Here is a 144,179-nt window from a genome sequence, read left to right on the forward strand (position 1 = left end):
GATTCCGAAATGTTCTTTTCCTTCTGATGGAAAACTGGGAAAGGAAACGGAAATGCCAAAGTTAGCAGAAAGCCTACAGTTCTCATGGTTGGATAGGAAGCAGATGTGACTTTAAAAATATATATCTGAAAGGAGAGGCTTTTCTTATAAGACATCCTTCCAGCATACTTATACTAGATCTTCCATTTATTGTGCTTGTGTTAAGATACACATTCAAACTTTGGATTAGCCTCATTCTGAGGCTAATCCAAAGATTCTGTGAAACTTCTGTTTTATAGCTGCTTCTCTCACAAACACAAAGTAATCTTATATAGATTGAACTAAGAGTTTATTCATAAAAAACACCATTGTCTCCTTCTCCTTTTCCTCCCTTTTTCTTTCTGACCCCACCTGGACACTCTCTACAGGATCCCAACTGAGTCAAACTTCGAAACAGAAACAGAACAACTGCCAAAGATGTTTTAAGTTTGGGGGGACACACTGACGTGTTTACATGTTTACAGCCCAGTTCAGGGGCAACCTAGATATGATGTGGGAAATCTGTGATCAGATATTCCAGTACCTTTTTCTTTGCTTGTATAGAGCTGCCAAGGGTGGAGGGAAGGAATGTATGTGCAATTTGGATTGGCTGATTTCAGATGTGATGACTGAATTGTTTTTGTATTCCACACTTCTGTAAATTTAATGAAAAGGGGACATTGACCAGAATGTTGATTTGGTTTCAAAATAGATCTCTTCTAGTTTCCTTGCTGAATTAACACTCAGAGATGGCATATTCCATACTAAGAAGTGTTCTTAGCATCATTGTTGAAAATGCCTTGTCATATGTGATTGTGGCCAAATTTACACTGCAAGCTTATATCAATCTTTTACCATGTAAACTATCAAGAAATCCTGGGAACTGTAGTTTGGCATGGTGCTGAGGACTCTCTAGATCTCTAGCCTACTCCCCAGAGTTCCTGGAGAAGAAGGAATAATTATTGAATTACTTAAAATTTGTAGCATGGATATGCCCTAAGGAACTTCCTATGCAATCAGGGTCCACCTGCCAATCCTACATAATCAGGGTCCACCCCCACCTCCACCTGCAAAAATGACTTGTATGTTATTTGCATATCCTCTCTCAATGCTGTTTCTGTAGTGAGGATAAAAAAGCATTCACTACTACTATACTTACTATGTGGACTATGGCTTTCCAAGTATCATGTACATGGTTTGTGAGTGGTGGTGAATAACACAATTCTCCAGCCCCCATATCTGCATCATTTTGTTGCAGTTTGATGTTTGACTTTTTTAAAAAAATAAATGTTTGACGATAGTGCACTCTCTTCTGCTGTACAATTCCAGTGTTGGAACCTAGGGATTGTGGGATGAGAACTGGTCTTGTGGTAGCAAGCATGACCTGTCCCCTTAGCTAAGCAGGGTCCATCCTGGTTGCATATGAGTGGGAGACTACATGTGAGCACTGTAAGATATTCCCCTCAGGGGATGGAGCCACTCTGGAAAGAGCATCTAGGTTCAAAGTTCCCTCCCTCTGACATCTCCAAGATAGGGCTGAGAGAGATTCCTGCCTGCAACCTTGGAGAAGCCGCTGCCAGTCTGTGTAGACAATACTGAGCTAGATGGACCAGTGTTCTGACTCAGTATATGGCAGCTTCCTATGTTTTTCCAAACTGGCAACCAGTAGCAAGGCTAATCGCCGTCAGCAATTGTCTCTAGCCCAGGCCTGCACAACATAAGGCCCAGGGACCAGATCTGACCTGCGGGGACTTTTTTGTTGGCCCACAGGTACGAATATCCTGTAGCAACAGCACACAAGAAAAGTAGAGGGCCACTCTTTGGGTCAGTTCCAGCCTCTGTCCTCTCTGAAACTGTCTTACAGCACCATCCTACGCACGTTTACTCAGAAATATTCCCACAGTGCTTCCAGAGAAGCTTACTTCTAAGTAAGCATGCCTAGGATTGCAACCTGAAAACAACAGCCATTTAAGGAGAGGAGAGGGCCTGGCATTGGTTTGGGGCCGGCATGCACTCCAGGTGCCCCACTGACTGAGCAGGGACAGGGACTATTTTCTGGCCACTATCCTTAGTTAACACTGTAGGTCCCTTGATGACGGGAAAAGATCCACAAGTCATGTTGCTTTCATTAATATTAATAATTGCTTTTCATTAATAAATGCTTTCAATAATATTTTTTAACTATTTTAATGTCATGTGCTTAAAATTGGCCTTGCCCTCCAAATACCGCACCATGGTTGGTTTTGGCCCATCGAGGCATTTGAGTCGTGCACTCCTGCTCTAGTCCCAGTAGCAAAATAGTAGGCTAGGTTAAGCCATTCATATGTGGGACCTGTCCCATTCTGCTCATTTCTTCCTGGTGATGGCAGGGCCATGGGCTGCCATCACCATCTGAGCAATTGCTCAGAGCCTCAAATCTCATCAGCCACCTTACATAGGAATATAGGAAGCTGCCATATACCGAGTCAGACCATTGGCCCATCTAGCACAGTATTGTCTACACAGACTGACAGCCTTACTCTTCCATGACCTCTTCAAGAAAGCAGCAGCGGAGGAACCTGCACAGAGTAGGGGAGAGAGCACCTAGTCTCACTTAGCTCTATGTTGCTTCCACCTTCATAGGTGCTATAATATTAGAGGCTTTTAAAACCATAGATAATTATTCTTGCAGGGAGGGTGGGGTATGATTCCCCCCCACCCACTCGAGGAATCAAAGAGAGTCTATAGTTTCCAAGTCTTATCAAATTACATATGATTTGAGGAATCAGACCAAAATCTAACCTTTGAGCCAGCACGGGGAATTTCCCAGATCAGAGAGCTTTCGCAGCACGTGCCAACACTGCACACTGTGTCCCCAGTTGGCAAAAGGTTGGCAGCCATTCAAGAACCCATGTTAACAATGATGCTTTTTAATAGATATATCTATACAATAGATCTTCTGTGTCTCAACACACTTGTTTGAACAGCATTTCAAATCTAAACCACAATCTTCATGAATATATAAGAAGTTCCAGATGTTCCAGTGTCCCAGGACATGCATTTTAACCAAGTTTGTTCTGCATTTGTATTTTGACATGCAGAAAAGGCATATTGATCGGGCTTATCGGCAAGCTTGTTATTTTGTTTCATTTGGCTTTATTGTCACTTCCTTTCCAATTGGATAGCCTTTGTCATTCACAGTATTTGTGCTCTTTATCCTCTGTTTTAGGTACATAATGGGCAATGTCTAAACACGCTGCCATCTTCAGTATATGCCTCCATGTCCTTGTTCCCAGAAGTACATGATGAGGCACACAAAGCATATGTGTCTATTTACACATGGGGGAAAGGGTGTAGAGATTGAAATAGCCTGGTTTCAAATGGAAGTGTACTGCAGGATTCATGACTTAAAACAAAAGAAAATTTTGCAAATTCACTCCATTTGCATAACTCATATGGATTGCAGAATTCAGACTGGAATTCTAAGCATACTCAACAGCAATAGAAGTTACTTTTTTTTTTATGGCTGGTGTAGAACTTTTATTGCCTAGATGTAGAATTTCCTTTCTTTTTTGTGTTGAGGAAACACAGACTGGTCCATTAAGCTTCTATTTTTTTATTTCTTGTTTACACAGTCAGACAGGTGTTATTCACTGGTTTGTTTTATCCAGACATCGAGTCCTTCCCAAGGACCTGGGATGGCTGAATTTTATTGTCCATTATTGTCTATTATTATTATTATTATTATTATTATTATTATTATTATTTTGATTTGAGCCTTCCAAAATGGCTCAGGGCGGTTATATTTCAACCCAATACCGTCAGCCAAGTTAACACATGTCTAGGGCCAAGTTCTTCCATTATTTCAGCAGTTTGGGAGCCACAGAGGAACCACTTCTTGTATCACTAATGTAACATGGGAAGCCCTGGACTAGGTGGGAGAAGTTTGCACTGTTTCCCAGAAATGAACCCTGGCAGAAGGGCAGAAGTGTTACATGGACTTTCCCACACCATCCAGGATTTCTCACATTCCCCCAGCAACACATGAAGGAGTGGTGTTGCTTGTGGCTGTCAAGAATCCAGTCAAAAGCAGGATCATTAGCTAATACATATCACCGAGAAGTCATTGAAGTGGACAAGTACAGAATATGGGACGAAGAAGAGCTGTTTTAATGGCAAACTACTAAATTGTATTGGTAAGGCTAAGGCAGACTCTCAGCAAATACAGAGCCCCTGACTATGAACTGTAGATTATATTGGAGAGTTACAGAACTCATACCATTTCCAGAGGAACAAGTAGTTAGACAATGCAATGTGGGTGCCACATCAAGAGTGATTTCGTTTAAGCCAAAGATAAGATTTTAAGCAAAACTAGCTGACGTATAGAGCAAGGCTTCCAGAGTCAGCTGGAATCCTTTATATGAATCCTTTCTATTCTCTGGAGTTCTAGAGTCAGCTGGAATGCTCTGTTCTCTTGATTACAAGCAGGGGTGTGGCAAGGTTGGAGTTGGCCCAGAGAAAAGGTTTTAAAATGGGCCCCCCCTCACTGAAGAGAAAGACATGCTGTTCTGGTAGCTCCAGGTCTTAACACTCACATCAGTTTTGGAGAATGGATACAACTGAAGGAAGCCCAGGCAGGTGTGTACAGCTGGGGAAGTCAGTCATGTGACTTGCCGCTGGAGGGGGCCAAGGCAGTGGGCCCCCAGACAACTGTCTCCCCTTGCCCTATTATAGTTACGCCCCTGATTACAAGAACCTCCATTCTCATTTATGACATGTTTCTGAGTCCAGTGCTGAACAAAAGCAGCCACCACTTCCTTATCAAGCTCCCAGAGGAAGCTGCATAACCTCACTAGAAACCTTGGCTGGCTGTCATTCTTCCTGACTAAATTCACTAGAGGAAGTCCTATTGAAACGCATTAGTCCTTTAGACTAACTCCTGCACAGTACAGGTTGAGTATGCCTTGGGACCAGAAGTGTTCCAGATTTTGGATTTTTCCAGATTTTGAAATATTTGCTCTCTCTTGCAAGGCAGGGATGGAGAAGCCCCCTTTGCTGCCTCCTGCCAGGGGAAGGCCAGTTTAAGGGTTAACCTGAGGGAGTCCAGGTTCCTAGAGTGGTGACTGGGAAGAAACATTCGGCATGGACACCTACCCTTCCAGCCCCTCCCCTGAGAAAGGAGCCTATGTGTCTTTTCCTGCCTGCGGGATCTGCAGCCCCCCCTTGAAGAAGAGAACTCTGTGGTTGCCAATGTAGGTGGGGTGCGTGAAGACCCCAGAGCCGCGGGGGGAGGCAATGCAAGGGAGGAAAGCAGGGAGTGGGCTTGGGATGACGGAACCAGGGGAGAAATGTCCCGGGTGGGCAATGAGGGGGAGGAGATGTGTGCAGCCTTCTGAAATAAGTAAGTTAATAAGTAAGTTTTGGCTGCATGTTTAAAAGCAGCAAAATTGGGAATCTGTGAGCGAGTGAGCTGAGGCATTTTTGTTTTATTGTTTTTGTTACAGAGTGGTATCCAGATTTTGGAGCATTCTGGATTTCGGATGTCTGGATAAGGGATACCCAGCCTATACTATATTGAGTTATTTAGTCAGGATGTCAGCCCTTGTTGAAAAACTACCATTATATTAATGCATTTGAATTCTTTTTTGGAAACATGCATCAGCTTTGGTCCAAGTACTTTGATTTCACTGGATAGGGTCTGCAATTTGTTTTTTGAGAGGGCTACAGCAGATGCTTACATGCGCAAGGTCCTAAATTTAAACTTGGGTAGCAAAGGCTAGGGAAAAACCCCAACAGAGAGGAATGGCCAAGTTGATAATATGGGCCACTAGCAGGACAGACTATGGCCTCACTCCACAGAAGGCAACTTCATCTTGTTCATATTAGTGCTGTTTACCCCTTCAGCAGCCATTCATTTTTGAATGAACTACCCCTTTCCCCCAGCATGTGTGTGTGCCTGCGAGTGATCTCTGCATATATATAATGCATCAAACATGTTTCTGATAGAATACATTTCCCTTCATAGAAAGACTTTGTCAGACTTCTAAAGTCGGTATATTCCTCTGACTGAATTTTAAACATAATATGCTGCACACACACGCACACACACTCTCTATTGACCCCAGGCTTTAAATTCTACCAAATTATTCGTTTACATTCCTATTTGAGAGTCAAGCCCTCCTGGACTCTGGTGTCGACTTGTCCTGGGATGCTAGAATCACATTTTCCCTTTAAGCTGTCCTGCTTCTCTTGTGCCAAAAGTTCACAATCCATATTAACCTCAGGAATGCTTGCTGATTCAAAATGTCCTCCTCTAGTCAAGAGGCTCTGCTTTATAAAGTCAACATCCTATCAGAAAGACACATGCACAGAACAAACAATTTCCCTTCACATTTGAAACCAGCTGTGGGGCTGGGAAACTCTACCAAATGCATTGCCATAATAATAGAGGATGCAATTATTTGCAGAGAAAAATATTACCAGGAAAATACCTTGCTTGGCTATCCACTAGATTAACTCCCATCTGCCATTAAGGGAATAAAACTATTTTGTAATAGGAAAATTATTTTTATATCTCTGATCTCACCTGCTGCTTTCCCCCTTCTATTCCGCTGATAATTTCAACGGTTTTATGAAGAACAATCCAGACTCTATTATTGTTGCATGCTCAGACATTCTTGCAGGAAATGAAAAGCTGCCCTAACCTTCCATCCTGCTCAAAACGTCCTCCGAGATGTGGATGTGGATAAGACCAGAGAGTCTTCAAACTTCAGGTCCCCTTTTAACCATTAACATAACTGCCCTGGACCCAAGGAGGAAACTATATTTCAAACCCAGATACAAATGTTTCTCTTGAAACATTTTGTCTGGGAATTACAGAGCTGCTGCTGGTCAGCATAGTAAAAGATGTGCAGAATAATGTGGTATTAGCAGGTATGGCAGCAGAGAGGATTGCTGGGGATAAGGGTGCTTTGCTCATTTAAATCAGGTCTAAACTTTGGGGCAGCCTCATCAGAAATGACAACAGTTTGTTTAGGTTTGTGGTTTTCAGATGGTGTTCTGAGTGTCTCTGAGGCCCATGGAAGCTTATCTGAGGTTCCTAGTGGAGTGGCTTTCTGGGAAGACAGCATGTCAACCATTATTAATCTTCCCCTCTAATGTTCGACTGCTAAGCCTTATTCAGACTTCTTTGTGCATGCTGACAGGTGTCGGTGCATGTGTACATGCTTTTTGTGTGTTTGATTGTACATGCATGTATTTCAAAAGTGAACCTGGGTAGAGGCCCTCCTCAAAATGGACAATATTTTGTCTGCCATCCTGACCACCTGCAATAAAGATACCTGTACACTGTGCTGTCTCTCCCAGTATGCCAAGGTGTCTTTCCCTAGTAATTGCATGAGGGGGCAGTTTATCCACATTGCGACTCCACATATGCTATAAGCATCAGTTTAAACTAATAGTTGTAGCACATGTTTAAACTAGTATTTGTAGCATGCCACGTGATCAGCGAAAGGTACTCCGGCACCCGGTGGTGGGTGGTTGTGTGCCCTCTTGGTACACACAGATCCTTACCATATGTGGTCAGACTGTCAGATGAGGTATCGTCTGAACAAGCTCAAATGCAGGACACATAAGAAGTGCACGGTTGTACATGCATTGAACACAGTACATGAATAACTATGTGCGTAGAGATGTGTGCACTGAACACATATAGTTCATGCATTGAACACAACGTCTAGATAGGACTCCAGAGAGAGTTAAACGTGTCCTGGGTGTCAATTTGCTTTACAGGAGAATGACCTTGAAGAGTTTAAATTAGGAAATATGAGCGCCTCTTTAGAATGCAACCGGGTAAAAATGCCTCTGTGAAAAGTGCTGTATAAAGAATATTCTAGCCACTGAGGCTGTCCATACATCAAAAACTGGATAACAAGTACCCAGGTGTGGGAGCTGCACGTGCTCCCAGGTTCAGTTGTTTTTCAGCAGACAACTAGGTAGAGGGAGGGAGAAGCAATTGTGTGGGAGACAAAGGTTGAGTAGGACATTGTTATCCTACCTGCCTCTCAGACAATCACTTCGCCCTCCTCCTACCTAGTCATTTTTGCCACATGACCAAAAATTGAGAGCATGCACAGCTCCCAAAGCAGGTTAGGACACTTCACTTGACCTACCCAGTTTTCGATTGTGTGAACAGCCTCATTATGTTACCTCTTGCTTTTCCATCCCCTCTTAAAAGTAACACAACTCTGCTAACATCAGTGGTGGGTGGATGCCTACTTGTTTGTTGTGTGCAGCAAATGACTGGGTGGTATTGTGCATTCACTGGGAGCACTGGGCATGCTCTTGAGCATCAAATGGGCCCGCTATGCTCGCATTCACCATCCCTTGCCAAATGACAGGCTTCCCCATACTTCATTGGACATGGCAGAGAGCTCCTCTAACACGTGTATGTCACATGCTTCTCTAGCTTCTGCCCTACATCCCTCAGTATTGCAATTTAGGCATTCATAAAGTGCCACAGCCTTTTTAGGCTCAAGTTGATAATCAAAGAGGACCGAAAGTAGAGTTTCCTAATAATTCAATAAGAGTGGAAATGCAGGTTGCAATGAAGGAGAGAAGAGCTGGGCTTGTGGTAAGAAGCATGACTTGTCCCCTTAGCTAAGCAGGGTCTGCCCTGGTTGCATATGAAGGGGAGACTAGAAGTGTGAACACTGTAAGATACTCCTCTCAGGGGATGGAGCCACTCTGAGAAGAGCAGAAGGTTCCAAGTTCCCTCCCTGGCAGCATCTCCAAGACAGAGCTGAGAGAGATTCCTGCCTGCAACCTTGGAGAAGCTGCTGCCATTCTGTGAAGACAATACTGAGCTAGATAGACCAATGGTCTGACTCAGTATATGGCAGCTTTCTATGTTCCTAAGGGAGCAATCCTAAACATGCCTACTAAAGGGGTGGAGGGGGAGACACTGAGCACAATGGGATTTATTTCTGAGTAAACATGCACAAGATTATGTCAACTGCACTGGAATAAGCACCAACTTAAAAATAAAATAAACATAAACAATGCATTATTATTTGGATTACTCCTTCATACCAGGGCTGGCATAAAGCAATCCAAGGCCTTGTCCTGAATCTCAACCTGATGAATGAAAAAGTGTTACAAAGTGCAACAGGACGCCATCCAAAAACATTTGCTGCTTCTGAAAGAGTCATTTTGACTACAGGGTCAACATTTGGGGTACATTTTGACTCAATGGGGCTCTTCCCAATTGCATTGTTTGCATGTAGCTGAATGTTTGCCAAACTACATCCCATGTGAATATGAGAAACAGATTGTGTATGATGCTAACACATTTGTGCCATGTAAGTGCCCTTATCAAAGAGCTGCGAGTAGTTGCAGCTCCCTGCTGAATGTACACTCAGTGGTAAAACACAGTTGTGTAATGTGTGAAACAAACCTAATAGGATGGAACTAACGGTTACAAGAAACACAGGGCTGCTGCCAAAAACAGGAGCCCTGCAGCAAATATTTGATGACCATGTTTTACTACACATTACAAAGACAGAACATTTTACCCAGGTTTGCCATCTGGGGTGGCAACCCCATGTTACTTGAAATATGTTTTCCCACCCTTATCCACCAATGTGTTCTGCCACATTTTCGCCAGTGTATAAGTAGATATTTCTGCAGACAAAGCAGTATTTGGAATCTGTACATTCCAGACTCAGTCCACCTTTTCATTTGTCTGCTGGAGGGGCAGCCATGGGTGAGGTGGGCTCTAGGTCTCCTCTCTATCTTCTCCTACCAGAGCTAAACTCAAGTCCTGTTGCTTACTAGCAGCCCAGCTTTTTCTCCTTGTACGAGACTTCCCACCCCCCAGATGCTGCCCTTTTTATGGCCCTGAATGATCAGAACCCCATACCTGCCAGATGTATGAGTAGCCAAATCAAGTGCTAATCACAGTTTTAAAAGTAATAGTGTATGGCACCTAACTGCATATCCATGAACATTTGTGGGTCATTCTTAAATCCCCCCCCCCGCTAACAAAAGAGGCACCTTTTTAAAGTGTTGATTATCTTTATTGAGCAGGGAGAGAGCAACTGGCTCTATCCAGCCCCAGCACAGCATTCCTCCAGTGACAATTGATGGTGTCTGTCTTATGTTTCTTTTTTATTGTTATTCTAAACCCTTTGGGGACAGGGAGCCATTCTATATATTATTTATTTATTTATTTATTTATTTATTTATTATTAAAACTTTTATACCGCCCTTCCAAAAGGCTCAGGGCGGTTTACATTAAAACACCATTAAAATCAGTTAATAATTAAAACCAAAATTATAAAACACAATTAAAAACATCATAAAACAACAATTAAATAATCAGAACAATTTAAAAACAAGTTTTAAAAAGCTGAGAAAGCCTGGTTGAAGAGCTGTGTTTTCAGGTGTTTTCTGAAAATTGCCAGAGATGGGGAGGATCGTATCTCAGCAGGGAGCGCATCCCACAATCTCGGGGCAGCAGCCGAGAAGGCCCGTCTCTGTGTAGCCACCAAATGAGTTGGTGGCAGCTGGAGACGGACCTCCTCAAGTAACCTCAACGGCCGGTGGGGCTCATAGCGGAGAAGATGCTCTCTTAAATACCCAGGGCCTAAGCCGTTTAGGGCTTTATAAGTTAATAATGCTAATAAGTTAATAGTGCTAGTAATATAACTAGCACTTTGTATTTTGCCCGGAAACCTATTGGTAGCCAGTGTTGCTCAATCAACAAAGGAGTAATGTGGTCTCTCCGAGATGACCCAGAGACCAACCTGGCTGCCGCATTCTGAACCAACTGAAGTTTCTGGACTACGTTCAAAGGCAGCCCCACGTAGAGCACATTACAAAAGTCCAGTCTCGAGGTTACCAACAAATGTACCACTGTTTTGAGGTCATTGATCTCGAGAAACTGGTGCAGCTGGCGTATCAGCCGGAGCTGATAGAAAACACCCCTGGCCACCGCCTCAACCTGAGAAACCAAGGAGAGACATTGATCCAGAAGTACTCCCAGACTGTGAACCTGTTCCTTTTGGGGAAGTGAGACCCCATCTAGAACAGGCAGGTCAAAATTGTCTCTAGAGTTCTGACCCCGCACAATAAGTACCTCCGTCTTATCTGGATTCAGCTTCAGTTTATTCTCCCTCATCTAGCCCATTACTGCTTCCAGGCAGGCATTTAGGGAGGATATGCCAACTCCTGAAGAAGTTGACATGGAGAAGTAGAGCTGGGTGTCATCAGCATACTGGTAACACCCAGCTCCAAATCCCCTGATGATCTCTCCCAGCGGTTTCATGTAGATGTTAAAAAGCATTGGAGAGAGTAAGGAGCCTTGAGGAACACCATACTTAAGAGCAGATTTTGAAGAGCAACAATCTCCAATCGACACCATCTGGAATCTGTCCAAGAGGTAGGAGCGGAACCACTGTAAAACAATGCCTCCCACCCCCAACACCCTCAGACGTTCCAGAAGGATACTATGGTCGATAGTATCAAAAGCCGCCGAGAGATCCAAGAGGACCAACAGAGTCACACTTCCTCTGTCAATTCCCAATTGGAGATCATCCATCAGGCCGACCAAGGCAGTCTCCACCCCATAGCCTGCCCGAAAACCAGTTTGGAATGGGTCTAGATAATCAGTTTCCTCCAAGACCGCCTGGACCTGAGAGGCCACCACCCTCTCAATTACCTTGCCCAGCCATGGGAGGTTGGAAACTGGCCTATAATTGAAGGATCTAATGCAGGCTTCTTTAGAAGAGATCTAATAATTGCCTCCTTAAGACAAAGAGGCATCCTGCCCTCCCTCAGAGAAGCATTTATGATTTCTATCAGGCCACCTACAACAGCCTCCCTGCTAGACAGAACAAGCCATGTTGGACAAGGATCAAGAGAACAAGTGGTAGGCCTCACCGCTCCAAGCAGCTTGTCCACATCATCAGGAGTCACAAACTGAAATTGATCCAGTCGAATCGTATAAGAGGAATTGTCGGACACCTCTAGTTCAGACATCAAATTAATTGTGGAGTCTCCATCTAAGTCAACCCGAATCCGAGAGATTTTGTCTGCAAAAAATTCATTAAACACACCATAGTGGGTAACTGATGCTTCCAAATTCTGGTTCAAGGCAGAGGGAGCAGATACTAGTCCCCTCACAACCCTGAACAACTCCGCTGGACGTGAACTCGCAGAGGCAATACGGGCAGAAAAGAACCGCTTCTTTGCTGGACGTATCGCCTGAGCATAGATCTTTAAATATGCTCCATGTCGTAATCTGTCAGATTCGAGTCGAGTTTTTCTCCACTTGTGCTCCAGTCGCCTACCTTGCCGCTTCAGCCCCTGTAGATCTTCCGTATACCAAGGGGCCAATTTTGAAGCAGGTTGGAGGGGACGCTTAGGAGCAATCATGTCTACTGCCCTGGTGAGCAAGTTGTTCCAGTTCTCAACAACCAGGGCATCAACAGGATCATCAGCAGAGCCAACATTGAATCCCTCCAAGGCTTCTTGGAATCCTACCGGATCCAGTAACCTCTTCGGGTGGACCATTCTAATAGGCCCCTCACCCCTGTGAAAGTAGAAAGCAGTTGTAAGTCCAGCCTTAACCAGATGGTGGTCCATCCATGACAACGGAGAGATCATAGGAGTCCCCACCCACGGAACACCACCCTGATCAGAATAAAAGACCAAATCAAGCGTGTGACCTGCAATATGCGTCGATCCAGAGACTGCTTGGGATAGGCCCATAGTCGTCATGGCCGCTATGAACTCCTGAGCTGCAAATTGGTCCCAAAATGAACATTGAAGTCCCCCAGCACCAAAAGTCTGGGAGACTCCAACGCAAGTTTCACGACCAAGTTCGTGAGCTCAGTAAGGGATTCCGTTGGGCAGCGGGGCGATCGGTACACCAACAGAAGTCCCAATCTATCCCTGGTCCCCAAACTCAAGTACACACATTCGATATGGTCCGATTCCCTAACAGGGACCCTGGTAAGGGGGATGTTATCCTTATAAACCACAGCCACTCCACATCCCCGCCCACGTCCCCTCACCTGCTCCTCTACAGAATATCTTGGCGGGAGAAGCTGGGACCAAACTGGACCACTAGCCTCCCCCAACCAAGTCTCAGTAATACACATCAGGTTGGCCCCTTCATCCATGATCAAATCATGGATGAGTTCTGATTTATTTTGGACCGACCTGGCATTGCAGAGGAGCAAGGTAAGGTTATGTGGGATGTTGGCAATGCTCCCCGAGGTCAAAGAGCTGGCAGGACAGCCGGAAAGGGGGACAGCTATTCGATTTCTTACTACCCTTCCCCTGGAAGAGCCTGCTGACCTGACAGCATTTCTTCTTCTATTCCCCACCACCAATGGATGGTTGGTGTTATAACTATGTAAACTGCTTTGGAAACTTTTGTTGAAAAGTGGTATATAAATATTTGTCGTATTCATACATTAACCAAAGATGATAATATTCCTAGTTGGGGGATATTTTAATGCTGTTCAGATGTCCTCCACCTCATGAATGCTGTACCTTAGGCAGGGGCATAGCCATCGTTGGGCAACCAGGTTCAAAGAACCTGGGCCGCCGCCCCTGGCTCTGTTACTGACCTGAGCACAGTGTTTATAAGAGTGCACTTATGAACCCTTCCCCCACGGGGCTGCACTCTTTAACCCCACATGCACTCACCAGGACGACAGTGTTTTTCTGAAGAAACAAATGCTGTACTATTGGATTCCTCTCAATTACTGCAAACACTAGCATGTTTTTGCAATAACAGGAGGATCTCTCCACAGATGCAGCATTTGTCTCTTCAGACAAATGATGTCTTCTTGGTAAACAGGGTTATAGAGCACATCAGCACAGAGGAGGTATGTTCTTGTAGTCAGCGGAGGAGAGCTGGTCTTGTGGTAGCAAGCATTAATTGTCCTCTTTTGCTAAGCAGGGTCCACCCTGGTTTGCATATTAATGGGAGACTACATGTGAGCACTATAAGATATTCCCCTTAGGGGATGGGGCTGCTCTGGGAAGAGCAACTGCATGCAGAAGGTTCCAAGTTCCCTCTCTGGCTTCTCCAAGATAGGGCTGAGAGAGACTCCTGCCTGCAGCCTTGGAGAAGCTGCTGCCAGTCTGGGTAGACAACACTGAGCTAGTTGGACCAATGGTCTGCCTCGGTATAAAGGCAGCTCCCTATGTTCCACTGTACGGAGAGAGACGAGTAGAAGAATGAGCATGCGTCTCTGCATGATCCATGTTCTTGCCTTTATTCACTTTGCCTTTTCCTGCTCACTCTTGGCAAGAGGCAGGTCATTCTGTCACAACTACTCTGCCATTGCAGATAGTGCATTCATTTAGAGGGGTAGTCATGTTAGTCTAGCAGCCAGCAAACACCACAGTGGGTCTTGGGACACCTTAAAGACTAGCATTCTCTAACATTCATTGTAGCATAAGCATTTGTGGATTACAGACCCGTTCAAAAGATGTATGAAGTGTCATCCTTAGTTGGCACATAGGTACAGTATAGATACATAGGGACAGAGAAAGGGAAGTTTGTTATCACCAATTACTGCAATTCTGGATTCTTACTTATGTAGAACAAGTAAATTTTAGCCCGTTAAATAACGGGCGCTAGGAAGGGAAGGGGCCGATAACCGCCCTCCCAGCTGCCCGACTTACCCTTCCCCGCACCCCCCCCCCAAAGGAATAAGGGCCTCCGCGGCCACCGGAACTGCCCTCCCGCCCTCCCAGCTGCCCAAGCCCTACTCACCCGAGTCAGCCCGCAAGTCTCGAACACTTAGCACAGAGAGGAGCTCTGTTCGCGAGCTCCTCTCTGGACCTTTTGAAAACATGCTTGCACTTCGCCCGGCTCTTGCGGGCTGACTCGGGTGAGTAGGGCTCGGGCAGCTGGGAGGGCGGGAGGGCAGTTCCGGCGGCCGCGGAGGCCCTTATTCCTTTGGGGGGGGTGCAGGGAAGGGTAAGTCGGGCAGCTGGGAGGGCGGGAAGGTGGATATCGGGTGTGGCGGCGCCGCCGCCAGCCTCTATGCCGCGGCCGGTCTCCCCGGCCAGGCAAGGGCCCCAAGCTGCCCGGCTGCGGCGGCAGCGCCAGGCCTCGGCGGCGGCTCGGCCACCACCTCGGCCGGCTTCCCCTGCCGCCTCATCCCCCCGCCCGGCTTCTGCGGCGCGGCCATGGCTCCGCCGCCACCTTGGCCGCGCCGCGTTCTCTGGCCAAGGCGGCAGCTTTGCCGCCGCCTCGGCCAGTGTCCCCCGCCGCCGCTTATCCGGCTTCTTCGGGCGGCCACTTCTGGCCACCCAAGATGGCCGCCGGGTGCTGGCGGTCGTGTCTCCCTTGGACTGTTCTGAGCGTGCGCTCCGCGCACGCTCAGAACAGTCGAAGCACGAAAGCACGCTTGGTGTCCGTCCACGGACGGACACCAAGCATTTTATTAGAGAGGATCATTGCAGACTGTACTTCTTGCATTTCATGATCATTTGACCTCACTGGCTGACATCCCAACTAAATTTACATGAGGAACACCTTAAAGACTAGCACATGTCTAACTTGTCCTTTCAGTTGCTATGGGACTTCCTCAAGTAAATTTAGTCAAGATGTCAACCACTGTTTATTCCCCACGCCCTCTATACACACATACCTGCAAATTGAAGCTGACACTTCATATACAGGTGAAACTCGGAAAATTAGAATATCGTGCAAAAGTCCATTAATTTCAGTAATGCAAATTAAAAGGTAAAACTGATAAATGAGACAGACGCATTACATGCAAAGCGAGATAAGTCAAGCCTTAATTTGTTATAATTGTGATGATCATGGCATACAGCTCATGAAAACCCCAAATCCACAATCCCAGAAAATTAGAATATTACATGGAACCAAGAAGACAAGGATTGTAGAATAGAACAATATCGGACCTCTGAAAAGTATACAGTGTACTGTGCTTGATTGGCCAGCAAACTCGCCTGACCTGACCCCATAGAGAATCTATGGGGCATTGCCAAGAGAAGGATGAGAGACAATGCAGAAGAGCTGAAGGCCACTAATGAAGCATCCTGGTCTTCCATAACACCTCATCAGTGCCACAGGCTGATAGCATCCATGCCACGCCGCATTGAGGCAGTAATTGCTGCAAAAGGGGCCCAAACCAAGTACTGAATACATATGCATGCTTATACTTTTCAGAGGTCCGATATTGTTCTATATGGTCAAAGGTCCATCAAGTCCAGCGACCAGTTCTCAGCAGTGACCAAGCAGATATTTCTGGGATGCCTAGTAGCAGGACATGAAGCCTTTTCAGCAGTGAAATGTGCCTTCCATTTTAATAATTGGGGGAGCGGGGGAGGAGGAAGAGTGTGTCTCAGCTATGAGAAGTCTTGTACTACCAGAACAGTAGCTGGAATTTGCTGTGTTACAGTGCTGCAGTATAACAGGAAACAAATCACTCTTTGATGGGGCATGGCACTAAATGAATTTATGGACTGATCTGACTCCCACTGAAATAATTTAAGTTTTCCTACTGATAACAACAGCAGCAGGATCAGATGCTGTAACAGCTTGGATTATTTTAACAGCTAACAGTGTGCTTCTGTAATAGGCATATTTAAAGGTTTATTATTTTAACAACATCCTTTCTCTTTCATTTATGTTTCAAATAAACAGACACAGTTGGGTTGACACTTAAAGAAAAAGGAAACTGATGTCAGTGTGACAGTTATTAGAGTATAGCCCAAAGTGGGATTCACTCTGGCACCATATTTGCTAGGGGTAAAATTGGCTTCAGCCATATATATATATATTTTACTACTTTCATCATTAAAAAAGACCACACAAGATTTGGTCTTTTGGAATTCTTAATCAGCTTTTTAAAAAAATGCTTACATGGGTTGCTCTGGTAGCACAGGAAGTAAGGCACTGGAACATGGCTACTGGAAAGCCTGGTTTGAGACTTAGGGTGTCTTTGAATGTACACAGGATATCTAGCAAAAATATGTAGAAACTAGAGGAGGGGGGATATCACAATATCTTGTGATGTCTTTCTGTTCCAGAAAATGTATGATGGGAAGCTATGGAATGCAGTCAGAGGCTGGTATCTGCTACGCAAACAACTCATCATGGGGGGGGGAGTCTGTGCTAGGGATGTGCGAGCAGGTTCAGAACTGAACTGGTTCAAAGTTGTACAATTCAGTTCAAAGGCTTGGGGTCGAACCAAACTGGGAGGGTTAGAGCGGGTACCAGACCGAACAGGTCCAATCTGGGTCCGGTTTGGACTCGAACCAGTCCAGTCCGGACTCGAACTGGACCAGCCGGTTCTGTGCATATCCCTAGTTTGTGCTGCACCACTTCAGATTTAAGAATGTCATTATTTGCACTTACACTGTTCTCCCTCACACAGCACAGCCCACAAATAAAACTCCTCTATACTTTGAAAACAAGATGTCAGAAGACCCTGACATACCCTATGACCCTTCTCTTTGACATGGTAGTTTTCTATACATCAGAGTTTTATGCCATGAGTGGGTGAGTCCCCACTGCAATCTGAAGAGGTACAGTCCAAGAAACATTTTATCATGCAATGTACTATTTCTGTAGACTGATCCTTAGGTTGGAACACTTAACTGCTGGCAAAGCCCTCTGAAATTAGTGGAACTTACCTACTACGAATATTTATGTACCACTCTTCAACAAAATTCTCAAAGCGGTTTACATAGAAAAATAAATACATAGGGCTCACAATCTAAAAAGGAACATAAGGTAAACACCAGCAACAGCCACTGGAGGGATGCTGTGCAGGGATTGGATAGGGCCAGTTGCTCTGCCCCTGCTAAATATAAGAGCATCACCACTTTAAAAGGTGACTCTTTGCTCAGTTAGCAGGGGTTTTGAGAGCTTACTTACTTTTGAGTGCCTGCGTTTAGGACGAAAACATTAGTGTTCTGTCAAATATATGTTTCCAAGTAGTGCTTGGCCAGCAGAACTCACAAACCACGAAGCAAGGCCATCACTGCAGAGATAGTCTGATAACACTGTAAGTTTCAGAATAATTATTTCTCTGATTTGCATCCTCCATGATGACACATCCCTGAAAGTTAGATGCAACCCTCAAGGTCACTTATCAAGCACTGTTCCAACTCATAAGGGCTTCAAACAAGGTTGCAGACTTGCTCCGCTCCAGTTTAACATCTACATAAATGCCATAGTTGGTCACCTAAATGACCTGGACTTCCACCCTCCCAAGCTTTCAGGGAAACACTTCTCCACTCTGCTTTATGCAGACAACTTGGTAATTCTCCCAAGGACCCTCACAGATCATCTGTAAATGAACGATCACAAAACCAAAACTGTGATCTTTGCTAAGAGACCAAAGACATACTCCTGGTGCATAAATGAGAACACAACTGAACAGGTCTCATGCTTCAAATACCTGGGAGTTGTTTTTCACGCCCTTGGTACCAGGAAGGCTAATGGCAGCCATGTTGCCGAAAACACCTAGAGGAGCACTGCTGTCATCTTAAAATGCTTTCATATAAGAGGTGGTCAGTATATACCCACAGCCCTTAAATGATTTGAAGCTAATTCACTGGTGAAAGTCTTCTATGGCGCTCAGCTGGGCCCCTTTTCCAACTTCGCCCTTCTGAAGCGTGTCCAGTTCAAATGTCTAAGAGCAGTATTTCAAGTACCCCACTGCGTCTCTAATGCTGGTCTACAGCTGGAGGCTGGCCTGGTGAAAGTGGAGGCCAGAGTATGGCCTATGATCTGACTCAGTATATGCCAGCTTCCTATGTTCCTAGGTAGCTGCATTGTTTAGTTATTTAGCTGTTCAAACTTCCTTTATCAAGAATATGAAGGCGGGAGTAGTACTTACCTTCTCTTCCCACTGGGGGCCTTGTGATCAAGGGGACTCATTACAGGCTCCCCTGCACACTTCCCTGTTAAACTCCATGCAAAACTTCAGTGCCGTGTTTGCTGAGCTCTGTTCGCTAAACTTGAGCCTTCACCCTTGTATTAAAGACCAGCAGACAAACTGACTCTCCTCAGGAATGTGATCCCTCCCATAAGTTGAAACACTCACCTGGAATGAATCTCCAACTTAAGCTAGTCTTCTGTCAATGACACAAACATTTCCATCCAGCCAGAAATCAAACCCTAGAAAATCACCAGCCTTAACAAACTTAGTTTCTCCTTCCCCTCTTGTTTTCTTGGTGATTTATTTTTTATTTTATTTTATTTCCTTGCTGTGTTCCCTTACTTGATATCTTCTGTAGGAGAGAAACACAAGCTTTTTGCTTCCTCTTGCTCCAAGACTAGCAGGCAACCCATAACTAGATCTTATGCATCTAGAAACCCCTAACCACAGAAGGGCCTTCACCTTGACTTTCTGTGGTGCCCTCCCTTCAGCTGTGTTAGACAGAAAATACAGGAAGATCCCCTTCTCGGAACATCTGTGACCATGTGACTCCGGGTAAGTTGAAACCACTGAGCATGTCTTTCATTGCCTATATTATAAGACATTATTCTCCCACTACTTATTAAGTTACCAGGCCGCACAGACCAATTCTACGTCTCCCTACTACTTTCCTTTCATAACACATAATATTGCCATTTTCTGCACAGCAGCATGCAAAATTCATCAGGATCTGACCACCAGCAAGAGTTAATCAGGCCCGACATGGGTCATACCTTATACTCATTATAGCTCATACCTCATACCTTATACGTTGCCTTATACCCAGTTACTCGGACTTATAGTTTCAGCTTATATTTTTAATTTTTCAGACAGCATAGCATATCATTAAAAATTGTATTACCTTTATTATAGTTTACAGTTACTGTCCTAATGTTATAGCTTTTTACAGTTTTATAGATTCATAGATCTAGTCTTATAGCAATTTTATAATTTTTATGTCATCCAGCTCTATAGTTACTTTTTCCATAGTTCATTCGTTGGCATACAAGAAATGTCTTGCTTCTAGAAAGCCCTAACCACAGAAGGTTAATTTCATAGTTTCTATGTTATTTCAGCCTCATGCTAGTCAAAGACTGAAAGATATTGATTGATGGAGAATAATTATTTAGAATCAGGGTCCCCAAACCACATCTTGAAATTGTGTACACTGGGAGCGGGGTTCCAGTTAGATTTGAGGGGCTTCATTGTAGTGCCTTAGGTGTGTTTTTTATCAAATGGGGTGTGTATCACATAAGTACACCTGTCATCTATACATTGTCGGTAGCTTTAAAAGCTATGCATGTGAAAAAGTTAAGACTTAAAGTAAATGATGATACACAACTTTGATTCAGGCTTCACATACTGCAGACTTGAAGCTCAGCAGAAAGTCCTAGATGTGTTTCCTTACAGTAGGTATTGCCACCTTTTCCTTTAGCCAGCTTATTTCAAAGAGGGTACCAGCAACATCATATTTGAAATTCTTTCATTTGAAGTGCAATCCTATGCATGTCTGCCAAGTAGGAAGTCTTACTATATCCATTAAGAACCAAACTGCACATAACATTCAAAACATGATTAGTCCCGATGGACCTAATTTTCCTTCAGTTAATAGCAGCTTGTTCAAAGCATTCTATTGCAGGGGGTTCTCAAATCCAGAAGTTGTTGGACTACAACTCCCATCATCACCTGCCACAGTGGCTGGGGACCCAAGATTTATAACCCCTGCCCTATTGATTGGGGCCTTGGGTTTTAACCCTATCCCCACCACCATGCTCCTACTCTATGGGGATTCTGATCCAGCTGCAATTAAAGAAGACTCAGGCCTAATCATGCTTTAAACATTGTGTGCAATGTGTTCCTTCCTCCCAGGTAATTGTGCTTAGGATTGCACTCCGTGGAGGTTAGCATTGTAGCAGGATGGATCAGGGCCTTTTTTGCAATACTCCCAAGGCTTAGCAGTTCTCTGGAGAGAGTCACCAATGTGCTTCATGGCTGAGTTTTAGGAAGAAGGGTAAGGTCAATTGCAGTTTAAATTACAGGGTCCTGCTGTTGCTGCTGATGTTGATGATGATGAATGGTTGGTATATTATTTGTGTTTATCATCAATTGGTTGGTTTTTATTTGTTTTAAACTGTTATATCATTTTTAGCTATTTATGTTTTAAAGTTGTTTTGCAAAATACCTCATGCACCAAGAGCGATATTTTAAATAAATAATTCAGCAGGAAACATGCAATATCTTACCAAAAAAAACCCAAAGAAACCCTGTTCTTTCTCCAGACACACCAGAAAGCTAAAATCAGAGAAAATAAGTTAAAAAAAAAAACAACAACCCTGACCACTTGGAAGGAACAGAAAAACTCCCTGGGGCTTTTTTTTTTTTTTTTTTTTTTTTAAGTCTTAAACAAACATTTAGAAGCAAGCAGCCAGCAAAACCTTGGGATATCCTTTTCACTTTATGGAAAGCCCTTCATGGTCAGGAAATATAAACCTCTCATCACATTGGCCACAACTAGGATTACGGCTTCATGCAGCAGTATATTTTTCCAATTGCACTATTTGCAGACCTTGAGCAAACTCACACTCCAGCCTGCCGCTGACCTAAGTGCAGGTTGCCAGGCTGACAGCTTGATCCTTTGCATGCTTGATCAGAAGCAAGTCCCAGTGCTGCCTTTTAACAGGATTGACTCTCAAGGAAGTATGTGACTGCAATCCAATTCTGTTGGTAAGGCTGAGCTGGAACCAAAGACACAAATGCTGGGTCAGCTCTCTTTTCCAAATACACTCAGCTTGTCCGTATGTATAGACTCTAAGGCTGGGATGCAAAGCTGCACATCCTCTACTGTGCACGTATGGGAGCTTTTGACACACACCCCTCTTCTGGTAAGAAGCTGTTTATGTCCCTTGAAAAAGTCACTTATGAAGGTTGGAGACCTTTCAAAGTGAGATGCCATGAAACATAAAGGGCTGCTGCTTGGATTGCCAACTAACCAGGAAAAAACAGCTTGTCCTGCTCTTGTGCCTTCAACAGCATCTTGATGTGCAGCTATCAGCAGTGGGAGACTTTTAGAGCAAGGAGGTAAACATGATTACCTGCTAGCGTCTACACAAAGGATTACAGGTTGAAAAGCTAGCAACCATAGCTACTTCCAGGAAGAAAAATGGGCAAACCACACACATACACAAACTGTATATGTGGAAGTACTTTGAACATGCACAGAGAGTTTTGTGGATCAACACCTGGAACTGCAATCCTAAGTATCACCACTTTGATGTAAGGATTAGGATCAAGCTGCAAAGATCTGATTTTCTACCAACATTTCTAAAAGCTCCTCCTCATAGAATGCTGGAGGCATTGATGACTCATAAATCTGCAGCAGCCAGATTGCTCTCTGGGGTAACCTGGAGAGACCATATTATGCCAGTTTTGAAACAGCTGCACTGGCTGCCGATATGTTTCCGGGCAAAATACAAAGTGCTGGTTATTACCTTTAAAGCCCTGAAGAGCTTAGGTCTGAGTTATCTTAGAGAGTGCCTTCTTCTGCACAATCCCCACCACACATTAAGGTCATCTGAGGAGGTCTGTCTTCAGTTTCCACCAACACATCTAGTGGCGACTCAGAGGCAGGCCTTCTCTGTAGCTGCTCATGGGCTGTGGAATGCACTCCCGGCAGAAATCCACAATCTGAGCTCATGAGTGGCCTTCTGGAGAGCCCTTAAGACCTATTTGTTTGGCCCAGCCTTCCAGGATTTTGTAACTGTTTTTAAACCATAAAGGTTTGGCCTGGTTTTCCAGGGTTTTAAAAACTGTTTAATTGTTTTAATAATGGTTTTATGTTGTTTTTATAGTTTTTGATGTCAACAGTTAATTTATTTTAGTTTTGTTTTAATGTAAACTGCCCTGAGCCATTTCTGGAAGAATGGTATAGAGATCAAATAAATAAATATCTTAAATAAATAAATATTGTTTCTAAATGTGATGCCCACATTAGGAGGTTTTCCTACACTTTTGAGAATCTTGCTCATATTTTGCTTCATATGATCCCTGGTCAGATGACTGCCAGGAAAAAAATTAGGAACATAGGAAGCTGCCATATACTGAATCATACCTTGGGTCTATCTAGCTCAGTACTATCTTCACAGACTGGCAGTGACTTCTCCAAGGTTGCAGGCAGGAATCTCTCTCAGCCCCATCTTGGAGAAGCCAAGGAGGGAATTTGAAACCTTCTGCTCTTCCCAGAGCAGCTCCATCCCCTGAGGGGAATATCTTACAGTGCTCACCCTTCTAGCCTACTATTCATATGCAACCAGGGCAGACCCTGCTTAGCTAAGGGGGCAAGTCATGCTTACTACCACAAGACCAGCTCTCCTGATGGTCTTAAAATTCATTTAAGACCATCAGGGTTTGGTTTTGCTTTGCTTTAAATATCTCTGTCCTACTGCAAGAGTACCACTGAGGGAGGGCTGGTTTTAGATCACATGGGATTACCTGCTTCTAGGAGGACCTTTAATGGTGGTCAACCCATTGATTCTATATACTGACTATTTCAGGCTAGGAAACAGGGTAGGGACCAGTAAACAGTCTGGTCACACCTGATGTGGACTTTGCTTGGGTGGGAGACCGCCCCCAGGAGGCCTCTGCTAACTTGGCAAAGAGGCACCTTTTAATGTGGTGATTCTCTTTATTTAGCAGGAAGAGAGTAACTGGCCCTATCCACCCCCAGCACAGTACCTCCAGTGACTGTTGCTGGTGTCTACCTTATGTATCTATTTAGATTGTGAGCCCTTTGAGGACAGGGAGCCATCCTATTTATTTATTATTTCTCTGTGTAAACTGCTCTGAGCCATTTTTGGAAGGGCGGTATAGAAATCAATCAATCAATCAATTAATTACAAGGAAGTTACAGAGGCACACATCCTTTTGCTTCAAATGGGGAGTGACTTGTGTGGAGAATGTTGCTATAGTTATTATAACAACAACAAACTCCTAAAATGCATAAGGGAGGGAATTACTTAACTCAAATACATCCAAGAAAGGGTCTTAAATCATACCGCCAGACTTCTTCCTCCTCCCCAATGGAATCTGAATTTATGCCCCTTCCCCATCGCAGGTCCACAGGCATGACAGCTCTAAACAGTGATTTAAAAGATCCTCCCCTACCATTCAGCTATAAAGCAGCAACACACTGATGAAGGCATAACAATTCAGCACTTTGGGACCATGTGGGCTTCAAATACTTTTGTCATGGAAAATGTCATATTTTCAGCAATTTTTTGAAGCTACAAGTTTGCAGTTGTTGCAACTCTAAGAGATGGTAAATGTCTGCTGCTGGCTGAAGATTTGTTAATTGTATTTTAAAACAAGTGATATTGTAAAATCATGTGAAGATGGCTTTGTGAGGCTCTGGGAGATGCAACACATTGACACCCCCACAGAAAAAAATTGCCTGGAGGCAAACTGCCACACACACACACAAAAGGGGTAGAGATATAGCTGAGGTATGCAATAGTAGTAAACCCCCACCCCAGATTTCACACCAAGTACTGTGGGCCAGGGACCCAGTCCTAATAGACACTAATAACAGCTCTGGTCAAAACATGCCAGTACAAAAATGTACTGATGATTTATAGCTTCAAAAATGGGAAGAAAGTGTTGGATTCCTTTAGAGAGCATAAAAAGGGATAATCATCAAAATGGAAGGAGGCTGTGGGCCTACTGTCTGGATCCTTTAGCTACCTAGCAATGCTCCTAGTTCCCCCCCCCCTCAACATTTAAGAATGTAGGAAACTGTCATATGCCAAGTCAGACCATTGGTCCATCTAGCTCAGTAGTGTCTACACAGACTAGCAGCTGCATCTCCAAGGTCGCAGGCAGGAGTCTCTCCCAGCCCTATCTTGGAGAAGCCAGGAGGGAACTTGGAATCTTCTGCATGCATGCAAGCCTGCAGGTGCTCTTCCCAGAGCGGCCCCATCTCCTGAGGAGAATATCTTACAGTGCTCACACATGTAGTCTCCCATTCAAATGCAACCAGGGTGGACCCTGCTTAGCCAAGGGAACAATTCGTGCTTGCTACCCACAGGAGGCAACCAGCACATCTATGCAGTCTGCATTGTGAAGGGCCCTTCAAAAGTATCTTGGCTTGTTGTCAGCCCCATTGCTTCACTAGGGGTGGGAAATGTGGTGGATTTTAGCGGGCTGCTGGTGAAGTCACACACTCTGATCTGCTTAATGATAGCAAGCATAACCTAGTCTTCAGCATCAGTACACTGGCACTCATGTTTAGATTATGTTACATCAGCCCATGTGCTGCACATATGATAGAAACAGTCAGCTTCAAACACTGTCTCAACGACACTTCAGTATCCCTCTTCACAACCATTATTCTACCACAAACCCATTGAGAGGCATCCACAAGTCAACCACATTGCCAATACTGCCCTCGCGTTCAATCACCATCATCCCCTCTTGCCACCACTAACATATACGTTACTCAGACAACTTCACATTCAGTTATCTACACTCTCCACAGCACTCACATCTGGTTATGCTCATGGTGCTACACCCACCTTTAATTACAATTGCGCACTCACGGTCACACTCCTGTTGAGGCTACACACTAGCAACCCAACACCCACACTCAATTACAATCACTCCCTCATATTCACATTCAATTTAAAACAGTATCACTACACCTACAGAGCTGCCCATTCCTCATGCACACATCCTCTCACAGTCAGCACATATCGGAATGCCTGTCACATTCTGGACATGCGAAAAGCAACATCTTGACTGTGGGTGTTTTGTTTTTGCAAGCATAAACGGGAAATCATACAGCGTTTTCTTCATTTAAAAAGATGCTAAAAAGAAATAGCGATCATCATCAAAACAGACTCTGTGTGCTTATTCTTTCTTTCTAGGTAAATTACCAAAAGGGTAGTTGGTTCCAATTCAGTTTCGATTTATTAGATTCAGGGAGAGGAGTGCTTGCTGGTGGTCCAGTTTGTTATGCAAGAATCTTTTCCCCTTCTGATGTTATCACCAGTCCACAATGGTACACATTCTGGACTTGCAGTGTGTGTCAGGGGCAGAGCTATAATTGGCTTGGGTTCAAAGGACCTAAGCCACCCAACTTGTCCTTTCCCCGAACTCTGGAGGCCTCATTTCCCAGCCAGCTTTGCTCTCCTCTGGGTATTTCCTTCATTCCCTCCCTGAGAACAAAGACCCACACCCAGCCAGCAATAAAGCCGGCAGAGAAATGAGTGTTGTACTGGCCCTTCCGGGTGCTGGCCACACACCCTGCATGTGACACCATATGCAGGGATCATGGGAAGATATCAGTAGTTCTAGCATTAAATTCTGGGACTGGAGGAGGAATTGATCCAATAATATCCTAGCTACATTGGACCCAAGTGTCTTTGGGTCAAATTCTTGGATGGCCAAATTTGCAAATTATCAGTTTCAAATTACTAGAGAGGAGGAAGAGGAGAAGTTATATTTGCTTGAAGGATTCCTGGAAAGTTATAGTTTATTAATGTGTTGTGTATTTCGATATCCATCCTATATAGAATCTCAGGGTGATTTACAATTTAAACAAACAGCCACTAAAATCTAAAAATTATATAACAGATTAAAATTACCACCCCTGTACATCAGGTGCTATCTATCTATCTATCTATCTATCTATCTATCTATCTATCTAATCAGGGGCGTAGCAAGGTTGGAGTGGGCCCAGAGACAAGATTTTAAAATGCCCCCCCACACACACACACACTGAAGCTCAGCTCATGAAATAAAGAAATCTTAAATGAGGCTGAATAGTTTAAAGGTTTTGTAAATTGTGGACGATGCCAGTCATTAATTGGGACTAGAGAAAGACATGCTGTTCTGGTAGCTCCAGGTCTTAACACTCACATCAATTTTGGAGGATGAATACAACTGAAGGAAGCCCGGGCAGGTGCATGGCTGGTGGAGTCAGTCATGTGACTTGCCTCTGGGGGGGGGGCCAAGGCAGTGGGCCCCCAGACAACTGTCTCCCCTTGCCCTATTATAGTTACGCCCCTGTATCTAATTCTCTTAGACGTACCCATCGCTAATCCCATGTGTGGAAGATCTCTCAAGAGTTCGCAAGAGAGGGGAGGGGGAGAGGAAAGCGATGGCAGCAGGGAACATAAGGCCAATGGACGGGCCAGCAAATGGGGCAGGTGGGTGCGAGGGGAAAGAAAGCGGCGGCAGTGGGGGTGGTGGAGGGGAGAGAGAAAGCAGCAGTGGGGGGGGAGAGAAAGCAGCGGTGGTAGGGGGAAGAGAGAAAGTGGCAGGTGGGCAGAAAAAATGGCCGGCTAGAGAGAGAAAACATTGGAGAGAGAAAGAGGGAAGAGGAGGGGGGGAAGCCTGAGGACTAAGGCTGAGCATGAGGGAGTGGGGCTTGAACAAGGGAGAACTAGAGGTGCAGATGCCAGCTAGTTGAAATTACTCATGTCTTACAACTCATGTCTAGGAGCCAGTGTGGTGTAGTGGTTAGAGTGCTGGACTAGGACTGGGGAGACGCGAGTTCAAATCCCCATTCAGCCATGATACTTGCTGGGTGACTCTGGGCCAGTCACTTCTCTCTCAGCCTAACCTACTTCACAGGGTTGTTGTGAAAGAGAAACTCAAGTATGTAGTACACCGCTCTGGGCTCCTTGGAGGAAGAGCAGGGTATAAATGTAATAACAATAACAATAATAATAATAATAATTGTGAGCTGTATAGGGCTTTACATTTCCCACTTTTAACAAATTTCCCAGGTCATTCAGATTTCTTTTGTTTAACCTTTTTGTTATCAGACCAGAGAGAATAAACATCTATAAACGCTGCCAGGTTCTGCTTGATTGTCAGTAAAATCTGGCATGTATTCTGGTTAGGATACAGCATTGTTTGTGTGTTACTGTATTATGCATAATTGTTCCCCCTTTCTCTGATCTCTACTGATATTTGCTAGTCTGTGACTGTACCAACAGAAATGCTCTTACCCCTGGATTTGGGGGCTGAAGTCCAGGGCCTCCACTGCCCCTGGAGGCCCCCAAATCCTTGTTAGTCTGTCCTGGGTGATGTGGTTGCCAGGAAGAGCATGATGATGCTTAATTTGCAGGGGAGGGTGGGGACTCCAAAGACCTTTAGGTCCAGGCTCCAAAATTACCTAGGTGCACCTCTGCGTACCAATAAAGATTGATTGATTTATGGTAATTTTGATCAAATATTAAAACTTTAAAACTTTTTCAAAGGTTGTTAGTTAATAAGTGTTAATTAAAAGCAGTAATTAATCAGACTCTTATCTCCATTTTCCATTCTTTTTCTTGCACATGCTCTTCCAAACAACTTACCACACTCCAGTTATCACACTGATGATTCCCTTGCATTCTTTTTTTATGTTTAAATTTTTATTGATTTTAACAATATCTTAACAGTCACATCACATTAAACAAATACTGACTTCCCGCTCACACCTCCTCATGAATCACCAACTATAAAATTAACCCTTGCTATAATAATAATTCAAAACATATATCTTAAACCTTACAAACTCGATTTTAATCTACCCAACCTGCTATATTACTAAATTTCAAACCCCGTTGTAAAATCAATATTAGGAAAATAGTTCTTTAAGTATAATAAGAATGGTTTCCAATCTTCTTTAAAGCATTCCAAATTTTGGTCTCTTATCAGTACTGTAAGTTTTGCCATCTCCGCATATTCCAACATTTTTATCAGCCAAGCTTCTTTTGAGGGCAGTTCATTACTCTTCCATTTCTGCGCATACTGTATATTATTCTGGCCACCGGATTCCATTGCATTCTTTAAGTCTATTGTCACTGCCCTTTTTAATGAAAGCTTCATCTTACCTACACTTTTACTGCCATCCAACTTTCCCAACCTGCCCCCTCCCCACTGTTCTGTAGTCAATTTTTGACACATGCACACATCCTTCAGCTCTCATTCTGATGCATTACAGTGCTTAACAAAATGACCAGTCAACTGAGAGGTCCCTACTTCCTATCTTGCTTTGATTCTTAGGTAAACCTTCAGTTAAATTGTTATCTCTCAGCCTCTACCACCGATCCTTTGGAGTCAGGTGATATCTATCTATCTATTTCTCTAAGGGATATCTATCTATATAATTCTCTAAGGCATACCCATGGCTAATCCCATGTGTGGCAGCTCTCCCGAGAGTTCACAAGCAGAAGCACGTGATTGGGCAGTGGGGATTCCATATGCAAATAGGGAGGAGGAGACTGTGATGGTTAAGGTCAGTTGGAATGAAACTGTTACTGGCTGGAAGATGTTCTTGATTGTAGTGGAGAGGAATCTATCTATCTATAAATAAAAGGATAGTGGGCAGGGGTCTGTGAAGAGAGGGGTAGTGAGGGAGAAGAGCCCCTTCAGGAGAAGACTGCCACTGTGTGAATTAGATGAGGAAACAAGATCTGTTAACTCAGGAAGAAGAGGAAGAAAGACAGAGGGGAAGAGTGAGTGGAGGAGAGAGAGAAATAAGGGAGGGGAAGAGAGAAAGCAGGAAGGCTGAGGGACAGGCCCCAAACAGGTCAGCGGCCTGAGGAGAATGAGTGGCCATGGTGGTGGCGGCAGCAAAGAAGGGCCCTGTCAACCACTGCTGCTGTTTAGGGCTATCAAAGCCATTGGTGGAGGCAGGCAGGCAGGCAAGGGACGAGCCTAGGCCAGTCAGCAGCCAGAGGGGAACAAGTGGCCATTGCTGGCAGCAGCAAGGAAGGGCCCGGTCAACCACTGCTGGTGCTGCTGCTCCTGTGGGGAAGAGTAGGAGCAGGGCTTGGGTGAGGGTGAGGGTGGGGAGGTCTCTGGGGATAGGGGGCTGCAGCTTGGCCAATAGGCACCAGCAATGCTGCAGCCCAAAAGGAGTGAGGGGGGTGGAGTAAAGGGATGGAGGAGTGACCAAGAGAGGTGAGGGGGATGGAAGCAACCGGATGGAGGAGGAGCAGGAGTGTGGCTCAGGTGAGAGTGGAGAGATCCTTGAGGTGAGGAGGGCTGTGGCAGGGGGTGAGAGAAGCAATCAAATACTAGCATGCAGATGCTCTGCGCAGTTTAAGCAAGCATAAATTAAATTAATAATAATAAAAGTCACCTCTTTGTACCATACAGAAACCTTTATTCTGAGTTACCAAGAAGTAAAATACTCCTGAGAGGTAGGATGCTGTAATTGTAACTTCAGGATGATAGTTCCTTATGGTAGCAGCAGGTTGTATCGTAGTTGGATGTGTGATTGCAGTAGTTATACAAGAAAGCTGTAACAGTAGCAGTAATCATCACTGGATTGATTATATGTGTAGTTAGGAGAAGGAGGATAGAACAGTAACTGTTGTAATCGACAGATTCCGTGTAATTGGAATCATGGTAGGAAATAATAGCGAGGGTTATTCAGTTCCATCATGCTGTTGGTGCTCTCAGGATGAACGTCAGCTCGGCTCTGTGTGTCGCTTCCGGTCTGGCTCTGTGGCCGCCACTACCATCGCCCTGCACTTGGGACCACCTGACCGCCTGTGCCCACAGCCAGATCACCATATGCAAAGAAGCCTGGGCCACCTCGCCTTTCATTTCCTAAGTGCTGTTTTGTAAGGCTGTGTCATGCTTCTCAGTTCAAACACGCTTTGGCTCTTTATTATTCATGGGCCTTTTTCTCAGTCGGTGGTGTTGAATAATAAAACAGCCCAGGATCAAATGGGCCAATTCTCCACGCCTGACACCAACTGCTACCGTTCGCTGGGCTCTGCCAAGCGTTGCCTCTGATAATGAGTGGGATTTGGTTAAACAGTAAATTAATGAATAATGAAATATCCAGGTTGATCAGTTAGAGAGCACGCTTGCTTTGCCACGGGCGGAATGCTGGGAGCAAAAATTACTCTCAAACGGCGCTTGCCTGTCTGCTGGGCTGGATAACTATTTTACAGCCTATTGCCTGACAGAATGGACGGGGCGTGGGGGGGGGGAGGTTGGGTAGCTTAAAGAAAACTGGCGGGGGATGGGAAGCCGGCAGGACGATCTAGTTATCACCTTGTGGACTGCTCAGTAATGCGTACAGGGACGAAATACAAACAGATTCTCTGGAACAGCAGACCGTTGCAAAGGTGCAAAAAAAAACCAAAAAAAAAAAACCAATGGAAGCCGGAAAGAGTCGGCGGGGGCGGCGGGGGGGCTAATTGGGAAGCCTACATTAGTTTCAGAAGCGTGGGGAAGAAGGAGAAAAGGAAGTCAGCATTAAGGTCTACAGATAGGATCAGCTAAAAGCCCATGAGCAAACGGGAAGGAAAGGAGAGCCTGGTTTGGAGGTCTAAATCTGCTTCCCCAAAAAGGGCTCAAGGTGCCAAAGTGAAATATCTTGAACGTTGACACCCACTTGATCGCAGTGGGAGAGATGCAAGCACGTGCTGACTTGTCCGTTTAAAACCAGGGGGGACTTCAAGACTTTATTTGGATCGTGCCGCAAGTTCACACCAAAAGGCACACCTCGCTCGGGGGGCAGAAATGAGAAGATGGGAAAAGTCAGCCAGGGGGCTGCGCCGGTTTTGGAGCTCAAAAGGGAGAGTTTTTCTTTTTTATATATACTTCCGGGAAGTCCTGCTTAAGGCTACACGGGCAAAGTCACGTGCAAGCGCGGCTGTTGAATCCAGGGGTGAACCCAAAGACGCCTTGGGGCGTGATCCTGACTGCGCTTAAGACCAAGAGAAAGCACCTGTGATTAGGCTACACACAAGTAGCTGGCGTTTACTTGGAGCTGGGTGTAGTTTTGTGCTCTTGCGCACGCTTCTGCATATATCCACTCGTAAGTCCGGAGAGGCACTTCTGCAGGGACAGAAGGCGAAATGTTATCACACAAACATCCTTCGCCACGTTTACCTGGGAGTCAATGTTTGGGATTTCCTTCCAAGTGAGCATGCGCAAACTGACCGCTGTACAGCCGTTTGATGGATGAATGGCTAGACCGACAGCGGGGAAAAGTGCTCACACCTACAGTCGATCCGCTAGAGAAATATCAGTCCTGACTCTGGGTGTATTTCGTATGAAGGGGTAGAATGCAGCCCTCATTTTGATGAGGGGGGAGGAAGTGTTCGTAGCCGAGCGGAGGGGGCGCTGCCCCCCTCAAGTTTTTACAAACACATGTTTTGTAAAGTGCTGTATTGCAAAGCAAAGAAGAGCAACTTTAAGGTGGCAAAACCTGCCCCCTTACTTTTTGGGGGGGTCAACCCTCCCCTCAAACGCTTAGGCTGGCTACAACAATGGAAAACCGAATGTGGTGGAAGCACAAACATGAGAGACTCCTGTGAGGTTTACTTTGTTGTTTGACAGGCAGCTTCTTCCCAACTGGTGAGTTAAGCACATACAACCGAAAATGATGCGCAAAGGCGCATCAATTTAACAGGCCTGCAAGCAAGTCCCTCTATTTATGCCGGAGGTAGAGATCCCCGCTCCCCGCAATCATCATTAAGTCACAAAGAATGATAAGAATACTTAGCACAGATACATCGCGTTCACAGACATTATCTCAGCAAGCCTTATACCAACATACAGCAGTATTAGCAGCATCCCCAAACTGAACATGGCGGTGGGAGCATACTAGAGCGCCTAAGGCTGCCTAGCGAGATTCGAATCCGAGGCTTTCTAATATAAATATAAATATATATATAAATCGGGGTGAATTGTTTGGATAGAAAGATAGTAGCAATATCGTACTCGGTAACTCCAGTGCTTATTCAGTTGGAGATCTCATCTGTGGATTCCCAAGACCCTTTCCGTTAGAAGTATCAGTTATTATATAGCAATTTCCTGGTTGTTATCTTCATCATTTCTGCTATACATTGTTCACTAGATAGGAATGGGAGATCTCATCTAACGCCATCCCGAACTGCTGAACCTTGTCTTAGTGGGACTTCCACGTCGTGTGTTTGAGTCGCTGTTGTGCTGGGAATATCGCAGGATCTGGATCAAGGCGATAGCAGGACGACCTTACACCCAGGACGGTTTATTCTTGATCGGGGTGAATTGTTTGAATAGAACAATGATTATTTGGATTCTGCCTACATTAACAGTGTGGATCCTGAAGTCCATCGAAAACTAACCATAGACTAACCATAGATACTCAACAGAATATCTTGAGGGTAGGCGCCCATTCCAACCACAATTAGTCGAATAAACCACGCTTCTCCACGTTAATAAACCTTTGGCTTCACTTCGATTTCAGCCAATTAACGTCTCATCCACCTTAGCCGGAAGAAACCAGTCTCACTGAGACTCAACTTCCAGGTCATATCATGTTTAGCCTGGAGATGATCTTAGCTGAATTTACTGCTGGAGCCTAAACATACTGAAGTGTCCACCTGCTTTCCCGTGGAAGCGTGATTCCTACGGAAATTAAATGGGACTGGGGTGAACTGGTTTAAGAATCCAATGATGATGTCTGGTGGGCCGTCTTATTGGCGCGCCATTTCATGTTCTAACTTACCTTTCTTTTCTTTCCCCTCAAGGAGAAGTTGTCCAGCAGCCTATCCACAGTCCCAGTAAGCTCAAGCACTTGGGCTTACAACTAATGGATAGGGATTGCAGAAATCACTTCAGAGAGAGACACAAACTTGTCCATTCATCTGGGAAGGCATTCTGGGCACATTTTAGGGTAAACTTAATGCTCTCCATTACAATTTATTAGAAGCCTTAACAAAGCAATTATTCCTTCGTTCTCTTCGATTGTGTTTACTTTAAACCATCGCGTGTGAGTTCCCAGTGAAGATTTTAAGTGGCACAAGAGCAGCATCTGGCCCCTTCAGAGAATATCCAAAGAAAGTAGTATCTCGCCCACAATCGGGATAAATGAGATATTCGTACCCATGAAAGAGTACCGACTGGCCCTCCAGTCCTGATTGATGAGCGGTGAGTCTACCATTTTCTGTACTAGGGTACCACCTCAGAGAGGTTTAGAGGCAGGGCAGAGGAGACGGTGGTTTATTGTGTAATATCACCAGCTTTAAGCAAGGCTCTGAAGTTACACCTTCCATCTAATAATCTCAACTCCTTTTATCCCAGCCCTTAAATATGCACACTCTAAGTAAATCCCATGCGTTTTAGTAGTCCCTTACTTGCACCCTCAGGCGCTTACGATCGGGATACCAGAGCTATGTGGAAACCGCAACGAACCTTACTGCGTCTTAAAGACTAACAAATGTCTTTTGGTATAAGCTTCGTGGGCCAGAGAGACAACCCTCAAAGGCGGTAATTCGGACACTTAAGGAAGCGATCACTGGCTCATTCGCAGTGATGAGTTTCTAAGGAGATCAATGACAGGTAAGCTGAGGTGAGGTCTCATATTTTGCCTGCAGAGGAAGTAAAGCCTCATTGAATTCAGTGAAACTTGCTACGCTTCGCATCGCCACATGGTCCAAGAGGCCCTTCAGAGTATGGGACTGTCCATTTCTAAATCCAACGAGGAAACCTCTCAGTGGAAATAACCAATTAGATGAGGATACCTTCCGGAACAACACCCCATTGTGGGAGTATCCCCACTACAGGGTGTGATTGAGGATAGGAATGCCATCTCCATTCATGGTCTCTCTCTCTCTCTGGCCCCTAGTCGCGCTAGTACACATGCCTCTGGCTAAACGGAGAATGCACTCAGAATCAATGGAACAGATGCATTTTAAAGGCATCCTTTATGTTCCTTTGTGGAGAGTATTAGTAGCCATGAATCTATACATTTAAAAGTGTGGTATGTAATTGATTTGAAGAAATAATAAACGAACGGTGTTGTTGTTGTTTTTTAAAGTTTTAATCAGTTTAATTTAACTCACATTTTAGCTGATTGATCTGTGAGAGTCAATTTTAATCAGTGACTGCGAATGTTAATGAGTGAGTGAACGTTAAAATAGTTAAGATTATATTTTCTTCTAAAATGAAAGATAGTTGCGAAACCCGGTCCTATTTATGTTAAACTGGAAGCAAGTTCCAATGAGTTCCGTAGGATTTACTCTCAGGATTTGAGCCTTACTTTATTAAACTGCAAATTATCTTGCATTTTATTCAATATATCCAAAAGGAAAGCACACTGAGGTTTCGGTAAGATGTATATATATTTCGGTTGAACCGATCGATCCTAATGACCGGTGAGTAATCAATTACCATTATTTAATCAGATTATTGAATTAGTAAAAATAATAATAGAAATCGAAGGCGCAACCCGCTAGTTAAGTATGTTTCAAATCCTTTTATTTCAGTGGAAGAGTGAGGGACATTCTTCTTTCCTATTGAAACCAATGGGATTTAAAGCGCATAACTTTGATTGGACTGTAATCTTCGAAATACTCAAAAGAATAAGAGCTGAAATTCGCTTGTGTGTGAATGTGTGCCTGTCTGTAATCTATATATTATAGATAATCTCTCATTACTACAGTGAATGAATAGATCTGACTGTACTCCAGAATAAATTGTTTGTTAGGGTATAATGTGGGGTGGTGGGAAGAAGACGACAACAGGCAAGGGAAAGTCAATGGTAAATGAAGTCAAACATAATATACAGTTGTGCTTTTTCCCAACCAAGTCAACGAGTCAGTAAATCTCACTGATTGGATTTCAGTGGAACTGGCTTCCTAGTAAATGAGGATGGGCTGCTCAGGCAGACTGACTACCTAATCAAACTTTTAAAGAGATAGTGAGAGAGTAAACTCCAGATTGCTTCAGACCAGCTTTATCACACGGAAATGTTATTTATGAGACCTCCTATAAACTTGGGCACAAGTTAGAACGAAAGGTCAGAATTTCCCCAAAGGTGGGGGGGGAGCACTAACTGTTTTATATAACAGTATGAATCAAGATGACGTTTGACCACAGAAAAAATGACCAAGTCCTTCAGAACATAGAAAGGAGTAAGAGGACTTTAGTGGTCGGAGAAAAACAGGCTGAAAATTAAGACAGCCTGGAAAACAGCTCTGAACAATTACATTTGTTGGCAGGATTCTGTTAACGTTGGATAAACTAAAATGAACGAAACAGATCACCAGAAAGGAGAGCGAAAAGAGGAAGAGGGCTGGATCTTCTCTTGAGAAGGAAGGGTGGGTCACCCCAAAGCCACACACCCAAATCCTAAATGCAACCAATCCACCTAAAGTTAGTTGGGGCCAAATCCAACTGGAACCAATGAGACCACTTAATCGCCACTAATTCGCTCAGTTCCGTTAGTTTCTATGGGACTTGAGCCACGACTGATGTTAGCTGGATTGGGGCCTTTGGTTTCATTTTAGTGGAAGGTACTATTCCAAGTCAGGATACAGGAACAACTTAAAATATTCACCAAGAAGAGAGTCCCCCGTTGATTTCAGCCTCTCTTAATCCTGACCACTGCCGGTCCCAATTCATCAACATTAGTCTCGGCTATTTAATTTACATTTATTTCTGTTTTCAAATGTATAACCCGCTCTCTCGGTTTCAAAGCCTTCTAGGCATAGAAGACCGAAGAAGTGTGAAATCCATGGAGCTTACTTCTGACTAAAAGTACTCAGGGAGGGTGGTACCAAAAATCAAATTCTATTCTTCCCACCAGTTTCTAGTAAGCAACGGATGTACACCTCCCCGCTTGTCCATGCTCTTGACTTTGGGTTACAGTTTTAAATTGCATCGACTCTTAGCCCAACCCTAAGCTTTTGGACGCGTAAGAAAACTCGCAGAGGAAAGATTCAGCTCTCCGTGGCAACGCTTTTTACCGCAGTGTCGCGATCCGATCTAAGGAACCTGTCTTTTCCAGCTCCGCAGTGGAACGATCATTTTAAGGAGAAACTAACGTGAGGGAAATTACTCGAAGTAGACCCGCTGAAATTAAAAGGACAAGTAAGGCATCACTGGCTTTAGATTAAGCAATACCTTGTACCTAACTTCCCCTTGACTTGTCTACTACTAACTTGTCCATTGCCACCTTCTCCCTTTAATTTACTCTGTATAATTTCCTTCTACTCTGTATAATTTTCCTCATCGGATCAGTCACTGGAGGTGTCTTCTGGAGGTGGTTTGTGCTGGGAACCAGAGGCGGCTTGGGGGTTTCTCCGAGCAGGTCTCCTGTTCCTCGTCTCCCAGCCCCACTTCACAGAACTCTTGCTCTGGGGACTTGGCAACTCGTCCATCCCTTTTCTTTCCGAAGGGGCGGAGAGTTTCCCTTGCCCGTTCGTTAGCTAACGAAGCCACCTCCCCAACGCCGCCGCCCCTCCCAGAGGAACTCCTGGAAGCGGGGTGGGGGGAGAGACTACCGGGCCGGCCCCTTCGAACGTTTCATGGAGGGCGTGTGGAGTGTCCCGTTCTTATATCAACGTTCCACTCAGAAGCATTCCTGCTTGAGAGGCAGCAAGGCAAGAATTCCACCCAGCGGACTTTGGCAGTGAACAAGAAATGCTGCCTCAGGCCCACTTTTCTGGCCAGAAGTGGCCACAGCTGCCATATACTGAGTCAGACCCTTGGTCCATCTCGCTCAGTATTGTCTACACAGACTGGCAGCGGCTTCTCCAAGGTTGCAGGCAGGAATCTCCCTCAGCTCTATCTTGGAGAAGCCAGGGAGGGAACTTGGAACTTGGATCATCTTCTCGCTTGTTTTTACGAAATCAGTCCAGCAGGGGTGGCCAACCTGAGCTTCTCCAGCTGTTGTTGGACTACGATTCCCATCACCCCATCAGTGCCTTGTAGCTGGGGATGATGGAAGTTGTAGTCCAACAACAGCTGGCGAGCTTCAGGGTAGTCACACACCTGTATTAAAAGCAGCAGGTGCTGCTCCCCTTTCCCCTCCCCTTGTCCAGCAACTTTGGCCTGAAGCCTTGGAACCAAATCGGGCTCACAGCCTTGACCTGCCAAAGAAAGCGGATCATCTGTCTCCCTTCTGCTGAACTCAGTGGGAGATCATTTCTAGACATCTGAAAGCTGTGACGGCATCACTCCGAAGTGTCGAGAGGGAAATCAATAGCACTCGTTTCTACTCAAATCAAGGTGCAGGTATCGATTTTTTAAACCAAGTATCTGGGCTCCCCCGGTTGGGAATCAGCGCCTTCGGGAACAACCACGCTCCCCTCCCGGCTGGAGCTATACAGGATTCCTTCCAACATTACACAAGGCCGATTTTCAAAGGACTTGAACTGCAGTTGTATAATGCAAACTTGGCCCGTCCCAGAGGCCGCCGCGTGCGATGGGTGGGTCCAGCCCTGGGAGAAAATTGCGCCTAGGAGCAGAAGGGTGCCCCCACCTCCCGCAATATTCTGAGTACTGAGTAATAAATTCATGACAGGGAATAATGGCTAACGTTAACATGAGGCTTAAAGGGTTTTTGGGGGTTTTTTTAAAGTGGGAATGAAGCTTCCTATCGATACCCTAATAATTCTCCTCAGCTCTCTCCATAACACTTTCATCGGCTGGCTTTCTATAGTTAGGTTCCCCGCAACCCTATAAAGCGAACTGCTTCTTCGATTGCATTGGACTGCAGACTTTTAGCTAGCCCAAGTGGCAAACACTTATAGAGCTCATTGATTTCAGGAGGGAGGCCGTGGTTAAGGGCATCGTTTCTTTTCCCACTGAAACGAATCGGGTCCACCCTTAAGCATCTGAGGGGTTTTCCCCGGATGCTTTTCTATCCTCTGTCCCAAATCACATTTAATTTAATTTGTTTATTTATTTAACATATTTTTATACCGCCCCAAACTTACGTTTTCTTCCCCCCCCCACAAAAAAGTGTTTTCCCCTCTCCCCTCAAAACTTTTAGATGAGAATTTACTCCTCAAGCCTTCCATCTGTTTGCACCCCTAAGTGGGGTGTGAAGAGCGAGGTGGTTTTATTGAGCTCTTACGCAGGGACACGCAGACACAGTTATCCATCGGAATCGTGGACTGATATGGGGCGGGTTAAAAGGCTGGCCTGCTAGCTAGCCAGCTAAATACATAAATAAACAGTGGTTAACATCGGCTTGCCAAGATTCAAGTTCAAGGGGAGGCAAAATGTCAAACTTGAGCACACTGGTGGAAAGTAAATAAGTTCCTTAAACAAACAAAAACAATGCGACTTACTTCTCGGGAAATGTGAGTTCGGATGGCAAGTGGACTAAATAATTTGTCTTTATTGTGCTGCAGATCTGTCTATAAAGTGCGAAACTGCCCAGCGAATGGCACCTGCCTGTCCTTGGTATTCCGTTCCTAGCTGCCTAGATTGCCTTGACTTCAACCGTGGACTTAGTAGGGTCGGACTGCCGTGCCTGTGTGTGTGTATGTGTTTTTTCCCCCTTGCTTGCTTCCCCTCATAATAATAATAATAATCAAATAATAAAGATTATGAGTCCCTTCATAATCTTTTCGGTTTCTCCGATCTCTCTGTTAGCATCAAGACAACATGACTGGAACAAAACAAAGCAGCGAGGAGCCATCTGTGCTTGGGGCAAAAAGGAATTCTGAACACTGCCGTCAATTTGGTAAAGGAGCCTTTACCTGTGACCGGTTAATGCTATTACCCCTTGTTACAAAGGCAACGACAAGCGGAGATCCGGGTTTCCTTTTGTACGGGCTTTTGATTTGCTTCTGCCGCTGGACAGAGAAAGCAGCGCCCTGATGAGGCCGGACTTCGAAGGCAAAATGAAACAAAGTATCTGGTTAGCAGGACGTGAGGTTTATTATAAGGGAGGCGGGGGCAAAACTGTAAACAAGTTCGGAGAGTCAGACAGACAAATCAAATGGCCAACACTTCTGAGAAGCAACGTTTATTTCTTTCCATTGTAGAACCAGGTCCTGAATTTCCCAAAGCCCAGAATGGGAAAGAAATGACTTTTCTTGGCTGCGGAAGTAAATCCGTCTTCAGAACTGAAGCAGCACCAACATGTTTTTGTTTTTTTAAAAAGAAAAAATCTGAAGAGGAAAATACAACAAAACACAACAATCTTTTTTATTCTTCTTATTATTTATGTAAATCAGGTCATCACTGGACAAGAAACCAATTTCTACCCATTACCATAACAGCTTGTCTATAAAGAACAGAAAAAAAAGTCAGATTGGGTACTATCTAGAGTCAAGCGTTTGCAAATATTTTTTTTGTCTTTTTGATCTTTTTTTCCTTGTTTTAAATTCCCCCACCCATTCACAGAGGTATAGTCACAGATAAATAACCCCAAAACTACTTGCTCGCCATATTTACACAATCCCGTTAAATTAAGCATAAATAAATATATACAAACTCATCATTGAATGCCTCTCCGCTCCCCACCCCTTTTCTGGAAGAGACGCTAAAATAGATATTATTCTTATGGAAAGACTATTCAAGAAGAGTAGATGTTGGTTTTGCTTTGTTTTAAATAAGGTCTCGATTTGGGCACAGGGAGGGAGATACTATGGATTTCACACTCCTGTTTCCGCTATCTCTCTTTGCCTTGTTATTTCCTTAGTGCTTGAACCTCACTATGGGAACGTACATCCCATGGAATGCAATGAGAGTTTCTTTCACAGAATGCATTTCGGAGCGTGGCCTTGGGCACACACCATTGGAGGCTGGCTTTCGCCATACATGTTTCTTTCCCCACCACACGCGATTTGTTCTTTTTTTAAAAAAAAAAAAATCTTTTTTACATGAAATCATATTGGCATTCTTCATTGGGATAAACAAATGCCACCCATCCACATAACCAGGAAGATATTTAATAAACAGGGCCGAGAGCATTCATCAGTGCAATTAAAAAGCATGGACTTCTTAATTGCAGATACTGAAATGTTAAGGGGTGTGTGTAAGGGAATTTTAATCAGAGCTGTCCCTCAGAAAAGGGCGTGCAGTGCTGATGGCGTTATTTCAAAAACGGTTATGTACATCTACTGACTCGGTCGTGTGGTTTTAGGGTCCCTCCCCCCACCCAAAGGGGAACAGAAACTATTTTTCTTTACGACTCAGCAGAGAGAAACCTTCATCGTTCTCAGTTATATATACAGGTGCGTTGAAATAGCTGTGTTGTTGCAGAATGCGGGGGGAATATTGGTCGAGTAAAGCGTGTTTACCCAGAATAGATGCTATGTCCAGTGAGGCTCACCCCACGTAAGCTGGCACAGAATTGCGCAGCTACATGTTGGGAGATGCTTCCTAGACTGACGCACCTGAAAGCATGCCTCAGTGAACATAGTGGGACTCACTTCTGAATACATGTTTGTAGGATCAAGATGATGCAAGAAATCGGTCGTCCAGCCTTTTAATTAAATTGGATAACTGGGCAGAAAGGAACGAGAGAGGGGTGGGAGCGGGGACAACCACGGAATAGACCCGTGTCCGTTGTTCAGTCCCTAAAGGGTTAAAATGGATGGCACAGGCAAGGGAGTAACTTCTCCACCCAGCCAGTTGCTTAAGATACCTTTGCTTTCTCCAGTGATTGTTTTTTAAGGCTTCTCCTACGGGGGCGATGATTGTTGTTAGTGGCAGCTGTTGAAGAACGTTACGCGGGTGGCTGGAGGAAGGGGCTGAGCCGACCAGTTGAAGGGGCTCTGGGTCCAAATCCTTGCTCGGCCTAGATCCAGTCACTACTCATCAGATTTGTTTCCCCTCATTGCAACTTCGCCTATATCTTTCTTTGGGAACGGGGAAGCAGGCGAGGGGGGAGCGATTTTGAGCAGAAAAATGGGCCGAGAGGGAAAGGGTTAACTAGCAATGCCTTATCCTCCCCTCCGTTCACGATAGCTGCTGCTTTCCCTTTACAACATTTTTTTTAAAAAGGCGAGGGAAAGATATGCTCAAGTGCGTGCAACAGGTAGTGTTTAGGTGAGATCAGGCTTTGTGCCACTTTACCAACAACACACCAGGACCCTAAATCATATCCTTGAAAAAAAAGTGTCATTGAAATCAGTGGAATTCCCTTCCAAATCTAAGAGCGCATTCATTTCCAACAATGTTTTGCTTCACCAGGTTTGACAACGCCAGAGTTGTTTTTAGATGTTTACAAGGTGGAATTAACCCACCTTGCTCTCACTAAGCACCTTTGCTTCAATTAACTAAGCACCTTTGCTTCTAGTCTGGTAAGTATCCATGCCCGGTTCAAACGCTCAAGAAACAGGATCCTTCAGTCAGCGTTTGGAAGTAGTTTTAGGGACAGAATTTCCCACACAGCAAAGTTTTTCCCAAGCAGTGGGATGAAAAGCATCACCTAGGGAATGGTGCCTAATATGAACCTGTTAAAAGCAGTGAGCCAGTGGTCATAAAAAGGGTAGTTGCCCACACATCATCCCTGGGAATGCCTTATCCTCTGTAGCTTGTGGTATTAACCAGGGACCCTGGTTCCAGCAGGAAGACAAGTTACTGGCTGCCCAGGAGCTGGGTTGTTTAAAAAGAGGTGGATGGTATGGGAATTTTGCCTTCCAAATGATTCAAAGGAAACACACCAATTTGGCTTGAAAATGGACTAGAAAAGGCCTCTCCCTTCAACTTTTTTGGGGGGTTTAAATGATAGCCTCTGCTGCTAATTGCAGGAGGTAACAACCTTTTCAATAATTCAAGGATCTAAAAGCACTAATCTGACAATTCTGGGAGGAACTGGAGGGGGAAGAGTACGGAAATAATGGATAAAATACTTGGAATTCAGCACTCTCCACTTAGGAAGCTGGGGTGGGGTGGGGTGAAAGTCAAGTTTGCCACCAAGCATCAACAGAAAGCTGCAAGCCAGCAACCAATTGTGGCTCTCTGATGAGGGCCCCTGTATTGCCCCAAACCTGTTTGTCACATTCCAACTATATGGCTGTAAGGGTACCTTAAAAGTCTTAGATGTATACCTTAAAATGTAATCTGTGAGTAGACTCCAATTTTGACTTTCTAGTGGGATTACACCACTTCTAAGACGCCTGTGCCATTAGCTCCATGACAAGAATGGCAGGAAGACATGCAATAGGAGAAACCTCTCCCAACAGGTAACTAACTTCAGCAAAGGGAATGAATAACTGAGGTCCCAGTCATGATGAACCGAGAAAAGGAGGAATATGCCTAGAAATACTCTACAAGCCATGCAAGTGTATGTTTCCCTTCAGCCTGTGCACACTGCTGCAGGGTCTGAGGATTCTAACCGCAACCCAAGTGACAACAACACCCGCCAAGTACCTGCAGAAGGTGATTCTACAGGGACAGTGAAAGGAGGGGCGAGGCATCCTTCTGAGGATATCTTTCAGTCTGTTTTTGTCTCATACACAATCACAGTAAAGGGGCAGAAACATCCAGTTCTGTATTATGGGGTTAATGGATTATGGGGTTAATGGCACTAGTTTCTAATCCAATAATAATTCCAGGGACCATGTTCATTAAAATCCTAAATGTTTAAGCTAGTGAAACCATGATGGGCTCCCCCCAAATATCTGGCAGGCAACTGTTTAGAGAATGTCAAGGCTCATATTTGGACAAGTCTTACAGAAGGTTTCATTTGCAGTAGTGAAATGTATAACTGAAGTGTGGATAAGGGTGTAATTTAACAAACTGGAAAGATGGGGTTTGCAGCTTTTCAGTTATTTTGTGCCTCAATGTTTTCCTTCTTTCAGTGATGGTAATAATAATGGCAGGCCTAAACATTTTGATTTTAGTCATTGGAATTGTGCTTCAGAGGACTTTTTTATGTTAAGGTTAGCCCATCTGGGTTCTTTATTAAGCTATGCATCAATGGTTTGAAAAGTAGTAAATTATTCTTGTGATGCATAAGATGATCTTACTACATTGATAAAAATCTCCACAACAAGTGGATTCAGAGATAACAAATATAGGAGGGAGGGAGTAAACAATATTCCATCTTCAAGCCTCAAGAAGTGCTATTTAGAGTAATACAGAAAATAAAAAGGTACAATTTTTCTTTCTGGAGAGTGAACAAGAGACACAAACAGGACACAGACTTCAAAAGGGTCAGAAACATAGGAAGCAGAAAGTATGGAGTGTGATCCAGCCAAATTAAAAATTCATTTGAGTTTCAATGGCATGTGCTTAATTCTCCACAAAAACAAATGAAACTAACTTTGAATACTTTTGAAGTTACTGGCTGCACTAAAATAGTCCTCCATGGTAAAGCAGTGGTACTTAGGGATAGTTACATCTTTGCTGTAGAATGCTGTGTTCAGTCTCCACAATTACTTTCAATGACATTCTAAAATTATTAGCTCCAAGACTGGCACCATAGCTAAGCAGTAAAGTGCACATGTATGCCTTTATGAACAGAACGTAAAGCCTAACCCACAACTGAACTAAAATACTTGGATTTAATGTAAGTCCCATCAAAGCCAATAAGACAGGAATTCCAGTCATTGTAGTTGGAAGTTCCACTGATTTCTATGAAACTTGCTTCAAAGGAAATATTCCCAGGATTGTATACATTCCAGGTTAAACTTGTGAGTCTTTACAAAAAGAACAGCAACAACACATAGGTCGATTCACTTCACAGGCCTACAATGTTCAGTGTGAAAGAACTGGCTTAATTTAATGTCTTAATGAGCCTGTGGACTGGGTGATTTGCAATTAGGAATATTGCAGTAATTTATTGTATGGAGTGGAGCATAGTTGTGATCATCAGGCTATAAAGAGTGTATGACTTCATGCTTGAAGCCCCTGCCTGTGTTCATTGGATGTATGTGTGTGGTGTGTACACAAACACACACACACACACACACACTAAAATTGCTGTTGGCCACAGTTCTCTGGCACGTGATGAGTATTTGTACATATGGTGAAGAAGATCTGTACAGAAGCTTCAACCACAACAGTGTACACTCAGAGGTGGACCTAGGTAATTTTGGAGACTGGACTTAAAGACCTTTGGAGCCCCTCCCCACCCACCCCCGCCCTGCTGCAAGTTAAGCATCATTTTTCAACATGTAGGTTATTGAGGTCACAAACCACACCACCCAGGACAAACTAAAGAGGATTTGGGGGACCCCCAGGGGGTGTGGAGGCCCTGGACTTTGGCCCCAAAGTCTAGAGGTAAGAGCGCCTCTGTTTACACTATATGCACTCTTCTTACTGAAAGCTGCAAAGATCTAAACTGTGTTTGCAAACTGAATTCCAAGGGCAAAGTTGATCCCAGTGAAATGAATGGCCATGGACTCAAGTCATTAAGCATCCTTAAGTGGAATTAAGTTCCACCAACATTAATGGTACCTGCAACCATGTATGTGTATAGGATCAAGATAGCAGACTTAAAGTATCTCTATCCTATTATCTAGAATGAATTCAGTATATTAGGCCAAAATGATGCAGAGACATAAGCTGTTTTGACAAAAGGGAAATGATTTTTTCCAAATGCATGAAACTCTATAGCCACTGTAAAGTCAACAACATTTTTCCAAGCTGATAACATGCAGGGTGAAATTCATCTTCTTGCACTTAAGCATGATTCCAAAGAAGGAGATAAAGACATTTTGAAAACCTCATTTATAAAATATACTGTAATGCACTTATTTTATGTATATGCCTGGAAGTTGATTGATTTCTCACCCCCACCCCGCAAATGACTTGCTCTTTGCCTTCCAAGTCAAAAGCTGCAAAACTCCATTTATAATCTGGAGAAAACAGATTTCCTTAAAATGAGATCCTGACTTAGAAATCACAGTTCTCTTTTCCTTCAGTCCCACCCGTTCCCCTCTAAACACTTAGCAAACCTGCTTTATTCTGTGCATTAAATACTACTGACCCTCCCCAAAGCATTTTTCTATATATTGGAGAAAACAGCATTTGCCTCTCAGTCTTACACCACCCATTCAGTTACCTTTGCCTTGTTTAATCTATTCCCTTTGAGCTTCTTTAAAGAAGTACACCTGCAGAATTCCAAAACAACTGGCTTTGATTTGAAAAGGAAAAAGTGTCACAATTGTGGATTTTCATCTCTGTACCTGATGAAATGTGTAGGGAGTTCTAGTCCTCTTTGAAGAAGCTCATAAGCCAAGCGGGCAAAGCTTTGGGAAACAGAAGAAAATAAAAAGGGTGCATATTCCTGAGAAGGAAATTACATACTCATCAAGACATTCCTGTTACTAACACTTCTTTAAAAGAAAAAAAGAAAACGAAAAAGGAAAGGAAGAATAAGTGCATGGAGTTTGTGTGTGAGTGATCTGAGACGTGTTAAAAGGGAGAGAACAGCATTTGTTGGCAATTTGGATCACATAAATTCTGAGCAAGAATTAGCAGATTGGCATCTCAGTCCTAGAGTCCCATGTGCATTCCCAATGCACACATTAAGCTCCTACAGAACTGGGCTTTTCTAGTCACTTCAGTAGAACACCTCCATCTGCATCTTGGTGATTTGAGTTGTCCCCTCCCAAGAGTTAGCTCCATGAGTACATCAGAAGTTCTGCACCCCCCGGGGATGGTCAGGCTGGGCCAACTGCCTTGAAAATAGGTCGTACTAGTTTCAAATATGGGATCAGTTCTGATGGAACATTTGTCCTCCTCAGGGAAGAAATACACATGAAAAAGTTGCATCTGATAGCAACATGTATGCAGGTATTTATGGTCCCCCCGCCCACATCTTCAGCTCTCAAGCAGGCTAATATGGAGCCTTTTCTTCTTCTCTTTACACCTTCTGCATACTTGCTTAACATTTTTCACATGTATTTCTCCATGGAAGAAATTCCAGTATAATATTCCAGACACTCTACTGGAAGGGTAGATTCTGCTGGTATTGTCAGCATTAGACCTAATGTGAAAACTCTGCACACTCTTACAGCCAGTGATAATTGGAAACTGCAGACTCAGACACTGAGGATCAAATATGCTAAATAACTAGTTTTCAGTAAATATTGAAAATTTAAGCAAATAGTCTATATTGACTTTGGAGCACTCAGTACCAGCCTAGTTAGCTAGCATGGTTTGAAACTCACAACCTCGGCCAGTTATCTGGGCATACAGTGGGTTTGTCCTTCTCCTCAATGGCACCTAGTCTAGACAGACCCAGAGAGTAGATTTGGTTTTTTCCCCATTTCCCTCTGTTAAGCAACCTTCAGAGACTATTGGAAGAGTTTGGGTCTAGCTATTCTGACACAGAGTGGCAATGGCAAGGTGTCATACAAATTAAGGGGCTACAGTTGATTGAAGAGGAAAGCAGGAAACTTCACTCTGAACTCAACCTTTAAATATAAAATAAATCCTTCCCCTTAAAAGGTTTTTGCTTTTTCTACTTTAGATAGCAACATTTAAAAAAAAAAAAAGAAAAAGAAAAGAAACAAAAACAGACTATGTATCTTGGCCAACATATCAACATTATCAACACAGTTCTTCCAATCAGTTATTGATTGCTTTCACCTATTATTATTTGGGTTATTTTTCAACCCCACTCCCCTCAATCATAAAAAAAGACTGTGGGAGGACAGAAGTGGAAACTCCTGGAAGTTGTCTTCAAAAGTTCCTTTGCAAAAGCCATTGAGCCACTGTTCCTGTTCCATTGTGCGCCTCTGACCTTATTTTTCCTTTGTTAAAAAATCTTTGCGGGTGTGACCTATCTAGTATAATTCTTCCAAAGCCCAATCCAATATCTTTAAAGCTAAAATTAAAATGTTTTTTAAAAAGATTTCTCTCTCTCTCTCTCTCTGCTTTTCCTTTAAATTTTTTTCCTAATTTCATTAGCTTCATTTTTTTTTTCATTTTCTGTGCTTCTCTTCCTTGTCTCCAGTTTTACTACCTGGTCCTTCCCCAGAAGTGTGCCTGTTAGCAGAGTTGTTGTTCAAGAACATCTTGTCCATGCCTTTGAGAGCTTCAGTCAGGTAGTTCTGGAGAGCAGTCAGGGCAGCGCATATGGCTGGGGAGCCAAAGCCGTGGGTGATGAGGCTGAAGTGAGTCAAGCAGCTCTGAATCCCTGGTTCCAAAATGGGGCTGGGCCTGCTATTGCCAATGGGCGTCCTGTCCTGGGCCAAGAGATCTGTGAATTCTTTACAAAGTTGCCTGTAGAGGAGGACAACACAAAGCAGATGACAAGAGCCAAGACTGATCAAGATCAAACAGCTTCATTATGAACACTTTGTAAAAATACACTTATCATGGTCTGACCATTACAGTAATACCCTTCCAGCACTGGTGGGAAACTGAATTCCATTATTCACCTATCACTGCTGTATTCTGCTCTTCGGAGCTCAGAGTAAGGAGGTTATCCTATGAGATGGATCAGTTACCATGTATCAATCTGACTTAAGGTCACCAAGTCACTCTGCTTCATGGCAGAGCAAAGGGTGGTGACTCAGGATGTTTCCAGTCTACATACAATACAGTGATCTGGTTCACACAATCATTCAAATCTAGGTTTAAAATTGGTAACTGACATTACCATGATCATGTAAACCCACACCAAGCTTATCAGTGTCCATCTGTGTTGCAAGATTAATCTGAGATTCCCACCTTGGCATGCATTCACACAATGATGCTAATGCTGGTTACTGTGTGAACCACAACACACAAGTCCTCATCAGAGTTGTTCTCTGCTGGCCTTTCACTCTACTGGCCTTTCACTCTAAGGCTACTCTTGGCTGTGTATTGGTTTGTTTTCTGTTTTTCATATTTTTTACATGCTTGTATCATTCTTACACTTAGAACAAATTAAACCTTTTTGTATTCTGTGTGATCACACTGCAGGTTATTATATATATTATGGCAATTTTGTCATCAACTTGAAACAAATACATTTTCCTTTAAGCACTAGAATCAATGCATAAATCCAGTGCATCCACAGAACTCTTGCCTGAGCAAGTTTCCACATTCATTTCAGTGGAGGGAACATACTGATGAATGCTTGTGGAATGGGATGCTCTGAGTGTGCCCTGTATATTGGAGTTTCCACACCAATCAGCTGGGTCATGTTGCTACAGTTTGAAGGTTCCAGGAGGAAAAGGCAGGGAAAACATAGTCAAGGGGTTTCTTCAAAGCAACATCACCCCTCTCCTCTTTGACCACCCTGTTCATTCTGCACCACAGCATATCACAAACAGAAAGGTAGCTCACTGCAGAGAAAGTATCCACAGATAACTCAAGCAAGAAAAGCCAGCAAGAGTCTGAAATGTGCATACTGAGGTGAACTATATCAAAATAATCTCAAACATTGAAGAAACAAACTAAACAATACTCAGGAAAAAAGGAGAAGATGTGTATACACACATTAGATCATTGCCAGCTGCAGGTATGGCACTCAACTGCAGCAGATTTAACATGTTCTCTTGTAACTGCCTCACAAGGAGAAGCAGGGCAATTGATCAAACTGTGACAAACCCTTAGGGAGGTGGGTTGCTCTTGTTCATATTTTACAGATCAGAAACATAGACTTGACCAAAGTTACCCATGATGCTTATGTTTCAGCAGCAATCCACATCTAGCTGTACAAGGAGAATCCTGACAAGAAATTCTCTCAAAATCTGTTTGTTGGGAGTGTCTTTGGGTTTTTTAATCTCTTGGAGATAATGTTTCAGTGCATCCTTCCCGAGCCTCAAAGCAGGAATACTTCTTTTAGGACTGTACCCAGCCTGGAACAACTCAGGCAGGGGGGCACGAGATTCTTTTTCTTTTTTTCTCCCACTCTCGTGAAACTTCCCCCCATCATGCTATACAACACTAAAGGATTCAGGTTTGTGACTGGCTGCCAGGAAGGGGAGCAGGAGATTTTAAATTTCGCAACAAGCATCTGCCCAGTTTTAATCCCCTCTCCCAGATACAACAAACTCTTAGGGGTGGAAGGCAGCAAGCCAATTCCTTTTCTCCCTTTCCCTCCCATCCCACCTTTCCATCTCCTGAAACCTTCCCCTGCTGTGCTATAAAGAGCTCAGGTTCAGGGCTGGCTAGCAGACTCAGACTTAGACATTTGTTGCATATCTATCTCATGGGTGGAAGTTTCTGAAAAGTGGGGGTGGGGGGAGGAATGTGTCATGTTTTCCTTTTCCCCTACTGAAAACTCGGCAAATCATGTGAAAGAGATGTGTGTTTTTTAAAAATGTCATATTATGCATCTGCTCAAGCCTAATCCACCCAACCCTCCCAGGATATTATAAACTACCGAAGAAGATTTGTTCCCATTCTGTCCTTTGCTTCCCTCCCTGCCTGAAAACTAATACCCTCAACACTCCAAAAGTGCTAGACATTCACAGGTCCTTCTTAGTCCACTGGTTGGGGTTTTTAAAAATGTATCCTTTAATTCATGAATTAATACATTCTGGCAAACCTGGACAGTGTCCTATGCCACTGTCCTCTTTTGGGGCATCTCCTTCATTTCTAAACTGACAGGCACTCAACCACTCCTTAGTTATTAAAAGAAAGCATTTTTTAAACATGGGGAAACATTTAAATATATAAATTCCCTCTCCCAAACATTCTGGTTCAGTCCATAATTCTACCAGTTATGTCTGCCATCCAATATTCCATAATACAGAGTCTGCATAATGCCCTCTAGGTCTAGTCATCCCACCAGCTGCAAATCTGTGTCTGTATTGCTCCACTGCAAGTTGCAGATGGAGCTCCTGCATGGCTAAAAGTTCGGCTCTGCAAAAAAATTCCTTGCACAGAGAAGACTAGATGTCAGGGAGAAGTCTAACATAAGCTCCTCTGACATGCTGGAATGTTCTGAATTGGAGAGCATTCTATGACATCCCCCCCCCCACCTGCAGGCCAGCGTTGTACAATCTAGATAAAATATTACTTGCTTATCAGAACTAGGCTTAAATCTCAAGTCTGTCAAAACATGAAGCTTTGATGTGTTGCTCCCTCTCTCTGCTAGTCCCATATGTTGGCAAACAGGTTCCATCCATGGGAAGCTTATAATTATACATAAGCAAGGCTGTACAGGTTTCTTACCACTAAATGTTTTCCTAGAATAGGCTGCGTTACCACAACAAGCATCCAGGGAAGCAAGGAATTGTGATAAACATGCCTCTAGGTGTCCCATTCGGGGCCTATAATGAAGCACATGAGAGCAGCAGCTTGCAGAAAGCCACCACTGGAATGACTAAACCAGGGCATCCATTTTGTTGCATGGGACCTTTATACGTGGCCATCCTTGATAGTTTCTTTATTATTGGTTATTTGCTGTAATGGCAATGAGGAAAGGGGCAAACAGTGGCGGGGGGGGGGAGGACACTTGAAGCTTTCTCATAACCTTTCTGCGCTACAGATAACAGCAAAGAGCTTTTTAAACCCTCAAGGGTATAAATAAATGAAGAAATACTACCTGGCTCATGCATACCTGAGTATTACAACCATAGGCTGGAATTCATCTTACATTAAATCTGGATCTTGAATTAAATTCATATGGATAACACAAATAGTTATGCACTTTATACACATACCAGAAAGATATCAGTTAAGAAAGTCTAGATGTGTTATTGTTTGGTTGTCTTATTGTAGCCATTTTGTACTTTTATAGTTACAACCTGTGGCCAGGACCAACATATAGGGTGGCATTGCCACTCGTGCGCCACCATCACGAAGTTCCTTCTCATCCCTACTCATGTTCTTTGATCCCTCCTCCCTCTACAGCCACTCATGCTGAATTTCACATTGTTCCAAGGATACTTCAACTCTCAGGAATGGCTTTCCCAGGGACTCTGAAGGCTGCAGCAACCAGGAGGAGGACCAGTGCCAAACTTTGAGCACATCTTAAAATGCCTTGACAAATGCAGGAATTACCTATCCCATCCATATCAATGTAGCAAAGTCTGGCCCAACTGCACCAGCACTCCAAGCAGTTGCTTCAGACAGTAGTGATTTACACTTTTGATGGGGATAACGTGGTCTTGCAATGTTGCATGAGATACTAGAGAGACTTTGAGGCTGTTCTCACAACCAGCCTAACCTAGCCTAGGGTAGCCCACTGGGTTAGGTGGTCATGAGAAACAGCAGGATCCCCGCAGATACCAATGCTTCCTGTCCACCTAACCCTCCTAAACAACCTGACTGGTAGCCAGGGTTAGGGGTGCACTCACACCCTTAACATGACTGCCATGCATTTTGTGTCTCCTCAGGCCTAGTTCAGCCCAAGGAAACAGAGATGGGTGCTCATTGGGAGAATCCCTCCTCCCTGATCCATGCTTCATGGAGCAGGGAGGAGGGATTCCCCCATCGAGCTCCATGCTTCATGGAGCAGGGCTGCTAGTGTGGGAGCATGGAATGCACTTCCACCACCAAGCCTTGGATCATCTGCAGGGAAGGTAAGCTCTTTAGAGCCTTCCCCACTACCTCTCTCAGCAATCGCGAGAATTGCCTGTGTTGGGTAGCAGCAGGTAGAAAGTGTGGTGTTTGCATGAAAGCAGCCCAGGTTCAGCCATGAAGCCTTCTGAATGGCCTAGGAAAAAATCATAGTCTCTCAGCCAAATGCTCCCAAATGGAGGAGCCCAAGATGGTGGCAAAATGGCAGCCTGTTTCAAGTCCTCCCTAGACTGATGTCCCTTTTGTGGAACATTGGAGGTTAGTTTTAAGGATTCTATCTGGAACTATTTTTGTATTGTGGAGTTGCAAAGCAGAATTAGCGTTGTGGAATTGTTTTATCTTGCACGGTGGAACGGTAAAAACTGGACGGCTTTGTGGTAACAGAGACAACAGCCTTGGATCGAGGACTCCCTCCAAGCCCTCAGAATTGTAAGTAAAAACATCTTTAAAAGTATAAATGGGGTCAAAAAAGTAATTACACACATCCCCTGAGCAGGGAGCAGCCAAATCAGGAAATCAATTAAAGATAGACCAATTTTTCTTGGGAAAGGAATTGGAGAGCATTACAGTTATATTTCCTACGAGCAAAAGGTGTGCTGTGCTGTGCTGCACTGGAAGCTGAACCCTCAATCCAAACTGTGTGATTATTTGACAGGTTTTCAGATTTTCTTCTAGAGTTTTTAAAGACAGTTCCTGTCTCCCTCTGTGCCAAAACAGGGTTCAGTCCAGTCCACATACCAGAAGGAGTAATCACTGTGATCTTGAAGATCAGGCCAACACAACTGAATCACACTGGCCCACCACCACAGAAAATACTAACTTGAAGGCTTCAGAGAGACTAGGCAGAAAGAGACCTCAGACTCTTGCCTAACAGGACTGAATAAAGATAACTTTGTTCATATACATGATCTAGAAAATCTACATGCGAAATCATAGCAGCCCTTAAGGATATCGAAAGGTCGCTGATAATGGCACAGGGAACAGCAAGGCGGTTGACAAAACACATTGATGATTCATCTGCCAGCAATATGGACACACAAGAGCTCATACAGGGGGATATGCAAACAGATAATTAGCACCAGTCTCACAGAATTTGCAGTCTGGCCTTAATTCCTCCATGATGGCCAAGCTAATAGAGATTTAAGGACTGTACTCAAGAAGCATCATAGGCAGCATCTTGGATGGGAAATATATGGCCACTCCTTGATATACAAGGAGTGAATTCTCTGCAGGGTGGCGGGGGGATATAAGTGGCCCTGAGAAGCATAGACTTTCTTTTAGATCACCAGAGAGGAACCAGACTTTAGGCCCCAGGAAATGGGTTCCTTGCAAGGGAAGCTGTGACCTTAGACTCCCCCTTTGCCCCAGCAGAACCTGCGCAACTTAATACATCCTATTCTATTGAAGACAAGCTGGAGCAAGGCAGCAAGTTTCTCTGGAGCTGGAACTTCCAACAAGAAGCAGTAAAGGTGCCAGTTTAGGGGCTGCCCTCCCCACCACCCGGTGGCTCTGACTCTGTGCAGTAACGATGCACAAGTAGGAAGCAAGTTAACAGCCTTCTCGCCTCAGCTGTTACAGAGAGCCTCATCTTATGCATATACTGAGCTGCAGGACAGAGAGCTGACAAAATCGTTGTTTTTGGAATTGCAGGAAGCCTAGCAATATGAAGCACTACAGAGGATGCATGCTAACATTGATTTGGTAGAAACTGTGGTGTTTAGAGACCCTCCCAGGAAAAAACTCTGCTGGCCAGGAAAGACCCTGAGACCTTTTCCTTATAACTGGATTGACATTCATTATCCCAGTGCCCCTTAACATTCATTTCATGGAATATTGCTGGCTGGATGTCTGGAGTCAAGGATATCTCATTTGTTAAATACCTTTCCAATTGTGTTTTGTTTGTTTTTACAAGAGACTTGGCTGACAGAAGATTTGGATGGTTATATTTCCTTTACACTGAATGCTGTCCCTGGTGCCAGAAGAGGCAGGCTCTGGGGGGGCTTGAGTTTGCTTGTCTCCATAGTGCTTCAGGTTTCAATTACTAAATGGCCCTCATTAGAGCATTATGCAGTGGGTAAATCTCATGAGGGTAAATCTCAACACACTGGCATATTGTTGATCAATGTGTATGTTCCACCGATTTGCACACATATGCAGATTAGGAGTATGTGGTCTAAGCTAGATAGCGATCTAAATGAATTGCCAGTTACCTTTCCGCAAGCATTTATAGTATTAGCCGGAGACTTTAATGCGAGACTGGGATTCAATTATCTGTCATACTCTAAATTTCAATGACACACACCTGATTGTGACATAGTCCCTCCCCCCACATTCTTATTCAACAATTTAAAGATAGGGTAAGTAACTATGCAGGCTTTTGTTTGGCCCAAACTTTAAATAACTTAGAATTATATCTACTATATGTTTTATAGTAGTTATATACTATAGGTAATAATAGTTATGTACATATAGTTATGTACTATATGTTCTGTTAAATTCTTGGTTTGTTTTATTCTTGGTTTGTTTTATGCTGTAAACCGCCTAGAGACTTCAGTAGTGGGTGGTATACAAATTTATTAAATACAAAAATAAATAAATAAATAAATAAATACTAAATGGTTCAGTGAATAATGACTACCCATTATGCTTACTGGGTAGGGCACAAGTCTTCTACAATTGATTACACCACAGTTTATCAGAACCTATTAGATTTAGAGCAGTTTAAAATAGCCAAACTCCCTGATGGTGATCATTTCCCAGGTGTCCTGTAAGTGAATCCTTTTGAAAGTCACCTTCCACTACTTCCCACCCAAAAATAGTAGCTGGAACTTGCCTTTCTCATGTAGGATGGTCTAACCAAATAAAGGATGGGTCATGCACATTCTAAAGTCGGATTCACTCTTTAATTCTAGCCAGCATATCAGATAGCTGTATGCTGGACTAGTTTGGGACTAGTCATGTGCATAGCTTAAATTTGTGGTTCGACCAGGACTGCTTAAATTCAAAGAAGGCTCTTACCAGTTCTTGTTGATCTTACAGAGACCAGTCATTGATGCTCCCACCCACAAGAACTAGTGCAGCAGAAAACACAATATAAACTGCTGCTAAAAAAAACCAAAGAGACAAAAGCAATAAAAGCATCCTAGCAACAACTGATCTCTGTAGAATCCAAGAATTCATCTTTCTTCCGGTGTCTTGGCTAGATTGTCACATCCTTCTGGTTGCATGGGAAGACCACTTTTGCATCTTATATGCAAATGTTGTGGATAAAGATTATGTATTAGAATTAGATCCTGGTGAAAAGCCACCTAGTGGTGGAGTGGGGAAATAACTTGATTAGCAAGCCAGAGGTTGCCAGTTCGAATCCCCACTGGTATGTTTCCCACACTATGGGAAACACCTATACCAGGCAGCAGTGATATAGGAAGATGCTGAAAGGCATCATCTCATACTGCATAGGAGATGGCAATGGTAAACCCCTCCTGTATTCTACTAAAGACAATCATAAGACTCTGTGGTCACCAGGAGTTGATACTGAATCGACAGCACACTTTACCAGAATGGCCAGTAACAATTCCTTCTCTGGCTAAGTGTCTCAAGCCAGCAAAAGCTCCAGGAAATGATTTTATTTTATTTAAAATGATTTTATGAAGTAATCAGAAACAATTTGGAATGGTGGATCCCAGTACTGGCTTCCCTTTTTACGTATACAGATTGCACTGGGAAGCAGCAATTATAATTCCTATCTATAAATAGGGAGAAAGGGATTTGCCCTCCAATTACCACCCTATCAGTCTCCTACGCATGGTCAGCAAAATGTATGCAAAGCATTTGTACGACCATTTAACAGATTGGCTTGACTCCTAAAACTTCCTAGCAGAGGGTCAGGCCAGATTTAGGCCCAGCCATTCCTCTGTGGATCAGGACTTGATATTATAACCTTTGGCCAAAAAATACATATTTAAGCCACGCAGTGCTTCATAGGCTGTGTTTGTTGATTTTTAGATTGGCTTTTGATTTAATTTCCAGAGAGAAGCAGTGGTGCAAGTTTTTACCAGCTACAACAGATCGATGTTTATTACTTCTAATTTAAAATTATATGAGAGATCCTGTCTAAAGATTTGCTGCATTACAGCTGGCTACGTTACTAAAGCGATATCAACCTTTAAGAGGACTAAACAGGGCTGCATATTAGCACTCTTATTTAATTTTAATATAAATTATTTAGTTGTCCATTTAGATAATCTGCATCATCACACCCCAAAGTTGGCTAATAAGCATCTCATGATTTTGTTATATACAGACGATGCCATGATCCTTTCCCAGGCACTGAATGGTTTGAAAAGAGCTTTGTGTTCTTTACTGCCATGGGCACTTGCTGGAGATCCATTATACAAAAACTAAGATAATAACTGTAGTGACCAGCCAGCCCTCCCCTAAAGAGGTAACCGGAAGTGAACCCTGTCCTGGACTAACAGGCTGGTCAACTCCAGGGCTCAGCCAATCAGTACACCAGGTGGATGGGACCTAGAGAGCCATTGGGAGGAAGGAGAGTTTCTATGTGAGGCTGGGGTGAGAGCAAGATGTGTGGCCATGGAGTATGGCTGCAGGAGGAAGGCTGCAGATCTTGCAAGATAGGGCTACAGGGGCTCGAATTCTCAACCAGGGTTTGGGCGAGTTCAAGACAAAGGAAGCCAGGGCTTTAGCTTCCGGAAGTTTAGTCTAGGGAAAGTTTGTTTAGTCAGATTTTGCATTAGACTTTCAGTTTCTTTTGTGTGTGCTTTGTATATCCCTGATACTGGTTTGTTATTGTTTACCGGTAACACAACTAAATTAAGAAACACTAGGTTTTGCCCACCCAGCCAGGGCATTGTAAAAGACTCTGTAAGCTTTTAAAGGTGCTTTTGTATTTTCCTGCATACCTGTTCCTTGCAACTGGGTAACCACGATTTTTAAAGCATGCTGCCACACCATCATTCGGGGTGCTTTTTGAAGTATTCTTGTAAATACCTACTGAGTATTTCTATATGCAATTAAAAGCTGAGAGAGCCTCAGATGGAAGCAGTCTGAGTAAAACTGTTTTTGAATAAAACTGTTTTTGTTCTTTTCTTTTACAAGCCTCTCCAAGTGGGGTTTTTAATTCAGGAGAAAGAAGGGGCTAGAAAGGGGTCTTACTCTGGTGCAATCACATCCTCAGACATTCAGCAACTACCAATTTTCTCACCACATGTAGGCTTGCATGTGGAAGATTTTTGTGCACTTTTCCAATAGAAAAATAAAAAGAGTTTTCCTTGGGATTTCCACCCCAAGCCCAGGGAGGGCCAGGCTTTGTAATAGAGAGGGGTAGTGGAGGCAGCCATTTTTGAACCTATCAGAAATACAGAAGAGTTTTAGAAGGAGCCTTTGCCAGAAAACTCAGCAGGGGTGATTCAGCATTTCTTTCCCTCATGTGAGCTTGCTCTGAAACAAAGGCTATACTACATTAATTTTTTCAAATAACCCCCCCCGCCGCCAAATTATATAATTGGGTGCTCAATTAACACAAGTTAAAACAGGACAAATGCTTTAAATAACTTGGAGTAATATCCAAGCCTCAGCAAGGCACCCATTTGGATTATGTGACTCAAAATGCTCAGAGATTTGGAACAGATACCCAATCTTTTTATTGCTCTAGAGGTGCTCAATCCATCCTGGCCACAATTAAACATAATTGTGTCAGGTAAGAGTGCAACTCCTGTATGGAGCACAACAATGCCCTTATACTAACTTGGTATTGTTTGAAGTTGTGCAAGCTAAATTCTTGAGGTCCATATTTCAGGTAGTGCATGATGTCGTGCTCCGAATACCCAAGTTGGAGTCTAGTCTTTGCACCAATATATTTGAATTTGCTTAAAAACTTTTACCCTTAAGGATTAGCACCCCGGTTATGGGTGACAGCTTTTTCTCAAATTGGAATATCTCATTGGAGGAGAGGTTGCAGTTGTATGGTTTCACTCCAGGACCATTTTCAGACAGCTGGCTTTATCGCGAGTTTACTGCGAGTTTGAATTTGCCCAAAAAACTGATGCAAAAAATGGATTATTTTTACTCTGGACATAAATTGGACTACATTTCAAAGCCTAATGAAAAACCCAAATTACAGGGACTTCGGGGTAAATCTGGCTGATATGTGAACACACACCCTCCAATCTGGAGGAGAAGCAAGCTCAAAGCCCCATCTGGAAATGTTCCTGGTAGACTTATTTCAATGGGCTATACATGAGCTAAATCGGTCCTCAGACAGAGAATACTACAGGTGAAACTTGGAAAATTAGAATATCGTGCAAAAGTCCATTAATTTCAGTAATGCAAATTAAAAGGTGAAACTGATATATGAGACAGACGCATTACATGCAAAGTGAGATAAGTCAAGCCTTAATTTGTTATAATTGTGATGATCATGGCGTACAGCTCATGAAAACCCCAAATCCACAATCTCAGAAAATTAGAATATTACATGGAACCAAGAAGACAAGGACTGAAGAATAGAACAATATCGGACCTCTGAAAAGTATACAGTGTGCTGTGCTTGATTGGCCAGCAAACCCGCCTGACCTGACCCCATAGAGAATCTATGGGGCATTGCCAAGAGAAGGATGAGAGACATGAGACCAAACAATGCAGAATTGCTGAAGGCCGCTAATGAAGCATCCTGGTCTTCCATAATACCTCATCAGTGCCACAGGCTGATAGCATCCATGCCACGCCGCATTGAGGCAGTAATTGCTGCAAAAGGGGCCCAAACCAAGTACTGAATACATATGCATGCTTATACTTTTCAGAGGTCCGATATTGTTCTATTCTTCAATCCTTGTCTTCTTGGTTCCATTTAAAATTCTAATTTTCTCGGATTGTGGATTTGGGGTTTTCATGAGCTGTACGCCATGATCATCACAATTATAACAAATTAAGGCTTGACTTATCTCGCTTTGCATGTAATGCATCTGTCTCATATATCAGTTTCACCTTTTAATTTGCATTACTGAAATTAATGGACTTTTGCACGATATTCTAATTTTCCAAGTTTCACCTGTAGATTTGATCAAACAGATTGGAGTCTTATTCTTAATAAGATGTTTTCTTAGGCCAACTTATTTTCTACAGGCTAGCTAGATCTCTTAGTCATCTTACAATCCCAAAATATCTCAGAGCTCTGACGCTAGCACACTTTAATGTTCTCCATACTTCCGTATTGGAAGGGAGATACAAGAACTTAGCATATGTTGAGTGCCTTTGCCCTTGTAGTTTGGGGGCCATAGAGAATCGTCAGCCCATGTATTAGTACTTTACTCTAATTTTTACAGAGACACCTGCCATGACTATATTTTACCCTTTTTCACCTTCTAGATCATTTTGACTCCTTTTATTTAAGCTATTTACTGTCTGACTAGAATTATAGGATTTCTTCCAGCGTGGCCAGGTTTTGCCTTATTGCAAGTAGGGTTTGCCATGACGTGACCTCTGTTCCTATGTGATGGTGGATTTGAAGTTAATATTAGTGGGGTAGCATCAGACAATAATGATCATTAATCCAACCAGTCAGCACTTAAATCAATGGGTTAGATTAGTGTGTTCAGCTAGACGTGCAGCTAGACAGTAATTGGATGGACATGGGTAATGTTACTTATCTTCAAACTGTAATATATGTAGCACCAAATCGCCAATGATGTTTTAAGTATGTTACCATATTATTTGATATGCATGGAATTGGTTATTAATTTGTTGTGTTATACTTTCTCTGGTCAGTGACTATAATAAATGACGATGATGATCATGATGATGATCATGATGACGACGACAACGATGACAATGTTCCCCACATGGCAGCATACTGCCTTGAGAACCCTGGACTCGCCTTTAAGAAGCCATGGGTTATATAGGAACATAGGAAGCTGCCAAGTCAGACCATCAGTCCATCTAGCTTGGTATTGTCTACACCAGGGATGTCAAACTGTGGCCCTTCTGCAGATGTTGGCCTACAACTCCCATCATCCCTGGCTATTGGCCACTGTGGCTGGGGATTATGGGAGTTGTAGTCCAAAAACAGCTGGAGTGCCACAGTTTGACATCTCTGGTCTACACAGATGGGCGGCAGCTTCTCCAAGGTTACAGGCAGGAGTTTATCTCATCCTGATTTGGAGATGCCAAGGAGGGAACTAGAAACCTTCTGCATGCAAGCATACAAATGCTTTTCCCAGAGCTGTCCCATCCTCTAGGGAAAGAACTTATAGTGCCCAGGGTGGACCCTGCTTAGCAAAGGGGACAATCCATGTGTGCTACCACAAGACCAACTCTGTAATGGAGTAGATAACCTCTCTTGTGACCAGAACTAGGAACTATTGATAGCTTTGCCACTCGTGGATTTTTGCCACTCATGGATTTTGTCACTCGTGGTTACTAAGAGTGTGTGTGTGCACGTGCACGTGCACATGCACATGCACGCACGCACTCCCTCTCTCTCTCTCTCTCTCTCTCTCCACTCCCCCAAAGGGATTTTCCCCTCCTTTCTCTCATAAATTAAAAAATAAAGTGGTATGCCCCATACTGGTGGGTCAAAACAAATAAAATTATTTTATTTTATTTATTAAATAAATAATTTCATTTAACATATTTGTATACTGCCCAAATCTCATGTCTCTGGGTGGTTTACAATTAAAACGTTAGAATAATTTAAAATATAACACAATATTAAAACTGTTAAAAGCCTGGATGAATAAATGTGAGTTTAGAGACTTTCTAAAAGTTTTCAGAGATAGACCAGCTCTTATTTTATCAGGGAGCGCATTCCAAAGCCTAGGGGCAGCTATGTCTGGTAGTCATGAGTAGCTACCAGACAAGCCTATGGCAACTGCCGATGAACCTCTCCTGATTATCTCAATGGATTGCAGAGCTCATGGCAAAGATGACACTCTCTTAAACACTCAGGTTATAAGGTTATAACCAGCACCTTGTTTTTTGACCGGAAACTTATTGGCAGCCAGCATAGCTTTTTCAATACTGAGGTAAAATGGTCTCTCCAAGATTACCCAGAGACCAACCTGGCTGCTGCATTCTGCACCAACTGAAGTTTCTGGACTATGTACAGAAGCAGCCCCACCTAGAGTGCATTGCAGTAGTCAAGTCTGGAAGTTAACAGCATATGTACCACTGTTCTGAGATCATTTATCTCAAGAAATAGATACAGCTGACATATCATCAGTCGAAACCGATAGAAAGCACCTCTAGCCACTGCCTCAATGTGGGATACCAGGGAGAGGTAGATCCAGAAGAGGCATATCAAAATCATCTCACAAGTTCCAGCCCTGCACAATAAGTACCTCCATCTTATTTGGGTTCAGTTTATCTCTCATCCAGTCCTCGCAGGCAATGGCATATAGGGAGGTTATGCCTTCTCCTGATGATGTTAACATGGAAAAAGATTTGGGTGTCATCAGCATACTGATAACATCCTGCACCAAATCTCCTGATGATCACTCTCAGCAGCTTCATATAGATGAAATAATATTGGAGACAAAATGGAGCCCTGAGGAACACCATATGAATGTTCAAATTTTGAGCAAGTCTCCTAGGGACACCACCTGAAATCTGCCCAGGACGTAGGAGTGTAACCACCATACAGCAGTGCCTCCCACCCCAACCCCCTCAGATGCTCCAGAAGGATACTATGGTTGATAGTATCGAAAGCTGCCGAGAGGTCCAAAATGACTAAGAGTCACATTCCCTCTGTCAATTCTCTGTTGGAGATCATCCATCAGGCTGGCCTCAGTTTTGTTAAAAATCAAGATAAAATAAAATAAGATAAAAAAATAAAGTGGGTGACCCACAGCCCCTCTGTACAAAGTGAACAATCCAGTTATGGGGCCAGACCCAAAGGTTGAAGACCATTTCTCATCATCATTCTCATCCAGGGACAAAGCAGAGAAGTAGGATGCTTGGAGGGCAACCAGTGGAAGCAAGAGAGGGAAAGGAAGAGAACTGCTGCTGCTGGCTTAACAGCACAGTGGCTGGCAACAGAAAGCCCAGGCATTTGCCTGCACATCCCATGCTTCCTCCCAGAGGGAACCCCATGAGAAAAGCCCGCAGCAGCAGAGGAAGAGGGCAGTGTCAGTGCCCAGGGGTGGGACAAAGCCAGTGGTGGCAACTTGTTACTGTTTTGTTCTTGCAGAGTAGAGCAACAAGCCAGCACACTGGCACCTCCCATCAAGGTAGCATGATGTTGATGTATACACGTGGAGCCCAGTGCCCACCAAGCTTGGCTCCCTAGTTGCCTGCCTCTAAGACCAGATCCAAGACTGGGTTGCCTGCCCCTAAGACCAGCTCTGAACACAAGTCTCAAGCCACAGGAATCGTGTCTCCAACTCTGAGCTATGAACACAACTGTGGGAAGACAATTAAGAATGCCTGTAATGGAATGGGTCTTTGTTCAGACCAAAAACTCATTCAAGTTTCACATCAGAACTTCCCTCAGTTCTAAAAGCCAATTTTGGCTTGGCTTTGTTGTTCCTTTGAGGATTTCTTGCCTGTTGTGAACCAGGTGATCTCCCTGTGTCTCCTTAGACAAGTACAGCCTCTAAGTATTCTTAAGCACCAGAACATCATACAAATGATTGCTCTTCTTGTTTGAAAACCTGCTGCTATCAGAGAGAGACATTTCACTTTTGAAATAAGTGTCTGAGCCATTGGATCCTAGTACGTTTTGCCCATCCACAAGAAGAAGAATTATTTAATTAGCAGGTGGCTTTAGTTCTTTCCCCCGCTAGACACTAAATTTGCAAACTTTTCCCTATAAAAGAAACAGCCAGCTTTTGTGTGTAGGTGAGTTGGGTGGGCTTGGCCATCAGAAGGACTCTTGAGGTTGCTGCTTCTGGAAGGTTACTTTTGTGTTCATTTAGCTTTCTTAGCTGAGACCATGCCGCATAGCTCCCGGGGCATGCAGATTTCATGATGCAAGCTCTTAATTTCTGAAACGCAACTCAAGACCTAAGATCTACTGAGCCTCCTGTCTAACACCAGACAGGAAGAAAGGCACCTCGTTTGTATATTTTAACCATTTTGCCTTGTTTGCCTGTAAACTGTCCTGCTTTTTATATCTACTTAAATAAACTAGTTTTTGATTGTTTAAACCTGATCTGGGCTGGAAATGAGCTCCATTCTGTCTCCCTCTGGGCGTGTTCGGCCTACATGCTCTTTAAATGGTTTTTATGTTCGTTTTGTCTCTCAGGAGCCTGGTGGCAGCTCTACCGGAGGATTTTTAAATGAACCTGGGAGAGGTCCAGGGCAAGAAAGCCTCTCGCAGTTTGCCACAACAACTGATACTAATCATTAGGAATCAAATAGTAAACTTCTGGCCTCTGGAAAGTGATAGAGAGCGGCCCTATCAAAATATATGGCACAAGTTATTTTTTTTTAAAGTAACTTCAAGGCTCCTGGATCAAATCAATGCACCAGCTTTTGCTGTAGCAATGCATGGTCTGAATGTCAGTCTGTTTTGCAAAGCTAAGAGGCCACATTTCAACAAAGTCCTGACAAAGTATTATTCTAAGTTCTTATACAGGGGTGCACACTGTTTTGCAGAACTTTGGAGCCATAAAGGCGGCCAAGTCTGCTTCCCAATCTCTGAAGCAACTGTTGTTGCCAAGTCCAGTTTTTTAGGCTCCAGTAGGTGCCTGCTTTTACATGCACGACTGTGAAGACATTTGAGGGGACCAAAACTGAACCATAGACCTTTTGGGTAGTTAACATTCAACTGGCAAAGCTCAAAGCTGCAGGGGTGGTGGTGGACCTATTAGAATGCTCTGCCCGAGAAAGCTGTTGGATTAAGTAAGATTCCAAAGGGCCTTGGTGGGTTTGGGAATTGGTTCTGCCAGTGATTCTGTTGATGCCCTGGCGGATACTTGGAATAGAGAATTTACCAGGGCAGTAGACACAATTACTCCTAAGTGTCCTCTCCGACCCGCTTCAAAACTAGCCCTATAGTGTATAGAGGAGCTGTGGGAGCTGAAGTGGCAAAGTAGACAGCTGGAGTACAAATGGAGGAGGACTGATCTTGAATTTGATAAGACATAGCATAGAGCCCATCTGAAGGCATACGCTGTGGCAATACATACAGCAAAGAAGCGATTTTATTCTGCGTTTATTGCATCTGCAAGTTCTCATCCAGCAGAGCTGTTCCAGATTGTTAGGGGTTTAACTCAAGCCCTTTCTCTTTCAAATCTGTTTCCAGAATCAGTGGTCTCACTGTGATACATTCAATGAGTTCTTTGCAGATCAAATCTCTCGCATTGGGGCTGATCTGGACTCCAGTATTTCTGCAGGGTCAGTTAGGGAGGTATCCAGCAATCCCTCCTGGAAGATTAGATTGGATCAATTTCAGTTTGTGACCCCTGAGGATTTGGACAAGCTGCTTGGATCAGTAGGGCCTACCACCTGTTCTTTGGACACTTGCCCAACATGGCTGATTTCATATTATTATTTATTATTTATTTATTTTTTACATTTATATCCCGCTCTTCCTCCAAGGAGCCCAGAACGGTGTACTACATACTTAAGTTTCTCCTCACAACAACCCTGTGAAGTAGGTTAGGCTGAGAGAGATGTGACTGGCCCAGAGTCACCCAGCTAGTATCATGGCTGAATGGGGATTTGAACTTGTGTCTCCCCGGTCCTAGTCCAGCACTCTAACCACTACACCATGCTTTCTCCTTATTGCAGGAAGTTTGTTGGAGCTGGACCAGTTGATGCCATTACTACCTCACTGAGGGAGGGCAGGATGACACCTTGTTTGAAGGAGGCAGTGGTTAGACCCCTTCTTAAGTTGCCCACTCTGGATCCCCTGGTCATGGATAATTAGAGGCCAGTCTCCAACCTCCCAGGTAGAGTGTTGTGATTACCCCATGGGGGTCATGGAGGAGGAGTCCTCAGATGAAGACTCAGAGCAGGGGGAGCAGGTTGAGACTCCAGTTGACTTAGCAGAGCTGCAGCTGACAGGCTTGCAAGCCCCTCTGCCTGCAGTGATGGGTGGGACTTTCAGCACATAGACTATTTAGAGCAGCCTGAGAGCTGGATCTGTGCTGGAAACAATGTCCGTGGTCACCAGCCCTGACCGTGAGTGACCTTGACCTCAGAACCAAGCCTGTTTGGTTGGACTGACTATGATTGTGTTTACCCCTGATCCTGGCATCTGTGGAATTCCCGGTGCTGACCTTTAGCAATGTTTTTGGACTACGCTCTGTCTCTGTTCCTGTCAGACTGTAGAGTGGTTCCCAGTTGCTGGCCAGTAGGGCATTACAGGTATGCATGGAACCATTTTGATGGTTTGATTCAAATTCTAACCGAATTCAAATTGAGCCACCAGTACATGAACCGATTTGATTGAACTGGCCAGCAGAACATTCTGTTCAACCAAACTGGGTCAAACAAGTTCAACCCAGTTTGAGGGGCTATGCCTGTAAAGGAGAATATGGTGAGGATTCTCTTTTACAAGCAAAGGGAAATTCTGCCTTAAAAGGGTTTCTAAGGGCAGCTGGGAGCAGCGGTGAGAGGGCACCTTACCATTGGCAGCAGCAGCTCCTCTAAAACCCAGCACTCCCACCAGCAACGTGTCCTGAGCGGCAGCAGCACAATTCCAGCCTCCTCAGATGTGCAGTGACCATTTGCATGATGTGCATGCACTGAGGTCATGCAAATGGCCTCCATGGAGGCCAGAACTGAGCCACCACCACATAGGCAGTGTTGCTGGGGGCAGCACCAGTGTTTAGAGGAGCCAGTAAGGTCACCTCTCACCACCACAGCTGCCCTTAGAAACCTTTTAAAGGCAGGATTCCTCTTTGCTTGTAGAGGGTAATCCTCACCACATTCAAACCGAACTCAGTCAAACTGGTGTATAATGGACCGAGCCTGGTTCAAATTCAGACCAGCCACCTTTTTTTAGAGGCTGGTTCAGTTCAAGTTTGAATTGGTCGAACCAATTCTGCACACCTCTACTCCCATGGTTGGGGAAGATGATTGAGAGTGTCGTAGCTGACCAGCTCCAAGCAGTCTTGGAGGAAACTGATTATCTAGACCCATTTCAAACTGGCTTTCGGGCGGGCTACAGGCTTGAGATGGCTTTGGTCGGCCTGATAAATGACCATCACCAGGGAAATGACAAAGGCAGTGTGACTCTGCTGGTTCTTTTCAATCTCTCAGCAGATTTCAGTACCATTGACCATGGTATTCTCTGGATCGCCTTAGGGATTTGGGGATAGGAGCACTTTTTTTACAGTGGTTCCACTCCTATGTCTCAGGTAGATTTCAGATGGTGGCACTTGCTGACAGTTCCTCTTTTAAACAGGAGCTACTATATGGAGTCCCTCAAGGTTCCATTCTGTCACCAATGCTTTTTAAACATCTACATGAAACTGCTGGGTGAGGTCATCAGGTGATTTGGTGCCGGGTGTTATCAATATGCTGACAACACACCAGCTCTATTTCTCCTTGTCATCAGTATCAGGAAATGGCATTATCCCCTTAAATGACTGACTGCCTACAGGCAGTAATGGGATGTATGAAGGATAATCCAAGCAAGGATGAGGGATAATCCAGGGATGAGGGATTATCCAAGATGAATCCAAGCAAGATGGTGCTCATTGTTGGGGGTCCTAATCTGCAAGATGGGATAGAACTAACTGTTCTGGATGCAGTTCTACTCCCTCAGAAAGAATAGGGTCATAGCCTGAGAGTGCTCTTGGACCTGGGTCTCAGCCTGATGCCTGAAGTTAAGGCTGTGAGCAGGAGTGCTTTTTACCAGCTGCAATTAATTTGACAATTCCACCTGGTCCTTAAGGAGAATGGCCTGAAAACAATAATATACCAGCTGGTAACCTCCAGGTTGGACTACTGCAATGAGCTCTCTGTAGGGCTGCCTACGCACATAGCTCAGAAATTTCAGTTAATTGAAAATGCAGCCGCCAGATTGGTCTCTGGGGTATCCTGGAGAGACCACATTATGCCAGTCCTTAAGCAGTTGCACTGGCTGCTGATATGTTTCTGGGCAAGATGCATAGTGCTGGTTATTACCTTTAAAGTCCTGAATGGCTTAAATCCACATTACCTGAGAGAGCACCTTTCCCTACAAGATACCTCCTCTGCTCATTAAGATCATTAGGAGAGGTCTGTCTTCAAGCGCCACCGGTTCATCTGGTGGCAACCTGGGATCGGGCCTTCTCAGCTGTTACCCCTAGGTTATGAAACACGCTCCCCATGGATATAAGAGGATTATCTTCCTTGCAGAACCTTAAAGACACATCTTTTTAGCTTCTGATGATATCTAACTTTTATATCATTATACTATGATATCTGGCTTTTAATGATATCTAGTTTTAATTTTAATCTGGTTAAAAGTTTTCTGATTTTAATTGTTTTATTATGTGTTTTTGATTTTAATGTAAACTGCCCTGAGCCACTTTGGAAGGGTGGTATATTAAATGAATGACCAAACAAACAAACAAACAAACAAATAAAATCACCTCCAGACTATTAAGGACTTCTGTTTAATAAGTGTGGCAGTGGCAGCAAAGACAAATGAAGACAAATAGATGTAATTATTCATATTTTGTAAATACAATACATTCTACCAAAATATGTTTGTTGCAGGCAATGGATTTAAAGTAGACAAATGAATGCTATCCACAAACTGTAATGAAATATCATTGACTTGTCCAGAGTTCACAAGAAGGCACTCAGCAGAAATAGTAATGTTATTTAGCCCCCAAATTATGTTTAGCCATAGAAAATAAGGGCAGTGAATGTCTTGAAACTGAAGGCAGGTTAAATGCTTCACATGATGGAGAAAGCTTAAAACTCATGCCTGTGAGTTTATTCATTAGAAAAGTATTGCGGGGGACGGGGGGGGAGAGACTTTAAATTTGAAGGCTAAATAATCATGAGACAAACGTTTTTCATCTCCAAAGAGCAAAGGCGGGGTCTGTGAGCAATTAAAGTTCTGGGACATTAATATCTTTTGACCCTGCGGAAAAGGGCAATCAAATTCCAATCACGTCTAAAAAACATCTGGACAAATTTGAGCAAATGATTTTTCAGCCATCCATATATTTCTTTAAATTACACTGTCAACGGAACAAGCCACATCCTAGGGCACGAAATAAATGAGTTCTGTTTGGGGCTTGCCTTAGAGAGAGAATGTGTGGGAAAACAGGCAGCCTACACTACCAAAGACCTAAGCCTGCCATAAAACACCAAACAATATGGCAGAGGAACCAAAGGGAGGCATAAATCAAACAAATAGAAAAGCTATTGTAAAAGTTTCAATGAGCTAGAGAGAGACATCTAAATATAGCAGCAGATTTAATATTCCCCCCCTGCTGCCCCCCAGCTGCTGCTGTAAAAGCGTCAGATCTATGCATGATTAACTGTAAACATTGGGAGGCATGGGGTGAAATTTATTTTTTTGTCATATTGGATGAATAGCCAAGAATCCTCCTATCAGCTCAGGCTTTCCCAGTGACAGGGAATTAGGGCCAAGGTCACCCTTCAGGAAGACAGATGTGCGGGCGGGGGGGGGAGGGAGTAGAGGTCACAATACACCAGTTCACACAACCAATTTGGCACCGTGTTAATGCATATTACACTGAGCTGCTTAAGAATGAGAATTAGGAGGATGGTTTCAAGAGTTTGGGATGCATTTTGTCCAAGGCATCCTGTCCCTAACCTCATGACACAAGCCCAACAAAGCATCATGTGGGTTCCCTAGAGCAATTGTTCTGGGTATGTCTATTGTCCAGAGAGGGCTTACTCTACAGTTACTCTTCTAGGTAGCTTACACACAGTGTACATGCCTGGCACCCTTCTGAATATGCATTTATTTATTTATTTATTTATTTATTTATTTAACATTTATATCCTGCTCTTCCTCCAAGGAGCCCAGAGCCGTGTACTACATGCTTGAGTTTCTCTTTCACAACAACCCTGTGAAGTAGGTTAGGCTGAGAGAGAAGTGACTGACCCAGAGTCACCCAGCTAGTTTCATGGCTGAACGGGGATTTGAACTCGGGTCTCCCCGGTCCTAGTCCAGCGCTCTAACCACTACACCATGCTGGCTTTCCCTATCTGTATGGCTCTGGTAACATTTGGATGCAGGAATTATGTAAAGTGTGCCGTCGGGTCAGTGTCATCTCCTGGCAACCACAGGTCCCTGTGGTTGTCTTTGGTAGAATACAGAATTGCCATTGCCATCTCCCACGTAGTATGAGATGATGCCTTTCGGCATCTTCCTATATTGCTGCTGCCCGATATAGGTGTCTCCCAGGGGTGTAGCTATAACTGAGCGGAAGGGTCCAAAGGACCGGGGGGGGCAGCTCTACCCCTCCTTATTTTCTTCATTATCTCCCTCACTCTAGGGGGCCATCAGGGAGCGGGACAAACATGGGCCCCCTCTCCCCTAGCTATGTCCCTGATGTTTCCCGTAGTCTGGGGATCATACTAGTAGGGATTCAAACCAGCAATCTCTGGCTTGCTAATCAAGTCATTTCCCCACTGCACCATTAGGTGGCTAAGAATTATGTGGGTCGGGCTAATTGTGCCTCTTCTTCAAACTCAAGTGTCAGTCAGATGGAAGAGCAACATTCAGGTGTACATTGACCCTCTCACAAATATCACTGAAATGACAAGAAAAGCAGCAAACATGCTACGGGAGAAACACTAGTCAGCATGTAGCCAGCCCCACCCAATTCACATGTTCACAATTTCAGTTTGATTGTGTAAACTGGCCCATACATTAAGCAAACAATCAACAAGCTCAAATTGGACTAACCTGAACAGACCAAGAGGAGGAAAACAATATTTTTTTTAAAAAAAAAACACAGAAAGAGGTCATTCACACAATCAAAAACTGTGTTCTACCCAGGTTTGGGATCTGTGTGTGCTCCCAATTTTTGGCTGTGTGGAAGCAAGGTAAGAGGAAAACCTGGGTAGAAGCGATTGTGTAGAAGCAAGGTAGGAGGAAAAGCTACCCAGGTTTTCCTCCTACCATGCTTCCACACAACTGAAAATTAGGAGCACACACAGCACCCAAACCCAGGTAGAACACAGTTTTTGATTGTGAGAATGATCTCAAAGAATGAGCAAAAGAGCTAACTGTACCTGGACACAGATGCCGATACAGTGGCTGACATCCAGACTAAGTTTTTCAGTAGTACTACTTAGGAGTTACTCTAAAGGACCACTTAATTTCAGTAGATTTCTGTCAAATTATTTAGTCAGCATGTCAGCCAGTCAAAGCAATAGAAACTTGTACACACACATGCAAATAATTTCATTAGTTCATGACAGAGTCATACCTAAGCAATTTAGGAAACATTGAAGGTTAATTCTAATTTTGTTGAAGTGATAGGAACGTTTTTTATTGATGTTCATAATTCTGGACTACACCAAAAGAGAAAGTAAAACAAACAGCAACTCACAACCACTAGAACTTTACTTCTATTCAAAAGAATAGAGATTCAAGCACTTTTTAGAGGCAGAGGAAGAAACCAATGCAGAATTCACAAAGAAGTAGGGAAAGAAATAGAGGATGATTATTACAGAAATCCCCAACTGACACACAGGTTTAACACTTGTGGGTGCCAATATGGAGAAATCGTTTGCATCCAGCAGGTGGCTACCCCAACCATTCCACACACTGCTTTACAAAAAAAAGAAAAGAAAGAACTGCAGCAGCATGGAGATAGCCATCCATTGCAATAAGCCTCTTGTCAACTATTTTGAATGTGGCTGGAAAGTTAAGGGTTTAAATCCATGGATTTAGCAAGTTATTTCACATTGATATGGGATTCCTGGTCATATGCAGCTTTTCTCTCTGGCCTTTCACTTCCCTAGTTTGTGTTCTTCTCTCAGGCTCCTCCCCTGGGGTCTACTTCTTTCAGGTTCCCAACTCTTACTTTCTAAGCCCCGCACTTGCTGGGGGCCTTTTCAGGCTTCTGCTCTTAGGCCGATGTTTCTTTGACTCTTGCTTTGGTGGGACCTTCTGCCTACTCGACCCCTTTCTAGGATCTGAGCAACTCAGTCAATAGCAGTTGACTGAGCAGTTGACTCTCCTGCCCACCCATCTCCCAGTCCAGCCTTAGGGGAACCTCAGTCAGTCACTGCTAGAAGTTCCATCCTCACCACCAAATTCCTTAATCTATTCTTCTTCTGATTCTCATTATTCTTATGCTGCTTTTCAACAACATGTCTCAAAGCAATTGGCACGGCAAAAAGAATGAGACCTGCCCCCTAGAGACTCACAATCCAATGGAAAGACTCTGTGCCAAGGCTGAATAAGGACAATTATTCTCTGCTTGCTAAATGTATGATAATCAACAGTTTGGAAGGCGTGCCTTGGCCCAGTTAACATTAAAACAGAGGGTCAGGAAAAAGGAGTTTGACAACAAATCAAGAAACAAAATTCCACAGCACACACATCTGGATTGTTACAGAAAAACTTGATAGACCCATGTACAACCATAACACACACACTCAGCTCACGGGGCTTCTTCTGGGCCTAACTATATAGAGCTCTTTACAAAGTCTAGATTTGCCATTGGAATTAGCCTAAGAAATTGTTCTGTTTAGGGTTCACACTTCACTCTACATTTCACCCGCAGTAGTTTGTGTGCTCTGTTTACCACACAGAGACCCAGAACAGGTAAACAATATCTCCTCACCTCCCAAATACTGTCATTTTCAAATGCTGCAGTCTTCAAACTCCCTTAATTCATTCGAATGCAAACATAGGATAACCACAACCATGTTTCTTTTTTAAAAATCCACAGAATCAGGAATGCATGGTGGGGATTCCCAGAGCATAATCTGAAGCAGGGGTGGGCAAAGGTGGCCCTCCAGCAGTTGTTGAACTACAACTCCCATCAACCCCAATTTATTGTGGCTGGGGAAGATGGGGATTGTAGTTCAACAATAGCTGGAGGGCCAGGTTGAAGGCACATGACACAGTCCTACAACTGAGGCTAGCCTAGGCAAGTTTGGCCTGTAAACTTCCTGGATGGCAGACTGCCTCAGAACCGTATCTAAGCCTGCTTTTTACTCTCTGGTGAGAAATCAGTATATATGTGTAATAAACAGACAGGCTGCGGTTAAATGTCAACTGAACTAGGCATGTGAACACTACCAACACAAATCTGCTCATCCTATACTTCTACCATAAAGAGGACTTCACAGTTATGTTTGGTTTTTTAAAAGTGGTAACGTAAACTACACTTGAATGTAACAAAAAAACTCTACCCTGACTTCAGAAAGAAGCCTGTTAATGTGCCGTAGTGTAACAAAAACAAATGTCAGAGCTGACTCTAGAATAACTCGTACTCACTTTGTGGCAAGCAGCATATTCTTCCTGGAGTGGAGATCAGTGGGATCTGTGTGCTGTCTGTTCAGGTACTCGGAAACCGCTTTGGCTGGGAACTCAGTTTCACAGATGTATCCAAAATCCCGAGCTAAATGTACAGCTTCTCCTGGGGAAAGATGAGCAGCTTTGATCATCATAGGTCAACTAGGTTAATACAATCTCCAATCCATCTGTGCCAAAGTTGGTACTTACTGAAACGGATCCATGATCAGATTTGTCATGCCAACAACTAACTTCTCAGGATGGGAGCCACCTACTGCTGTGCCTGGACAACATCCCATTAACTGATGTTGTCCTGTCAAAATTGATGACATCCTGAACATTCCCCTCCTGCACTGTATTAAGCTATTGGTCAAACTGAAGAGAATGTCTTTTGGAAATTCCAGTTCCAGGACATTAAAAAATCTTTTGACCTTGGGAGAAAGGGCAGCCAATGCAAATATACCAATTCAACAACAAGGTGGCCTGAGCTGTTAACGAGCAGGCTGAATCAGAAAAAGAAGAAAAGCATCCTGAGCATGTCCACTATAGACTTTAACAGTTATTCCATCTTCCCTGGGAATTGTAGTTCAATGAAGGAAGCTAAAGTTCTCTATCAAAATCCTCAGCACCATCAGCAAATTACAATTCCCAGGATTCTTTGAGGGGAGCCATGAGAGTTAAAGCCCTCTAAAACTGTTATTCGCTGTATTGTAATTAAAGCCACAGATAACTAGATACACTTTGCATGGTTATAGTAACAGTCCTAAAGGAAGACCACTTTATTTAAGCTCTTTTAAGCTTCATTTATTTCAGTGGGAGAGATTTAAGTGCATATTTAACTCTTCCATCAAATTCAGCGAGACAACATGCTTAACTTTGGCTGGATTGTGTCCTCCAAGTGCAATTCTTATCCATTAGAGTTTAATTTCATTATTCTCATTCTCTAGAGTATTTCCAAAATGTTCGCATACAGATTCCATGTCTGCCACCTTCTTCCATTCCCCTTCCTTTTGAAAGTCAGTGGCAAAACATTCAAACAAAACAAGATATCATGCATATTGTAATGTCCTCTGTCAACAAACCAGCAATCTAGTTTTGGGTTTTCTAGACCCTGCAGCCATGCAAGTTCTCCAATAAGCTAAGACAGGGGGGAAATTCAACCAAGGAAAGGAAGCTATTCTTTCCTTGTAGTAGAGAGAACCAATATTCGGCAGAAGCTCACTTAAATGTGAACAACTTGGAGGCAATGCAAAACATCCAGAATATCCAGTTCATTAGAAATCCTATCCCAAGCAATGAATGTGCTATTTGCAAACAGACTGGGAATAAAGTGACCAGATACCGACCTTGGAATGATAAGGGCCACAACTTCATAAACTCTTCATGCTAAGCAAAACTATTCTTCATACCTACCCTACACTTATAACGTGGATATGCTCAGTGGAAGAGATGATGGAGGTGAAATCCATCCAACTTCTGGGTGAATTCAACCTAGCGCCACACTAAAGTAAGCACTTTGCTTACTTACTCATACTTTATCTCACATCTCATGGTGTGATGGGGGAAGCCATGCTTGATCCCTCCCTCCAACCAGATCTCTCTGGGTGGATGAATCAGTCAGGAGGTGTAGCTATAACTGAATGGAAGGACAATGTCCCTTGATTCCTGGGACAGCACTGCCTGGTCAACAGTTTACTCTTTGATCTCCCGCTCATGCCTCTCTAAAGAAGGTTGTGGTGGCAGCAGGGGCCCATCTTCACTTTTTGTCATGAGGCGCACTCCAACTTTGCTACACCCCTGGAATCAGGCATGCCCCAAATCCTGGTCCTTTTCTACTACTATGAATATTTATATACTGCTCTCCATCCAAAATCTGTTATTTTATTATTATTTATTTAATGTATTTTTATACTGCCCAAACCTTATGTCTGTGGATGGTTTCACAATGTGTTTTAAATATATAATGCATAAATAAGATGCCTCCCTGCATCCCTAAAGGGCTCACAATCTAAAAAGAAACTTAAAGTAAACAACAGCAATAGCCCCTGAAGGGATGCTGTGCTGGGGTTGGATAGAGGAGGGATGTGCACGAATCATGATTGGAAGCACGATTCACAGCACATCCCCAGCACCTTTAAAATGGAGGAGAGCAGCTGCATACCTGCTCCTCCACCGCTTGACGCCACTTCTTGTATTGGCTGCACTCCCCCCAGCTATCATCGCCTGTTGGTGGTGCTCTTCCCAGCTGCCCTCATGCGACCCTGGCATCCACATGGCCTCCATGCATGTGTGGTGGCCATTTTTATGGTCATTCAGATGGTCATGCGAGCAACAGGTATTCACCTGCTTTCCTCCATTGTAAAGATGCTGGGGACCCGCTGTGAATCCTGCTACAAGTTGTGATTTGTGCACAGATCTAGGATAGGGACAGTTGCTCTCCAGCTAAATATAAGGAAATTGCCACTTTAAAAGGTGTCTCTTTGCTCAGTTAGCAGGGGTTTTCTTTTTCAGACCGGCCTGATACTTCTGGTCGGAGGAAACCATGCCCCTCCACTCTTGACTGATGACTTAAGGCACTCACCAATCTTTCTAACATCATCTCTGTTCCTGTCAGCCGTGGCATAAATGAAACCTATTTAATAGTGCCACTTCTTAACTATGCATCTCCCAAGTGCTCCAGAGAGAGAGAGAGAGAGAGAGAGAGAGAGAGAGAGAGAGAGAGAGAGAGAGAAGACCTAACGCCAAGGTCAGCATGGACTAGGATGGGGCAGGAATGCTACTTGGCCCAAAAGCAACCCGCTAATCCTACACTGTAACCATAGGTCGGTCCCAAAGTGCCTGTAACCTGCAGCTGAAAGGCAAACTGTCTGGGTCAGGGTTTCTTAACCTTTGGCCCACAGATGTTGTTGGACTACAATTCCCATCATCCCCAGACATGGCCTTTGTGGCTAAGGATGACAGAAGTTATAGTCCAACAACATCTGGGGGCCCAAGGTTAAGAAACCCTGGTCTGGGTTAAAAACTGACTAGGACTTTCTTCCCATTGGCTGCCAGCACTGGTGCCAAAACTGTGCAGCTTTCCACTTAGGCCTGTCCCTCTCTCCCTCCGCCCACCCCGCCCACCCACCCCCAAATCCCTCTGGCCAGTGGCAATATTGACATGCAGATAGGGAGAATACAGAGAATTCGGTCATAGCTTCAGGTGACTAGACTTCAGCAGCATATTGGCAAAGCATGGCTTTGACATGAATCTAAATCTAAATCTCAGCACATGTTTTTTAACACCAGATCAGAACCACGTGAAGAACGTTTCTGAGCATGTGCAGCATGCACGTTCCTCTCAGAATGTGAGTGGTTTGGGACATCCTGTTGCTACACAAAAATGGAAATACAAGCTCCCCACAGTCTCTCCAGGTTCTCTGCAGGGTTGCAATGTATTTCCAAAATCTGCAGCTCTCTTGCGTGACAAATGCTCAAACTGTCTGAGCATCAGATGTAAATACATTCCCTAGGTGGTGGAGGAGAAGCACAGACTACATTCCCCTCAGATTGTTGTGCTGTAGATGAAGATGCATTTTCCACTTCTTTACAACCAAAGTCCAAAGTCACCTTGAACTAGCATGACTCTGCCCACCCCACTCATAAGGGGTTAGAGGGCAGGGCTCCCTGATGATTTCCGAAGCTTCCCAAGCAAGGCTGGAGCCCCGGGCCACTCAACCTGGACTACTGACCATAAAATGCAACATAAGAACATCATATATGGACATGTTATGATGTTATAATACGGAAACGTGCTGTATCCATTATGAACAAAGATCTTGCCACTTTTTTCTTAGCAGCTACAAGATGAATATTTTGGAATTACAGAGGAGGTAGCTTTTCCCCAACCCCAGGACAGCAGATGAGCAGTAATTACTTTTCAGTTGCTAAGGTCCAATTTCACAATCCCAAGTGCAGTACTGGAAAATCATGTCCCAGAAATCAATGAAATTCATTGCCAGCAATGTGTATAAGAGGGAGATGCAAGAGTGCAACCTCAAACCAGGAAAACCAACTAAGTGTTGCCACCGACTTCAGTTGCACAAAAAACAGAGAGATTTGGGATGGAAGCCTGCAAAGAGTTAGGTTTCTTTTTGGTTCAAGTAGCCTCTGTATAGCCACCTAATGGGCACAGTGGGGAAATGACTTGAGTAGCAAGCCAGAGGTTGCCTGTTTGAATCCCTGCTGGTATGTTTCCCATCCAGACTATGGGAAACACCTATATTGGGCAGCAATGATATAGGAAGATGCTGAAAGGCATCATCTCATACTGTGCAGAAAATGGCAATGGTAAACCCCTCCTGCATCCTACCAAAGACAACCACAGGGCTCTGTGGGCGCCAGGAGTCGACACCGACTCAATGGCACACTTTACCTTTAGCCTCTGTATGCTGGGTTCTCCTTGCCTCTTTCCCCTTTAGGTTGCTTGCTGCCCTCGCCTCATTCTTCCCTGCCTATGCGCTCGCTCTCTCCACCCCCCACTGCCAAAATGTAGATTGTCATCTGGACTGGAAGGCCTGTCCTTCTGGCCTATGTCACACCAGAAAACAGTATGTTCATCAATGGCACTGCGTAACTAGCTAAAAGTGAATCCCACTAAGCCCTTTGTCCCTGAGAATACCTTCCCCCACCAGATGTCTCCCTCAGAAATGTGTCATGGCTGCAATCCTATGCAGCCTGGCTCAGGACAAACAAGTTATGTGGTACTCGGAGGGGCTTATTTTGGAGTACTCAAGCATAGGGCTGAGGGGGAAGCAACCCTACCTTTACATGACTGCTCCTTTTCAGACTTCTTCCTTTCAGTGTCACTATAGTAGCAGTATCACATTGTTGTTTAAAGGAGGAGGAGGAGAAGGGAGGAGGAGGAGGAGAGGAGGAGGAAGGTCTAGGGATTCCAGTCTCTACCCTCCAGAACAAACCTTATAAGCCATGCTGGAGGGATTTTGGAGTGGGGTAGGTGGGCCTTTTAACCGACAAAAACAAAAAATGGCTAATTATTCTGGCGACATGTTGTTTTGATTTGGGGAGGGAATGTAGGCCAGAATCCAGCCTTTTGGATATTGCACTTCCCTTATGAAACAGACAAGGAGAGACTCCAGCCCCTCAACTCTTTGTGAATCCTACACAGTGATGAATGAAACATTTTTGCCACAGGCAGTTAATGAAGGGGAAAAAATCATGGCTTTTGTATTGTATAGAGCTAGGCTGAGCTGAAGCAGGTGCCGGGTCCGAGAAGATAGGTGGAAATTTAGCTCTTCAGAAGCGAAATGGTCATTTGCACAAATCGTATGTTAATACACACTATCAAAAATATGCTTTAATACTTTCTGTGATTTCGCTAATACAAATATGTTTTCCTTGTGAACTTCGGGTTCAAGTGATTTAGGCTACAGTCCAGAACTGAAGGTGGTGTCAGCACCTCAGTTGGGTTTTCTGGTTTGGGCCGGGGTTGAATTCCTACATCTCCCTCTCACACATATTACTGAAACAAATCCCATTTATTTCAATGACATGATTTTCCAGTACTGCACAGGGGATTGTGAAGCTGGACCTTCGCACAGGATCACAACTGAAAAATAATTACTGATCATTGCAGTCAAAAAGGACTTGAAGTCTGCCTTTTCCTAAACAAACAAAACAAAAACCCCTCCTCTCTTTTGAACCCCAGGCACCAAGGCCAGAGTTCTTAACAGTCAATTTGCAGTGGCCGCTTTCCTATTCTTTACATGCTACAGAGTTTTCATTATTTTTCATGAAGTGGTTGTCCTGAAATTGACGTTAATCATTTATTTATTTTTTTAAATGGGAACCAAACCAGGAAATTGTGCAAGGCCTTACAGATCCAGACAGATTATGAAAGGCAGAATCTTGCCAACCTTAGCAGAGGGATCTGGTTCCATTTTTATTTTATCAAGCACATCACTTCTCTTGACTTTTGCCAAAGACTTTATGAGAACATATCTATTTGCAGTTATCTACCTCCCTCTGAGTGTGGCTGAGGCCACATATTACTTATTCCACACTACATCCAAGGAGTTCGGGGTAGCATGCCTAGTTCTCCCTGTTTCATTTTATCCTCACAACAATCCTGCAAAGCAGATTATGTTGCGGGATGGTGAGTGACTTCCCGGCTTGGCAGGGGGGGTTCACCAGTGAGCTTCATATCCAAGTAAGAATTTGAACCTGGTTCCCCCTAATCCTGGTTTGACACTGGAACCACTACACAACACTGACTCCCCTGTGATGTGTAGGTTTCTGCAACCAGTGAGCAACACTACCTATTTCTACTGAGTTTCAGTGGGGAAATCTTGATTAGCAAGCCAGAGGTTGCCGGTTCGAATCTCCACTAGTATGTTTCTCAGAAACACCTATCTTGGGTAGGGATGTGCACGGAACCGGCTAGCCCAGTTCGGTTCGAGTCCGAACCAGACCCAGACTGGACCAGGCCGGGCCAATTTGGTCCAGCACCCCCACCCCCGAACTCCCCCCAGGTTTGGTTCAGTCCAGGGGGGGTTGCAATTTATTTTTAATTAACTTACCCCCTATGGGGGACTTGCTCTAGTTGGGGGGGGACCACATTGGTTTCCCCTCCGCCTGCCGGCCTCCTTGCCCGTTCTGGCCTTTTCCCTCCATCGTGGTGGCCTCTCATACTGTGCGGGAGGAGGCAACGGTAAACCCCTCCTGTATTCTACCAAAGACAACCACAGGGCTCTGTGGTTGCCAGGGGACACCGACTCTATGACACACTTTACTGTTTCTAAAACTCAGCTGTATCTTTGTTAACATAAGAATCACCAAGCTGTTCTGTTCTCTGTCTTATAAAAGTGAACCTGTGGAGTCCCTGTTCATGTCAGAGTCAGATAACTGCTGGTTCATGTATTTCCGAAAAGGGAAGGCTCCATTACACTCTCTCTGTGTGTATACACATACACGCTTTGCCAACTCCAGAAAGATTTCTGCAGACATCATGGCCTTTGTATAAATATGCAAATATAAATAACCTGTATACGTATCTTCTACAAAGTAAACTGAACTTCTAACTTAGGTATGATTCTACCTTGCCAGTAAGTCCTACGACTGCATACTTTTGAGTAAATATACACGGACCATACAGTTAAGATGGTAATGGAGGAAGTCTCAGACTGAAGCAAACTGCAAATAGGGCTTAATATCATACCCTCTGCCATAAATATATTTTTCTCCATTATAAAAATTTAAACATCCAGTCTGAGGTAGTGTTCTCTGTAACTCAAAACCTCTTTCGCCACACCTTGGTTAGTGCTAACGTATCTATGTAAACGACTCTGGGAACTTTTGTTGATAAGCGGTATATAAATATTTGTCGTATTGGTAAAAGGAATCATAAATCTAGCTCCCCCCGCCTGTCAGTTTCAAAACACACCCATTAGAAGCAAAGAAACAGCCAGTGGCTTCATTGTGAAGAAGGCCTGGGTGGTGGGGTCAGAGGTGCACCTAGGTAATTTTGGAGCCTGGACCTAAAGGTCTTTGGGGCCACCCCCTCCCTTGAAAATTAAGCATGATCATGCTCGGCCGGGCAACCACACCACCCAGGACAGACTAAAGAGTATTTGCGGGGCCCCAGAAGATGTGGAAGCCCTGGACTTTGGCCCCAAAATCCAGGGGTAAGAGTGCCTCTGGGGTCAGATGAACGTTTTAGATGAGTAGGCCCCACTCCAAAGCAAGTACATATAGGAGGGCAGCTTTGTCAAGCTGAATGTGATCACAACATCTAAACACACCACAGGCTGAGATATGGATTGGTCTGTATACTTTTATTACTACTACAATTTAGGACCTTTATACTCCTCCCCCGGCCCCTCCGTTTTCTGCATGACAAACAGATCTTTAATAAGGCCAAGGCAACGATTTCCACTCGATCCATGCGACTTTGAGAAATGTCAAAAACTCTTCCCACCCTCAAGAGCAGCCAGGGGGTGGGGAAGGCAAGAAAAGCAACATCGAGACAGACAGGGATTCGGGCTTACCTTCCACCAGGGAGGTGAGTAAAGTGACATTTGCCGCTTTGCGCCTGCCGGCGGGTAAATTCAAACCGATTTTTTCTAGCCTCTCTCGCAACGATCTGCCCCCGTTTTTCGATTTGGCTCTGGAATGGCACAAGAAAGGAAGGCGCTGATTCAGAGCTCAGGGAATGTCGCCGGGAAAGGAAAGGGAAGGAAAGGAGGGCCGCGGGAGGGGGCGGGGGGGGGGCTAGAGGCAGACTGAAGACCCCAGTGGAGCCTGAGAGGGTTTTAGCAAGTGTGATTGTGTCTAAATAACGCTGGCTGGGGAGGGCTTGCCAGACAAAAAACTAAAAGGGCCTGCGGGGGGGTCACAAGAGAGCGCCAACTCTTCTAAACAAACGACGCTCGATGGACAGAATCATGCGGGGTCCGTTTCAGCCGGATCTCATGCGTGTTTACGCGGAGGCAAGTCCCACTGAGTTCCAAGGGGCTTGCTCCGACGAGCAGAGCATAGGGCTGCTGCAGCCTGGTGGGCAATACGTTTCTTCCCGAAACGAGTATAGAGGTTCTCCTTGGGAAACCCCAGCCCTCCTCCAGGGCTGTACGGCCAAGGAGCCAGCGCGACTGGCTGGAAGGGCTAAGGATTCACCCGAGACCAGGCAGGAAAGCACACGGCCTCTGCAAAGCCCAGCCCAGCCCCTCACTTAAATGGAGCAGAACAGGCGTCGCTGGGTATGTGGTTGCTGCCAGCAGCTAGTCTGTCTGTTAACACCACCTCCGTTATCAGGGCCTTTTTGAGACCTGCCGAACCCACGCTGCCACTCCTTGCGAGTCGGGAGATCTCTTGGATTCGTTGCCCCCAGCAGCATCACACAACCCAAATCGCCTCAAGAGCTACCGGTCCAACTGGTTAAATCGGATCCTCACAAATTAAAATCACCCACCACCCCCTGTGAATGAAATCCTAAACAGATTAATCTACTAGTGAGATTACAATGTGATCAATTACACCATGGTAACACTTGCTTTGTGATAGGAGAGACACACACACACACAAACCACGCCATTCGGGACTTCCCCTTCTTGGTCAGAGAATATACGAGTCATTGACCAGGTCGCAGGTATAGATATTATATACGTACATGGATTGAAGCACACTGAAGACCATAGGTCTAACCTTCATTTAGGCTGGCTAGGCTTCAGCCTACCTTGTATCTCCATTGGAGGGGGAGGGGCTGTAGCTCAGTGGTAGAGCATCTGCTTTGCATGCAGAAGGTCCCAGGTTCAATCCCTGGCATCTCCAGGTAGGGCTGGGAAAGCCCACTGTCTGAAACCCCGGAGAGCCGCTGCCAGTCAGTGTAGACAATACTGACCTAGATGGACCAATGGTCTGATTCAGTATAAGGCAGCTTCATATGTTTCATGGCAATGAACCTGCCTAAAAATGGCCCATTGTCTCATCATCATTTAATTTTATTTTTAGACGTGGAGGGTGGGAGTTCTACCCTAACATTCTGAACACCTTGCACTGCAGAACTTCTTGCATTACCTTCCATCCTCCCCCACCCAGAGTGGCACATCAATAAAACCATTGCCTCACACCCATGCTGAAAGCAGTGGCTTATATACAAACAGAGATGCTTGGTTTTAAGTCTGGAGATCCAAGAAGATTTTCTGTGGTTCCTCAGGAATTAACGGAAGCACACTCACTCATAAACATGGTGTTGAGTATGCACAATCTCAGTTAGAGGTAGACCCCGGCACTGAAATTAGGCTCAGAAGAAGCCCTTGCTGAAGGAAAACGTGATAGAGACATGATAGAGGCCTATACAATTATGGTGGAGAGAGAGAAAAATTGTCCTCCCTCTCTTACAACACCAGAACCAGGGGGCATCCCATGAAGAACATTCCCAGGAAATTTAGAACTGACAAAACAAAATATTTTTTTTCCACACAGTACACAATTAATTGGTAGAATGACCTGCCACAGGATGTGGTGATGGCCACCAGCTTGCGTGGCTTTAAAAGGGGCTTAGTCATGGAAGACAGGTGAGGTCTATCAATGGCTACTAGCCTTGATGACTATAGGCTACCTCCAGGCTCAAAGGCAGGATGCCTCTGAATACCGGTTTCAACAGGAGCTTTTTCAGACAGCGACTTTACTTGGGGAGGGTAGTGTGTGTGCATTCACATATTGGCCAGATTTATCCTGAAGTCCATGCAATATTTCAGAGAGTACTTCACACATGATTCAGCCAGGTTTCTCCCTCTGTATGGGAACCTAGCCCAATGTATGTCCGGGGTAGGAAAATCCTCTTTTCATGATGGAGTATCCATTATGCCCCCAAAAGCCTTGTGGTCAACCCATGGTGAAGCCTGCTGTCTGAAAAACCTCCAGGAGAGAGGGCTTGCTATCACCTCTTTCCTGTGGGCTTCCAAGAGTCATCTGGTGTGCCACTGTGGAAAACAGAATGCTGCATTAGATGGGCCTTGAGCCCAATTCAGCAAGGCTATTATCATGTTCTAAAAGCCTTACTTACAGGGTGAGAACTGAAGAGGGGGGAAGGGGGGAGGCAAAACATAGTCTCAGCCCACATCCTTATAGCTCTCCATAACAGGCATTTAAGTAGTATTTCTAAGCATTCAAAGCCCTTCACATATGTTATTTTAAGAACGTAAGAACAGCCTTGCTAGATCAGGCCTAAGGCCTATCTAGTTCTTGTTTCACACAGTGGCCCACCAGATGCCTCTGGGGAGCCACTCAACCAGGAATTGAAAGCATGCTCCCTCTCTTGCTGTTCATTCTCTCTGCAACTGATATTCAGAGGCAGCCTACCCCTAAATGGGATGGTAGTATGTGGTGGTATAGAAATGTAACAAACAAACAAACAAACAGACATGAAGGCAGCCTATAGCCATCAGGACTATAGTAATACAATCAAAATACTATAGTATAGTACTTTTAGTCATCCTTATCGAAGCCTTCGTAAGGTAAGCCGGTATTAACCCAGCTTGGAGGGCAGGGAGAAGTTGAACTAAGTGTGTTTCAAACACAAGACTGAGGCTGTTCTCACCCAAGCTAGGGAAGGGCTAGAAGCATGAGGAGACACAGAGATGGGCACCTAGAGTGCCCATCCCCTGCTGGAATCCCCCAATGCGCTGTGCTCAGCATGCAATGCATTATGGGATACCCAGAGGCCAGGATGCATCCACGCTGCCTGGCACAGTGCTACTCATCCGGGAGCGTGATCTGCAATACCAGCAAAGTTCGCAGGATTGTCTGGGGGAGGAAAGGAAGGTTTCACAGCCTTCCTGCGCTGCCTGCCGGCATAGTTGTGTGAATACCCTCACTGCCTGACTCACAGATTATACTCCTAGCTGTTACACGTCACCAGCTGGACTACTAAACATGAATGCATAACTATTACTGTTCATTATGTACCTCTCCTACATCTTCGCTCACATACAGTGATATCAAGGGTTAATTTTAAAAGCTTTCCACACATTGCTTAACGTGATCCCCATAACTGCTTGTCAATCCCACTCATACATGCAAGCATGCTTGTACCAAGGCCTTACCTTCTAAGTACTCCTCCAAGGAGTGAGGCGTTCAAGCATTCTGGAGGCGAGAGGCGCCTTTGAACTTCTCCAACAGTTACTTTGTACTTGGAAGTTGAACTGAGCAAGGACAGCCGCCCAGGCACGGAGCAAAACACTTCACCTGTATTCACAGACATACCACCGAGGAAGCCATCTTTGTTCATCATCAGGGAAGTGACCGATTTTGGAGGAACTGGAACTGGGGAAAGAGAAAAGTGGTACAGGAAAGAGAAGACTTCAGGGGCCCAAGTAGCTTGATTCGAGGCACATGTGCTCAGAAGCCCCATTAATTAGTTAAGCCTTTGGTTGGTGGGGGTGGTGGGTTTGCTGGCATGGTTCAGATTGGTAGAACTACATGGAGAACTCTGCCCTGAATTGCTTCTTACATTATTTTTGTGTGGCATAGCGACTTCTTCTGCATGGTCAGGTCACATTGGTAATGCATGGCATGGAGACAAGGAGTTCTTTCTGGCATTACCTCAATGCATGGGGGAACTATTGAGTTTCATCTCTTTTATACAGAGCCTTGCTCCATCACAGCAGAAGTTCCTGGTCACATAGGAGGATCCGTGACACAACTCTTCCTCGTACTTGTGGGTGCTTCCACCAGAGTAAAAGCATCTACAGCAGGGCGGCTCAACTTTGGCCCTCCTGCAGATGTTGGCCTACAACTCCCATGATCCCTGGCTACTGGTGACTGTGGCTGGAGATGATGGGAGTTGTAGTCAAACAGCTGGGGGGGGGCAAGGTTGAGTAGGCCTGATCTACAGCATGGTTCCATCCTGCATTGCTCAGTAATATTTGAAGATCCAAGTCAGGGGTTCCAAACTTTGGGTGCCCCCCACCAAAGATCCTTGTAGCTGGGGATTGTGGGAGTTGTAGTTCAACACCACCTGGAGACTCAAGGTTTGGAACTCCTGGCCAAGGTCATGTAAAAGGAGATCATGCCATAGCTCCTTGCTCTGCCACTTGCAACATTCAAGTTACCAAGAAGGGCAGCTCTGCATAGGAAGGGGCCCTTGAGTATGACCTCAGATATTAGACATCACTAAATAGTATGGGAAGAAGCCATATGGCTAAAAGGTAGTGTTGGAAAGGGACCTCTGTCACCCTGTTCTTCAGAAGAGATGATGCTGGTGTGGGTGTTAGCCACATGGTGGACTCTTTTCATGAGACCCAAGGCTTCAGCCATAAGAGTGGTGCTGAAAGGAGATATGCTGCAGTAGGGTTCCCCATTACACTGAGGTAATGGAAGAGGTCAAGGTGGTTTGTTACTTCCCATGCCAGTCCTATGCCACACTAGGGAAAGGCACCATCAAGTTTCAAGCATCTGCTGCATGCCTGCAATGGAAAGGGAAGAAGCCATATGCAATGCCAGCAATCATGCAGGATTTAGCAAGAACTGGCCACATAAAAGAAGTTGTATAAAGCATGGTTTGAAGCCTGTTTGGTTCTCCGGGGGTTATGAAGTAAGCACTAAAATACAATAAAGATGGAACTTTTCTAAATTTCCCCAAATGGATCACCTAACACCGAAGAAGGAGTAGTCGGGGTCCCTCAGGCCAGAGCATCACCAGAGCATGTAAGGTCACTGAGAAAATGTTCAACTCCTGTAGAGTTGGAATGGGAAGAGTTCTTTCCAGTCTGGATCTGCCAGCTAATTTCTTGCAGAGCTCCTGCCTCTTTAATATCTATCTGTGACATGAACATTCAGTTCTCATTGCTAGAAATGAACATGAAAGGCCTTCCTATCACTACACTTTTGCACAAGTCCTCTTGAAGCCAGTGGGATGGACCCATAAATAACTGAGTGGGATTGCATCTTGAGCTTCAAAATACCTCAACAGCATGGCGTGGGGCTAGAGGCTAGGCTTTCTGAAACAAATGAGATGGAGTCCCTTATCCCAAAGAGAATGCATGGGTGAAGATATTAAGGTGACAGAGATCCTCCCTATGCTTTTAGCTTTGTCTACCAAAGATAGTTTCCTTGTCACTAACACACTGTGGTATGGCAGGCTACTACTACTTAATTTCCCTCCTCCTGCACAATTACTAGTATCAGGCTCCCTCCCGGTTACTCAAATTGCCTCTCTCAAAGCAAGGCCTTTCTCAGGACTGGATGGCTGGTTTGAGCTTGTCCACACATCACATACATACAGCCTTACATTGCATGGATCTATCAGTATTACCTCAGGGTAATACTCTGGGCTATATTCAGAGTATTAGGAAGAGGCTACTATTAACCCCTGGGAGAGTATTATTATATCTAATATAGCTACCCCATTATTGCTAACAAGTATACTTGCAAACACATTGGAACTGAAGGCTGGAATTAGCTTCCAAATGGAAGAATTGTGCAGCAAGATTTTGTTCCCCCACTATCCACCCCCCCCCCGCTAAGATTCATAATATGACCCACTAACCTATTGATCCAGAGAACATGGATCCAAGATTTTTATAAATATTTATAACCTGTCTTTCCAAATTGTTAAAATACACAAGGCATCTTGCAGCATATACAATTACAATCAAAACTATCAACAATAAAATATGAAGTCACCACACAGAGCAGATCAGTAGCAGGAGAGGAAGAGAGAGAAAACAACATTCATCCAGTGGCATAAACCACCGAACCCTTGAAGCAAATGTTTCACTCAAATTATTTCAGATTAACTTTTCTTTTAGTGTAGTTAGGAGTGAGGAAGGTGAACTTTTAAGGTGTTCACTACACTTCTTTGCATTAACTCTGACCACGATAATCCAAGGAAAAAGAGATCAGGATGGTGGGGAAGATATTAGAGTCTTTATAATTTTATTCAGATTGTAAGCTCCTTCAGGCAGGGACCTGTCTTGCTCATGTTACTTACTATAGAGCACTATGTACAGTGATGAGACTATATACTAATTGCTAGTAAGTAATAGTTTGTTTACTTTGCAGTAGTGCTGCTTCAACAACAGGAAAAATAAATTTAAAAGTTGCTAAATATGCATGACATTCCACCTTCTATAGGTTTAGCAGCTGGATAATTTTTGCATATAGGCTGGTTGATATACAATAAAAGTTGTTTAAGTTGGATTAAAATAGTATCCTAACCACCAGGAACTGATGGATGCATTCCATGGCATTTGATGACGAGGGAGAGGAAAATAATCATTCCCATTCTAAATGAAGCAGAACTGATTGTCCCAGTTTCAGCATATTTGAAACTGTAAAATACTGCTGCTAATGAAAAGCTGTGACTCCCCAAGATCCTCTCAAGTTGTTAAAATAATTTATATTAAAAATTATGACTGTCTTAAGAGAATTAGAAGAACTTTACTTGTTATAAGTAGACTCAGGTAAAAAGACTACATATACTCCTATGGGCAAAAAAAGAAAAATGAAGCAATTTCCTCATGACGTGAATTTTGTTTATAAGTGAACCAACTGATCGTGTGTGTGTGTGTGTGTGTGTGTGTAACTTATGATTTGCAGCAGGTGCTCTGATCAATCAGCCAATCACTTTAATTTATACAGAGCCTTGCTGCAGTTCCCCCGTTGTTTCATTTTGCTGCCAGTAATTGATAACAAACCATACTTAAGGTATGTTTTATGCAAGAGTTAATAAGAGCTGACAGCTGCTGCTGCTGCTACTGTTGCTGCTTCCTTGAGATCACTGCAGCCTGCCATTACCTTAATAGACAAGTGTGGATTCTCCAGTTCTAGAATTTGTGGCTCCCAAAAGGGAGGGGGGGAGCAGTTACATTCTACACACTTGTGCAGCAGCAAGAAACCTTAGAGAGTTGTTTTGCTATCCACCTAAATGCACTGCAGATCTAGACTAGATCTAGATATATTTCTAGATCTAGAAATATAAATCTATTTCCAGGCCAAGTCACTTCAGACTATAGATAGGGTCTTAAAAGGCTAAATGTTGTTGTTGTTGTTTCCCCAGAGAGAGTATATAACAAAAACTATTTTATGTGATTTTATCTTCTGAGATCGTTTGGGGAATTTTAACTGTTTTTATATCGTTTTACATTTGATGTGTTTTTTGTACACCACCTAGGAACATAGGAAGCTGCCATACACCGAGTCAGACCATTGGTCTATCTAGCTCTGTATCATCTTCACAGACTGGCAGCGGCTTCTCCAAGGTTGCAGGTGGGAATCTCTCTCAGCCCTATCTTGGAGATGCCAGGAAGGGAACTTGGAATCTTCTGCTCTTCCCAGAATGGCTCCATCCCCTGAGGGGAATATCTTGCAGTGCTCACACATCAAGTCTCCCATTGATATGCAACCAGGCGGACCCTGCTTAGCTAAGGGGACAAGTCATGCTTGCTACCACAAGACCAGCTCTCCTCTCAGATGCATATATCAGGCGATCTCGAAATATAAATAAATAAATTACTGACAACAGAGGCAGTTAGATGAAACCAAATTTTATGTAAACATGTTGGCTTACATCTTCATCAGCAACAGATGGATATTTGTTAAAAGGTTGTGTGAACACATTCAGCTCACAAGGTGGCAGTTAAGTATGCTGTGTTAGCAGAGTTCCAGGGCAGGTGACAAGAAAAGAATGGGCAGATTGTGTGTGTATGTCCCTACATATAGAAAACTAGACGTCAGGGACAGGGGCGTAACAAGGCTGGAGTGGGCCCAGAGACAAAATTTAAAAATGGGCCCCCTCACTGATATACACACACACACTTCACAATATATAGTTATGTGACTTGCCTGGGGGGGGGGCCTCGAGGCATGGGGGCCCCCAGGCAGCCGCTCCCCCTTGCCTAATGGTAGTTACGCCCCTGGTCAGGGAAAAGGGTTATGGCAGGGCTGCACAACTTCAACCCTCCAGCTGTTTTTGGGCTTCCACCCCCATAACCCCTAGCCACAGTAACCAATAGTCAGGGATGATGGGAGTTGTAGTTCAACCTCTGCAGGAGGGCTGACGTTATGCAGCCCTGAGTTGTTGTTGTTGTTGTTATTATCATCATTATCTACATTTTAAATCCCGCTCTTCCTCCAAGGAGCCCAGAGCGGTGTACTACATACTTAAGTTTCTCCTCACAACAACCCTGGGAAATAGGTTAGATTGAGAGAGAAGCGACTGGCCCAGAGTCACCCAGCAAGTATCATGGCTGAATGGGGATTTGAACTCGCGTCTCCCCGGTCCTAGTCCAGCACTCTAACCACTACACCACATTGGCTCCAGGTTATGGCCTAGCTTCAACCTGACATGCTAAATGACTATGTGCAGAAATATTGTTCATGGGGAGTGTATTGCATTCCATTTTCTGAACCACCTGCCTGGAGGCTGAACTAGTAGTACAGTCTCAGACAGAGGCTTACACCTCATCTAATGTTTGTGAAAACTAGACCACAGGTTTCTAGTAAACATCTGGATTGCATCTAGAAGTGCAGTTAAGAGAGAGGAAAGTAAACTTTGAAAAGTTGTCCATCACACCTTCTCACTACTAAACAGATTTACAACTGGATGCTAACCAAGCATACTCAGAAGTAAGTCCCACTGAGACTTTATTACCAGGGAAGTATGCCTTGAATAAGGACTGCAATCCGAATCAGGAGTGTGTGTACATACAGACCATCCCCTGGCCTTCCCATATGCTAAGATCCAGTGTCTTAACATGCTACCAAGTGCTGACTATGGGGAAATTGCCAACTCTATAACCGCAAGGCGAGGGATAGGCAAAACAAGCTTTCCCCAGGTTTTATGACAAATTATTCCCTATTACCACACCAGAATCCCACAAGAAAGTGCTGTAACAACTACAGAAGACCCCATCCCGTGTTAGATTTCATAGATTTGGGTTGCCTGGCAAGGATTGGGCAGAGATTTCAGAGTAAACAAGCGACTGAGTGTGGTTTCCCCTCCTGGGAGACGAAAATTTGCTCGGTTTCCGATTGCTCTCCTCTCCCATATTTGTGGAGCTTTTTAATCTCTCTTCTGTTTCAAGCGATGGGTCTCAGATGATTAGGGCGAGGTCTTTCCACTGAAGTCGATTCACTTTCCATCCGAAACGCCCATACTAGTGGGTGGTGAGAGTGCCACCGATTAGGGCCACACACACACCCTCGCGTGCCGAGGAGGCAGCCCTGTTTAAGGTCTCGGATAGGAAATGTTCGATCTCACGCTCACCAGGGAAATTCCACAATCTGAACCGAAAGTCCTCCATGTAGTTTCGGTTGAATGGGTAGCGACAGGGGGGCAGATAGGGGCAGAACCCTCAAGTGGGAATTCTGCCCCCGCCGCATGAACTTTTGTTGCCAGGAACTTCCTCTATCTCCCCACCCCGCAACCCTTCTGCTCCTCCAATGTTTATCCTCCAATGAAATATGTCTTACTACACCCCTTGCTCGGGAGTCGGTGGCAGCGGGAAAGCACTCTGCACATGCTCCAAGGCACTTTGTTATTAACCTGCATTTCCCATATTTCCCCCTATTATTGTAAACACGTTCCAAGGCTTATTTAAGCCTTACTCTTGGATCTTACAAATGCACGAGTATTAACGTTAAAATTGTATGTCTGTGAGAGAGACAGAGAGAAAGAGACTAAGCATGCTTTTTAATCCTCCTCCTCCTCCTTCATGTCACCCACGCATTTTAAAGGTGATTTATGGATTTCGGCTTTTTACACCTCTCTGTCTACGAAGACTTCTGAGCGGCTTATATAATCGAAAGTCGGGGCGGGGGGCGGGGGGCGGGATCCACGTCAAACCAAGAAAAAGTTGACAGCTTAAGATCCCAAACGCCAAATCGGGACAAGCGCACGTGGGAATGGCGCCTAAGGAATCTCAACAAGACTAAGGCGAGTTTCTGCTGTCTTCCTGCCTAGAGACTTTGCAAGAAATCCAGTCATCCTAGCCTCCGAAAAGAAGAAACCCTAAGATAAGGTCTCGCCCTCCCCGCCCTGAATCTTAACTGGCCCACGGGGGCCTAGAAAGAACGACAAAGTGACTCCCATACTGGCTTCCACTGAGGTTGTTGCTTAACCAAAGAGAAAGCGGGGGTTCGTGTGTGTATTACACACACGTTTTGTATCTAGATGATTCTATATCTATATCGAGAGAGAAAAGAACACCTTACTCAATGGTTTTTTCTCAGCTGCATCACGGGAACCCTTTTGAAAGCCCCTTGGGCCCCTCCCCGCGTGAGATTTTTGTAAGAGGAGTTGGAAACTATTTACAGCTGCAGTCGAACTCCTGGTTAAATCCTCGTATTTGGACCTGTGTCGGTTTGCAGTGAGGTTTTCCCCCCTTTTCCTCGTAAGGCCGACCAAAATTAGCCCCAAGCCTGCGCCACTACCACCAGATGCAGTCCTGCCAGTTATGCATCATGGCTCGACACCCATTGCCTTCGAGAGGATTTGTGCTATGGGGCTCAGGGAGAGGATTGCCTTCCAACGCTCTAACTTGCGGGCATCCTTCAAACAAAGCACTGCGAACCTCTTCCCCTGACCCAGCAGCCGGATCCCAGGGGGCAAGCTCCAGGGGGCCTGCTGTGCCCATTGGAACTTCCCATCAGGGAGGTCAGGTGTGCACATAATGCCTGCCTTACCAGCCCAGCAGGGGTGAAGGCAGAGGAGCGACCCCCTCACTTAAATGGGAGGGGGGTGGAGGGAGGGCGGACTCTCGTGGCGGGCAATATGTTTTGAGGATTCAGGGTATGGATGATTGGGTTTGCAGGTTCGTAGCTAGGGGAGGGGGCCTGCGTTCACCCCTCTCCCTGGCGCCCCTCGGAGTGAGGGAGATAATGAAGAAAATGGGCAGGGGTGGAGCTGGGGGCGGGTTCTTTGGACCCATCCATTCAGCTATCGCGACACCCCTGTGGGTTTGGCAGGGGGGGGGGGGGCGTTCAGTAAAATTGAACTTTCAGGCGGGGCTCCTGCGCAGTGACCTTCACTGTTTTTCAAATGGGCCCTGATCTGCAAATCTGCAAGGTGAGAGCCAGTTCGCACTGTGCTGAGGACTGCACCTTTCTCCGTGCTGGCGGGGCCCTTTAGGAAAGACACAGAGCTACACTTCAAAGCACTTTCCAAGATGGTGCAGGGGCTCAAGAAAGCTAGTTTCCCTTAAAGGAGCCCTCTCCCCTCCCCTGCAAAAAACAAACAAACCCCCAAACAACCCAGCACTATACTGTGGAGATTGTCATTTCCACTCTGCAGATCTGTAGCTAGGGTGGGACTAGCTCCCCCCCCCGCACATTTCTCCCCCCCTCCTCAAGACTTTTTCACAAATAATGCTGCTTGCATTTAGGACTGATGGGGCCATATAAACTGAGCCCCCTACTGTTGTGTTCCACTTTTAGGCAGGCTATGGGGCCTTGGCGCTTCATGGTGCCAGGGGGCTTCACACAGGCCCAACTGATAATTAGTCAGGGAGCTGCGCTTGTTGGGCTGAGGAGGGCCACCGCTGCCCTCCCCTGGGCCTTGCAATGGAGAGCAGTGGCTCACTAATCTGCTGCACCCCTGGGCTTACTTCCCAGAGGTGGAGGGCCAGTGGGCTTCCATGAACATAAAGAGTGCTGCCGTCTGGATCAGACCCCAAAGGTGCACCTTGTTTCCAGCAGTGAGGCCACTCAGAAGCTCACAAGCAACAAGAAAACAACAGCTCTGCCCCACCAAGGTCTGCTTTGCTTATGAGGCAGTTTTCAAATGAGCCCAGACCTCAAGCCTAAATTCTAGCAGCATTCACCTAGACCAGGCCTGCTCAACTCTCCATCCCACCCCACCCCCTGCTGTTTTTGGACTACAACTTCCATAATCCCCAGCCATGAGGGCCAATAGCCAGGGATTATGGGAACTGTAGGCCAACATCTGCAGGAGGGCTGAAGTTGAGCAGCCCTGACCTAGACCTGGTGGTGAGATGTGAACACTGCAGCCAAATTGCTTGTGTGTGGAGGTGGGCTGGGGGATCTGGCTTCCAGTGTCTTGTGCCCATTTCCCCATTCAAAAAGCCATTCAAGTTACAATCCTATGCATACTTACCTGGGAGTAAGCGCCGTTGAACACACTGGGACTTACTTCCGAGTAAGCAAGCATAGGATCGGGCTGGACAGTAAGGGGGAAAAAGAACATGAAACTGCTTTATCTCAAATATTCATCTAAGCCACGGATATAAAAGCCGGATATAAACCGAAATTATTTCTAAGTGGAGGTGTTTGGGATTTGGTTGTGAGAGGGACTTAGGTTTCAACAGAATATCACCCCTCTCCCCTTATAAAATTTAAATATTTTATGTTTTCCGAATGTTTTTTCCTTTCAGATTTCTTCTGGCAAACAGTTCCAACGTGGTTAGCTCTGCCTGCCTGTTGCTCTTGACGCAGCCCATTTGAAATAGAACGAGTCCTTTTTGTAGATAAGACGGCACAATGAGGATTTGTGCAAACACTTCCAAATACACATTGGGCTCCTGAACGTCTCTACAACCATATCCATTGCAATTTCATAGCTCCAGAAATGTGCGCGCTAATCTCCATTCCATCTTTTGTAAATTACCTAATTCTCCTTTTTTTAAAAAAGTAAGCCTCCCATGAAAGAAGCGATAGAGATCGAGTTATCTAGATCTGTATAATTACTTTTATATTAAAGCTATTGCCAGAGGTAATGCAATTTGGAGATTTCAGTTATTCAGGATAGACACATTAGGTGTATACACAAGAATGGGGGCGTTGGTAAAATATATCTCGAAAGCAAAGAACATTATGTTCTTCATTGTTCATTTTAACCAACAACTCTTTTCGCAATCTTTTATATTCAAGGCTCTTTATTGATTTGCTTGTAAGGATTACACTTTCAGGACTTAGTCCAGGAGTGTGCAACATCGGCTCTCCAGCTGTGTTGGACTACAACTCCCATCATCCTCGGCCACAGTGGGCAATAGTAAGGGATGATAGGAGTTGTAGCCCAGCAACAGCTGGAGAGCCGAATCTGTGCTAAGACTGGGGTCCAGAACGTGTGAATAATGATCATGCCTCTGAACATGCACAGAGTACACTTCCCTCCTCACGAAGGTTGCAGTCCTATACACTAGTGCAATATGAGCCACGGATTTCAGTAAGACTTACTTCCTGGCGGTAAGAATAGTCCTTTGCATTATGCAGAATGAGGGGAATAGAATTCTGGACTCTACCACTTCAAGATGCGGGTGTAGGCATTTTTGAATGTTTTCCCACTTAACAGCCCCACTCTTTTCTTAGTAACTACCACATCAGGGAGAAAGGTTGAATAGAGTCTTCTTCCTGATGTGTTTGCTTATTACAGACAGGGGGCTTCTCAGGGGACCGGGAAGCATTTTTTTAAAAAATGACCCTAACCTGCCACCTGAAGTAGTACAGTCCAAAATCCTACCACATCGTTCTGCATAAGGTGGCTTTAAGGCTGCAGGTCTATGCAAACTTAAATTGAACTCAGTCGACTAACTTCCGAGTAAGCTTGTATAAAATCAAGCTGCATGACGAATCTTCTGCATGTTTACAGGGAAGTGAACCTAAAAAATCAATCCATTGGATTTTTTACCATCCCCAAGTAAATGTGATTAGGATGGGGATGGGATGTACAGAAACCGTGTCTATCTCCATCTAACAGCAGCACCCGCTTTTGAGAAAGTAACCATTGCATCCTTTGTCTTCGTTCTACCCTGAGAAGCAAAACTCCCATGTCCCAATCCCGATTAACCCCCTATTGGCTCTATTTACGTTACTTCTTTAAATCAAGGTCTTTCCCCTTCCTCTTCTCATCCGGAGAGCATCCTCCTATTACAACCTGTAAAGAGGATGAATATTTCTATGTAATTGTTGTTAAGGGTCGGCGTTGCCCGTAAGTTTCTTCCTTCTCCTCCCCGCCCCCTTCCATTTCTCCCGAGTTGATCAACAAAAGCGAGAGAGGGCTCATAGCCGCTTGATTTGTTCCTAATTATGAACAATACTGTTCCTGAAACCCGGAGCTCTTCGCGGAGCGAGAGCGCTTTAAAAGGACAGCAGGGACTTTTACGCACAGCAGGTTTTACCGGGAGTTTAGGGGAGGCTTTACTGAGAACTCCAAGTTGTCCCCAAAAAACCGCAGCCAATAGTGGATTGTTGCTTGACCCCATATAAACCGGACTACACTCGTAACACGTAGTGAAAAAACCGAATTGTGTGTGAACTGCTTCCAAGAAACGGCAAGGAAATGGAGCATGGAACAACCCAGCATGAAGCTTTCGGTTCTTTACAGCCTTACAATTTTCTGCGCATATATTAAGGCTGAGTTAAGGGGGCGGGGCAAGGAGGGAAAAATCGGCTCTCCCATGGGTTTCCCCCGCATTCGCGGCACCAAACGTACCTTGCACACCATCACCCACTGACTGACTCAAACAAGCTTTTAAAATCGCTTTGAAATCTGTGGGGCTCTTAAAAACTGTGCATTGGATCCCTTCCTGCCTAGTACCTAGTCTTGCACTGTGTGTTTTTGTAGCCCTGTTTACTTGAAAGAAAGTCCGAGTGATTTTAATAGTTCTCCCACATAAATATGGGCAACCTTCTTGCTTCAGCGCAGCCACCCAATGGATTTTAATGGGATTCCTCGAGAGTGTATGGATCGTGGATTGCTATCTTGCTCCAGTTCCGCATACCAGCACCTACTTGAGGATTGGATTGCAACGCTAATTGCATGTTGTAGTACTGTGAAAAGGCATACACACGTAGGTTTTCTCCTCCTCCCCCCGCCCTTGGGTTGCCCCCACATTCGAGAAAGAAAGCGTAGTTACACATCATCACCCACTGACCCAAACAACCTTTAAAAATCGCCTTTAAATCAGTGGGGCTCTGAAAAATCTTGTATAGGATCCCTTCCTGCCTAGTTGTGCATTTAGTGTGTGTAGTGTCTTTGTTTATGCATTTTTACAGACTACAGTACTACAACATACAATTAACGTTGGAATCCTATCCTAAAGTAGGTCCATATGTGTGGAACTGGAAAAAAGACAGTCAGCCACTACCCATGCACTCTCGAGAAATCCCATTAAAATCCATTGGGTGGCTACACTGAAGCAAGTAGCTTGCTCTTATTTACGTGGGAATACGATGAACATCACTCGGATTTTCTTCCAAGTAAACAGGGCTGCGATTGCGAGACATTTTAATGCTCACACCGGTTTATAAGTCTCTCCCCCTCCCATTTTGAATATGTTTGCTTTGCAGCCCTTCTACCGATTTCAACCGAGGCACTTCCTGTTAAGTATTAATAGGTGTATATCAGCACTTTAGAGCGACAACCCAATCTTCCACTTTTCTTTTTTTAAGGTTGTGTGTGTAAGATCAGCAATCCCGCTGCAATTCTGAATGCAAAACCAATACACAAAACCACTACAAAGAGAGAAAGAGAGCGCGCTCCCTGTTAGACGTTGTTATTCTCCCTCCTTCCGGAAGCCAACAAGACCTCCATCCCGGAAACACTTCCCGGCAAGTAAAAGGAATCCTACCAAATTGAAACGCCCTTGGGCAAAGGTATTTCGATTTACACCGCGCGATCCTCACAACCTTGTTAGGCAATCTCTCCAAGATTCCAGAAAAACTCCGGTCCCTGTCGAGCCTCCCGGGGCTCAATGCCCTGAGTTACCCTGCCCTTCTGGAAAGTGGCGGGTGGGGAGACAATTGGATTTCAAGTTGCGTGCCTCCACGGCTTAACTGGGGCGTGACGCGTGAAGCAGGTTGAATTCCTCTAGGCTCGGTTCCCCTGAAGCGACTGGGAAAACCACCAGACTTTAGCAAATATTTGTCCCTATATTAGAATCGTTTGGGGTCCTTTATTTCGGTCTGCCTGGGGTACATCACATTCCAGATTGGATTCAGTCTGTCCCTTGAAGGGACACTGAAGTGGACATTTTTTGCCCCTTTCTCTCTTTTCCTGGCGGCGACTTTTCCTTTAGTGGTTGTAACACAGGCTTCCAATCCTACCAAGGCACAGAGGATGCTAAGGACTCTTTTAGGAAAATGAAGCATACACTTTTACAACCAGCGCGTTCGAGCCGTTTCAGCCCTTTTCACACGCGCTGGAAGACGGAGTTAATTTGAAATGAAATTGTGGTGTGTGCTGGATTCAACGGGATCACAGAAGGCCAGGCACAGAGATGTCTCCCGGGCAAAAGGCTTGCAGGTACGCTTTAAACCACTCTACTTGTAAAACTACAGAACATTTTAAAAAACCGATTTTCTCGGAGGGGAATTAATAGTTCCTTACGGACCAGGAAAGGTCTATTTCTTGCGTTCCCCTTCGCAATAGCAGCAGACCTGCTCATTATAGAGAGAAGGAACTTCTCTCGGGCAAGGTGAGGTTGAATGCGATTAAGGTAAAAGAGATTCCTGCTGGAGCCTCCCACCTGCACGCCAGTCACAGACAAGAAGTGAGCTACTTGTTCATCCTCCATGCCCCGGAGTCACCAAAAATAATGAGAGTTGGATGCCCGGTCAAGTGAGGCAAGCTTTTTTTTTTTTTTTTTTTTTAAGCGCTTTTCTATTCTTCACTTAGGGTAGGGATTCTCAACGTTGGGTCCCCAGATGTTATTGGACTTCAACTCCCATAATCCCCAAACAGAGGCCGCTGGGAATTATGGGAGTTGAAGTCCAACAACATCTGAAGTCCAGTAACATCTGGAGACCCAGCGTTGAGGATCCCTGATTTAGTTCACCTCTCTGAACATTGGAAGGATGGCTGGCACAGCGCCCGCCCGGTTTCTCTTAAGACTCCACCACCACCAATTCCCCTGCGTTTTCTTGGTGGTCGCCAGACGAAGGATGAGGTCCCAGACACTTGGTAGGGACACCCACCCCAGCCCGACCCTATTCACATTTATTCTGAAGTCCCAGTGAGGACTTCGATGGACGCAAGATTGCTGCCTTAGAGTGCCAACCACTCTAATAATAAAAACAAAAACCATAATATGACGAGTATGCACTCCAAATCTGCAAGTCTATAAATAAAAATATTTGTGAATAAGGATTAATCGATGAAGCTCAGAGGCTGCTGCCTGTTCCATCCTTCAGAAGATACATTACTCCAGTAGTACGCACGATAAGGATAAGGGGGAAAGCCCACCTTTGGCAACACATTCAACAGGAATCCTATTAGCCCACAAGCACTAACACGGATCAGGAGTCCGACTAACTCCGCCCACACACGCATTGAAAGGGGGGAGGGGGGAGACACAGTCCTTTATCACTCGAGCAAGGTGGTGCATCGTTTCATTTCCAGAGTGGGGGAGGCTGGCTGTGTGAGCTGGTGTATACACTGCACAACTCGGCGATGGAGTGGTCTTGTCTGGACCTCCATCAGTTAACCCCGAATTCACAAGAACACACACACAGCCGCGTAGTCAGCTCCATAGGAAACCATTAGGTTTACTTCCTACCAAAGCTACCTTTTCCTACTCAGCTCGCAGGAGCAAGGTGGGCTTATTCTTGGCGCACGCTCGGGTGGGTGAAACGGATGGATATACTTCCGAGATCGGGGAGAGCCATTTGTGGGATACCATCGGCTCCGTTCAACTCGGAATCCTGCGCTGGATCCCTGCATAGGATCTCGTTGTAAGGCTCTAATCTCCGACACCTCATTCCGAGGAAGTAGTTCCCACCATCTGTAGTATCTACTTCCGCGGAGACCTGCTTGGGAACTGCCCGCACACCCCACGGGAGTCCCTAGGCTGTACAGAAGCCTGCAGGGCTGCCGCCGCCTGACTGCGGAGGAGTTTTTGCCTCCCTTCTCCCTTGCCTGCCGTCGGTCCCACGTCTATCTGGGCTGCCTCCCTCCGACTGCTTTAATGGAAAGAAGAGTTACGAATGATTTTTTAATGTCTCGTTGGATTTTTAGCCTGTTAATGTAGCGCATCCCTCTCATTATTACTTTATTGATTGCTCATTGACCAGCCCCCTTCAAATCGTATTAGCCACCCTCTGCCACTTTAGATGAGGAGTCTCCCACCCCCACCCCCACCCCACCCCCCACGCCCTGCCAAAGCACCTTTCATTACTCCCCCCACCAGCCCGGCCAGGGAGCTCCAGCGGGGCAGCCTAATGCTGGATCTAATGGGGCAGCTCCGAGGCGAGGGGCCACGGTCCCTGCCTATTGCATTAATAGCTCAAAGGGGGCTAATACAGAAAATTAGCCTTAAACGAGCTCTGGAGATCTCCAAATGAAAGAGCCATTTATCACGCTGGCTACCTCCACTCCACTCGTTTGCTCTCTCTACTGGGAACAACTCATTTCCTCTTAACTAAATTACCTCAGAAATGTCAAGGAAGCCCAGATCGCAAACATAACGAGAAAGAGAGAGAGAGAGCGCGAGCCGCTCACAACATATTGTGTTTGGGAGATGGAGTCAAGCGCCTCCGCCAGAGAATAGCTAAGGGGGCGGGCTAGGAGGGAGGGGGGATAGACAACCCATCTGTTTACTTCGATTAGAGACAAGTCGATGGAGGAGGAGGAGAAGAAAAATATTAGAAATAGATGATACTAGAGGAAGACAGACCTTGTAGCGGGAGGGAGGTTTACTAAAAGGTGCGATCTCTATGGCAGCAAATCCCACTGAACTTCCGAGTATGCATAAAGGGGGATCATTTACACGTAGGAAAACGGGGGATTTGAAGCAGCAGCCACTAGCCAAGGGACAGGAGAACAATGAGCAGCCAGATCCAAGATCTCTTTCCCGGGCAGGAATGGCTTGTTCACACATGATGCAAGTAACTCGCTTGGTTTGGATGACTGGCAGCTGCCATGTGTGAACCGCCTCCCTTGAAACGGAACTGCGTGGGGCAGGCGGCGGGGCGGCACCTTCGCACCTGCATGGCAGCATTTCGTGCTGTCGCCATCAAAGGTGACCCACATGCGTGTGTGTGTGAACCGGCTTTCCCTGAGATTCCAGCGGGACTTACTGCCAGCTAAATGGTTGAAGTGTTAGGTCTCAGGTTTATATTAGATTTGTGGGTAGACGAGAAGGTTAGAAGCACATAACAGAAAGAAAATAGGAGGACGGACGGACGGGACATGCTCAGTGAAGAAAGGGAGGCGGGGGGAGTGTGTGACACACGCTAGGGCCAATGTGGCAATAAAGAACATAAGTCCTGCTGCATCTAGGCCCAAGACCCATCTAGTCCAGCATCCGGTTTCACACAGTGGCCCACCAGATGCCGCTGGGGAGAGCCCACGGCAAGAGGTGTGTACCTATAATAGGTGAGGGATGTGTCGCCATTACTTTCATAGGCCTCAAAAGATCATAATGTAGAGGCGCCAAGGGATGAGTTATTTGTGTTAAGAATTTCTCCCTGTGTCGCATCTTTGGCACTAGATGGTGTTTTGGTTTTTTTGCACTAGAAAAATGTTTCTTGAAGAGTCACTCGAATTTTTCCTCCGTTTGCATGTACTAAATCGAGAGTCTATGAATCCATTCTTTTTAAGGGTTCAGCCATGAGAATGAACAGTCCTCCTCCTCGGAGAGTAGTAGCCTGCCTACTAGCAATGCAAACGCCTCTCCTTTTTGTTTTGCCCTGGCTCATCATCGACTACGACGACGAATATTTCTAGACCGCTCTTCTGCTTCGGTTCAGTCCGTCGCATATCTCGTGCGGCCATCCCTCCCTTCTCCGGGAGAAGGTGCCAGCGAGAAAGGAAACCCGCATTTACTACGCCTGGGAAATCATCCAGAAGAAATAAACGTGTATCTCTAAAGCCTTTGAGGTGTATAGGGGCGGGGGGAGCGAGCAATATCGTTAACGAATAATTTTAAAAAACACTACGCTAGGACGTCCCATTAAGCGTCGTTAATGGAATTCTGGATAATTAACCGAGAGGTAATTGACCTGAGAATTAAATCTTTCTTAGGTATGTTTTTCGGGAGGCAAATCCCACCGACTTCAGTGGCATTTATTTCATACTCTTCAGGATTGCAGTCTCCCTGGAAGTAAATTCCATTCATTGAACAGACCTAGGATCGCTTTGTATGCTGTCAACAGCAAGATTCTCTAGAAGGGACGATTCAACAAGTATTTATCTGTTGTCGTCGAAATGCCTTCAACAAGACAGATTACACCAAAACGTCAGGAGAGCAGCACCTTTAACCCTTTACCCCACCCTGACCATATTTACAAGAGAATAAATTGGATTGGTTTCCGGATCCCCCCCCCCCCAAGAGACAGCCCTAGGATGATCTCAGATCCTATTAACTCTTTGTGAGAGCTTACACAGGAGGATTTACTACCGAGTAAGGCTCTCCTCCAAAGCATTCTTACAACAACGAAGCCCAACTGAACGCTGATTTCAGAAAAGAAAAGAAAAAGACACGTGTGCTTAAAAACCCGGCTTGAGATGTCTTTAGGCTCGGAGTGCCATCCATAATGTGTTCAGTCCAGAAGCATCTTATGAAACTCAGGGACACAGTGGTAGGGTGTGGACGGTGCATGTCTTGCGCACATCACAAGCAACTTGTGCCAAGGGGGGCCCAGCGCTTCCCAAGCCAAAATCTCTAGGCCACAAATCAGCCAGCAATTAACGAAGGCGACCCAAGAGGAAGCTTCACATCGATGAGTCTTGTGGAGTCAGACCAATGCCCGGGAAACCTTTTCTGCCAAAACACGCCCGCGGAAGAGGGTCTGTTCAAACGCCGCTCTTGGAATCACTGGGATAGGTGGAAGCGAAGCGATCTCCTCCCCGCCTCCTTTGAAAACATCATGCCTAAGATCCCGACTAGTTTTCTCAGGAAGAGGTTCCATCAGTTTCTGTAGGATTTGTTCCCCTAAAAGTGTATACAGTTCCTAGGGATTAAGCCCAAAGGATCCCACCCAATTACATTTTGACATATTTCCGAATAAATAAGGAGCACAAGGTAAGAAAGTACTACAGAATCGGGCAGAAAGTCTCAAATTAGGTTGCCGGAGGCTCTTCAATTCTTATCCACCTTACCTTGCAACCACAAAGGCTTATTTTTAAATACTAGGACAACTATTTATATACCGCTTTTCAACAAAAGCTTCCAAAGCGGTTTACATAGAGAAATAAATAAATACACAAATAAGATGTAATAAAAGGCACACGTCTTTCCCCTTCCAATATATCCAACTTAAGTATTTCACTCCAAGTCAATTCCTTAGTTAACAAGGAGCTTTTCTGCCTCTAGGTGCATAGAAATAGATATTCGGAAGTCAATGCCGCCCCGAGGAACTTACTACTAAGTAAATACTTGTGATCAGACCTTTGGGATAGAACTCCTTCCTATGAATAACTCAAGCCGTAAAAATAGGGACTACCGTTTAGTGAGCAGAAAAGCCACTATTACCAAGCACAATCTTGTTTTGTTCAAAAACTGAATCTCGAAACAACTCCTTAGAGATAATTCAAGATACCTCTCTCGCCTTCCCTGTATTTGTTGAGTAGGGACTGTTTCATGTCTATTGCCCTAGTGCAGTAATAATCCGGAGTCTTCAAGGGGCTGTCAGATAAATACAAACGGGGGTGGGGGTGTGTGTGAAGCAGCTGCCATACGCCCAAAATGAGTTATTGTAATTACATTTAATTAGTTTAATTAGTTAATTATTTTGCTTACAGCTGTACAAGAGATTGCAAACATTTGTTAATATCACATTCCCTTTAACAGTATGGGGCGAAGCTACACTTACACTAAATCATGTATGCGTGTGTAGGGTAGGTTTGTTTTTTTTAAATGGAGCATGCGTGATTTTAGCGGGGGCCCCCCCCATATTTTCTTCCTTGACATGTGTTTCCCCACTCGCTCTCTCATACACGGTCAGAGAAAACAATTTTGCGGGATGCAAACTACGCACAAGGCAAAACCCGATCCCACACATATCCTACAGTCCCACTGAGTCAATAGAATTCACTCCTAAATTAAGTGTGCATAAGATTGCAGCCCTAAAGATCGTAGATCAATCCGCAGCAAGGAAAAAAACAAGGGAGGTTGGGGTGAGCAGGCAGCCTCCGCATTCTAACTGCTATAGGATCTAGAGATTTATTTTTGCTATGCCTAAAAGAGTAGGGAGGGAAAACAAAGCAAGAAAGTAACGGGCAACTGGACTTCTTTCAATGAAGAATTGAGCTGAGTGGAAAATGGCACCGCTGGTTAAAGTGCAGCATAAGACAACCTTTCATCCCACACCAAGGACTGGGAAGCAAGCTTCCCATTCTTTGCGCTTAGCACCCGCATCCTACTCCCGTATATGGAATCCAATGCCCTAGGTGTCCAGGGTCCCTGCAGTTAAAAATCAACGCTCCAGCCCCATACATAGTTATTGGGAAATAAGTCTGAGTACAATGGGTCTTCTTCCTCCCAAATAAGCGTGAACAGGATTACAGCCTAAGGCTGCGACCCTAAACAAACACGCTTGGGAAGAAGCCCAATTGCACTGAGCGACGTTTCCTTTGCAGGAAGCATTCACAGGCGTGGAAGCACAGAGACCTTCTTCTTAAGACCCCTAGTTTCAGTTCAATTGGAAGTAAATGCAATTGCTTACAGATTATACATAGATGTGTACAAGAGAGACACAAAACAGAGTGGGAGAATCAAACCTTGCTTCAGAGCCCCTCTTAAAAAAAACAAACCCCTATCTTTATCCATTCCCTTCAGTGTTTTTCCCCCCCTTATCTCGTGTCTAAACCCCCCTCCCCTTCAACCCACTCCTATTTACATTCATTTAGCCCCTTTGGAATCGGTGGGGCTGATTCTGAATACTGTTCATATTGCCTTTGAAAAAGGACTCCCAGATAATGACACACATTCTGCTGAAATGTTTTCCATACCTTTTTTGATGACAGACTGGTCCAACAAGTTCATGCCGCTGTTATTGGCATCTTCTACTGACTACGAATACAAATAAAAAAGAAACAAAAGAAAAAAGAATCACTATTCAAATTGACTGGATATTAGGGGGAAAGAACGTACATATATATCACGTCAGTCCAGGAACTAGAATTCCGGTTATTTCCATTTATATTAATTCACTGGGGAAAGGCAGGTTCTTCTTATTAAATCGACAGGGAAATGAAGCTCTCCCAAATTAAAGGACCTAATAGAAAGAGGTGCAAAACATCTGGGCGTTTTTCCTTTGTTATTAAAAGATGCACACAAGCCACTGATAACCCACAGACTCCCCCCCCCCCTTCCCTCAAGCTTTTTATTCCTTTCTCTGGTAGCCCGGTAAGACAGTTAACATCTGCAAGATCAGCTAGGGCAGGAGACAAATGAGGACGATTAACACCTGGATCCTGTGCGTGTTTACCTGCAAGTAAGACTAGCTTCTGAGTAAACAAGCCGAGAAATGGTCTACACAGAATACGAGCGACCACTCAACCTAGGCTCTGCAGGTCTACTCAGAAGTCAGTCCCACGGTGTCCAACAGCCAGGTTACTTTTCCTCTTGTAAAAAGAGAGGCAGACTTGAGTCGAGGTCACACCTTTTCGTCAGGTCAGGGTGTTTGGTTGGCTTTCGAGCTCGATTTTGGCCAGTGATCCAAGAAGTTTACCTAGGTCCGGCCACGCTTAGGACTGCAACTTTAATTACAGGCTTGCCGGCCGGGTGGCAGCAGGCGCGCGCACACACCCCTGTGCTGGCCAAAGGCCTGGCTTCCAGGCACGAACCACTCACCTGTCTGGAGAGGAGAAAGTGCAACTTCCATTTACTGCCAGGGCTAACCTTGGGGCGGGGAGGTGGGGGGGGGGAGGAGAAAGAGGCTTTGTGTAGGTGTGGGCTGGGGGCAATCGTCCACAGACACAATTATAGGCACTTCGACCCGATTGTCAGACAAAGGTAATCCCGCCTCTGAGCCCACCGCGACTCCTTCCTCTCCCCCAGCTAGGTGCCAGCCCTGTTGTGGTGGCTGTATCAATTGTCAACAATTGAGCTGTGTCCCTAGGAAAGCTTCCCTGCGAGCAAGTGGCCCTCTTCATCCCGCAGGAGGCATAGGATCGGTCGCAGAGGGGTGTCGCTATAATTGAGCGGATGGGTTCAAAGAACCCAGGGCCCCGGCTCCTGAGGGCCCCCCAGCTCCACCCTTCCCTATTTTCTTCATAATCTCCCTCACTCTGGGGCTGCTGGAGAACAGGCGGACATGGGCCCCCTCGCCCCTAGCTAGGCCTCTGCGGTTGTGCAATCCGGAGCCTCTCAAGGGAAACTTGGGGCAGGGCGGTTGGGCAGCCTGATCTTACTCAGGCGGACTCGCAAGGAAGGCCTAGGAAGTTCGAGTTCTGGGAAAGAGCAGAAGGGTGGAGAGAGGGGTAAACTGGGTTTGCAGCACGCCCGCTTCAGACTGCTAGTGGGGTTTTTGCATGACTGGATGCGCTTCCCTTCAACGAGAACCGTCGGGATCGTTCCCTGCCCATAGAAAGCTAGCATGCCAGCAGCTCGAAGGTGGCCAGAACCTAAGGGGTATACTCGTGAGTCAAATGGGCCATAAGCCAGAATTCGGCTTTTTAAAAGCCAAATCTGGCCACCTAGGCGTCGAAGTAAAACCTCTCTCCCTGCTTGCTGTGGGGATTTATTTTCTGAGGGCATGGGAGTTACTCCCAAGGAAGTGTGCATGGGATCGCGGCCTTATCGCCACCACCCCCACTCCCATTGTAAAGCGAATGACGGACTCTCTGCCAAACGTCGCATTGAATAGAAATGTCCTCGCAAACTTGAAAGGAGAGAAGGGAGTCCCGCCTCCCAGCAATTAATCCTCCCCCTCATACAGTGGAATCACTTCTTTGAATCCCCTTCCTCCAATCTCAAACTGGCCCTCTTTCTGTTTACCCGAAAGCCTTTGTTTACCTTCTTTCTTTGTTAGCAACAACGGCTATGTGCGAAGGGAAAGAAAAATAAATTTCCATAGTATATAACAGAGAGATGATACAGAAAAAGAAAACAAAAAACAAAATGCATTCTGCTACCTTTCTCTATTCACAGCCCCCGCCCCCATGTGAAATCAGAGTACTTGTGTTGAAGTCAATGTAAATGGCCATCTTATTGGAATCATGATTTGGGACAGGGTGTTTGAAGAAAAAGCAGACAGGCTGCAATTTACCTAGGGGAGGGAGCCCTACTGAACTTCCTTGCAGCTAAATATGGCCAGGACAGAGCTGTAAGGGACGCGTTTCCTTAGAGCAAGAATTATTGATCTGGACGATCTCGGGTTTCCCAGCCAGCCTGCTTAGAACGGCAGCCCGCGACGTCTGACTCAATTCAACGGTTTTCTGCCTAAGTGGGTCAGACTATCTCAGTCACTTACACACTGGCACCCTCGTTCTAAAGCGCTTATTTGGTCTAGTAGCTCTAAAATGGACAGAATCCCCAGTAAAGTGCCCCAGATCCCAGCCAGAAAAATAAGCAAAGGGCATCTCAACAAATCGAAGATAAATAGTGCATTAAGCAATGCTCCTGGACCTTCACCACACCGGTATAGGAAGCCTCGCTGCCGTCTGAGAGGCTGAAATGCCATGCACACACTTACTCGGGAGTAAGCCTCATTCGAATCAATGAGACTCGTTTCCGAGAAAGCACACATAGGCTCGCAGTGTAAACCAAGAAGCCTCTTTTGCAATATATCCGAAGCCAGAAATAACAGAAGTGCTTGCAGTACCATCTCCTACGTCTTTGGAGAGGACATTCGCAAGATCCCTCGAAAAAGTTCCTCAGTATCTCTGGTAAACGCTTAAAAACAGAAGAAGAGCCCTAGTCCACGAATCTGTTGTCAGAAGATGCCACACAGGGACGCTCACAAGCAGGTCATGAAGGTAGCAACCTTCCCCTGTTGGCTGTTCCCGGTATCCAAAGATATACTGCTTCTCAGTGTGGAGGTTCTGTCTAGCTGTCAAGGCTAATACTTATTGATAGGTGCAAGGAATGTGAACGATAAGGAACTACCCCCCCCCCCCCACACACACACACAAACAATCTCTAGGTAGCCTTTTCAGAGGTGAGGAGGATTCCAATCCGCTTTAGCGCGTGTGTGTATGGGGCGGGGGAGGGGAATCTTATTAATCCGGATTTACCACCGGGAGGGTGCGATCCTGCTCTTGTGGCGTCTGTCTGGTGCTGTTAACTTAGGCGTAGGAACGGTGTGCGGTGCTACTCCTGGAGACATGTTTCTCGCACCCTTCGCTCGCCTCATCACCAGCAACGTGGCTGAGCTGTTGTAGTTAATGAGAAGAGTCTTGTCTGATTTTCGATCTAATTACGGCCGCCTGCTGGGTTTTTGTACAGGATATTCGCGCAGCATGCTGGCAGTTAATAGTCACAGAGAGGATCGTAAAGATTTAATTAGGGCTGCATGCGGAAACGGGGGAGAGAGAGAGAGAGAGAGAAAACACACACACACACACACATACACAACTCAGACTTTTAATTACTAGGCTTCTTTAGTTAAAAGTGATACCAGGGGTTACTTTATAAGAGACTCGGGGGTTTTGGAGTGCAACTTCACTTCTTATCCCCAGCGCCTGTCAGAGGAGGCTGTGGCAGGGAGGGGGCGGAGAAGGAGGAGGGCGCGATTGCGGGGTGGGTGGGGGGAGAACTGGCCTTGGACGTTCTCTGCCATAAACTACACAAATTTGGAGGCTTAAAAAACAACAACGCCCTAACACACTAATCGTCACCTGACTCGCCGACAGTAATAAATTGAAGGGGTAGGGGAGGAAAACAAACATAACCTGGGACGTCATACTTCAATTCTAAACTGATTTACTCAGGAGAAATTCCAATTGATTTCAATGAGACTACCCAACCAGTTATCGCGGCGATCTTCAGCACATGACGCCCAAGTCAGTACCATTGATTTGAAGGGAATTATTTTCGCGTAAACCTGTACTACTAAATATACTTATTGGAAAGAAACTCTATGGGCTTTCATTCCAGTAAAGATGTTTAAGACTGCATAGCAAATATGCTTTGTATCTGGTGTAATTGCCTACAGGACTTCTGCTTCAGAAATTATTACTGAAGATTTTCTTGATGCAAATCTGATCCACAATCCAATTAAGGTGAAGCTGTCTATGGAAAAGGCGGCAATATTATAAATTCCCAATAAAAGTCTCAGTTCTGATCCACATAATTTTCAAATAATGTATTGATTTCTAAATTTGATTTTAGTTATATTTACTTTTTACGATGGCCAAATCTAAAACCAAATATTCTGCTTCACGGAATTGTAGATCTGATTTCCTGTGAACCACTGAATATACTTGATAAAAGAATAACCGTGTTGTTTCTTTAAATAAATTACATCAATATTAACCCATAATATATCACCGAGAGAATGAAGAATTAAGATATATCACACGTGTTATCATGAACACGCTGGTTTCATTCTTAATTAGAGATAGTGTACAACTACTTATATATTAATGCCATACATACGTGCATACATCATAATTATCTCTCCATCGATCTTTCCATCTAATCTTAATTTATGAAGGAAATTAAGAAGCAACCAATTTCTTATCATCTACCTGATAGCTTAGTTACATAGGGTCGCACATTAATTACATATATACACTTAGCGTATTAAGTGTTATATATGTCCAGTCTAATAACAGATAACGATTGTTAATCATTTATAAACCACTTCTGTGAAAAGCGTTTTGCAGTGATGCTTTTTCACAAGGAAATTCAACAAATAAATTAATAATCAACTGTTCATATCTGTCTAGGTCTAGTAAATGTCATTAATTCAGTCAAGAAAAGTGTCAATTTTAAGTAAAGGTGGTGCATATATCACAGTTAAGTATAACCTCTTAAAATACACCATGGAGAGCACATAGGCATATATAAAAGGATTACTCAGAAATAAACAGGGGTTGCTTGGCAGTCTTGTCCCCTTCTAACAATGTTTACAACCAGATCCTAAGCACAGTGGCCACGATCCAACCACAGATTTCGCAGTTTCACAGATTTACCTTACGTTGATTTCAGTGGGAGACATTCATGTATGTGCTCACATCTCTCTCACTGAAGTTCATTTCGATTTAATCTGTATCCTGAATAATATGTACTAGTAGGCAATCAAACCCTGATCCCATCCACAGCCCGAGTGGGCAACTTGTCTGGCATTACTGACTGACATCCTGTCTAAATTACTCAATTACTACTCAGGAGTTATTCTAAAGGACTCCTACATTTCAACAGGGCCGCCTCTATTATATTTCGTCAGGAAGCCAGCCACTGTCTTTAGTGGCGCCGTGACTCTAGACATTTTTCCTGGAAAGAAGACCTGCTGATTTTTTCAGCAGAAAGTAAATTCCAGCAAAACATGGCCGGGACGAACTTTTAAGGATCATCCGGAAATCGTCCGATGCAGCTCTTCGTTCATGACAACTCACATCTCCCTCTGCCCGCCACCTTTGCTAGGGCTATGCATGGAGAGGGCTGTGAACTGTCTCTGTAATGCATCACCCACCCACCCTCTGCACATGCTTGGGAGTAACCCTGGAGGGCCTGCTTCAGAGTCCTCCTGCATAGGTTTGGGCTGCACGTACCCAAGTGCCAAAATGTGACACCCCAGGACAGAAAGATGTTTACAATAATAGAAACCTCTCCAGTTACAGCACTGAATTCTATCCACGGACAATGGCTTCCACGTGGCTTCCATCTGTATTTTTAGAATTCTCTATTTTCTCCCCAATTTCTTTCCGTCTCTTCTTGCCCTGCTTCCTTCGGTCACAGTCAAACACATCCCTGTCTCGCCAACAGCCAAGCAACATTTCCTTTCTGAACTTTCTCCCTTCTTCCAGAAACGAAACAAAACAGCTCCCCTATAGTTTCGGGACATTATGGAGAAATTGCTCGATTGCGAGGTATACTCGATTATTTTTTAACCTAGACTAATACCTAATCACAAAGAAAAGTTGGAAAGGACAAGACAAGTTTGGGTGGCAACCATCCTGGGAAACTGTTGGGAAACTTACTTCAAGTTAACACAACAAACTTGCCCATCTCAGTCTCTCTACCTGCCCCTTTGATTTTCCAAGCTTCCAAAATATTCACATTACTCACAAAGCAAAGTTATTTAACCGTTGTCAGTCAGGTACCTTTAAAGGGGTGCTTTCTCGCCTTTGGGGGATGGGATACGGTGACAATGATTACTATAGATTGTTTTAAAAATAAAATAAAATGGCCCTTGTAGGCAAATGAAAGCCTTTCTGGGCTCCAGGCTGTGGGTTTTTCATTTCTTTTTTTAAAAGGTAGTGCAATGTGAACATTTCCCTTTGCTTCGGAATTCCCTTCAGAGGGGACGGTTCCAAATGACGGCCTGGCTTCCTCTATCTGAATGTGGATCCCAAGATCGCCTTCATCCACCCAGCCCCGATCCTCTTTTAAATCTTGGACATCCTCTAGCCAGCTAGTTACTCGCTAGAAGCACTCAGTCGCTCTGTTTGGTTAAGGGCCATAACGAGAGAGTCGTTTTAATGAAGGATCAGGCCTTCTCATCTGGTCTCTCTCGTGACACGAACAGCTTGCGTCATGCACATAAACACCGAATTCCTCGGAATCTGACGCCGCACGCCCCCCGCCGCCGCCGAGTTCATGAAGGCGAGTCAACACATACCGGCGGGGGAAAAAAGAATACGTTTTAACCCTCGCTGCTCCCACATGCTTTCGTGTCATTGGAGAGCGTCTAACAAAACCCTCCTGCAAATCAATGTATCTCTTAGGCCTTCTCTTTCCCTTTGGTTTATATTCGACACCCTTTTGTTTGGGTGTGTGTGTGTGTGTGTGTGTGTGTGTGTGTTTTAAAGGGAAAACAAACTTTCTTGTGAATATTGGCAAATTGGCTCGGAATGAATTAAAATCACAGATTAGTGCGACAGAAAGAGCTGGTCCTATTCTGAGGTCCCGAGTCTCCAGTGCAAAAGACAATCAAAGCCCTTCAGGGGCAAGCGGGGTGTGTGTGTGTGTGTGTGTGTGTGTGTGTGTGTGTGTGTGTGTGTGTGTGTGTGAAGCATCTGGGTCGAAAAGTCAGCCCATCCGCTTGCAGGGGCGGGTGCAAGAGGCTCCCCCCTGACTCTCACTAACTATGTGCCATTCTTCGCCAGCGGCAGCTCTTTTTCCATTACAAGCTTCACGAGGCTTTTGTCTTAAACGAAATTCCTAGCACGTGATCGGTTGCCTCCCGAACTGGAAAGACAGGGACCGGGAAACTAACGGCGCCATCCAGGCCCCTGAAACGCCTTTTGTTGTGTTTGTCCGAAGTAATTGGACAGCGAGTGCCTAGTGTGAGTGGACTCGTGTTCCCGACCCTCTGCCTGAAACATTTCTCCAGCCAGGGGACGGGTGTCTGTGCGTCCCTGTGTGTCATGGACTCACTCTGGCATGACTTCCTAACAGGAGGTGTGAGGGAGGAAGAGCAAAAGTTTGGGTCTCCTCCCCTTTGGAAACTCTCCAGAACCGATTCTCCAAGAGACAGGGCCCTTCCCTTCGTCCAGGCTCCAAAAAGCATCAGCTCTACCCAGCCATAGCAGGACTTACACCAAGAGGTGCACCTTGGTAATTTTGGAGCCTGGACCTAAAGGCCTTTGGAGGCCTTCCGCCGCAAGTTAAGCATCATTTTAAAAACATATAGGTTCTTGAGGGCACAAATCATACCACCCAGGACAGACTAAAGAGGATTTGGGGGTCCCTAGGGGGTGTGGAGACCCTGGACTTCGGCCAGAAGTCCAGGGGTAAGAGCGTCTCTGACTTATACCCCAGTGAAACATTCTTAAGAATTAAGCACCGTATCCAGGCTCTGGGTCTAGGGTGCAGCGGATCTAAGTCTGTAGAAACCTCCGGCTACAATCCACAGCCAATTGAGGCTCCTTATCCTCCGCGGGACAGGAAGTGGGTCCGTTTTAAGTAGGCCTAACTCCCAAATGCATGCACTACCGAATGGCAGAGTAACATATGGCGAGCTGTTTCCAAAGGCCCCGGTTGGCTAGGCGGACAACCCAACCACCCAGCAGCTGGGACGGAGCCTGAATTCCGAAGCAGATCTAAAGTGGGTGTAGATCCTAGGCACAACGGGTGGATTCTGTGCGCGGCTTCCCAGCGGATCAGCTGGCAGAGGTTCAGTGCCCTCTAAAGCCGCAGGTGTCGGCAGCACACAACACACACACACACACACACACACACAGGTCCTTCGCAAGCAGCTTACCTGCACGTCCTCCATGCCGGGGTGCCCGATGCCGTGGAGAGAGAGCGCGTCGCCCATGCCGGAATCCAGGCCATGATGGGCCGAGTGGAGCAGGACGTCTGGCCGCCTGACCGAGTGGTAGTCCCTCCGGGGGTCCAGTCCCGAGAGCTGCGGCAGAGAAGCGCGAGGCTGGGGCAGCAGCGAGCCGGCTTCGGAGCCCACCTCTTGCCTCTGCCTTTGTCCCCAAGGGTGCTGCTGGGGCTGGTGCAGAGGGTTCAGGGAGTAGGGGTCATTGACATGGGAGTAAGGGTCCTGGCTTTGGTGGTAAGGAAGAGGCTGGTAGGGTGGCGGGAAGTAGGGTGGCTGGAAATCCGAGGACGGGGTGTGAGACAGCGGAGGGGCGCTGGAGTAAGGTCCCTGCGAGACCGAGCCCAGCTGGGAGAGCCGGGAGCTGTGGCTGGGCACGCCATCGTGCCGGTCCTAGGGCGAAGCACAACACAGGGAGAGAGAGAGGGGTGGGGGGGGGGGAAGAGAAAGAAAGGCTGTTTTTAAAGACATCCGTTCCACGACTAAAAAGGGAAACAATACATTACAATCTACACAGTGAGAGGACTCGCTTGTGTTCAGCCTGCAGATCCCATTTCTTAGCAACCGCGTTTGATTTCTCTTTGGGTTCGCGTAAAATCCAAGGAGGGTTAACAAACCAGACCTATTCCTGCTTAAGGTGCAAAACGCCCCTGCATTCTGTGATAAAGTGACAATACCATTCAAATCTCCTCGATGGAAAGGAATTGAGTTAAAAAGCCACTAATTGCAGGACTAAGAGGTGAATGTCTTCACACCTTCTTTGGGGTCCCCCTGAATAGCCTTACAGCACGAACCGATTTAAACTTATTGGACCATTCCTCGCTTTAGGAAGAGCTCTTTGATTCAGACAAATAAAGAAACCTCTCAACTCGTTGTTGTTGTTTTACTGAGGGATCATCAGAACTAGAAAGTTGCTATTGCAGAGAAAGTTGTCGAGGAAAGGAACGGAAACAATATTATTCAAGTTAAAACAGAAATCAAAAGCGAAAGGGAAACACTACGCCATGCAGCTGCTTCTGTTCCGATTTAATTTGATTCCCCCCAAATCTGACTCGATTCTGTTAGCGGAAAATGTTAAATGATTTAAAAAGTGCTGGGGGGTTATATTAAACAGAGGGTCTTAAAGCATACTTCAGCATTATAAAAATAAAATGTAGATAAATGTGACTCCGAGTAATGGACTCCATCCGAAATGAAGCTGTAATTCTAGACACACACACCAGACCAAAAAGTGTAGATAAAATCCCCAACAGCAATGTCGCTTACAACAAAACAAAACAAAAACTTTCCTCTCTTTTCTTCCCCCCCTCCCCACCCCCCTAACTCAGCCGGAGAACACACAATGCAAAATGGAGAAGCAGCTGCAAGCTTCCTCCAATTATTGTGCTAAATTACCAAGCCAAAGGCGTTCGGAGAGAGAGAAGGAGGGAGTGGAGATAGAGAACGCGAGAGAAAGGGTGGGAGGGGGGGGGCACCTGGCAATTTTCAAACACAACATGGACCCAACTCACCATGGCGGAGTAAGTGTGGACTAACATCTGGAAATTAAAAAAAAAGTCTTGAAGCAGGTAAAAATAAAATAATAGAAGAATAATAACGAGAGGGGAAGTCTCAAGGAGATCTGCAACGGAACGTGGTGCGCCCAGGAGAACAGCTGGAGGTATTTCCGAGTCTATCCATCAAAACAAAAATGGGGGGGGACCCAGTGCCCCCCAAACGTGATTGAGGAGCTCGCTCTCTCGCTCGATCTTTGAAAAAGCCCCCTTTTGCTGGCCCCCCCTCCCCGCCCTTTGAGCTTCCAAAGGCAATCCTCTTCAACCCAAGGCGAGCTTCAGACTGCTCCGGTGCCCCCTTCTCCTTTTCCTTCCCTACACCGCCTCATAATAATTGATATTCATGACTATTAATATTACACGACTACTTTAAAGGGAGAATGCAGGACCAAATGGAGCGTGAAGGCTTTGCAGGCAGCTCGAGAGCTCCCCTAGTATTGTAAATGACGTTCATTCAGTGGAGAATTACTAGATGTAATCAGACGAGGGGGCTGGCAGAGGCAGAGTTGGGGGAGAGGGAGAGGGAAGGGACAAAAAAAAAGTTGAGCAAGGAAGAGGCATAACTTCAATTAACTCGAGCAGAGGAAGACGTGTAAACGAGGCACTGCTGATTTGGAGCAAGGAAGTGATCTGGAGCAATGCTCGAGGCGAAAGAGGGGAGGGGGAAATCATATTTCCTTCTTTTACATTTAATTATACATTCCAAATACGAAAGAAAATCGATTGCCCTCGGTGCTTTTGTTCTAATTTTTAAAGCAAATAATAAAAAGGGCTTCTCTAATCCTAGCATTTTTTTTAAAAAGGCAGCCAATGCGATTTGTTTGTTTACAGTAGTAATTAAGCACTTTAAAAAATAAACCCTGCCAGTATTCCAGGCTCTCCTCGTTTGGGAAAGCGACACAGAAAAGGGTGCCGAGCAGTTGGGTCCTACTGAGGCTGCCATGACAGCTCTTAACATTTTCCTCTGGCGGTGCCAAAAAAGCGCCCGATTTTCACCTAGATGTAAAATGTATGAGATAAATTTGAAAGGATACCAAATTTATGGTATCTAGGCAAAGCCAAGGGCGATAGAAAACCTTTTTGATGTTTCAAGAACCCGTTCGACCGGCCTGACTGCCATTTCAGTTAAAGTTCAACTGAACGGTCCTTCTAGGTACACTCTCACTTTGCCGAGCTCCGCGCCCCCCCTCCCAACTTTTGTTTTAGGAGAAACGTCACTTTAAAACAGTTTTATGATACGAAAGTCTGAGCGGAATCGGCGTGGGGGGGCGCCCATCAGAAATATTCTGAGCAGCAGCTTAGAAGGATCCCCTATAATTTAGCAATTACTCTTGGAGAGAAATTTTTCTTTTTTAAACAAATCGAGATTGCTGCCAGGGGAGCGCTCGGTCAAAAGGTACCCGCAGGATTCGAAAGGATAATGCTCTTAGCAGCTTCCTGGTGCTGGGATTGTCCTTCTCGCTTTCGCAAGGACACGTCCCCAAAGTCCACCGACCAAGAATCTAGCAGGCGAAAAACTGAGCCAGACAAAACACAACAACGAGTGGGGAAGGTAGCCCTTTGGCAAGCGGCAACTTAAGGCTCTCCTGTAAGCCACGTTACCGAAGGAGAGGAAACCAGCCTCAGTGTGGTCTTTAGAGGGGCAGGATTCGGAGGCAGCCTTCTCTCCCCCCCCCGCCCCAATAAGCACAGAAGTGGCTGAATCTGAACATTGCATTGAAGGGGTCGTGCTTTAAAACGAGAGGAAAAGCCGAGAGGAGAGAGAGAGGGAAACTTTGTGGGCTGGAGAACCGGGGCAGACACGAGGAAGGCGCTCCAGCTCCGCACCCAGGGCTGGCTTGCGCTGGTGGCATCCAGTTGATCATTGCCCTGCCTGGCAGGAGCTTTGGAGCCCTGTCTTGGAAGTGGAAAGGGACCCCACACAGGCGCCCTGAGCGGCCGGCGCTCAAGGACTCGCCTGCGCCGACCTTCCGGGCTTGAAAGCGGCGCCAGGCGCTAGGCGGGCTGGGGAGAGGCGAGCGCGCGTCTGCCCCTCGGAAGTGAGCAACAAGGCCCTCCATCGCTCTCCCGCGGCCACAGCCTTGACCGATTCACTCGGCTCGTCCCCGCCCGGCAACGCCACGCTTGACTTTTTGTTCACTCGTCTGTGCACGGTCAACAACTTCGGCCAGAGGCGCCTGCTGGCCTCTTTCCCCCGCCCCGAGCCTCACTACAATAAAGGCAAGCGGAGGCTCGGAGAAGCCTGCCCAGGCGTGGTGGTGGCCGCACAGCCGATCTCCACCTTGCCTGCCTTCCACGGGCCCAAAGCTCACCCTGCCACCTCAAAGCAAAGCAAAGACCCAGCTCGGCAGCCTCCCGGAACCCGCTTTGGCGGGGACGGCTGGCGTGAGCCATCGGAAGCCGCTTTCTTCCGATTGAGAGCCATCCTCTCCCCTTGGAGTCCGTGCTCAAACTTGCGACCGATCTGAAGAGGGCTGGATGGCAGCGTGAAGAAGCCCTGCGATTCCTGTGCACAACATAGCGGGGACTCTCACAATGCATGCAACCCTCTCCAGATGCCCCAAATGCCACGCAGAGGGAATAAAGTCCGCGATCACGGCGGTGCCCCCAGTGTGGGGCTGCGTGTATGTGGAGCGGGTGCAGACCTCTGTCTAGTCCCGTGCATTGGTTGTACGCCGTAAGGAAGAGACCCACACAGAGTGGTCTCCGGCTTAGAAACGGGAAATAGGGGATGGAAATAAAAAGGAGAAAATTCAAGCTTATCCTATTCCATATTATGTTTCTTACACACACACACACACACACACACACACACACACACACACACACACACACACACACCAAGGATCCCCGCGCTCGGCATTAGGCTACATTTAATCGAATTACATCGACTTCCAGACCTAAACAAACTGCTGCGTTTAAGTTGCTTCCTGCCACCCACCCACCCCCACATGCGTTCTTTGATGTCTCAATCTCGTTTAACAGTTGCTTTCTTCTTTTAAAGAAGTTCCTCTTTGGACATCCCCGTTATAAAGCGAAGCGTTTAAAAGGCTCTTTGGGCGTGTGCGTGTGTGCCTGTCTAGCTGTGGGATCCCTTTCCAATCCTTTCCTGCATGTCTCTAAACGGGCTTGTGAGCGCTGGGTTGTGTGGATGTGTGTGTGTGTGTCTCTCTCTCTGTCCTTTCGAAATAAATCCGTACCTAAATGCAAGCTCTCTTGCCTAGTTGTTCTGTAGAGTCTTCTTTCCCCCTGAAAGAGGCATCTTATCTCTCGCCTTACCTCATAGATATCTTCATACTTGACATTTTCCACCAGTTTCCAGAGCATGATGGCGGGCTGTTCTCTAGGAGGTGAGTGCATTCATGTGAAGAGCAGATGTCTGGATTCTCAGTACTTCTCTGTCTGTAATGATCCATCTATAATTGGAAATGGGGGACAGACACCAAATCCGACGTTCCTCTCCCATCGCAACTTATATCTGTTGTCTGAAACAATAGGCTGGAGAAGTAAACCTCTGCCGGATAGGAAAAGCTTCCCCATCTACAGAGTTTATATAGAACACATAGACATATTGAACACACATATATTATGCATATAATTACTCACACACCCTCGATACACACACAAGTATATACTCTCTCTCTCTCTCTCTCTCTCTCTCTCTCTCTCTCTCTCTCTCTCACACACACACACACACACACATACCCAGATAAATATACTTGCGCACAAACACACACACACACACACACCCCTCACAGGACATATATTCCTACATATGTACATGTGTGTACCTGTGTGTATATGCATATACTTAAATAAGTAAAGGCTGATCGTGACTTTTTTGGATCACATTGGGCATATATTGGGAAATGTTTATCTATACACATTAGTGTATATTCTCCTTATCTACGATATTGTCTACAGATAGCTACAAAGACGCACTACCATAGATTGATATAGGATCTTTACATCTCGGTACAATAAAAGGAAACATTATTCGGCAACCTACCCCTGAAACTGTCTGGAATGAGAGAAGGATTTTTAAAAATGTTTTATTTTGGGAGGGAGGGGAGGCGTGCAGATTCAGAGATCCTGCGCGGATCCACTGATAAATGCAGCGAGGCAATGCCTTTAGACAAGATGGTTAAACCTGAAGTTGTACATTTCAAGCACACGTCTTTAATTTCCGTAATTTTAAACATTTCTCTTCCCTCTCGGATCTCACGCCAAAGCAATACAAATTCAACGAACAACAGCCCGATATGTTTATTTTAAATGGAATGTAAAAAGAACCTCTCCTTTCAAAGAGGGAGTTTCAACGCTTGTTTGTTAGGGCATTATTTTTATTGTTATTATTTTTCGTGCTGTTTTCAGCAACTGCCCCCACCTTCCTAGATAACCATTATTCGGCGTGGTGAATTATTTGATCATAGAAGCAAAGCGATCGGCAGACCGAATGTTTTCCTTTTCGGTTGCGGGGGGGGGGTACATTTTGTGCTACAAGAAAACGCTCCTGATGCCGAGGCTCCTCCGTTAGAATTGCAGGCTTAATATAATTATCTTCCACTCTTCCTATATTTCTTCATAATATCGGCCAAGAAATGGATCGTTTCGATTCTAGAAAAAAGGGGAGCGCCCGCGGGGGGCTTTCTGGATTTTCTTTGCCACCACACCAAAGTGAAAAATCTCCCCTTGACTGCTTCCTATTCCCACCCCCGCCGCCTGATAATCTCAGAGTACACCTTTCCACCAGGAGCTGGCAAAAGGAAAGAGGGAGGCAGGGAGGGGGACCTTGCTTCTGGGGAAGGGGCAAAACAGCAAACAGTTCTAGGAAGAAGAGCGAGGCAAGTTTGCCTTTGCTCGGAACTTATTAAAGCTGGTAAGAGAGATTCGCAGCAAAGGTTGTCTTATAAGCGTTGCGGGGCGGGCGGGCGGGGGAGGGGAAGGTAGACGAGGAGGAGGTGGGAGAAGGAGGAGGAGGAAAGGCCCACTGCATCTTTCGTGCAGGAGGAAGGAGCCCTCCAACACAAGCAATGCAGATGTGAATACAGGATCACCTTTGGAGAGGGGAGCTTTGGAGAAGGAGTATAGGATCACCTTTGGAGAATGCGATACCTTCTTGGAATCTGAGTATATTCACTGGCATGCGCGCGCGCACACATTCACAGACCGCTAGCAGTGCATTAGAACACTTTCAACGGGAGCCTTATATACAGGTATCCAGGTCGATCCGACGCAGGCTTCCTTGGAAGGGATGCCCTACATTGTGTGGAGTGGGGTTTCCCCCCCGCCGAGTCAGTGTGCAGAAGAGGGCATCCTTCCTCGGAAGCCGGCTGCCTTGGCTTGCGACGGACCTGACTTCCACGCACTTGTGCAGCCTTTTGGGCGGCTACCGGAGGCTTCCATTCCAAGCCGTCGGAGGGTGGCCGCGGATTTCCACGGGGCGGAGATGGCCCGTCTCCTTCTCGGGCGGGCCCTGAGCCCGGGTTCCAAGGCTGCCTGCCTGTCGCTCGCCGGTGCTCTTGTGCCAGCGGTGTAGGCAAGCGTGGGATGGAGACGGGCATGCGTGAGAGGGGCTGGGGTTCGCCCACACAGACTGGATGTGTGGTGTTTCACTGCACACACATCTAGGAGGACGCATGAAGAGAGTGCCCACCACAGATGGAGCTATACGCAAAGGACGACGTGCCGGCTTCTAACACATTAACCTCGAGGGGGAGGGGGAGGATCATCTCGCGTCGCACCTAAGCGCGATCTCATGCGGAGGCTCGCCATTTCAAAATAAACGCCCAAAGCGCCACCTCTCGCCGTTCAAAACCGTCTGACTAGCAGCCTCATCTATGAACACACCGGCTGAACTTGACGGAGTTGCTGGGAGGCGGAACCAGAGCAGAAACTCGGCGTAGCGTTTGAAAAACCAAACACCGCAAGAGCTGTAGACATTAATAAAAACGACAAAGATAACTCACCCACCCACCCCCGCACCGATTATAAATGGTATTTAGAGTCTATATCAGCCAATGGGCTCTAGTGGGGGGTCTCATTCGACTGAAATCCAAGTACTTCAGCTTAACTAGCTTGTGGACCGGTTTGATCATTCTGCCGGATGAGGCCACCTTTTGGCGCTGTATAGGCGTGCTTTCCCCATTTTAGAAGCATCGATTTCCCGATTGTTTGTTCAGACTCGATAAACACTGATATGATATGGAGAGGAGAGCTGGTCTTGTGGTAGCAAGCATGACTTGTCCCCATAGCGAAGCAGGGTCTGCCCTGGTTGCATCTGAATGGGAGACTTGATGTGTGAGCACTGTAAGATATTCCCCTCAGGGGATGGAGCCGCTCTGGGAAGAGCAGAAGGTACCAAGTTCCCTCCCTGGCAGCATCTCCAAGACAGGGCTGAGAGAGATTCCTGCCTGCAACCTTGGAGAAGCCGCTGCCAGTCTGTGAAGACAATACTGAGCTAGATAGACCAATGGTCTGACTCCGTATATGGCAGTTTCCTATGTTCCTAAACATATGTAAACATATTATTAGGAGGCCCAACGTCCATCCTGAGCACATGACCTGCTAGTAAGACTCGCTGCAAAGAATAAGAACACTTGGGAACGGGAATAGGTACTTTTAAGTGATTTGCCCCAGCGCGTTTACTGTCAAGAAAACTCAGCACTTTAAAAGAATTACAATCGAAGGAGTTGCCTTCTTACGGCCTGTATAGATCCTAACATTCTTATTAATGAGAAAGTGAAACCACTAAGAAGGATCATTCAGCAGAGTAACAGCGCCCTCTGAAGGGCACTGAAATGTTGCCGTATGCACGCTACGCGGCAGATAAAGAGCCTGCAAAAGCGATAATGCAGCTTTCAGTTTTTTCAGACAGTAAACCTTTCTGTGAATAAGCACTCTTGTTAAAGAAAGGAGGTCCCGTGCGTGATTTAAAAGAAATCCCAAAGCAAGCATAAAGTGAAATAAATGGGGGGAAGGCATCGATATTTCACACGTTAGGAAGAGATTGTTTTTCGTTCTGAATTACATATTGTTTTACTATTATTATCTCCATGTCGTATACTAGTGATCGCAGCTGTCAAGTCAATACATAGTGCTGCATGTCTGGGCTGGTTCAGCTGCGAGTATCGACAGGCCTTGTCTCTCGCGCCCCCCTCTGTTCTTTCTGCCTTTTGGATACGAAGAAATGTCCACATTGTTTCCGGCACAATATGCTCTTCTCTGTATTTCCCGAGCTAGCGCGGATCTAGAACTAGGGACAATGAACATGATTCGGGTGACAGACCTTTGCGTGTTTTCTAGTAATTTCTCTCCGCGCCCTCTGCTGGTAGCTACCTAATATTTTACATGACATTTATATCCAGCAGTTTTCTCTTTCTTTCCTTTTAATTACATCCCAACACTTCTCAAAATCTGCATCGAAACAACAACCAGTCGCCTTCTATCCCATATCTATTGATTGCACATTCCATTTTACAATCACAGTTCATTTATTATGTATTTATTTTATTTAAAATATGGATGGCTCACAACAATAAATCTTTGTCAAACATCATTCTCACCAATGCAAATGGGCAACATTGACGAGAGGACTTTACAATATATTTAAAGGTAAAGTGTGTCACTGAGTCGGTGTCAACTCCTGGTGCCCACAGAGCCCTGTGGTTTTCCTTGGTAGAATACAGGAGGGGTTTACCATTGCCTCCTCCCTCACAGTATGAGATGATGCCTTTCAGCATCTTCCTATATCGCTGTTGCCCAATATAGGTGTTTCCCATAGTCTGGGAAATATACAGCTTCCCATAATCTGGGAAACATACCAGCGGGGATTCGAACCGGCAACCTCTGGCTTGCTAGAAGTCATTCCCACGCTGCACCATTAGGTGGCCAAATAGGAAAGTAAATCCCACTGACTTCAATGGATCTAAGCAGCAGGAGTTTGGAATAGAAGGCCGCCAGGATCCCTTCCAAGCCTAGTTCTATTATTTTGTATGGGAGCTGGTGGAACTCTGTGAATATTCAGAAGCACTCCATTTGGCCAGTAGCAACACTTTTTATACTTATGATGCCAACGAAAGAGGTGTCTTTTCTACAAGATGGCCATTCTGTTTCTCCAGCTTCTCTTTTCTTCTCCTAAAAAGTAACCAGGCTGAGAAAATATCTTTTTTTTTTTAAACAATAAAATTATTTTTATTTTTAAAAAATAGAATTAAAAATCTAAATCCATAACTTAATCAAAATGTTAAAATTTAAGCTTAAATTCAGAATGTAGTTGCATTTTTAAAAAGGGAGTGTGTAGATCTGGCATCAGTACAGCTGTATATAAGGCCTCTGTGCCTCAGACATGTTCCAAAGGTGACACAAGACTGGGCCTCCAAGAGTTCTTCAATGAAGTTGAGGACAAGGGCTGTGATTCAATGAAGTTAAGCTTTAGAAGTCTCATGACTTTCATTGGAAGAGAGTTGTGCACATCCATCCTATTGAAATCAATGGAACAGAAAGGATTCTTAATTTTGGCTGAATTGTGCTTGCGTGACTTGTGAACACAGATATACAACTCCAGGTTCAGTTACAAGGGAATAAACCCCACATACAAGAAGCACTGCACTACAGAAAGCTCCTTTAGACGAAAGCACCAGTTGTCCAGCCATAATTGTGTGTGTCATCTGGCACAAACATAGCCATTCTAATCTAATTGGTCTGTCATCCAGACAGTCCATTCTTCTCAGGTTCAGAAAGCGGGAAGGACAGAAAGGCTTTCCGAATGCAGGATGGCTCTCAAAGGGGAAACCAGACCAAGGAGTCCTAGACTCCACGCCAGGCATGTCCTGCACTGCAATTTTGCACTGTCAGTATTGCTTCTAATGAATATCTTCACTAAGGCTCTCTGGGATACTGACTTGGTAGGAGTAACGTGGCAAAGGAATCTGGATATATTACATTATAAGAAAAGATTTTGAAATTCCCTACCAAGAGGACTTATTCCACGTCTTCAAAAGTTTTTTCAACATGGTTTTTGAGTCACAATGAAGATATTGATGATTTCTATTAGAAACAATAAAACTTCTCCATGATGAGAGCCAACGGTTTCTGCCATCAACCCTAAGTACTGTTTCTTTGACTAATTGTCTGTCTATCCATCTATCCATCTATCCATCTATCTATCTATCTATCTATCATACTTATTTATTTTTAAATTTTAAAATTTTACTTATACTCTTTATTTATTTTTATTTTAAATAAATAAATCTATTTATTTTAAATAAATATATCATATTTATGTATTTATTTATCGTAGTTTATGGGGCCGATCTATGCAAAGCTTTGGCCAAAGCCCCTGGCACATGTGGAGACAACAAGCATTCTCATCATGCAGTGCTGCACCTTGCCCAGCGCTGGGTGAGGGGAGGGGGTGCTCTTGAGTCCCTGTCCCATCGTGGAAGGTGTGCAGGGAATCTTGGGAAGTGTAGTCTTTCCCAGCGCTTTCCTCCAGTTGCTTAAGAGAGGGCTCCATCTCTCATAAAACTGCCCACCCCCACCCCTGGCACTGAGAAAAATGCAGTACTGTGTGGAGGGCAGCACAATGGGAAATGGCTCTTACACTGAAGGGTTTTCTGTTTTTGTCTTTTGACCAAAATGGCCCTGCTTGAAAAGCTGTGAAGATCACTGATCTAGGAGAGAAGCCCCATGACTTTTTAATTTAATTTAACTTTCTGGCCCTGTGCTCTCGGTGGTGCTCTAAAAAGAAGGTGGAGACAGAATTCATTTACAACTATGTCCTTGCTGTTTCTTCCACCAAAGGGATGGGGAAGTTATCTGGGTCATGGTGTTCCATTCATTTGCCTGATGGAAGGAATCTCAATGATTTACAGGCCTGTTCAATTTAGGCCCCCCCCCAGTTGTTTTTGGACTACATCCCTAGCCAGTGGCTAATAGCCAGGGATTATGGGAGTTGTAGGCCAACATTTGCAGGAGGGCCAAAGCTGAGCAGCTCTGGCTTAGAATATGCTACATCCTCAGTGTACTGAAGCTGGGATTACACACAGTGGCTTCCATATTATACAGAGAGAGGCCTGCATGCTCCTTATGAGTCCCTGTAAAGCATGCCCATGCACTTGTGGAGGCAGGGTTGTTGTGTGCCTACTAAGCTTGAAGAAAATGCAGTTGCTATGGTGCTCACTTCATTCCCAGTGCCATTGCAATCACATTTTTGCAGTGCTTTACGGTGGTTCACAAGGAGCGCACACATCTTTCCCTTTGATCAGTGGCTCCTTGTGTCGTGTGGCAGCCAACATAATCTATGCTGGGTGCTACTCTTATGAAATGGAACACAAATAAAAAGTATTGGATGACATGGAAATTATTTAAACGAACCTCATTGGAATTCTTTAATTGTTGTAACGATTCAAACGATTGTTTAATATTTTTCCCCCACCTAATATTTTAATTGTGTCTTTTTTACCATCTTGTGTTAAAAATTTTTTTTTTGCTGTAAACCACCTTGAGATTGCTTTAATGAAAGGCAGTATATAAATTTAACAATAAAATAAATAAATGAAAAAACCACACAAATAAAAAAAATACACAGGGTATCACATGTCCTTTTAGGCAATACCCTCTGATTTTAATAATTACAAATATTATTAGCATGAACGTATGTCTACTTGAGATTGTCAGCTCTTGAGAGAAGGAGGAGACGATGGTTGAACATTTTTACAGAAGAGTAAGCATCATCAAAATCACTTCTGAATAATAATAATAATACAATGACTGTCCTATTATGACGAGGTAGGCAAACATTGCCCTCCAATAAACTGTGGCTGAGGGTGATGGGAGTTGTATTTCAGCAACAGCTGAAGGGCCAAGTTTGCCCACCTCTGTAATATCAGGATCTAAGTCTGGGCTGCACAATTCCTGCCTGTCAGCTATTGTTGGACTCCAACTCCCATCATGCCCAGCCACAGTGGCCAGTCATCAGGGATGATGGGAGTTGTTGTCCACCAACAGCTGGAGGATCGAAATTGTGCAACCCTGACCTAAAGCCATGTCCTCCTCCTAAATGTCCAAGAGAAGCACATTTAAGTCACGATGGTTTCAGCAAGGGAGTTATTGACATACTTTAACTCTCTCCCACTGAAAGCAATGAAACATGTCACCCAAACCCGTGCATATTTCCTTGGAAGTCAATTCCACTGAGGTCTAAGGTACTTAATCCCAGGATCACAGCTTTAAAAAGGCTTCCATTTGACTGGATCATGACCTCAGTCAATTAAACTCGGCAAGATCTACTCCTCTGTAAATATGCGTATGGAGAGGCTGTGTGTCATGCCTGGGTTCAGTAAGCACCTAGCACCGGTGGGGTGGGGTGTGGGGTGGCAGTGGCAAGGTAAAGCAGCAAATTCCTGGGGTGCCAACAGGGTGGCAAGGTGCCATCTGCCACTACTATCAGAGGAGCTCTTTGGGACCTATCTGGCCTTTCCAACTTGGCAAGCAGCCTTAGAGATGTGCATGGAACTAGTTTGGAGGCCCTTTATGGAGGCCCTTTATGGGCCTCCGAACTGGTTCGAACAGCAGGAGGTTCTGCCGGTTCGATGGTAGGGGGGCTGCATCTTTCAGGGTGGGAGAGGATGCACTTACCCCTCCTGCCGCATTTCCCCCACTGGCACACCCTTTTACTAAAGCCCCTTGGGGCAGCAGCATATCTCCCTGGTGCCCCATTGCCCCATTTCCCAGAAGTAACCGGAGGTATCAGACATGCCTGCGGACATCAGACATGTCATGCAAATTGCGGTGCATGTGCCTGCAACATGCGCGTGTCCGTGCCCAGAGTGTGCAGGCACGTCTGATACTGCCGGTGACTTCTGGGAGATGCGGCAATGGTGTGGCAGGGAGGTATGCTGCCGCCCTGAGGAGCTTTAGCAAAATGGAGCTCCAGCATGCGGTAGGAGGGGTAAGTGCACCCTCCCCTGCCCTTAAAGATGCACCCCCCATCACTGAACCACCCCTGCCTGGTTCCGAGCACATCCCTAAGCAGCCTGAGGAGAGGAAAGGAGGCTACGGGCAACCTTCCCTCCTCCCCCCACCCCCGGCGTCACTTTCAACACTTGCAAGGGTCAGTTGTGAAATCAGGCCGGACCCCATCAGGTTCATGGGGCAAACTAGCGTTCAGGGGCCTCACCTCTGTGCTGCAGTCTCTGGAGTCACCTCTGCCTTGCACAATGAGCGCAGAGATGCCCCTAGGTAATTTGGGAGCCTGGAACTAAAGCGGCCCCCCCTCCCCATTGCAAGTTAAGCATCATCCCCCTACACACACCCCATGACACATGCAGTATTTTGAACACATAGATTCTTGAGGGCACACACAGCCACTGAACTCATAAGAATGTAAGAATATACATTCAGGTATATTTTTGCAAGTATGTATTAGCAGAAACTTCTCAACACGCAACTTAACATATTCCCATTCCACACAGTTCTTTCCCCACCCCCCTTCTGTCTCTAAAGCAGAGGTCACCCCGGCCACTCGGTGCAGCCCAGGCCAGCGGCAAGGTGACCACACTACCCAGGACAGATGAAAGAGGATTTGGGGCCTGCAGGGGATGTGGAGGCCCTGGACTTTGTCCCGGAAGTCCAGGGGTAAGAGTGTCTCTGACTGAGTGCTTTCTCTCTCTCTCCCCTGCCACGCATACACACACACACGACAGTAAGACATTTTTAAAATATTGTATGATGCTTATAAAAGGTCACAAAATGCTGCTAACCTAAAACAATGTGTTAGGAATGATTCCTAATGTTCTTTCATGCCTTATGCTCCCCTGGGATTTTCTAGAAGATAACTAATAAAAAGTGAGGCCACAGGCGAAGAGGCTTTGCTAAGCTTCCATTTAAGAAATAAAGTCAGTGAGGAGTGTGACATAGCAAAGCTTTTGCCACTGTGGCCCCACTAGGCCATATCTAAAGAATCCCAGTTGAGGGCAAAAGCTGCTTTCATATGGGAAGAGGCACTCTCAGGCCCTGGCTTGAGGGCTGGGAAGAAGCACCTTGAATTGAATTCAGAAACTGTCAAACAACCCAATAAAGATGCTCCCTCCCTAGAGAGAGGGACCTCTACTGGTCATCGGGTCATAACATCCTTGCGACAACTGGCACATCGTTTATTTGTAAAATTAATTACAAAGAAGTATACTATAGTGCAAATCTACCACTAGGGGGCATTGCAGATCTCCCATAGAACACTTCCAATGCAAGCAAAGGTCAATTGTACTTTGGCCAGAGTAGAGGACTTTATACTATTTTGATAAGGGACAGTGGAAAATGATAGGGTTTAGAAGTAGGAATTAACATAAGCATGGAGACAGACAGAGCAATAATTCTGAGATAAAAACAGAAAACATTACTTTATACTTTTGTAAGTAACTTTAAGTGAGGAGTAACATGTCCTCACTTTGCTTCCAACATTTTGCAGAAGATAAGAAACTTCAAAATAATATGGCTCCAGGAATGGTATATGCAAGGGAAAGATGAAATTTTCAGGACTGCTGACATGTTACAATATTTTTATTTTAATGGAAGGAGGCCCTAGAACTATTCAAACATTACATTGTACGTGTTTTCAGGTTTCTGACACATGTACATGTTTTGGTGTGAGAGACTGCACCAGCGTTCTTTTAAAAGTTAACTTGGGTAAGGTAAGGTAAAGTGTGCCGTCAAGTCAATTTCGACTCCTGGCACCCACAGAACCCCTTGTTTTTCTTTTGGTAAAATACAGGAGGGGTTTACCATTTCCTCCTCCCACAGTATGAGATGATGCCTTTCAGTATTGCTGCTGCCTAACAAGCAGGGATTCAAACCGGCAACCTTCTGCTTGTTAGTCAAGCATTTCCCCGCTGCGCCATTAAGTAACTTGGGTATGTCCACTCAAATGCAAGGTACAGATAGGAAGTGTACTACTGTATGGGCACTGAATATCCAGTGTGAATAACTATTATCCAAAAACCTTCAGTTTAAGATGGGAGTTACGATGCTTTCAGTTTTCATTCATGTTCTAAGAAGCACGGCATTTGCCATCTTAATTTCTGCACCATATAAGCTGTAAAGACTTGGTGCAGTCTCATATATTGTGCTGCCATAGGACTCCCGTGTCACTACTGAGCCAGTATAATGTGCGTATAGATCTGCACATGTATTCAAACACCGATTGTACATATGTCAGACAAAATGTGTGAACAGGGCTCCTGATTAAGATGAATCATGCAAAGGAAAAATGAACAAGGATACTGCAATGTACCCAATTCTGCCCCCACTATAGTATTTGAGCCAGCTGGAGTGGTCCATACCATCTGGGGGGGACAAATGTCCTTGGCGATTTTTGACCAGGTCTATACCCCTAGAGAATGAAAACAGGTAATAGCTTTACAATACGTTCAGTGTGCTATCATGCTTTTATTGTCCTGACCATCAGGCCTGCAGCGTCCAAATGTGCAATAGTGTCTTAAAAGCTTTTACAATTTTTAAAAATGCAAAAACTACTATGCAATTCAATCAATGTTGTCCGAGGAATGGAAATTAAAATGGACAGCAATATCTTTCCAAGATTACTCATGGAAAGAGTACATTAATATGTTCATTGTTACCCTAACCGTGACTCTAACCCAGGTCTGCTCAACTTAGCCCGCCCCCCAGCTGTTTTTGGACTACAACTCCCATAATCCCCAGCCACAATGGCCAATAGCTAGGGATTATGGGAGTTGTAGGCCAACATCTGTAGGCAGGCCAAAGTTGAGCAGCCCTGCTTTAACCCTTACCTCTGTGCAAAAGTGACTACAATTTTATCCCAACTGTTTGGAGGATAGGGATAAAGCTGGGGTGATAATACACAGAATCCTGTACATGCAACAATACTATCACCTATTCCCCATTTCTAGGGGAGTAGGCATTGCTAGAAATCACTTTGAGCATTCATCCACTGAGATGGTACCAATGGACAATATTTGTGGGCTTGGCTTAGGGGCTACAACCCACTTTGACTTCTCCTGTGCTATGTAGGGACTTGTCCATGGATCAATAGCCACTGCAATGTAGCGCAGATGATGGAAGCTGCTACCGGTGCTGAAGCAAGGAGTGAAGGGTTGTCCTTTAAGGACGCTTAGAAGGTTGTCATCAATCAACTGCTAGTATGATTTTATGACTTATTTCCAGTTGTTATCCTAACTGGTCCCACAGGCTTGCACTAACCCCCCCCCCCAGCAATGTGGCCATATTGACAGGGGGAGCTGTGCACCTGATGCTTTCTTCTGTTACCCCTACAGAGTCTAGGGACATTCCTGCAATTGTGACTACAGTACACTCTAGATGCCTCGTGCTCCTTAGATGTGGGTAAGCAGACCTGTGAACAAACTATGCATCAGGTGCACTGTCCAATCTGTGAGAATGAGATGTGTCTTTTTTTGCCATGTTTCCTTTCAAAATATTAGCAGGGGCCTAATCTGGCCCAAACCACTGCTTGCATGTACTTTTCAAGAACAGGCAAAAATACACTCATGTAGCCTTCATACTGGAGATGACACAACTCATCCAGAGATGCGTATCTGAGTACAGGAAGCCAAAATGTGAATCAACCCACAGAATCAGGTCCTTCACCTCTGTTGCATGCTCACGAAGCTTAGCCCCAGATAAACCTCCAAATGTGGGGTTTTAAGCACCTGTAACCACTATTCGATGGTTTCTTTCTGCTTGCTTTCTCAGCTAACCCCAAGACTTGCTCTTTAAAAGCCGACATAAACAACAAAGCCCAATTTAAACATACTAACCTCATGTGGCTGCTGTTCTTGTTATAAGGTATGTGCCGCATGCACAGGCAATCACCTACAGCATGAGTGTGCTAGCAACCTGTGGCCCAGGCAGACTGCCTGCTGTTCTGCTAATGCTGCCGGAGAAGATGGGCTGCATGTGGTACGTACATAGCTTTGCAAGGGGCCAGCAGCCACAGGTAACACCTACATGAGTCAGTGCTTCCCACGCAGCAGTGTCACACTGAAAGGAGGGCTTATTTGATAGCACAGCAGCTCATGAGATCTGAACATGAAAAACATCAGCATGCTTGTCTGCAGTCCCACAATGAGTCACACTTGCTTCTGTTCTGTTCTATTATTTTCTATGCTGTTTGTCGTGAACTAGTGGAAACATACCGTCACGAATGTTTGGGCATGGAATATGCTCATCCTTGCCATCGATGCTGACATTATGACACCACAGAGCTGGTCTACAAGCGGAGTACCTCGAGTTCAAGGTATGCCCAACACTCTTCCTCGATTGCTCACAGTGATCTAATAGCCAGAGTCCTACAGCTCAGAAATGCGAAGGTCTGTGAAACTGCCTTATTTTGGCCTTTGTTCCTTCTTTCTGAAGTGTAAGAAGTTGTGCTCTGGCATGCAGAAACTGCTCCACTGACTCATTGTGTGCCACAGCCTTGAATGCTAGTTTAGTGTTTATGCAGGTGGGAATCACATCCTTCAGACACGCACCCAAGGATTTTCTTAGGGATGATTTTAAGTCTAAACCTTGGACACAAGTGAATCAGATCTCTTAGAAACATCAGAAATATTAATTACATCCAGTTTGTTCCATGGAAGAAGAACAATGCAGTGGTCCTGTAATTTAAGGATTTAAGGACATTTTGGGGGTTTTGGCTAAACACACCAAATATAAGACTAGTAGCTATCCCGCATGCCTAGGGAATGCCATGCCATGCCATGCCATGCCATGCCATGCCATGCCATGCCATGCCATGCCATGCTGAATCGGTTGCAGGATGGAGTATTTTACAACACACGTTATCATATTTTTATTTATTTAAACAAAGCAGATTTCCAGTCCTTGTGTGTGTGGCAGAAACATGAAAAGAGCTCCAGTGTCATGTAGGCATAGGGGCTCTATGGACACTCTGAGTGCTCCTCTTCCCAAGGTCCCCACATTATTTCTCAGTTTGTTACAAATACGCCTGGTTCAGGTGGTTTTCAGTCTGCTCCAGGCCTGTCCTCCGTACATGAGGACACCGTACATGCCTAATGGGCCTCTGTGTGATCAGGAGTCAGGGATTTTTCAGACCTAAAAAAAAAGGCTAAAAAAATTTTTTTGGGGGAAAAATCAAGTCCCACCCCCTCGAACCTGAACCAGGGGCTGTTGGGCTCAAAATCGGGTTGAACAAGGGCAAGTTCGGTTTGAGGCCAGCTCAACATCGAGCCCTTGAACTTGGGATGTCCAAAGTTGAGCCGGTTTGATGCCGAACCTATATGCAGTGGCTCTCAGCATTATGCTGAGCCAAACCCTTGGTCCATCTCGCTCAGTATTAACTTATTCCTTGATGAGCAGCATATTTTCAGAGTTTCAAGCAGGGGTAGTTCTCCGTCTTACCTGGAGATGCCAGGGATTGAACCTGGGGTCTTCTGCATGCACAGCAAGTGCCCATCCATTGATCTACAATCCCTCTGTAGAGGATGTTAAATTAATGAAGATTAATGAAGGACCAGTGCTTCTGAACAGTTCTACTAATTCACCTCTGCTGCTTCTGCATGGCATGTGTGTGTGTGTGTGTGTGTGTGTGTGTGTGTGTGTGTGTGAGAGAGAGAGAGAGAGAGATTTCCACTGATTTCTCTTTCCCCTGGAAGTGCTCTGTGCCATACAAATATATGTCCCTGAGAGTTGTGCAGCCCTCAGGGACTTATTTTTGGGTAGCACAGAATGATTCCATGAAAAGAGGATGTCACTGAAATTCACTGGTGCAGCATTATTTTGAAAATCTTCAGAAGCACTTCTTCTTCTTCTTCTTCTTCAGCTGTGTGCTTCAAGTGTTTCACATACATTATCTCAATGATCTCAACAACAGCCCACCAGAACTTCATACAGCAGATGGGGAGCTATGGGACCATGCCACCTACTGAATTCATGGTTGAGATGAGTTGCAAATCCAGGTTCTTCTATTGGTTTGGTTCAGTCTCTTAGCTCTTATGTGAGGATAGCAATCAGTATCAAGGCTAGTCGGTCATAGCAATAGCAATAGCAATAGCACTTACATTTATATACCGCTCTATAGCTGGAAGCTCTCTAAGCGGTTTACAATGATTTAGCATATTGCCCCCAACATTCTGGGTACTCATTTTACCGACCTCGGAAGGATGGAAGGCTGAGTCAACCTTGAGCCCCTGGTCAGGATCAAACTTGTAACCTTCTGGTTACAGGGCGGCAGTTTTACCACTGCGCCACCAGGGGCTCATGGCATTTTTCGAAGTACACATGGATTGAAGAGGCATGAAAGTACTAATGGTTTGAACCATGAATTATGCCAATGGATCCCGAGCACTTTTATGTGAAGAAATATCCTAAGGGTACTGGGCTAACATCAGTTTCTTCTCATCCTGTCTGGCATTCCTCATTACCAAGAAATCTATAATATCAAATAATCAGCACTGTCTGGTAGTCTAAACAATACCAGCATTGACACTGAAAAATGGCAGGCATGGTAATCTCTGACAATGATGATTACTATTACTATCTTATTACTATTAATAAAAGAAGAAGAGAGACAGAAGCTGGAAGAGTAATAATAATAATAATAATAATAATAATAATAATAATAATAGTTCCCCCTGTGAGGCACTACCTTGGCAAGGTTGTGGGGCTTGCGTGCTCTGAGGAAGGTGAGAGCTATGCCAGAAGACCAACCATACTGGACAGGTCTCACCAGAGGAGCCAGACGAAGAGTGCCTCTCCCATCAACAATATGGTGAGACGTAACTTTAATAAATCTATACCAGATCAGTTGTCGCCCAGGTCAACAAGGACCGTGCCAGGTACTGGAGTTCTGGTGGCAAGTGGGCTACAGGACTCAGGATCTTCAGTTGAGCAACCAGGGCTGGAGACTGCAGGGTTTCTGGAAGAAGCATCGCTTAACCAGAAAAAATATACGAAAAATGCCAACAAGGAAATAATGATCTGCTATTACATGTCCAGTCCAACTAGAAGAGGTTATTTAAAAAGAATGTACCAAATTTGGAAAGAGAAGCATCCAGATATAGAAATAACAGAACAAAGGCTAGCAGACCAGAGAAGATTCATAATAAGAAATAAAGTATTCACAGAAGTTGAGCTGGAAGAACTGCAAAGAGCAACACAGGCTCAAGATATGGAAGAAGAATTACCACCAACTGAAGAAGTTGCTCAGGTGCAGGTGGAGGAGGTGTTGGAAATCGAGGATGCCACTGTTGCTGAACTGTTTCAAAATCAAAACCAGGCAACCACCCCTTTGCCTTCACCTCAAAAACCCAAATGCCGTTTAACAGAAAAGCAACAAGAACTAAAGCAAAAAATAACAGCACATGAACCAAACAACCACCAGGGTTCGACTTCCAGCTCTAAAAACAGTTGCCAGAAAACAACTTGCTCAGGTATTAAAAGACGACAATGCTGCACATGCAGAAATAACAACCAATAATTTGCAAGAAACAAACCAACTAATGTACAGTACAGCAACAATAGCAACACAAGAGCTCAGATATAAGATCAGTGGACCTGTAAAAAAAGAAAGTAGTACATCACCTAAATGGAAGATTAGATTAGAAAATAAAATCGCCAGACTTAGATCAGATGCTAGTAAATTGAAAGATATGAAAGACAAGAAGCTGATGAATGAAAACACCAAACAGTATCTGATCCAAAAATACCACCTAGATTCAAGGAAAATTAGAGAGGTCCTGGAAATAATAAAGCATCAAATAACAGCAGTGTCAAAGAAGACTAGCAGATACCAAGCCAGAATTACACAACACAGGCAGAATCTCCAATTCCAGTTGAATCAGAGACGTTTCTACCAAAGCATAGAAGGAGAAACTGCAAGCAACATAGAAACACCAAATAAAGAAGAAACAGTGCAATTCTGGGGGAAACTATGGGACAATCCAATAGATTATAATAAAAAAGCAGGCTGGGTGAAAGAGGTCAAAAAATGTAACCAACAAATTCAAGATCTAATAATAACACCAGAATTAATAAGTGAAAGAGCAAAGAAAATTAAAAATTGGACTGCACCAGGCGACAATGAACTGCATGGCTTTTGGCTTAAACACCTAACAAGCCTTTATAAACAACTATCAAAATAGTTCAATCACGTTGTGCAAGGCGGTGATATTGAACAATGGCTAACAACTGGGAAAACTCATCTCATAATGAAAGACCCAGCAAAAGGTGCAGTTCCAAGTAATTATAGACCGATAACCTGCCTGCCAACCATGTTCAAATTATTGACTGGAATAATAGCAGATGAAGTAATGCAACACTTATTAACTAATAAGCAGCTTCCAGCTCAACAGAAAGGAAATTGCCCGAACACCAGAGGCACAAAAGACCAGCTGCTGATTGACAAAATGATTTTAGAAAATTGCAAGAGAAGAAAAACAAATCTAAGTGTTGCATGTTGACTACAGGAAGGCCTTCGACTCATTGCCTCACACATGGATACTAAAATGTTTAGAAACAACTGGTGTCAGCAAAAACATTCAGATATTTATTTAAAAAAGCAATGAGCATGTGGAGTACACAGTTAACAATCAATGGCGAGACACTTGGACAGGTTAGCAGGAGAAGAGGTATTTTCCAAGGGGACTCACTATCCCCTCTGTTGTTTGTAATCGCCATGACCCCACTTTCACAAATACTAAACAAAACAGGCCTCGGATACCAAACATCGAAAACATCAAGTAAAATTAACCATCTGCTGTACATGGATGATCTGAAGCTGTATGGAAAGTCCCAATCAGAAACTGAATCACTGCTAAACACTGTCTGTGTATTCAGTAGTGATATAGCAATGGAGTTTGGACTAAACAAGTGTGCTGCATTAATAATGAACAGAGGGAAAATAACAAAAACAGAAGGAATAGAACTGCCCAATGGAAGCAAGATCAAGAACCTGGAAGAGAAAGAACATTACAAATACTTGGGCATTCTCCAGGCTGATAACATCACACACACTGAAGTTAAAAGAAAAATGGGAAGTGAATACATCAGGAGAGTTAGAAAAATCCTCAAGTCCAAACTCAATGGCGGGAACACAATACAAGCCATAAACACCTGGGCTATACCTATTATCAGATACACTGCAGGAATAATAGACTAGACCCAGGCAGAGCAAGAGGTTAGATCATAAGACCAGGAAAATAATGACCATCAATCATGCTCTACACCCCCACAGTGATGTAGATAGGCTATACCTCCCTCGCAGCTCAGGTGGAAGAGGAATACTGCAAGTCCATCAAACAGCAGAGGAGCAGAAAAGAGGCCTTCAAGAATATATCAAGGACAGTGAAGAAGATGCACTTCAAATGGTGAATAACACGAAACTATTCAACACCAATGAAACAAAGCAGGCCTACAAGAAAGAACAAGTCAAGAACCGAGCAGAAAAATGGAAAAATAAGCCCCTGCATGGTCAATATTTGCACAATATAAGTGGAAAATCAGACATCACCAAGACCTGGGAATGGCTTAAGAATGGCAACTTGAAGAAAGAAACCAAGGGTTTAATACTGGCTGCACAAGAACAGGCACTAAGAACAAATGCAATAAGAGCAAAAGTCACAAAATCCACAACAAACAGCAAGTGCCGCCTTTGTAAAGAAGCAGATGAAACAGTGGACCACCTCATCAGCTGTTGTAAGAAGATCGCACAGACTGACTACAAACAAAGGCATGACAAGGTAGCAGGGATGATACACTGGAACATCTGCAAAAAATACAAGCTACCTGTAGCCAAGAATTAGTGGGACCATAAAATTGAAAAAGTTGTAGAAAATGAAGATGTAAAAATATTATGGGACTTCCGACTACAAACAGACAAACATCTGCCACACAATACACCAGATATAACTGTAGTCGAGAAGAAAGAAAAACAAGTTAAAATAATCGACATAGCAATACCAGGGGATAGCAGAATAGAAGAAAAAAAAAATCGAAAAAAAAAATCACAAAACACAAAGATCTACAAATTGAAATTGAAAGGCTGTGGCAGAAAAAGACCCAAATAATCCCAGTGGTAATTGGCGCCCTGGGTGCAGTCCCAAAAGACCTTGAAGAGCACCTCAACACCATAGGGGCCACAGAAATCACCATCAGCCAATTACAAAAAGCAGCTTTACTGGGAACAGCCTACATTTTGCGACGATATCTATAATAACCAACAGTATTGATGATAAAATTCAGCCATCCCAGGTCCTTGGGAAGGACTCGATGTCTGGATAAAAGAAACCAGTCAATAACACCTGTCTGACTGTGTAAACAAGAAATAATAATTCGATTTCGATACCGCCCTTCCAAAAATGGCTCAGGGCGATTTACTAAGAGAAATAACAAGCAAATAAGATGGCTCCCTGTTCCCAAAGGGCTCACAATCTAATAAGAAACATAAGATAGACACCAGCAACAGTCACTGGAAATACTGTGCTGGGGGTGAATAGGGTCAGTTACTCTCCCCCTGCTAAATAAAGAGAATCACCACGGTAAAAGGTGCCTCTTTGCCCATTTAGCAGGGCATATACATATACATATGTATATGTATATTCTTCCTCAGAATGCAGCAACTGACAGAGACTGAAGAAACCATATGTGGAGTCTGTGTTTTATATTTCTGTGTTATATTTTTCATCTCTTGTACTGATTCAATACGAAGCAGGGCCTGATTTGATGAATGCAATTGGCATTGGGCTATGCATATACAGAATTCCTGGCCCAATCCTGTTCATGACCCAGGCCATTCTTGCATCATGCACATGGTGAAAGGGATTGTCTGGATCGCATTGAGCTGGTAACTTGGATTAGCTCGATACATCACGATGGAAGAGGGCGGGCTTACCTTCAAATGAAGGACTGGCTTCTCTGAAAATGGCTGGCAGCAACTGCGGCATTTCAAATTCCTGCTTTTCCTTTCCTGATAAGACTCAGTATTGTATAGAATTGTTTCTGTTTCTGATTCATTTTGTTTCCAGTGAAGACCCAATTATTGATTCAGTGCAATGCATGGTCCTAAATTGATATGGGAATAGATGTAGATAGGTTACAAATACTTAAAATGGAAGATCCATACAATTTTGTTATTGTAAACCAGGGCTGCACAACTTTGGTCCTCTGGCTGTTTTTGGACTACAACTCCCATAATCCCCAGTCACATTTTTCAATAGTCAGGTATGATGGGAGCTGTAGTCCAACATCTGCAGGTAGGCCAAAGTTGTCAAGCCCTGTCATAAGCTTTCCTGAAAGGCTGGGTTGGCTGGGCTGGAAGGATAATGTTCTGCACGGACAAGGCCATGGAGTGTTTTACAAGAAACACAAATGGTTTTGCTGAATGTGGAACCACCCAGTTACAAAGATTAACTAGTCAGAATGCTTCCCTGGATGTGGAACGAACAACCCAGATGGTAACCCAGTTAAAGAATTGGAGAGTGGCATCACATGGTAAGACTCATGAGAGAAGTGAATTACTTGGGAGGCTGAGCTCTGGATAGAAAAGAGAGGGCTAAAGCGAGACAAAAGCAGGCAAGCAAAGGCGGGAAGGGAAGAATGGCAATGATGATTTAAGCACGCATTCCAAAGGAAGGTGTAAGGCTCCGATGGGGAGGAGGTGTGTGCCTGGCCTTTTCTTGAACCCAGAATTACAGGATGGGAACAGACAAGGTCAGCCTCAGAGTAGGCCAGTGGAGGAGGCTACTTCATCACCTCTGCATCCAGCCAGTTTCTTCCCCAGGGGAACTTCCAACTCTCATGCTCAAGAGCAGCCTCCATCATTGGCTGCCTTGGTTTTAAATGCCCCAGTACGGAGCTGACAGGGCTTACAGCCTGCTCCGAGCCCCTCCCTTTCCCTGATCTCACTTCCTGCTCTCCCCCCCCCCACGGTTAAGCAACAGCGTAGGGAGGCTGGCGGTGGCTTGTGTACGGTGGTGGCCGCCATGGTCCCCTGGCCCCGCCCTGCCTGGTGATGTCAGATGCAGGGGCCCAGCTAGCCGTGCCCCCATGTCTGACATCATATGCGGGGGACATGGTCTCCCTCCCAAATGGGGCCATGTGGAAGGGAGAGCGGCCCGCTCTGCACTGGGGCCGGAGTGACTCTCCCTGCCTCTCCCGCGCTGCCAATGCAATGCGGGCCGATCTCTCTCCTAAATGGGGCTGCATGGCCCCATTAATTGATCGGCCCCACTGCGTTGGCAGCGAGACCAGGAGTGTATCTCCCTGCTCATAGCATGGGCCGATTTGGGCTCCAATTGGGGCCGGGTGGCCCCGTTTGGGATCAAAATAATGCCCCCTGTGTCTGATGTCAGATGCGGGGAGCCCCGATTGGTGGTGGCCCGGGTTCTTTGAACCCGTTCGCCCAAAGGTGTCTCTGCCCCTGTGGCTATGCCACTGTTCCCTCCAGCTCTTCCTGCGTTACCTGCTCAACACCACCAGGACCCCACCAGCCGGGAACCATTTCACCCCTGCTCCCTTGGGCAGAAGAAAGAAGTGTCAAAGGAGGGATGTTGCACTCTCTGCTGGAGCCCACATGGCCATGTGAGCAACCAGGTAAAGCGGCACTGTGACAGAAGATAAAATGACGCCCACCACCACAATGCAGGAGAAGATGGCAATGCTGCACAAACAAATTGTGGTGGCTCAAGGCCTCTGTGTGCCTGAGGCTGGGTGCCAAATGCTGCCCCCCACCTTGTGCACATCCTCATCTCCCTATTTCCTGTTCGTAAAACAAGGGTCAGAGGGCATCTTGCTGCCTCACTGACCCGCCCCCCCCCGCAATGTTCTGCCTCACCTCGCCTCATGGATGAGACCATCCCACATTCAAGAGCCTTCTTCCTACTGCCTTCCACTCTGGAATTCCCAGGAATAATAGCAATACAAAAAAAAAAAATGTTTGGAACTTTAAAGATATTTTAGGCTTACAACACCCATAGGATATTCCTAAGGCAAAGAGAATGATTAAAAAGCCTAGGACACAGCACAGGACGAAACAAAGGGATGTCTTTCTTTCTAGGTTATGTTGTAACTAAGCAGGGAGAAAAAAGAAAAGCCAGTCCACTTCCCTTTGAACTGCTGTTTAAATGAGATAAAAAGAAGGAACATTTTCTCCACTCCATCCAATTGTCTTTGAATGTGAACCGTTGTATTTTTTTAAATCCCAAATAAGTTTGGACTGTGTGATGAATATAAAAAGGGAACATAGAGAGGGAGAGGGAGGGAGAAGGACTTTGGTGTGGCCTATTTTGCCAATATACCTCAAATTAATTCTTCACACTCTGTTTATTTTCCTCTAAATAACAGGCTGTTATAATGTCCATGGATTTTTCCACCCTGCTGGTAGGATTACCAATTTTTTTCAGCCTGCCTCTTTAGCTATGCTTTAAACAGCAGCGTGATGGGAGAACATTAACAGGGATAGTGTTTCTCTTCATGCACTGAAAAGCTTCCCTGGGCTGATTGCTGTGCCTCAAACTGCTGTTAAAGGGCAGGAAAGGCTGGGCTGGGCTTGTTTGTTTTTTTGGTCAGCTGGTAGCACCTTACATGCTGGACAGAGAACTCTCATCCTTCTTTCACTCTGTAGTCCTCTGCCATTTGGACTGCCAGCTTTTCAACTAGTTGCTGTAGCTGTGCCTTTAAGAAAGGAAAAGGAAAGGTTGTGCCATCCAGTCGGTGTCAACTCCTGGCAACCACAGAGCAATGTGGTTTTCTTTGGGAGAATACAGGAAGGGTTTACCATTGCCTCCTCCTGCATAGATGATGCCTTTCAGCACCTTCCTATATCGCTGCTGCCCAATATAGGTGTTTCTCATAGTCTGGGAAACATCCAGTGGGGATTTGAACCAGCAAGCTCTTGCTCCCTAGTCAAGTTGCTTCCCCACTGCGCCATTAGGTGGCTGTACCTTTAATAACCTCTTGTTATTTAGCATTTTAGCAGGTTATAATAGCTCTGTTCATACCACACTCATGTATACAATGAATGCATGTGGGGCAGGAGCAGGATTACAACGGCAATCTCCAAGCTAACCCAGCCTCATCCATTCAGCCCTCTACATTGTCCCACTGCACAAACACATTGCCCGAAGCAACAGCGTGTGCACAATGCCTACATAGGCACATATATGGAGACCATGTAGCAGTCTAGTAAGTGCAAGCTGGTAAGGGTACTAATACGACAAATATTTATATACCGCTTTTCAAAAAAGTCCCCAAATTTATATCTATTTATACATAGATATAAATATTTTTTTTAAAAAAAATGGCTCCCTGTCCCCAAAGGGCTCACAATCTAAAAAAGAAACAGAAGATTGACACCAGCAACAGCCACTGGAGGAATGCTTGCATGCAGAAGGTTCCAAGTCCCCTCCCTGGCTTCTCCAAGATAGGGCTGAGAGAGATTCCTGCCTGCAACCTTGGAGAAGCCGCTGCCAGTCTGTGAAGACAATACTGAGCTAGACAGACCAATGGTCTGACTCAGTATATGGCAGCTTCCTATGTTCCTATGCTGTGCTGGGGATGAGTAGGCCCAGCTGTGCTCCCCCTGCTCAGTAAAACATTCCCTGCTGCCACATATGATCTAGTGCCACTCCCAGATAATCTTCAGGCAGGGTGAGGCCAAGGGCTTGGTCCTGGGCTAGGAGAAAGGATCCCTCTTGCCCTGCCCAACAGAACAGAGTTTTGGTAAAATGTTGCAGCATCCAGCTCTGAATCTGAGAGAAGCTCGGCTGTAGCACTGCCTATATAGCCACCAGAGTTGCTGTGTACTTCAAGTGTCTATTCAGCATTCTACGGTTACCAGGGATGGTTATCCAGAGTGCCTTTTCCATTGATCAACATGTTCTAAAACTCATTCATCTGGTTAATGGAGCCCAGGTAAAAACACTGTTCGAGACCCTGCAGTCAAGTGAGATGCTCTCTCCTCCCTGTTCCTTTGAGGAGACCCATGGAATTAAGTGGATACTCTTTGCAAAAAGTGGACTATGCCTTGGGATGGTGGGTCAGTGCTGGGCATCCACCCCCATCTGCCCCCAATCTATCTCTGTTCATTCTCTCCCTGGCAGACAGACACAGTTCCAAGGACTGGAGTTAAGCAATGTATGAGGGGAGCTGGTCTTGTGGTGGCCACCCTAGAGTTAAGACATATTGTCTTGCGCACCTTGAAAAGTAAGTTTCTTGAGCTGAGATAGCATACACGCTTTCTAAATCTGGCTCACCTGACATATTGAAGGTGCACCAGCTCTCCAAACCAGCAAAGGAGTTCAGAGCATGGAAGCAGGTCTAGGGTGCATGGAATCTCTGCCGGGGTGGCTCTGACTCTGATTGCGACATCACTGTTCTCATCCAGGCCCCATGGGGCTGACCAGACGTATCTTCCTAGGCAGTTGAAGAGGTACATCCTCATGCAGGCCCACAAATGGCTCAGCAGAAAGAGAGCTGGGGTGGAAAGACAGCCTTGTAGTAGTGAGCAAGAATGGCCCCTTTGCTAAGCAGGGTCTGTCCTGAATTGCATTTGAATGGGAGACTACATGTGAGCACTGTAAGAGATTCCCCTTAGGGGATGGGGCCGCAGTTCAGTGGAAGAGCGTGCCTGCATGCAGAAGGTCCCAGGTTCACGCCCTTGCAAATTTTAAAGACAGGGCTGAGAGATGCTCCCTCCTGCAACCTTGGAGAAGCCGCTGCCAGTCTGTGTAGACAATACTGAGCAGGATGGACCAATGATCTGACTCAGTCTAGGGCAGCGTTCTATGTATCCAGAGTTTGATCAGGGTCATGAATTCATTGTGGCATGCAGCACAGTTCTAATGCCTTTAGGGAAACAAGTTTTTAAAATGGTGAGCTGGCCTGGTGGCAAAACCAACTGTTGATTTTAATTGCTTGTTTACATTATAAGTTAATGACATGTACCCCCTTTCTCTGCTTGGAGCATTTGGAATCGAGTGAGTTAGAAATCGAAACGAACCACTGCAAAGGCACACATACCTAAACAGGCCCTAAACACTTCTGACATGCAGCATTGTCAAAATAATTTGTCTATCCCTTTTAAAGTAATTTGGGAGACCTTACACAAATTGCCCATCAAGTTCTTTGCAAAAGTTGGTTGTTTGCAGATAATGGATAGACGGCTATGATGTGTGCATTCCAGTAGAGGGCACTAGTACACACACACACACTGCTCTTAAAGGTTATCGTGTCTAGCAGAGAAACAAATAAGGTGATGTGAGAGGATGGTTATAGCTGCAGAAAGGTTTATAATGAGGTGTTGGAATATGAGGCTGATAATGATTTTTTGATGCCATGGGGAAGCACAGACCTTCAGGTGTGGTCAATGAACTAGAAATCAATCCATATATATTGTGAGAGACTTCACCTACAGCTAATTATAAAAACAGGTTGCAAATCTTGGTTCAAACTATTTTAAAAAAAGAAGAAGCCCTGCAATACTGAAATTTGAAGAGACTGTAGTATCATACCTGCCAACATGTCCCTCTTTTCCCATTCATCTGCATGGGGAAAACATGTTGGCAGTACTACTAGGAAGGAAGGAAGGAAGGAAGGAAGGAAGGAAGGAAGGAAGGATAGTAAAATCTACAAATTAAAATATGGACTCCATTAATGATGTTTATGCAGGTAACTTCATTGCAAAGTGCAGGTAATTTCTTGTCAGCCAATACTATAGATATATGACCACTAAGATGATGGGTAAGCAGGAGAGAAAAATGGAAAAGCCCACAGTGAGTAACCAGAACAAGCTGGGAAGTCTACATTGGGACCTCTCAGAATTATGCAACATACTATTATTCAGATTCACTGATAGATTCACTGGACTTTTCATTGGCACTATATGTCAGACAATCTTTAACACCAAATTGTGTGAGTGGATGGCAGAATAGTCTGGATATTAGCAAGTACCCAATTAAATATGTCCAGGGATTTCAAAAGATCAAGTGGTGTTACAGACAGAGTTGAAGTGGTGGTGTCCATAAAGCTTGAGGAAATGAGGTGGTCTCAGGCTTGGTTCAAGCTCCTCTGGTGCCTGAGGTGTTGCAAGTGAAGGACTCTGTGCTGTCTCATGTCTCAATGACAGAGGGGGACAGGTTAGTGAGTCAGAGGCCTAGAGGGGTCAAGACATTGGTCATTCCTCCTCTCTACTGCTCTTACACTATCCCTTTGATATGTAGAATGCTACTCCTTCCTTCCTGCCTTCCAGTTCCTCTTCCTCTTCCTTCTCCCTTGCAACACCCACGTTCCTCTCTCTCCCTGCACCATGTGTGCAGAGATGCAGAATCCATCCCTCTGCATCCAGCTAGCTAGCTAGATTAGAGATCCTGTCTCTCCACTTTACTATCTAGAATGGAGTTCACTAATAAAGACTCCTTATATTGATTTGAAACTATGAACTGGCTCCAAGTTTATTTTACTCTCAGCATACATGCATGCCTAGGCAGACTCCGCTGTGTTGTGCCTTAGTGCACTCTGCTGTAATAGAAGGGTATCTCTTACCAGAGAACGTAGGAACATAGGAACATAGGAAGCTGCCATACATTGAGTCAGACCATTGGTCTATCTAGCTCAGTATTGTCTTCGCAGACTGGCAGCGGCTTCTCCAAGGTTGCAGGCAGGAATCTTTCTCAGCCCTATCTTGGAGGAGCCAGGGAGGGAACTTTAAACCTTCTGCTCTTCCCAGAGCAGCTTCATCCCCTGAGTGGAATATCTTGCAGTGCTCACACATCAAGTCTCCCATTCATATGCAACCAGGGCAGACCCTGCTTAGCTATGGGGACAAATCATGCTTGCTACCACAAGACCAGCTGTCCTCTGGAATTCCCAACATGTGGCAGTGTGGTGAACCACAACTCCCGTGCCTGCAGAGCATGTAAGCCACAAACAGATCCCTCACCCCCTCAGCATGCTGGTTTCTCCCCTACCCCAGATCTCCTTCCTCATTGCCTAATATCCCCACCACCCGATATTTCCCTTTACCTGGAAGTTTTTCACACAGGGCTTTTGGCTCTCATCTCCTCTGGAATGGAGGAGGGTATGCGTTCACATATCGGCCAAATTTACCCCGAAGTCCCTGTGAGCAATCAGGGAGCACTTCACACATGATTTGGGTTCTTCATTGCACATTAGAGTGTAGCCCAGTTTATATCCAGGGTAAAAAAATAATCCACTTATTGCGTCGGTTTTGGGGGG

At 44.9% G+C, this 144,179-nt stretch overlaps 1 protein-coding gene, 1 long non-coding RNA gene and 1 other non-coding gene across 9 annotated transcripts; 2 read left to right on the forward strand and 1 right to left on the reverse strand.

The window, feature by feature from the left end:
- Nucleotides 1-36,591: 36,591 nt before the first annotated feature.
- Nucleotides 36,592-40,400, forward strand: LOC128340243 (uncharacterized). Of its 2 annotated transcripts, none has more exons than XR_008313545.1 (3): nt 36,592-36,848; nt 39,119-39,250; nt 39,363-40,400. It is a non-coding gene; the product is annotated as an uncharacterized LOC128340243 (long non-coding RNA). The 2 variants fall into 2 exon arrangements; XR_008313544.1 differs by lacking the exon at nt 36,592-36,848 and adding an exon at nt 37,807-37,994.
- TFAP2B (transcription factor AP-2 beta) lies at nt 39,723-117,387 on the reverse strand. 6 transcript variants are annotated; one of them, XM_053285170.1, is made up of 11 exons: nt 117,216-117,387; nt 112,318-112,776; nt 103,955-104,015; nt 93,164-93,226; nt 84,153-84,372; nt 81,782-81,946; nt 80,598-80,716; nt 72,535-72,676; nt 47,641-47,900; nt 45,857-45,919; nt 39,723-39,883 (listed from the first exon to the last, which is right to left on the reverse strand). In XM_053285170.1, exons 1-10 carry the CDS (start codon nt 117,294-117,296, stop codon nt 45,879-45,881), a joined length of 1,611 nt encoding a protein of 536 aa, XP_053141145.1. In that variant the 5' UTR covers nt 117,297-117,387; the 3' UTR covers nt 39,723-39,883; nt 45,857-45,878. The 6 variants fall into 6 exon arrangements, with proteins under 6 accessions (XP_053141145.1, XP_053141146.1, XP_053141147.1 ...); XM_053285171.1 differs by lacking the exons at nt 39,723-39,883; nt 117,216-117,387 and adding an exon at nt 113,895-114,138 and having other exon boundaries at nt 44,814-47,900; XM_053285172.1 differs by lacking the exons at nt 39,723-39,883; nt 93,164-93,226 and having other exon boundaries at nt 44,814-47,900; nt 117,216-117,385.
- On the forward strand, nt 81,805-81,876 carry TRNAA-UGC (transfer RNA alanine (anticodon UGC)). The gene has a single exon. It is a non-coding gene; the product is annotated as a tRNA-Ala (tRNA).
- Nucleotides 117,388-144,179: the final 26,792 nt, after the last annotated feature.

This window comes from Hemicordylus capensis, chromosome 1, assembly GCF_027244095.1.
Source record: "Hemicordylus capensis ecotype Gifberg chromosome 1, rHemCap1.1.pri, whole genome shotgun sequence".
NCBI lineage: Eukaryota > Metazoa > Chordata > Lepidosauria > Squamata > Cordylidae > Hemicordylus > Hemicordylus capensis.

Bases quoted from the DNA above. Each gene is read 5' to 3' on its own strand.
- TFAP2B (XM_053285170.1), bottom strand. From the start codon at position 117,296: ATGCACTCACCTCCTAGAGAACAGCCCGCCATCATGCTCTGGAAACTG. The intron at 112,777-117,215 runs GTAAGGCGAGAG...GCTTCGCCCTAG, and splicing joins AGTATGAAGATATCTATGAG to GACCGGCACGATGGCGTGCC. The intron at 81,947-84,152 runs GTAAGGCCTTGG...TGGTCCATCTAG, and splicing joins CTTGGAGGAGTACTTAGAAG to GTCAGTATTGTCTACACTGA.